This window comes from Telopea speciosissima, chromosome 5 (genome assembly GCF_018873765.1).
Source record: "Telopea speciosissima isolate NSW1024214 ecotype Mountain lineage chromosome 5, Tspe_v1, whole genome shotgun sequence".
NCBI lineage: Eukaryota > Viridiplantae > Streptophyta > Magnoliopsida > Proteales > Proteaceae > Telopea > Telopea speciosissima.
This window is the reverse complement of record NC_057920.1, coordinates 16,702,084-16,846,262: the sequence shown is the minus strand read 5'-3', so window position 1 is coordinate 16,846,262 and position 144,179 is coordinate 16,702,084. Positions and strand designations below refer to the sequence as shown.

The following is a 144,179-nucleotide window of genomic DNA, read 5'->3' as shown; positions in this document are numbered from 1 at the left end:
CCTTTTCACCTTTAAAATCCATCAATTTATCGTTGGTCACAGTCGGATGAACTTTTGAGAGGATAAAATTTATGCTTCCAGAGCTAAGAAGGACCTATATTCTCCTAATAAGATTTGAAGAGGTGGGCCACCAGCCAAAAGGGAATATTCGCTTTGCATTGGGCAAACCTTGGTGTAGGTGTTTGTTGGAGCCTGGAGGTGATGAGGATGTGATGAAGGTTGACAATCCCTCAGTCAAGTGCGGAAAAAGTAATAGCTTTGATAGAGAGAGAGAGAGAGAGGGATCTCAGAAAGTTTGGAATGAGTGGGGTTGTGGTTTTTGAGAGCTAGGCTTTTGGGAGAGTTGTATGAAGTCCCCTTAGCTTACTAATAGCATTTTGGAGGTACTTTCCCTTCACCCACGATGAAGAAAGAATTCTTCGCCAATTGATCTGGGTGTCTTGGAATGGGCATCGAGAACAGTGAAAAGGGCATTATCGATTTTGTATACTATGGGACAGAGTAATTATGACCCTAAAAAAATATACACTTTTACTTCACCTACGATACAGGAAAACTTTCTTTATGTTGTTTTTACAATTCCCTACATCATCTTGGGTATTCAAATTATTCTTGTATGGCGAGTGACCTCTCTCTGTCTCTCATATAAAGAACCTATGTGATGGGCATTCAAATGATTCATTCCGAACTGCACCGCACTGCACTTTTAGAGAATTGGAGAGAATTTTTTTCCCTATATAATGTATTGGGTCCCATTAAATCTAATGCTGGGGTGTCTGGCAATTCTTCTTGTCCAAGGAGTATTCATGCCTTGCAAGCATTGCTCCGGAGAGAGAATTATTAGGAGATTCCTATCTCTGAGGTGCTGAGATGTTTCTTGGAGTTTGACACGAGCAAGCAAGAAGCCTTTAGTGTTGAACTGACACTGATACCTATCGTTAATATCGGGCAAAAAGGTTTTGTTTTTTGGAATTTGCAGCTGATCCGGATCAATACTGTCCAACACATATCGCTATTGTATTGGTATCGATACCGATGGTGACAAATACAGGATCTTAAATTATCTATAAAAACTATAAAAAAAAAAGACTGAAAATAAGAACAACTCTTCCAACCACTATGGATACTGGACTCTTTCTTCATTGGAAATTTATTCATCAATCCTGAAAGAAAGCAGATAAGGGAAGCAAAGTCTATGAGCACCTCAAAAGAAATCTTATTCTTGTAATGTCACAAATTAATTTCCTATCATATTATACCAAATCAATTTGAATGTATCTACTACAAGTTAAAGGCTGATGCAAGACTATGTACTTGTTCCCAATCTCTGCAATTTTAGCAGAGGTAAAATTTCACTGACACAGAGGAGAACCTGTAACTTTGCTCCAAAGAACTCCATCTGCTAAAAATAAAGAATAAAGAGAAAATATGGTTCACACAAGCTCTCAAACATGACAGAGAATGTCTCTGCCATGAATTATATAGATCCAACATTTAAATATCAGCAAAAACTGTACACTGGGCAGTTCCTGAAAAATACCAACGCCATAAATTAGAATAGCTGACCTCCTTGACTTGAAGAGAGAGAGAGAGAGAGAGATTTTGCGAGGTTAGCCCTGTTTTTTTTTATCTCCACCGTGAAACATAGCAACAACAGAAATTAGAACAGCTGACCTCCTTTACTTGAAGAAAGAGATTTTGGGAGGTTAGCCCTTTTTATCTCCACCGTGAAAAATAGAACACCAGAAATTAGAACAGCTGACCTCCTTTACTTGAAGAAAGTGATTTTGGGAGGTTAGCCCCTTTTTGAAGATATCTCAGCTATGACTTTTCCAGGTGCTTGAATTCGTGACAGTCAGCTCCAACTTTTCTTAGAGCAAGAATTAGATCAGGGAGTATCTTAGCCAACACTAGCTTGAAACCAACGGAAGTTGAATTTGCGTCGCCCTTGTCACATATGGAAGCATCCTTTGACAGAGAACCAATTAAGTAGCCTTCTTTATAGGCATCACACGCTCTAAGGATGTAAGAACCACGCCTCCTGAAATGGTCTTTGATGAGCTCTTCAAAGTCCTAAAATCATCAGAAACATGGTTAAATTATAGAAACTTGATATCAAGAAACTGTTACATTTTGATGAAAAAGCATGGAGCCCTCTTGCCTTCAAAATGCCTGGTTTTAATTTTACCAGCGCCTTTATATTGCACTGGTAAAGCCTGTGGGTTATTATCCCCAGGGCCTGGAACCGAGTCCCGCCTTCATCTCCCCCTCACCCCCAAAAAATTAAAAATAAATAACATATTTTCATGGTTATTCCCTTTCCAACAAATAAAAGGAATAGCCATGAAAATAAATAACATAACTGAGGTAAAAGAGGTTCCTAGCTATCTGGACTTGTATCTTCCAGAACTGGACCTCCACATTAAAATGCAATAGTCTGCTATTCAAACAACCAAAAATAAAAAATAAAAAAATCCAATAACCCTTCCCAGCCTTCCCTCCCTCCCCCCCCCCCCTCCCCCATACAAACGCAAAGACATACTGCAATGTTGAAGACAGGTGTGCATTCAGTTTTCTTTGAAATGTCGAAGACATATATAATTATGTACTGCAATGTTTAAAGAAGGAAAATACCACAACAATACAAATCCCAACCACATGTTTATGGCACAGCTGCAAGAAAATGCAGACAACCAGAAGACATGTATGTACTTCATCTTGTCCTCCGCGCCCCCCCAAGTCCCTCTTGGTGAGGTGTATCAATAACTTATAGTGAAAGAGTGAAAAATCTTATCAATTAAATTGCCCAATCAATGAAATCCTATCAGGTAGGTTTTTACTAGAAGTAGAAGATTCAGCCAGTTTATAATTCAATTGATGGCTATAGAGACCATACCACATTGAGTGCACCATTGTACTATATTCCCTTCATACCACCAAGATTGTAAAGTCTGACAAATCCCACTTAGTAAGGAGAGTTTGTTATTGCATTAATTGCCTAAATATTTTTCATTAATGATCCAAACATTAAACCCAACCCAATTGGACAACTAGTTCTCCTTGCTCTCTGCCCCTTCTCCCTCAATTAATCATTAGGGGAAATATCATCCCCCTCCCCTCTAAGTTTCCATAATATCAACCCAATCCCCAAGTTTTGAAAAATGATAATGCCCTCCCCTACTTTTTAAAGATTCTATCAACCGTACCCTAACCGTTAAAAAACGTCATTAAGTGATGACGTGGCATGTACAAAATTTCTAAAATCCCAAAATACCCTTAATATAATTCTATTCCAATTTTGCCCTCCCCTACTTCCCCTTTTGCATCTTCTTCTCCCATTTCCTCTTCTTCCTGTGTTTCTTCTTCTTCTTCTTCTTCTAATTCCTCTTCCGCCAGCACCACCATCATCGCCACCACTGCAGCCTCCGATCCTCTTCCACCCCTAGAACCACCACCACCGCCGAAACCCCTCTTAGGAGATTTAGAATGCCACTAAAATCGTTGGAGGTCAGATCAAGGTGTTGAAGAAAAGAGATTTGAGAAATCGATTTTGGTATTTGTCCATTCTTTGTTTCCACTCAAATCAATGACTTCAATTTGGAGTTTTTGATTCAATAAATTGCAGATCTTGCTACAATAGATAAATTTAATTGATTTACTGCTATTTTACCAACTAAAAGAGGGAAACAATGGCTAAAACAGAAGATCAAACATAAACATGATTCGCCACTGATTTAAAAGGGGGAATTCTGTTTTGATATGAATTTTTGATCTGGTCTTTCAACAGGGTTATGGGTTGACCGAATCATGTGGAGTTGCAACATTAGAGAATCCAAATGTAGGAACTCGAATTTTGGTTCATCTGGGCAACTTGCTTCAGAAGTTGGTAGTGGTGGTGCTGGCGGTGATCTGGTCTTGATGATTGTTGCAGCCATTCGGTGTGATTCCGGCACTGGAAGACGGAGATCTAAAACTATTCGAATCTAGAGTGATAAGCCGATAACGGTGTACTTGACGAAGAAATAAAAGGACCAAGGTGAGGATTTGCTGAGATTGAAAGGGGGAAATTTGAAGGAAGAAGCCATGGTAGGGGTATGGATCGAAGTGGAATCGCAGCAATACACCCCTGCTATTACACCTATCATCTCTGAATACTTCTTAGCTCCTATGCGAGGCAGAACCCCTGACCAGAAGGCGATCGATGATGGAATTGAAAAGTTTTCGAAGGTATTGGATGTGTATGAGGCGAGGTTGTCGCAGAGCAAGTACTTGGCTGGGGATTTCTATAGTCTTGCAGAGCTGCATCATCTCTCTTGCACCCATTACTTCATGAAGTCTCCTTCGGCTTTTCTCATCAACAATCATTTCGCAGAGGGGTTCAGCGGTGCTGGCGGTGGAAGAGGATTGGAGGCGGCAGTGGTGGTGATGATGGTGGTGCTGGCAGGAGAGGAAGAAGAAGAAGAAGAAGAAACGCAGGAAGAAGAGGAAATGGGAGAAGAAGATGCAAAAGGGAAAGTAGGGGAGGGTAAAATTGGAATAGAATTATATTAAGGGTATTTTGGGGTTTTAGAAATTTTGTACATGCCCCATCATCACTTAATGGCATTTTTTAACAGTTAGGGTACAGTTGATAGAATCTTTAAAAAGTAGGGGAGGGCATTATCATTTTTCAAAACTTGGGGATTGGGTTGATATTATGGAAACTTAGAGGGGAGGGGGATGATATTTCCCCTAATCATTAAACACACTAAAGGCAGTATAGGCAAGAAAAAAAAAATTTAAGCATCTAATACTGCAACAAAAAAAATGAATTGGGGCATTGAAAAACTCCAAAACAGTCTTTGTGGGATGGAGGGTGTAACACACGATGAACCCAGATACAAAAGAAGTTATCTCCAACAATCAGATCGACTTGAGGTAAAACTAGAAAGCCAAAAAAGTGCAGCCAACCAAACTCGTAATTTTATAGTCGATAACAATGAAGCCCATATAACTATGATTACACAAAAAATTAAGACGATACTCCAATGGTATTTCAGTCATGTAAAGAAGGGATTTTCTTATTGACACCAAGTAAGGTCTTAAATAATTTATAACCATATTTTTTTGCCCTCTTAGTATAACACGTTTTTTTTTTTCAGAGAGCATAAAATCCTGTCATTTCACATGTGTACTCGAAACGTGTGGGAGACAATGATAGCTTTTCAGAATGAAATAACGGTAAGTTCAAATAATTTTGAAAATCCCTTTTTTAACCCTGACTTAAAAGAACTTTTGGGAATAAGAGAAGGGGCAATCAAAATAAGGTTACATATTCCATAGTTCGAAAACTCGCGAGATCTCGCCGAGTTTCTCGGTTTTTGGAAAAGCCGAGACGAGACTGCCTACGAGTCTCAAAAGTGCAATATCTCGGCGAGATCTCGGATCTCGGTTTCGACCCATTATTTTAACCCACCTACCACTTAAATACCTTACCTAATTGGACAAAACTCGACATATCTCGGCGAGATCTCGGATCTCAGGTTGACCCAAAGTTGAGGCTTCGAGTTGAAAAAAAAAAATGCACCAACTCGGCGAGATCTCGCCGAGATCTCGACTCGTCTCGGTTTTTCCAAGAGTCGAGTTGGTACCGAGACCCGAGTTTTAGTACCTTGACATATTCTAAATACACCTATAGTTGTGCAATTCAGACAGTCCCTAAGAAAGAGGAGATTATAACCACTATCTAAAGCCGAATGGAGGTAAGAAAGCATAAGCACATGACACAGACAGAGGATATGTTGCGACTATAGAGTTTTATTTCTCAGACATTTGTCCTGAACTCTCTTTTATAACCATTCAAACTGATGCTAATTGCGGAAAGTAAGGTGGGTGGTTTCAGTACCAACTTTGCCAGTTTTGAGAGAAGATATCTCCCTGGTGATATAAAAAAAGGGGTGGTCCCAGTGCACAAGGCTCCCGCCACTGTGGGGTCTGGTGATGGGTAGATATGTACACAGTCTTAACCCCGCTTCGCAGAGAGGCTGTTTCCCGATTCAAACCCACGACCACCAGGTCGCAATGGAGCAACCTTACCATTGTGCCGGGCCTGCCCTCTCCCTGGTGATACAAGGTACAACAAAAAAATGCAGGTATGGCATTGCAAATCATCACCTTTTGGGTTCCCAAGGGAGACCATCATGTCCCAACAACAATGGAACACTAGAAAGAATTAAGGGAACTAAAGCAAGAACATAACAAGAGTTTGGAATACGGCTATCACCTTGGGAGGCCTTCGCAAAAGTTGCATCATTGACTTGCAATTCAACAAGAATGTGTTCTCATTGTAGGATAATGAATTCTTTTCTCCTTCAGCTGTCCCAACTTGTTTATCATAACCAGCTTCATTGAAATATGGCTTAGAATTGAGCACTAAACCCTGGAGCGAAACCAGGACCTGAAGGATGCTTGAGGATGATGGGTCCCAGACTTCATTTCCTCGGCCAGCCCAGGTATTTAAAAGACTAAGGCAGACCTTTCCATCCTCATATAGATTTGGGTTTATCCTCCAGCCACCAGAATGATAGTGCACTGACTGCAAGATCAAAGAAAAAGAATATCAGACCTTTTTATAGCAAAAACCAAGGTTCTAGAGGCATTTATTATGACTTAGAAGTTATAGACAATTACTGTCATGTAATGGTCCTTATATTCTGCTATTTTATTTCTTAATGATTAAGTATTGCATGTATTGAACTAATATAAATATAATTTCACTATGCTAATAGTAAATGCCAAAAAAGAGATTATAACAACTATTATAATGGGGAAAACATTTAATAATGGCGGTTACTTATTATGTGATAGTTGTCAACGCGTCGCCTAGGCGTCTAGGCACCTTCAGAGTGTCAAGTCGATGCCACGTCATATTGGATTAGGTAAGGCGGTCTGCCTTGGCCACCTGGGCGTCTCCTAGGCATCTCCTTGTACGTCTTGGTCCGTCTAGGTGGGCACCTTATGTTGCTTTGTATTTTATTTTATATATAACATGGATTCTTTTCGTAACATTTTTATTTGGCGGTGTATAGGATTAGTGCTTGCAATATATGGAATCATTGAATCTTAAACCCAGCTATACTGTTGTATCTGGTTATACTGTTATTTTTTATCACTAATTCTCTGCTAGAATCAGTTTTGATCCTATGTGACATCAAATATCATTGAACTGAATTAGTGAAATACCTGCTTTTTTCAATTTATATTTAAACTGCTTGTTTTTACTGCTATTTTGTTGTGACCAATTGGTCAGTCTTACAATAGATGATGTTAATTTATATTTAACTGCTGGTTTCTTTAATTGGCAGTGAATTTACTTATGTCTATACTAGTTATATGGCATAGGGGAAAAAACACTAGGGAGCCTTCTCTCCTAAGCACCCCTCCACCTCCTTGGTTACCTTGGTGCCTTTACAACTATGATTATGTCTGTTATTTACACCATAAACTAAGAATGTTCTAGGCAGCATGGGAGGGTTATACCTCGAAGCTTGCCCGGAGGCAAAGGTTAACCTTGAAAGTCAATGCTTAAAATGCAATTGGCACAAAACATGCCTCTCATCAAGAAGTTGGCGGGTTCTAGCCGCTTCACACATAACAAATAATATTATCATTATGGCTCTAAATGGTTGGAATTAAGTGATGGGAAGGGAAATGAAATTAAAACAAAAAATAAAAGGGAAGGGATTACTGGACAGGTACAGCCATACAACATAGGTGGGGCAACACCTAGTTCTGCCACATGGCAGGTCAGATGCTGCTGAAAGTTTGTAGACAGGTACATCCCAAGTTCCCTTGCTCAAATATCAAGCATCAGTGCAAACAAAGTCAGCCACACAGAAAAACTGCAAAACAAAGCATAAAAATCCAGGACTCCGGACAAGGTCTAGGGATCACCAAGAGGGTGCATGGAGATACATGAGAGGGTATACGATTGAATTATAGTTTGAAATTTGATACATGGTCAATCCAGACCATTTTCTAGAATATCCAACAATTGGCATACATGGGAAGGTATGCCCATCCATTGATTCCATATGGGTGTTCCCACCCATAAACCTTTCACCAAAATAAAACTTTTGCAAGCATTACCAATGTTGATTCATAATCAACTCAAAAAAGGGCGTACCCAGTGCACGAGGCTCCCGCCATTGCGGGGTCTGGGGAGGGTCATAATGTACACAGCCTTAACCCTGCTTTCACAGAGAGGCTGTTTTCAGACTCGAAGTCTCGAACCTGTGACACTTGGTCACAATGGAGCAACCTTACCGTTGCACCAAGGCCCGCCCTCTGATTCATAATCAACTCAAAAACGTACTAAATCAAGAAATTAAATTTTACTTCACCTTTCAACCAAATTCCTTCAACTCCAATAGGAAAATAAAAATCCATTTTTAAAGTTGAGTTACCATATTGGGTAAGATTTCAAGTTAGTTACACAATCATGATTACAATTTACAAAGTTTACATTTTCTTCTGTAAATTAATTTCACTTCCCTTTACTTGTAATCAGACAGATCCTATATAGTTCAGAATTAAATTCTTTACTAATGAATTTTGTTTGATAGATGTTTAATCATGAAATTGTCTAAAATGACAAGTGTTAAAAGAAGGGGGTTGGGAAGGAACGTTTAAAATAACATTTCAATTAACTCAAATCAACTAAGTCTTATCCCAATGCCCAACTAAATGGGGTAAACTACATGAACCCTATCTCGACATTCAACCCTACTTAGTCACTTTGTTGTTAACCCAAGTTCATCCTTGTCTTTCTTCATGACTTCCCTCTGGTTCATTTTTGGTCTGCCTCCCATTCTTCCAGCCATCTAAACTGTACCTATCATTCCCCATTACTGGTGCCTACTCTTTTCCTTCCTTCTTTTTTTTTTTTTTTGATTATTTGTATGGGTATCAGATGTTTTCAATACATATATTTATATTGGAAAGCTGTTTCACGAGGCTTATGCACCACAACATGAAGCTTAACATTGTGTTCTTGCCAAATGGAACGCTGCTTAAGCCAAATTGGTCATTATCATTATAAAGCGGTCACAACTTCATTAGAAGAATGTTAAGGAAGAGCATGTTCCATATTCTAACAAAAATCTTTAAGCAGCATATAGATTCTCTTACCGGTGGAACCAGAGGATACTCCGGTGGAAGATGAAAATCAAAGATAAATAAGCCATCTTGGTAAGGTGTCCCATATGCTCCAACAATGGCAGCCCTTAAGAGATCCATTCGATCTTCGTAGACTCGCACATATATGCCATCTGCAAATAGAATATATGATCTAAAGTTATAGCACATAAGCTGAGTAAGCTCAAAAAATGTCCCAATGATACATTAGGCTTCCTTAAGTAACTAATACATCATATATACCTGGAAGGTTCTTCTGAAGGATGCCCCAATCTTGCTGAACCTTCTTGAGCCACTTCCTTTCATTGTTATTCTGCAAAATTAGAATGGTGAGTATGCTCAAGTTGGTTAATTCATAGGTGGGCCATGCGCAACACACACAGCAGGGGACAGTTTTGCTTATGCAAATGTACATGAATGACACAAGTATTACTGTTAGAAGCCCTGTAGAACTGAATGCTTGAGTGATCAATATGGATCACCAAGCCTTTTATTTATATTCAAAGAGTTACAATCAATCAACCTGAAATTAGGAAAGCTACCTTTACCGATTCTAATTAGGAATACCTAATAAGAATCAGCTAAGGGAAGGAAAAATAAAGAGGGCAAAAATACCACTATCAGGTAAGACATTATTTTAACACTCCCCCTCAAGTTGGAGCATAAATATCAAACATGCCCAACTTGACTAGAATAGGATAAAAAACGTTTCCACTTAATCCCTTAGTGAACACATCTGCTAACTGGTCAACAGACTTCACAAAAGGAACACAAATCAGCCCTTCTTCCAACTTCTCTTGATAAAGTGTCTACCAACCTCCACATGCTTGGTACGATCATGCTGAACTGGATTGTGAGCAATGCTAATGACACCCTTGTTGTCACAATACAACATCATGGGAAGACGGACATGACCACCAAGATCTTGCAATAAACCTTTGAGCCATAACAATTCACAAATACCCTGTGTCATAGCACGAAATTCTGCTTCAGCACTAGACCTTGCCACTACGTTCTGCTTTTTACTACGCCATGTGACAAGGTTTCCACCGACAAAAGAGTAATAGTCGGAGATGGATTTCCTATCAGAGGATCAAGCCCAATCAGCATCAGTATATGCTTCAACATGAAGATGGCCATGAGGAGATAAAAGAATTCCTTTTCCCGGGGTTGACTTCAAATACCGGAGAATTCGAAGAATGACATCCATGTGAGAAGAAAATGGATCATGCATGAACTAACTTACCATACTAACAGCAATGGCTATGTCTAATCGTGTTTGAGATAGATAAATAAGCTTTCCCACCAGTCTCTGATAACGACCTTTGTCAACAGAATCACCCTCATTTTCTTTGAGCCGTGTAGTAGCATCCATAGGTGTATCAGAAGGATGACACCCTAACATTCCAGTCTCTGTCAGCAAATCTAGGATATACTTTCTTTGAGAAAGAAAGATGCCCTTAGAGGAGCGAGCAACTTTTATCCCTAGATAGTACTTGAGGTTTCCAAGATCTTTTATTTCAAATTCCTTACCAAAGAAAGTCTTCAACTTGCTGATCTCATTATTATCATTCTCGGTAATCACAATGTCATCCACATAGACTATGAGAATGGTTATTTTTTCACCATTCCTTTTTATAAACAAAGTATGATCAGCATTACTCTGCCTATATCTAACAGAAACCATAGCCCTGTGAAACCGTCCAAACCATGCACGGGGTGATTGCTTCAGCCCGTATAAGGCACGCTTCAATTTACACATCTTGCCATTGGTCTTATCACATGAGAAACCTGGTGGAATATCCATATACACTTCCTCTTCAAGCTCTCCATGGAAGAAGGCATTCTTCACATCTAACTGCTGCAATTCCCATCCCAGATTTACTGCACAAGATAGTAGTACTCTGACAGTGTTCAGTTTTGCAACTGGTACAAAGGTCTCCTGGAAGTTGATCCCATAAGTTTGAGTAAATCCCTTTGCCACCAATCGTGCTTTGTATCGATCCACAGTACCATCTACCTTCTGTTTCACCACAAACACCCATTTACATCCAACTAGTTTCTTTCTTGGAGGAAGAACCACAAGCTCCCATATATCATTCTTTTGTAAGGCTTTCATTTCCTCCATCATTGTTGCCTTCCACTTTCCATCTGTAAAAGCTTCCTGCCAATTCTGGGGAATACGAACAGAAGAAAGAGAAGAGACAAATGTTCGAAAGGATGGAGAAAGAGAATCATAAGATATCACATGAGAAATAGGATGCTGAGTGCAAACCCGAATACCTTTGCGATGAGCAATAGGTGAATCAAGAGAAGAGATGTTACTTGGAGAATGATCTGGTTCCAGAGCCTGCAGCTGGATGGGTACTGGTGCTGCAGTGGATGGAAGTTGCTTGTTTTTGGAATATCCTCTCTGATAGGTTTGAAGATTATAGTCATTAATTCTCTTCTGAAATTTCCCAATAGTTCGTTGGACTGGAGTCAACTCCCCCTGAATAGGATGTTCATCAATAGGATTTTCAGCATCTAAGTTCTTCCCCTGTGGAAAATCCTCTGTGGCTACATTAGGAGGTAGGGGAGGAGCAGAAGGGGGAGGAGGGATGGGTCAATAGTCGGCTGGTTCCGAACAGGTTGGTTTTGAGCAGGAAGCTCGACCAACACATCTTCACTGAAATTCTCCCCCTGAAGAGGTGTAGATGGATAATAGGAGAGAGCTTCATGAAAGATAACATCCATACTTTCCAAGATACGACGGGTGGGTGGATGGTAACATTTATAACCCATTTGGGGAGGAGAATATCCCCAAAAAATACAACTAATGTCACGGGGTTCAAGTTTGCTAGGGGATCAGGTATCTCTTGCATAACAGACACAACCAAAAATTTTCAAGGGAACTATAAAAGGAGGAAGAACCCTCTAATAAAGTAGCAGGGGTCTGTGAGTCAAGGACTCGGGTAAGCAACCTATTAATAAGATAAGTTGCAGTAAGGACAGCATCTCCCCAGTATTGGGAAGGAACAGAACGGGCAAACATAAGAGCCCGAGCCACCTCTAGGAGGTTGCGGTTTTTCCTTTCAGCCACACCATTTTGGGTTGGGGTATCAACACAACTGGTCTGATGGAGTATCCCATGGGCAACAAGGTAATTTTGGAACCAACCATCTATATATTCTTTGCCATTGTCACTTCTCAATATTTTGAGAGTGGCATTTTATTGGGTCTGAAGCATCTTATGAAAATTTGGAAATAAGAAAAAACATCACTTTTTTGTTATGCACCATGTACTCCTAAAATGACATTCAATAAAAGAAACAAACCAACGATGGCCGGATAGGGAAGGTTTACGGCTGGGTCCCCATACATCAGAGTGAACAAGATTAAAAGGAGAAGAACTTCTTTTTTAGAAATAGAATAAGCAGAACGATGTTGTTTAGCCAAAACACAGGCCTCACAGAAAAATTCGTCCTTATTACATTGTTTAACTAATATTGAAAATAAAAGAGATAAAGTTCCTAAAAGGGGATGACCTAGTCATTTATGCCATTGTTGAAGTTCAAAAGAGACTAATGAGTTTTGATGAATAGAAGCAGGAAGTTGTGGTGAAATAGGACTCCCATCATCAAGCAGGTACAATCTACCATGCATCTTACCACATCCAATCGTCACCCCCATTGCCCGATCCTGAAAAACACAGTGGGAAGGGAAGCAAGTTACTTTGCAATTTAAGTCACGGGTAAGACTACTGATGGATAGAAGATTAGTGGTAAATTTGGGTATATGTAAAACAGAGGATAAAGTTAGAGATGGAGAACAACTGATAGATCCCTTCCCAGAGACAGAAGAGAGAGAACCATCAGCCACTCAAACTTTATCTTTACCAGAAGTATGAACGATGAAATAGGCTGGAGGATCCAGTCATGTGATCAGTGGCACCGGAGTCAATGATCCAAGGAGAAGAGACTACCGATGCACAGTGACCAGCAAATGAAATACCTGAGTGGGCAAAATTTGAACCTGGAGTGGTGGAAGAACTGGCAGAAGTCAATGTAGTAGAAGGAGCAAAAGCCTGTAACATACGACGGAAAGCCTGAAGTTCCTCCTTGGATAGTCCAGTGTCAGTAGTAGGAGTAGTAGTGACAGCCTCAGTATGATTGGCTTTGTTTTTCGATTTCCCGCGAGCAGCACGCTTAGCTTCAAAGTCGGCTGGTTTACCATGCACCTTCCAACATATGGCTTTAGTGTGCCTCAACTTACCACTATTTTCACATTTGATGGCTGCCTTTTCAGATTTAGAAGTTTCAGCAATAGGAGGATTCGAAGCAGTCCCAGTGTTTAGAGCTAACTGATCTGGAGGTGTAGTATGGAGCATAGCTACACGTCGCCGATGTTCAATATGAACTAATGCATAAGACTGTTCCAGAGTAGGGAAAGGATCTTTGCTGAGAATCTGAACTCTAATCGGATCGTATTCAACATTAAGGCCAGCCAAAAAATCATAAACCCTAAGTTTATCAACATGTTTCCTGTATGCAGCAATATCAGTAGCAGTAGTGAGCTGATAATCAGAGTAATGATTAAGTTCTTGCCGGCACTTGCGGAGTTCAGCATAGTATTAAGAGACAGTTAACTCATTCTGTTTAGTATCATGAATTTTTTTTCGTAATTCATATACCTGAGCATCATTCCCAACCTGGGAATGTGTATCCTTTGCAGCCTTCTATATCTGAGCAGCAGTGTCTAAGAGGAGGTAACCAGGAGCAATGGAAGAATGCATAGAGTGGATAAGATATGACATTACCATAGAGTCATGAGATAACCATCGAGCCAGGGCAAGTCCTCCTTCAACAGATTTGGGAAGGCTGCCAGTAAGGTGTCCTGTGTAGCCACGACCAGCAATGGTGAGGTAAGTGAACCTGCAATTTAGTGGGACAAGCAAAAGGAAGGTACTCTGGATGAGCAAATCCATCTGAGTCAGCTGTAGTAAGATCCGACATGATGTCAAGAATGTATGATACACGGGTTTTGAGATTCCCAAAAATTTAGCCATAAAAAAAGGCTCAAATTTGGATCGAAAGTCCCTCTGGTAGGAACAATAAGTCTTCAAAAGATCAGCAACTTCTGATGAGAAAAAAAAAACCCTAGCAGGGCAATTACCAGAATCGAGCAAAGAACTGGGTTTTGAATTTGCAGAAATTCCAGCCGTCAGACTAGGCTGAAACTGAGGTTGAGTTTCCCTCTTGTAGTAAAGAACAAGTCCTCAAAATATGAGTTTATTCTGATGTGCAGATAAGAAGCCCTAATTTTAACAAAAATTAGGCCAAAAAACAGGTTGGAGAGAGATCGTAGAGCTGAATCTGTCTTGACTTGATCCAATACTACAGTCTTCAAACAGGAAGAGGTGTGTACCAGGAATAGCAGGAACCAATCCCCAGGAAAAAACAGAAATCGATCTTTAGCTTTGTGGGAAGAACTCGATCTCCAATGATGGAGGAAACCTGCCGACAGTAGGCCACAACAGTAATCTTCAGTCTTCAATGAGGCGATTGTGAGGGCAGCATCTAAATCTTCATTAGATCACCTCATAGGTGCTATACTGAGTGACAGAGAGGAGCCGAGAGTGGTGGAGAAGGGAGAAACCAGAAAAAAACTTTGAGAACTTCTTAGATCAGATTTAGCTCTGATACCGTGATAGAAGCCCTATAGAACTGAATGCTTGAGTGATCAATATGGATCACCAAGCCTTTTATTTATATTCAAAGAGTTACAATCAATCAAACTGAAATTAGGAAAGCTACCTTTGCCGATTCTAATTAGGAATACCTAATAAGAATCGGCTAAGGGAAGGAAAAATAAAAAGAGGACAAAAATACCCCTATCGGGTAAGACATTATTTTGACAATTACTAAATAGAATACATATGCTAATTAATACAAAACAAGAACAAGAGAAACTTTGAAATAAATAATAAACAATAAACAATTTATATTATAGCAAAATGCTTCCTCCACTCATATGATCCAGCAGGACACATGAGGATTTGTCAGGCTGATCATTGGATAGATTTGTGATCCCCTTGATAGGTCAACTATCGAATACGATGGCCTATCTCCACCATTTAGCCCATCGTGTATGGGCCTTACCCATTTTGATTTTTCAACGGTGCCTATTTAGCTTCTTGTTGAGTTCACTTTCCAAAACTTTTCAAGGTTTTTTTAATACCTCCATGATGACACATTGGAATGTCAAATGGTCTCAGATTTTGGTCGTGGTTCAATGATGATGTAAACATGTCCACCAAATTTGGGCCCCAACCAAACTGCCCCATGGCAGTTTTTGAGGGCATGACACCAAACCTTTTAAGGCATCCTGTGATGAACCCCGTTCCCTATATTATTAGCAACTAAAAAGCAAAACAGAGAAGCAGAATTTCGGAAGATTAGAAATTACAGTGAGAAGACTTCATTTCCAGGAATGCAGATATACTCTTCAAGCACTTTAACCCACCTACATCACATCTAGAGAAATAGAAGCAAGGCGACATTTATGACAAGATATGTGCAACATGGTGTAAAAATACAGAGACGTATAATTCTAGACAAATCCATTACAGTAAGGCCTATCAAAACACGCATCTGTCCACTCATTTTTATTCATCATTTGAGTTACTAAATATATTGAATGCAACACATTTTCATTTTTACAAGTAAAGGACCTTTTTGAATATAGAGTAGATTTTTCAGTTCTAAGTTCTAACCACTCTGTCCATCCCACAGAGACTGTCCTCTTTGGACTCATTTTATGTCCCAAAATCTTTGTCCACTGTGCCATTTAATGCATTGTGTTTTTTTCTCAAACTTCCAAGTAATCATTAATTATGTATTTGAGTTGGCACCACCAATTTGAGTCGAGGTTAATTTTGGAAACTTCAATTAAGATTAGTGGGTATTAATGAGAGAACAACTTCACCTTAGGAAATGGAATTTGTCCAACGTTCAGTCATAATGGGATGGAAGGAGGGTATGTATAAAGATGTATTAACATATCAAAATCCATGATCAACCATAACCAATTCCAACTCAAGTGTCCATGCCAAATCTAGGATACTTATATTACCAAGGAAGAGTTGCAGGGAAATTAATGGTCCAAAAGGAAATATCAAACAAGATAAATAATGTACCTGTCCACTTGCACTAATAAAGTAATGGTCCAAAGGATCTTTAGCGGTATCAAAACGTTTGAAGCTGCAAGTTTCATCCTCATAACTCACTGTCATGTTGAATGAATCTAGTTCCTTAGACCTCAACCAGCATAAAGATTCTGCGGCAGCCAATACATCTGCACCCACTAAGGCATGTTCTGCATGTTCAGTAGTTTGAGGACCATAACTATCAACTGCATCAAATTCCTGAGAACTGGAGCCAGAAATTGTCACTATTCTCTCGGGAACATCAATAAAATTCTGTGATTCAGGTGCGCTCTCGTCCCCAAATTCTGAACATAGAGGATCTGTCTGCTTTCTTCCACTTGAGAAAAAGCCACTGGCAAGTCTGGTAACGAACCCAAGAGCAGCTAAGGACATAGATAATGGTCCATTTCGTCCGGAATTGTTCTCTTCTGAATGACTTGTCATGCTGTCTTCTACCTCAGGATTGTTGTCAATGGCACTTTGCAGTTCAGCATCCTGAGCATAATCTATTGAAAGTCACAATCCATTCACTTACCCAACATATAAAGCCAAGGGAGTAATTTATGAAGCCAGGAAATATGACATATCCATCTGGTAACCATAAGGACACTCTCCCTCTAGGTTGTATTTCTATCTATTTTATTATCAATAAAATTCTAAAGGAATGTGCAGGACCCTCAAGGGCTTTTCTGGGTTTTGGAAGGAGAAACAAGAAACTAAAAAAAAAAAAAAAAGTTTTTCTAATGCAAAGTGATGTATGACACATTCATGGGCTGAACCAACTATTTCATGGGCCCCACCTAACATCTAATGTGAAAATGGTCCCAATAGAATGATTCTAATCATCTAATCTATAACTCCCACAGTTCCCATAAGTTATACCCATCACTTATGGTTAAGGATATCCTACAGTTATCTCTTTCCAATGTAAGGCCCATGAATCGTGGACCTCACTCATGCATAAGAACCAGACAGGTATTAATTACAGACTTTTTCCCACCAAGACAAGCATAGCAATATTTCAAAAGGAAATAACCTCTTCAGCATTCTCAAGCACATCCATTTCTTCTTCATCAACTGTTTCCCAACTAGCTGCATCATCACTAACTTCACTCCCAGCTCCAATAGATTCCTCGTCATCATCCCGACCAACCACATAGATTGCTTGAGGCCCAACCTGAGACCAAAAATCAGTTATTAAAAACTGTTCAAAGTACTGCAAAGGTTCAATCGATAGCTCCACTGTTGGGACTACAGAAATTAAAAAAACAATTTGTTTTTATTAAGGGATAATTTTATTTACACTGCCTGTTGGGATAAGCTAATCTCAATACCCTCCCATGTATTGGCATGCATCCTTGTATTTTTCAGTCATACCCATGCACCCTCCCATAGTCCCTATATTTCAAAGCGCTACTTTGCCATTTGGCAGTATCCATTTAAGCTGAAACTTGACATGTAGGAAGGGGACAATGAAGACTACCCTACAACAAAATTTGGGCCTCATTTGGGAAGTTGAGATAAACTTATATCAACGGGCTGTTGAGGAAACCTTTGCCCTTTTGTTCACGTATAAAAGCTCTTATCGAAGAGAAACCAAGTGATTGTTCTCTCATGGGCTTTCAAGACCACATGGAATACTCATTGAAAAAAAGGAAAGCAATCAATATTTCTAAAGAAGTAGATAGGTACCGTAGAAACCATCCCATCAGCCCATGTAACCTCAATGTCACCATCTTTAAGACCAGTTATATTTCCTACCCAAGAGAGATCTGAGAATTCAGCATAAGCTTCATCATTGGACGTTGCATCTACTTTCTTACATCCAGGATGTTTATTCAAGTCCCGCTTAACTTCGTTTTGTGCCTGTTGTTTTAATTCTTCTACAGAGTTCATCATACCAACTGTTTGACCAGAAGTAGAAACTGGGGATAAACGAACAACAACATCCCCGTAACAATAATCATAGTCGGGATGTGCCTCAAGTTCATACACGCTGACCACTTCCTCCTTATCGAACTCCCGGGGGTCTTCTGGCCTAGTAAGTGTCTTTAACCACCTCACAATGGCTGTTTTCTCCTTTGCATTAACACTTTTCACAACACCAACACGCTTCACTTCACTAGTATCATCACTGTCTTCTGAGGCCTTCTCCACCACATATTGTTCAGTAACAAATTCGTGATCCCCAGGGGTATCAATTGGAATTAAAGTGGTTGAATCCAGTCCAAATTCTGCCTTTCCATCTTGCCACGCAACATCTACTCTTGTCTTGGCATTTACTATCACAAGGGCTCTTTCAAAATCTTCTTCTTTTCTTCGAGCCTTCTTGTCTCTTCTAACCACTACTCTACGTATCTTTTTGCGATGAATAGGCCAACTTTCAAGCACAGGTTCCTTTGATACGGGCAACATATCACCACAAGAGCTACCTTCTGGTGAGACATTGTTTCCCATTTTTCCAATATTTTCATCCAAATTAGGAGGTATATCAAGATCCATTGCTTCAGTGTCTTGGAATGATGAAAAATTCTTGCTTAATTTCTCTTCAATGCCCATTTCTGAACCACATCCACATCCTGGATCAGCTAAGACCAGTCCATCATTAGTAGAATCATCAGGTTTTACTCCTGTTGAACTTTGACCTTGTTGAGTAGAAGATGATTGAGAATGTAACAGAAAGAGACACCAATCACCAAGCTGCCAATTGGCATGTGCAAAACACGATAATAGTTTCAGATTCTTTGGATTCTGCTCCTCAGCAGGAGTAGTTGCAGACCCAGAACCAAATCCAGAGCCAGCCGAAGCTATCCAGTAGATAAACACAGATCCAACAGTAACTTTAGTAACAGTACCTTCCAAACGGCTAGCTCTCCAAAGGCCAGAAAGCCATCTAGCATTTTTGAAAACCGACGAAGAACTTGCCCTAACCCGCTGACCTGGGTAGTAAGGAAAATGCCCATCTTCAAGGATGTTCTTGAAAACTGGTTTGAGCCGCAGAGGATCAGCTTTCGTGACTTTACACATCGCCCCGTCATCAAATAACACAGTAACATTGTCTAAAACATCATCAACTCGGCCCAGCCAAGGACCAAGAACTACATAATCACCAACTGAGAATTCTCGTACACGTTTCAAGTCTCTGGAGGAAACATCTTTTATGATGGACCCATCAGCAGCTAATAAATCAACCGAGAGATTGACATCCACCACAACACCCACTTGTCCTGTTGGGTTTAAAGCAGCCGCAACAATATCCCCATGCAAGAATCCTCTATCTACAACAGTTACATCATTGAGATTGTGTGTTGTCTCAGAATGATCCATCCAAATCACCCTGACTTGATCAGCTGTAAGAGGGTCACTCTTTGAGGCACCACCACTGTTCCTATTGCCATTCCCATTGTCATTCCCATTAGAATCACCATCACCCAAATCATAACCACCACCATCATTCTCAACACCGTCATCATCATCCTCGTCATCAGTAATGTCGCTTTCTGAATCAGAGTCACCAGCAACTTCTGTCACAACCCCAATCCGACTCCCATCTTTGTTGCACCTCACAACATCTTGTCTGTAAATACACGGGACATCGGGCTGGTTGACCTCAACCTCTTTTGGTTTAATTGCTTCTCGACCTTCAGAATTTTCAGTTGGCCCTGAAGTAAAACCATTTGTTTCACGATCTGCTAAATTCAAGTTGTTCTCATCATTTACAATTGGATTAGGCTCCGAGACAGTGGAAGTATCATTCCAGTGCTCATTCTCCATCTGAGTATTCGGAATAAAAATTCTGAAAGGAAAACATTACAGAACAAACAATGTTAAGTCTTCTTCTTCCCCTCTAATAATATTCCTCTTTCAAAGAAAAAACAATGTTAAGTTCTGAAGTTATCTTAGTAACAGCCAACAACAAAATACACAATCACTTCAAATTCACTTTTGAGGAAAGTTTCAGCCGTGCACGTGTGACGGAAGAAAACACGCATGCATATATATATTGGAAACATCCGTGAGATTCATCGAAATTGGAGCAGCTTTTCGCAACTATTGCACCTGAATCAGGTCCAAACCTATCGCCCAAAATCGTAGAAAGATACAAAAAATATATAGATGACTTACACACGTCATGTTAAATTAGACCCTCCCCACGGATTCAATATGGAGTTCATAGTTACAAATTCCAGTGAAAAAAGGGAAGGGAGCTTAACAAAGGATTAACACCCAACCATTCCAGCAACAAATCCTCCCGTTTCAACCATTTATCCATCCATAAACAGCTATATCCAGCTAGGTTAAAAAAATTTTACATTCAGCGAAAGCCAAACATCCGAGACGTCCTACACACGTCCAATAGGACAAAGGAAAAATTGCCGGGATTTTCAAAAGCTAAAAAGAAAAGGAGACGCAGAGAAACCCTAAAGCAGCTGACGATCAGCGGACAAACCGATCCTCGGTGTAGGAAACGACATCGAACAAATCAGAACAATTTAACCAAGCTCGAATACTTATCAAGTAAATCCAAAAGATCGAATGTTTTACGAGAAAAAAAAATTGAAAACCACCATTAATAACCAACAAAGAAAGAATTTGAGCTTTAAGAAGAAGAACCTTTGTTGCAGGCGTACACGAATCTCGACACAAAAATAAACAGAATTTCTCCAGAAACTGGGAAATCGCGTAAATCTATTGAAGGTGAATGAAAGATCTCTTTGGACGAACAGCTCGGTTCTCCTCTCCTCTCCAATCCTACTTGTTCTGGAACGTACAAACAAAGCAGCTGGAACGAAGCAGTGCAGGAGAGAAATATTTTTGTATTTGTAAATGCCGTCGCAACTCGCAAATCGCAACGTTAATTTTTTTTATTTTGACTTAAATGCCCCCTTCTTAAAACAAGATTGCCTAAATCAGAAGTCAAGCCATTGCAATTAGATGGTAACGGACTAACGGGGCGGGCTCAACTGTTTTAAGTCGGTAAATCCGACCCGTTCAATTTTGTACTCCCCTAACGTACGGATCTAATCGATCTTGGGAGTTTCGAAAGTGTGGACCTACATTTGGTGATCAAGCGGTAAGGAAAAGCTGCTCTTAGAACAATCAACCATCCCACGCCCGTTGAGTTCGAATCTCTATTTTTCAGTTTTTTTTTTTTTTTTTTTTTTTTTTGGGGGGGTGGTAAGAAAATACACATGTTTTACAGGTAGGTACAATTTTCCATAGAGCTCAAACTCAACCAAACCGCATAAACCAAATTGAACTAAACCGGATAAAATCTAAATCAGACCGAATAAGTCAAAACGAATAAATTTTGGTTAGATTTAAGTATTAGATTCAGAACCAATTCGGTTCTTGGTTCGGTTCCACATGAACTGAATTTGGATAGTAGTATGTTATTTTATTATAACACTAATATATTATAGTATATTAATACATTATAATACTAATATATTATAGTATATATTACTACAGTTAGAATTAGATTTTATAATACTATTATATTTATACTATACTATAATATTATATTGTGTTTTACCAAAAAAAAAATATTATAGTATGTATATTATAATATATAGACTAAGTAGAGGAATCAGAAGCAAACTATGTAAGAATCTAATTTTGGAACCGAATGAGAACTGAAACTGAACCGAAACTGAACAAATTCGGTTTTAGTATCGAATTATTGAACCAATTTGATTCCGGATCTCAACAACATTCTCTGAAATTGAACCAAAACCAAACCGAATCAATTGACAACCTTATTTTAGTATTGGTGGAGACAGATATCAATTCCTACCCGATCCCGTATCTGTGGTAAGCATGAATAAGGGTAGAAATTTCAAATTTTCAAAAGAAATAGGGCTAAATCTGTCTGATACGAACCGATATAGACCGATCCAAATTGGTATCGAATCGATATCAGCGAGATTGAGACCCATACTGATACCGATTGCTAAAACCATGGTCCATAGTCTCCAATCAAATGAATTGGATGGACTTGAATCATCCTTGTTGCATGTCGTCCAAACTTATTTTAATGGAATATAAGAATGTGAATATTGGATGATTCTTTCACAAAGAATATGAATGTAGGATCACCATTCACAAAAAATAAATAAATACATATGGAATTTTTTATTGACATCCTTTTAGGTGTGAAATAATTTGTAACTTTATTTTTTACCTTTCTAACATTTTATTTTTTTTTTACATTGAGGACAAAATTTGTCATTTCACACGTGTGTTTGAAAAGTGTGCAAGACAATAAAAGCTCTTAAGAATTATATGATGATAAATCATATTTTATATTATTTTATAAACTCAATTTTACCCTCAACTTAAAGAATTTTTTGAGAGTAAAACAAGGGGGCAATCAAAAAAAAGTTACATCCTCCAAGCGTAATTAATTAAAATGGGAATAGCAAAAAAATTGTTAAATGTTTATAATTGAAAAAACTAGACCAAAAAAAGGCACTATACACGTATAAATTGTGGGATAAACTCATGTCTGATTAATTCAATATTAATATTTGATATCTAGACATTATGTTTATATAATATAAACTTATTTTTTAGAAATAAAATTTCAAGCTTTTTAAAAAGTGTTGTTTTTCACTTAAAAATGTTTTTTTTTTTTTTTTTCTGTATTATTGAGATCAATTCGAAAAAACAGCAAAAGATTGGATGGTAAAAAAAAGACTTGTTTTAACTAAGTATGGTTCCAAGTACAACTATCAATATACAAGTTGTAATTTTATTTTGATTGACTTTTGTCTTATTCCCAAAAGCTATCTAAGTCCACGGTTAAAAAGAGAATCTCAAAATATTTTAAAAATGAGTTAGCATTTTGTTAGTTCAAGATTTGTCATTGTCTTAAATTTATTTTCAGTACTCATGTGAAATGACATGGTTTTATCCTCATTAAAAAAAATAAGTGTATTATACTTAAAGGGTTAAAAAGTAAAAGGTACTTTTCAACCAACTTTAATTACAACAATACGAGTATTTATAGAGAACTATTTTAAAATAAATGGTATATAAGTAAAAACAAGTGTAAAATAGGATGTAAAATAGTGAGTTAAAAATTGATTTATGAAAAGAGAGGGAGTGATGAAACTGCAATGGAGTCTAGACGGCCCAAACTTCTAAATCACCAAAAGGGAAGAATAAATAGTGTCTAGACCGCCCTTGGTACTCCAATTCGGCTATTCCTTGTCCATGGGATGGAAGGAAGAGAGAGGTGATAGTTGTGGATTCTAAGAAACATCTTCTTAGTCTCTCTTATGATTTATGAGGTGATGCTCGCTTACCTTACACTCCACTAGGCTCTTAGTATATTTATTTGAGAAAAATTTTATGGTCGGGCAAAGCAAAGATGAGACATCGTGCTCTGGAGCAATAGACCACAAAAATAATATCTCTCCCTATAGGACGAAGTTTCCCAAATACCCTCTCCCTATAAGACAAAATTTCTGAAATACCTGCAAAATTATGAGTGTATCGCTCATATGTCCCTGGATTACCACGGTCTATCACACTTGAGAATCCCTTCCTTCTATTTTTATAAAGACAATTTGAAACTTGTGACAACCAACTAAGTCATTGTCTTTTATTATTATTATTACATTACTATTTTTCTTGTTTTGAAAGGAGGGGAAGTTCATTAAGAAAGGAATTTTAAGATGGAGGAATCATACATATACCTACAAGCATCCTACGATGGCAGTATTAAGAAAATGAAAAAATATAAAAAATTTAGAAAATAATATTAAACACAAGATTATTTTTCATTTTACTTTCAAGTAGTTAATTTTTTCCTTTAAGTACGACAAGATTCTAACAAGTATGCTTTATTTTTTAGAACTCTTATATATCTTTTTTGTTTGTGTAGTTGTAAAATTTTACCAAAAGATAAAGTTAAAAAATAAATAAAATAAAAACTTTGTTGATGATTACAGACAATAATTGTGTATTTAACTCAATACCAACTGAATTTTTTTTATGGAAAAAGTAAGCTAACATTAAATAATAGATGATAAGTTTGTTACAAATCCTGCAATGGTAATCCCATGAGATAGTGAGATTGCTTTAGCCATGTACGAGAGTATCGAATAAGTCAATGATCCTATTATAATGAATATTACAAAAAGTAAATAAGTGAGATAGAGAGTTCCTTGTTTGAAAATATGAAAGAAATTCCAAAATAAATGGGGATCAAAGGTTCCTTTGTGGTATCCTGTAACTTCATTTTTTTTAACCAAAATTTCTCAAAGATATCACTTCACTTTTCAATTATTATCTCAAATACCATTTTTATTGTGTTATTGCACTTTTATTGTATTACTAGAGTGATTTTTTTTTTTGTTGTCAGATAAGTTTTGTAATTGGCTAAACATTTGGTAATTGATAGCTAATGTCTTTGTTGACTCTAAATGTAGTCATTGCATTGGAAGGAATTAATACTAACCTTATTAATGGAAAGAGAATTAAATGCTACGAAAACCAATAGTCTCAAAAGCACTCATCTTATTTCCAACCGAAAATAAAAGAAAGGTTTACCTATGTTCTGACCATATATAAGAAAGGAATTGTTTTCTTCTTATTTTTCCTATGTTGTGACTATATATAAGAAAGGAATTTTTTCACTTTTCTTTCCTATGTTTTGATCATATATAATAAATGTATTTTTTTTCTTCTTATTCTTATGCTTTGTTTTTTTGGTAGAACTTATTCCTATGCTTTGACCATATATAAGATGTGAAAAGGCATTCTAAAGCATTTGCGTATATGTTAGGATTTTTTGGTCCAGAATGTGCGGTTGAGATCTTCGGAGGGTCATTTCGGCTTCGAAATGATCTCGGATTGTCGAAAAATGGCGAACATCTCTGTCGACGGCTGGGAGTTGTGTTGGGCTAGTCGAGATCTTCGAAACGGTATATTATGGGATATACGTTATGTTTGGTCCGACCATGTCCGGTTTGGCAATTTCTGGGTCCAGGGGTATTCTTATACTTCTTCGGGTTGGGGCTTCTCTATATAATGTTCTTATCTATGAGAGAACTGTAAGAGAAGTTTTGTAACATTTCCAGAGAATAGTGAAATTCGTTCTATTGCTCGGTCTTGGATGTAGCTTCCATCTTGAAGGTGAACCACGTAAATTTCTGGTGTTGTGTGTTGTTTGTTTTTCTCTGTTTTTGTTTTTCTTCTGCAAATCGTCACTCTGTGCGTTGTTTTCTTAACAAAGATTTCTTCAATATGGTTTTCCTATTCCCTTCAAGGTAGACGCACAATAAGATAAGGATAAAAGTTCCATGTGGGGGAGTGTACTGCCTATTGTTGCTGAGATCCTCCTTGGGGTTTGGTTCAAACCTGCGCACATGCTAGTCGAGATCTTCGAAACGGTATATTATGGGATATACGTTATGTTTGGTCCGACCATGTTCGGTTTGGCAATTTCTGGGTCCAAGGGTATTCTTGTACTTCTTCGGGTTGGGGCTTCTCTATATAATGTTCTTATCTATGAGAGAACTGTAAGAGAAGTTTTGTAACATTTCCAGAGAATAGTGAAATTCGTTCTATTGCTCGGTCTTGGATGTAGCTTCCATCTTGAAGGTGAACCACGTAAATTTCTGGTGTTGTGTGTTGTTTGTTTTTCTCTGTTTTTGTTTTTCTTCTGCAAATCGTCACTCTGGGCGTTGTTTTCTTAACAAAGATTTCTTCAATATGGTTTTCCTATTCCCTTCAAGGTAGACGCACAATAAGATAAGGACAAAAGTTCCATGTGGGGGAGTGTACTGCTTATTGTTGCTGAGATCCTCCTTGGGGTTTGGTTCAAACCTGCGCACATGCAAGAGAACCAAAAGACAGAGCAGATAAGTGGTCCAAAGTTGACTTGTGGGGGGGGGGGGGAGGGAACTCTCTGATGCCTAAGTCATATCTCAGAGGGACAACAGTTATCGGAGCCGGAACAGGAGCCGGAAAGCTAGTAGCAGAGCTTAGAGATGAATCTGATAGACCAGTAGAATGGAAATTGAGTTACCTGGTGCTGAGTGTGGTTTTCTTATTTATATGACGCCCCTGGAAATGTCCTCCTTGTCTTATGGATCACGTATTCCTTAGCTAGGCGAGAGATCTGAGCAGGAATGATTAATAGAATTTGTCAATAGCTGAGTTGGTGTTGTGGGCGGTTATCCCTTTTGCGGGACACGTGTAAAGTTCATTGTGCATGGTTTTGGCGTGAAACACCTGAGGTTGAAGGTTCAGCTTGGGTTGCTGGCCTGGGCCTCATAGGTCATGCTTAGTTCTGGCCCATCACATGTGTCACTTGATTATTGGAAGCCAGATTCTATTTGTATCACTGCCCACGCCCAGATACAGAGAGGGGAAATGATCGAACAACCCCCATGAAAGGCGAAAAACCCACCCACATGATGTCAGCACACGTGCTTTCATTAGTCCTCGCATGTGCATAGAGGTCGTGCTTCCCCACAGAGAACGTCGATCATAAGATAAACATTAGTTTTGAATAGGATTTGCAGTCTTAGATAAAGGCCTAAAGGGCTGTGTATTTAGGAAACCTAGTTTCCATTTAATTAATTTCCACAAAAATCAATAACAGTTTTTTTTTTTTTTAAAGAAAAATAAATAAAAGCTAATTCTTCATGCGTGCATGTCAACACATGGTGGAGCTCATTTCATTGTATTTCTAAGCATGAAGCATGCAAATTACAATAATAATGTGTTTCTATTTGTTATAGCTTTTAATTCTCTCAAGTTAACCAAAAAAATAAAGTAAAAATGATAAAAAAATAGAAAAATAGTAAAGTGAGAGCCAAATTTTCGTTTCTTATGTTGCTAATCATAGAAAGTCAATGTTCCATTTAAATTACATTGTAAGGACATCCACAAATCCATAGTATATTTTCCCCCTTAACCACCGATGTGATACTATTACCCAACAATGTAGTAGAAATAGAAAATGACACCTTATTTCCATTTCCATTTTTATTTTATTAAAACTAACTACTTCTATTAAAAAAAATTAATTAACTACATTGTGATGAAAAAAAAAATGGACACCTAACACTACTAATAACAATAGTAAATATTGTTATCAAGATTGGTCATTCGAGGATCAACAACATGTAATGGCGCTTCTTGATTTTCACTTTTGTTGTTAGCTCTCTTAAAAGAAATTAATGTCTATTAAACTGGAATTATACAGTGAAAGTTTAAAAGGATTAAAATCCTTTACAGTGCGGGTATCTTGCGGTGCAATGCAATGTGGATCTGAGAGCTCAACACGTGGAAGATTCGGCATCCAATGGCGGCACCATTGGATGTCACATTTTCTACGTGTCGAGCTCCCAAGCCTGCACTGCAGTGCACTGTAAGATTAAGGACTACAGAGGATTTTTTTTTTTCCAATTTAAAATGGCCCCTGCAGAAGGATCACATGTACAAATCTTACAAGGGACTAGTAATAAGGGTATAGAAAATGATATATATTTTTGTTATATTTGGCAAGTCACTAAAGGAAGGGTGGCAAGGATGTCAACATTTCAAGTGAATTAGGGTTGGGTATAAAATACTTGGGCCACTATTGCATGTTTCATACTAAATTGTAATTTGGTGATTACTAACATGTGTGTTGTGTTAAAGAAACAGTTAAGGGTTTGTTTGTATTTCAATTTTTAAATCTTTGTTGAATAGTTCAAACAATTATCCAGCTGTTCTAGCTAATCTACAATAGACTGAGGTTATCCACTTGTAACAGATAGATTTTTAAATTCAAATAAATACAGAATTCCATCTTCGCTATTCTTAACATGGTATCAGTCGTCCAGTTCTGATCCACGGGATTCAAATGTCCAGCAGTCCATCATCCTCTTCTATCTCTGCTTCAACCCTTTCAACGATGACTTCTTCAGCCGCTGCACCTTCATTTCATCATCATCTTACTTTGAAACTCAACTCTGACAATTTCCTCTTATGAAAAACACAGCTCTTTCCTTTGTTACGAAGCCAGGAACTCGTTGGCTATGTTGACGGCACCCTACAATGTCCCACTGAAACAACCATTCTAGCAGGCTCCACTACTCCACTCCCCAACCCAGCTTATTCTGAATGGGTTTGCAAAGATCAGCTCGTAACGAGTTGGCTAATCTCCAACCTCTCTCCAGAAATCCTTCCATACATTGTTGGTCTCTCCACCGCTTCTGAAGTCTGGGAAGCTCTTCAAACTTCATTTGGAACTTTGTCTCACACTAGTGTCTTACAATTGCATATACAGTTGCAAAACACATCAAAAGGAGAAAAATATGTGGCTACCAATCTGCGCGAAGTCAAAATCATCTCAGACCAACTCGCAGCAGCCAATAAGCCTCTTGGAAATGCAGAACTCAATGCCATAGTATTCCGCAACCTTGGAGAAGATTTCAGAGATATTGTATCTGCCCTGTCTACACAGACAGAACCTCTCAATTTTCATGAACTTTATCGTCTCCTTCTTAATCATGAACTCCGTCTGAAGAGTGTTCAAGTGCCGATTGAGGCCCATCTCACAAACCTACCACCAAAATTCACTGCCACACCTCCAACTCCATCCACATTTCCAAATAATCCACTGCCTCAACCAACACCTACATCCAACAACTTCAATCGTTGGTGCAATCAAGGCACTCGTTGAAGGGAACAATGTCAAATTTGCACAAAAAATGGTCATACGGCAAATCACTGCCTTTTCCATTATGCAAATTCCTCCAATAATGTTGCTGCTACTCCATTACCAACTGTAAACATGGCTGGACTATTGCCTACACCACCAAATCCAATGGCCGATTGGTTTCCAGACACTGCTGCTACACACCACGTGACACTAGATCTATCAAACTTGCAAAACTCTAATATCTACAAAGGTAATTATGCTCTACGTGTAGATAATGGTGTTGGATTGAATATTAGCAACATTGGATCTTCAAAACTATTATCCCCCTCCAATAATCTATTTCAATTTTCCAATATATTACATGTCCCAAAAATCACCAAAAATTTGTTATCTGTTCATCACTTCACCAAAGATAATCACTGCTTCTTTAAATTTCATCCATTTCATTTTATTGTGAAGGATCAGGTGACTAAGCTGCCTCTACTCTAAGGGCATCTTAAGGATGATTTGTATCAACTGAAGGGCCTTCAACCATCATCTACTCCATCCGCTAATAATGTCCAACTAAGCGACAAGGCTACTGCAGACGCATGGCATGCTCGGTTAGGTCATCCTTAATCTCAGACAGTCCGCAATTTGCTACATACTCATTCATTGCCATGTTCATCATCCTCCTTGAATAAATGCCCTTCATGTTTTCTTGGAAAGTCTCACAAGACATTTTTACAAGTATTGGCACAATTAGTGATAACCCACTTGATTTAATATTTAATGATATATGGGGGCCAACACCTACCACTTCAACTATTGGCAATACCTATTTCTTAATATTTATTGATGATTTTTCAAAGTTTACATGGCTCTACCCACTTACAAATCGTTCTATGCTTTTTTCTATTTTTGAGCAATTCAAAACCATGGTAGAAAAACAATTTTATCATTCTATAACAGCTTTTCAGTCCGATTGGGGTGGGGATTATAGAAAATTGAATCAATATCTTAAAAAATGTGGGATTATTCACAGGGTTGCTTGTCCTCATATTCATGAGCAAAACGGTGCAGTCGAACGAAAAATCAGACATATTGTTGATACGGGTTTGTCATTATTAGCTTATGCATCAATGCCTTTAAACTACTGGACTTATGCATTCAAAATCACAATGTTCTTAATAAATAGGCTCCCAACAGTGGTTCTCCATAACCTAGCACCTTTCCAAAGATTATATAACACCAAACCAGATTATACATTCCTCAAAGTTTTTGGCTGCACTGTCTTTCCTCTCCTACGTCCATATAACTCACACAAGTTTGCACTTAGGTCTACAACTTGTGTTTCCTTGGGATACAGTCCTCTACATCTTGGGTATCGTTGCCTAAATATTTCCACAAGTTGCATTTTTATCGTCCGCCATGCCAATCTCATTGAGGACTGTCTTTCCTTTGCTAACGCATTACCACCATCTCCTACATGTGTCTCACCATCAATGCCATGGCTGACTGTGACATCATCTGATACAACATCATCATCAAGGGCTTTTGGATCCATTGGCACTCTCACAGGTACAACACAAGCACAGGCCCCACCACCATTAAACACTACCACTCAACCCAATCCCATTTCCCATTCCAATGCTAATATTCTCCCAACCCCATTAACTAACATTGATGTGTCAAATCTTGTAGTTAGTGATGCAGATACCCATGCTCAAGGAAATACTTCACCACCATCACCTGTTTTACCCATTGGTGCTATTCCATCTCCTCATCCTCCACCATCTACAACTTTCACTCAATATGAGGCACCAATACGCACTCACCCCATGCAGCTCCGAAACAATCCAAGACCTTCAACAAGGTACCCATTACCTTCAGCTCATTTGATTGAGTCACTCTCGGAGAAGGAACCTACTTCATTTAAAGAAGCAAATAAATATGGGCATTGGAGGGATGCAATGTTACTAGAGTTCAATGCACTTTTGACAAATGGAACATGGAGCTTAGTTCCTCCAACCCAGTCCGCAAATGTGGTGGGTAGTAAATGGGTATTTCGAATTAAAAGGAAAGCTAATGGCTCAATAGAGCAATACAAAGCCCGCCTAGTAGCAAAAGGGTACAATCAACAAGAAGGAATTGATTACACTGAAACATTCAGTCCTGTTGTGAAACCCATAACTATGGATACAGTGATATCCTTGGCTACTACAAACAACTGGAAATTGAGGCAACTTGATGTAAGCAATGCCTTCCTACATGGCACATTGACCGAAGATGTTTATATGAGCCAGCCTCAAGGATTCACAGATCCAGAAAAGCCACATTATATCTGCAAGCTACAAAAGTCCTTGTATGGTTTAAAACAAGCTCCAAGAGCTTGGTTTCAATGCCTAAGCAATTACCTGGTCTCATTGGGTTTTGAAGGCTCTAAAACTGATACAAGCTTGTTTATTCTACGACAGGGGATACACAAGATTTATATTCTGGTTTATGTAGATGACATAGTCATCACCGGTTCTGACCCTATACTCCTCCATAAAACAATTGATGCATTACACAAGGAGTTTGCAATTCGAGATTTGGGCGAACTCCATTATTTTCTGGGTATAGAGGTCCTACGGCATCCTCAAGGGCTATTACTTTCTCAGTAAAAATATATTGTTGATCTACTGAAGAAAACAAATATGGATGGGGTTAAACCAGTTCACACTCCAATGGCACTATCAACTAAGCTCTCTAAATCTCTTGGCACTCCTCTATATGATCCAACGCTTTATCGAAGTACAGCGGGAGCTCTATAGTATGTTACATTGACACGGCCTGAGTTATCTTACTCGGTTAACAAGGTATGATAATTTTTAAAGTTGCCAATTGATGAGCATTGGCAGGCTGTCAAAAGAATTCTGAGATACCTCAAAGAGACCATAGACCATGGCCTGCTAATTTCAAATACAAAGCCCCAAAGCTTAGTGGCCTATAGTGATGCAGATTGGGCAGGTTGTTTGGATGACAGGAAGTCAACATGTGGGTTTGCAATATTCCTTGGTGATAATCTAATTTCATGGTCCGCCAGAAAGCAATCCATAATTGCACGCTCCTCCACTGAATCAAAATATTGACCTATAGCTAATGCTACTGCCGAAATCGTATGGCTCATCTCTCTCTTACATGAGCTTGGTGTGAATCTCACCCCTCCACCTATATTATGGTGTGACAATTTAGGAGTGACCTATCTTACTCAAAATCCGTTGTTCCATGCCCGCACCAAACATATCGAAGTTGACTTCCACTTCGTTCGACAATTGGTCGCACAGGGAAAATTGGTAGTGAAGTTTATCACCACTCGCGAACAGATTGTGGACATCTTCACCAAACCGTTATCCAAACAACGTTTTGACTACATCAGAAGCAAGTTGAAGATTAGTCGAAGTCCATCTTCCACTTGAGGGGGGCTGTTAAGGAAACGGTTAAGGGTTTGTTTGTATTTCAAATTTTAAATCTTTGTTGATAGTTCAAACAATTATCCAACTGTTGTAGCTAATCTACAACCGACTGAGGTTATCCACTTGTAACAGATAGATTTTTAAATTCAAATAAACACAGAATTCCATCTTCTTCTTAACATGTTGAATGATGAAAAAAATTTGGGATTTGGATCCTCTGCGGTCTAGGGTTGAGCGGCCATCATGTTGCGTTCAACTCACAGGCCGTCACGTGGATTTGATGCAAATCCAATGGGGTAGACGTGCTTAATTCAAAATTCAAAATTACCATTCAAAATTCAAAATTGTCAGGTCGCTATCTACCAACCATTGGATTGGCATCAAATCGACGTGGCGATTTTTGAATTGAACACAACACGATGGCCGCTCAACCCCAAGCCACAAAGGATCTAAATCCAAAACTTGTTCTCTAATACGTAAATTGTTGGGTCAAATTGATGAATAAGCATCAAGACATCAAGCATCCACAAATCAAGCAAGCCAAATGAATCACTAAGCTAAGACCTTCGTCGGCCTTTCTCCAGGAGCAATCAAATGAAAGACTCAACATGTTGGAGATCAACTATAAGAGCTCGAGCTAGTGACAAATGGAACTCCCATACCAGGTACTCTTCACCAAGTTTAAATCGAATCAAGACTTAAAGAGTAGTCTTAAGTTTTAGATTTAAGATCTATTTTTACATTTTTACACATAGAGTCTAAGGGAAAGCTAAAGTGGTTCGTATAAGACTTTAGACATTGAGTGGTATATCTGTCTAATTGGGACAAAAGGTTGTAGCTTTCTCATAATTGAGATTTGATCAAACTTACCAAATCATGTAGAATGAATAGACCTAATAGTTGGAAAAGTCAAAATTGATCTTGGACATATTAGAGTAGGAATGTCAAGTAACTCGTTTGAAGAAATTAGAAAAAAACTGAAAAAAATCAAGGCATTTAGACCTTAAGGAAGATCCTAGAGCCAATTGCCAAATAGCCGCGATTGACCATAGGTAGGGGTGCCAAAACCTAATCCAAAACCAACGAAACCGATATGAGCTTATTGAATCATGTTTCAGAGTGGGATTTTGTGATACTAAAATCAAATTGGATGATAAAAATAGTTGTTTTTATTGTCTGAGAATGCAAAATCGACCTAGAATGCATACCTAACACTGTCTCATACAACATGCATTTTTTCTGTGAGAACTATTAGCTTTTTCGCCATTTCATAGTTTAATTAGCATCAATTTATACATGTATGTATTCAACATTTTTCGTCTTGTGTGATACCTCTACATGCTCAATAAAAGATTTGAAATTTAATGAGACGTCAATAACAATATGAATTTTTTTTGGGGTTGAAATATAACAATTTGGAATTGATAGAACAAGAGGAAAAAATTTAGAGAGTGTTAACTTCTTTTTTTTTTATATAATTATCAAAAAATATTTTGATTTGTTGATAATGCTTCTGTTATTTTATTTTTTTTGGAGGACAAGTGAATGAATCTCGACAAGAATTTAACATATGAATGGATGATAAGCAAGGTTCTAAAACTTGGGTTTCGACCAGCCAGAAAACGAGTTTGTCTCAGTTTCGACCATATCTCAGTCGAAACTTGGGATTTTCTCCAGGCTAACTCGAACCTTGGTTTCGGGGCCCAGAAGTTGTTTTTTTGCTCTGATTCTTGTTGTGTTGCCTATTTTTGACATTTTAAACTCAACCTATGCATTAGTTTCACATAAAGAACACAAAAATATTATTTGTGGTTTTGATCCAAGTTTGATACTGTATATTGTTCTTGGACATGGTATCAAATAAGGTTTGACCAGAACATAACTCCTTCAATATAAATGGCATTTAAGCAATTTTGGATTTGTTAAAAAGCTTTGTTTTGATAGCTTTCCAATAAGTCCAAAATTACTTAAATCTGATTTATATTGAAGGAGTTATGTACCAGTCAAATTTAATTTGGTGTGCTCGAATGCTGTCAAAATCGCTCTGAAAGAAAATATTTTTTTGGACATCAAAACAAATGAATATTTTATCGCACTTTTGGTTTTTAGCAATGTTTTACCATATTAAGATTTATGAAAATTTTAGATTTGAGAAAAACCCCAGCATTAGAAAGCTGAAAATTGCACCTACCGTCGAAAATCCAATTTTTGTTCTTGAATTGGGGGGGTTGATTTTTTTTCTTTTTGAAATTTGACTTTTTAACTATTTTTATTAGATTCAAATAAGAGGTATTTGCTTATTTATGAATAATATCTTAAGTAAATGAAATACAAATACAAAAACATTTACTTAAATGATATTAGGCATAACTAAGTGTCTGTCCTAGTTTCTGACAGTTTCTGTCATAAATACTTGTTTGTCCTAGTTTCGAGCAAAGTTTGCCCTAGTTTCGATAGACATATGTGTCGAAACCATCGAAATATGGTCGAAACCATCAAAATATGGTCGAAACCATCGAAACCTGGTTGAATCCAGTGATTTTATAAAATCCCCCTTCAACTCGTCTCGAAAACCTGGGAAACCGAGTTAACTCGGTGGTTTTGACAGGTTTCGATCGAGTTTTTGTTCCATGATGATAAGTCAAGGATGCTAAAGTTTCCAAGTGTTTGATGAGCTAACATTATTAGATTGGCTTCCAAGATTATTGCAACCGTTCCGCACTCCATATTTTATTTATGGGATAGATAGAGATGGCTACCTGGTTGCATGCGGCTCTTATGCCCAAACACAGGGCTGTGCAAAATGACCGCCGCATCGGTAAGAATTTCCACCTTTCTATGGAGTTAGTGATATAGTCACATGGGGGTAATGATTAAAAAAAAATTATTCTAAGTTTGAAATTTTCACTTCATTTCCCTGTGATTCCCTTTGCATCCAAACGAGGCCTATGAGATATTGATGGGACTGAGAAAAAAAAATGAATTTAAAATATGCAAGCCATTGAGGCTTACGCCAAACCTAATAAGAGAAAACCAAACAAAAGAAAATGAAAAAAGGAACACTAACCGGTGCTGTGCCTAGGTGTGTATCTGTGCCCAAACACAGCCTAGCGTGAAAAGACTGGTGCTGCACCTGGTCCTTTCCACTTTTTCAGGGGGCAATACTGGATTTTCACGTCAGGATGTGTTTGAGCACAGGTACACGCCTAGGGACAACACCGGTTAACATTCTTTCTCCCAAAAAGATATATATCAGAAGGCTATGGCTCCCGAACCATGGGATATAGGTTCAAACCTAACGGGCCTCCATGGTAGTTACATAAATGCTGGCAGTTTGGGCCATGGTAGGGAAATGACCTTCGGCATTTTGGGCTACTATCATAGGTTTTGGACCAGGCAATTAGTCCATTTGAGTCGTTCGCAAGGCGCAAAGATCCTTTTCCCCCTATTTTTTAAGGGTACAGTCAATTTCAAGAAGTCGAGATTGAAGAATGATTAGTTAATTCATCAAGCGACCTAACTAAAGGAAGGGAAATATACCTATTTCAATGATTTGAACTTTAAATTTGCTACACGCTAAGAACTTCTACTGAAGTAATTAATAATACTTTTGGATGCTTCCTTCAAGAACCAGAGATTCACAATACCTAACTTGGGTAAGAGTTTAGGCTTTTGTTGAAAGATTTAGGAGGTGGGACTTGGGAGGAAATGGACAAATAAATAAAATAAATAAGGCTAAGCAAAATATTATTGTCACAAGCTTCTGTGACTTTTCCAAACATCACAAGACACCTATTCTACGACTTAGTCAAATGATGTGTGCATTCCAACAATTGGATAGAGAGAACATGGTTCAGCTTAGTCATGTGTCATTAAATATTCGTCGTGTCTTGGCATGTATACTGTGTATGTATGTCAGTACTCTAGTCATTACTATGTACTCTCCTAATTTTGAGCAGGTGCAGATAATTTTGATAGGAAAATCCATGAAAATGATCAGCTTCGGTCCGATTTGTCTTGTGACTTCCGAAAACGTCACATACCCTTGTGAAACCAATAACTCCAAATAAATAAATCCATAAAGAAACAAGCGTGATCTCTATTTCGCGTAGACACACTCATATTTGGATTTTAACAAAGGCTTAATATTTTCCATGACGCCCACTTAAAACCGAAATTGCACACCCCACCTGAAAAACTGTAGCACCCCTACGGAATGTCCTAAATACCCCTCTACGCATGAAACTACGGGGGCTTCGCAGTGTGATTGTCAAACTCTAGAGTCTAGAACCAATGTTGGGAATAGCCCCTCTCATGGGCCAGGAGCCCATGGGCAGGCGGCCCAGAACTATCATTATAAGATTAAAGATGGATAGTTTGGTTCTTTTACTCTGGGAGCTTTATGATACTGCTGCAAATGAACCATATATATGCCACCCTCCCAGAGGTTGTGTTTCAGTCGAGTGAAGTGGAAGCTTGGGCTTGGGTTTGGGCCTAAAAGTCCAACAAAAAATCAGTAGCCTCACTCTCTTAACCTCCTCTTTAAGTAAGAAAAGTTAAAGAGTCCCTCAAGGTCATTAGCTATTTAGTTGTTAATTATTAGTTGTATATATATTCGGATCAGATTTTTGTTTTTCGGGTATCTCTAAATGGATACAGATACCCCTAATGAATACAGATTCAAATCGAATTTGGATTTTCGAATATCCATTTAGCCTCGACTTAATAATGTAATGGTCCACTTTTAACGGTTTGGATTCGACTAGACAGAACACACATAAAACTACTAATGTGACTCTACACAGCTTCAACTCAATAATGTAACAAAGAAATAAGAAACACGCACCCCTAAGCCATTTTCTGGCTTCTCCTCTAACATATAGTTTCAAATTGAGCTATAAAAGCCGTTATGAAGCTAGAATTGACACTTGATCACCTAATTAACCTTTCTACAGTCCAATCTAACCTCTTGTCCACCAGTGAGACTGCTCATCTTGATCATGGACTTCACAAAAGCCTCATTGAATGCCTCTTTGGAGCTAGCAAATTTGGAAACAAGCCCTTTCGTCTTTGAGCTACTCAAAAGGGATTGATCCGAAGAGAACAAGCTCTTTCCCTGTAGTACTAGCTTGAAATATGTGTTATCGAATGTAATTGGACTAGTATCCATCGACGAACCCGCATTCTTTGCCGTGTTCCCCAGAGGACAAATGCTTCTCAGGCTACGTGCAAACCCTGGTGCCATTGAAGGGTCTATATCATGTGTGGTGTCGAAGTTATAGATTCTGTTTTTGAAGGATGAACAATGAGCGAATCCCAGTGTATGACCTCCTGCATGCATATTCTAGGTTGTGAGTTATATCCAAGTCCGAACAAGTGATATCAGAGATGAACAGAATTTTGCTGCTACCCGGGTCGCAGGAACATTCCTGCTATCCTATCCGGGTTCACAACCAAAAAAATAGAATCTAAAAGGGTATTTTGGAAAATACAAAAACGTAGGAGGGTATTTGAGAACCCAAAGGCTACGTTTGGTTGCAAGGGCAATTAAAGGAAAGGGAGGTGAAAAATTTTAAGCCTAAAAAAGAAATTTTTGTAATCAATATCCCATGTAATTGGATAAACTACTTAAATTTTTATTTATTTATTTATTTGGTAAAATAAACTACTTAAATTTCTTACCACATTTAGTAATGATACATTTTACATGTAATTTTTATTTTACTTTTTAAACCAAAGGAAAATGATGCAAAGTAAAGTGAAATTTAATAACTAGATATGAAATGATGTAGACTTAGTGATATAGTCACTTGGGTCTTGGGGTAATGATTACAAAAGTCTCCCTTTTAATTTTAAAAATTTCGTTTCTCTTCATGGTTTTAGTGCATGGTATTGGTAACCTACAAAACCAATATGATACCGATACAGTATCGGCCTGGATCGGCTGTATCAAATAAAATTACCCCTAAATCTCCTTAAAAAATGAGTTTTCTAACCATTTTGCTCCTTGTCTGTACCATGCTGCCGATATGGAATCGACACGATATCAATATCAGTGACTAGCAAAACCGGTATGTATCGCCCAATACGGGCGATATGATACCGATACCTAGAACCATGTTTCCCTTCCCTTTAATTCCCCTTGCAACCAAACGAAACCAAAAGAAAAGTCAATTATTCCATTTTGTTGGCTGCAACCCGGATAGCAGCAAAAAGCTTTCTATCAGAGACAAGATAGGGCATGGCAAATCCGGTGTTCCTCTGAGAATGGAGAAACATTCCTCAGAGATGATCTCAATTCCAACGTATGCACTCACATGGAGGGGAAGATTGTTGGAGTTTCACGCGAAAGCAATATTTATCCCACATAACCAAGTCCCAACAAAAAACACCTTTCGGAGAAGCGGATTAATATTGTTCTTAATACATTACCTGAGAGAGCAACCAAGTCATCCATGGATAAACCTCTCTGAGAGAAACTTTGCTGTAATTGAGATATGTTAAAGGTAGGAGCTGGTAATTGTCTGGTTTCAATTGCCTTAGAAACTCTGCCATCTTTTCTTCCCTTTGGTACATCCCAAGTAGGACCTCCAGACTTAAGAAAGAAACACAAACAAATCCACTTTAACAGTTGTTGTAACAAAAAAAATAAAAAGGAAAATTACATGATTAGCTACTTTTGGTTTTTATTTATAAAACGGTCCATTCTATGTTTGAGTTAACAAAAATAGACAAAAACAAGTTAAGGTTTACAAAACTAAACAAAATAGTGTCTCTCCCTCCTACACTAACTTTTATAGATATTTTTACCCTTGTCATTGCCTTCTCGCCCAGGCATCCTCCATTCCTGCAACCCTACCTTTGTCCCAGCCACCGCCATTCTCTGCTACCCCAAGTAACAGAGAGGAAAAAAAAGAAGAGATTTTTTCAGAGGGAAACTGCCGAGGAAGGAAGGAGAGTCACTGTTTTGCCTAGTTTTGTAAAACTAAACTTATTTTTGTTTATTTTTGTTAACTCAAACATAGGGTGGACAGTTTTGTAAATGAAAACCCAAAAGTAGCTAATCATGTAATTTTCCCAAAAAAAATTCCATCAAACACTTAGCAAAGATTTTAAAGCTTACTATGACAACAGCATCTCTTGCAGCAAGAGCTAAAATGTCAGCACAAGAAACAATACCAGGACACATAGCTTCTACTGCTTTCTTTGCATCATCAATCACATAAAATGCATGAAGTGAAATGTCAGGAGGTCCATTTTTCTCTGGAGTGTTCTTTCCTACTGAATTTAACAGCACAGAACCATCACATCCCTTCAAATTTATAACAAGAAAATTAATTAAATTAATGATCACCTAATCATCAAAGAATTAAGATGAAAAAAGAAGAAACAAAATAATTGTGATTACTTACCCTAATGAAACAATCATGGAAATGCATTCGGAGAAGTGCCGCCGGCACTGTCTTGTCGTTTGCCGTCGACTTCTTTACGACATCGGTTATCGCCGATTCAAACCCCGGACATGTTTGTTCATAGTAGTTTAAGCTCAATCCATCACCTAAGGATGAACAAAGTGAGAGGAGGAGGAAGAGGGTGGTAAGCATTTGAACCATGGCTTCCATTTTAGGAGTATAGTTATCTCTTTCTCTTTCTATCAATACTGTGTGGAGGAAGATAAAAGTGAGCAAATGGGTATTTATAGAAGAAAAGAGAGACAAATTTGGTGAATGGTAGCCTTGGAAATGGAGATATTAGTTTATAGTTTGATATAGATGGAGGAGATGGTCTCACAGTGGGGCTAGCTAGTACGTGCATTTGGTGAGCAAAAAGAAGTCATATAATGGAGTAGTGTTTTTGAAGCATCTCTATTAGAGGACAAACATGTATGTCACCTTTGTTTTTGGATGGAATCTAAGTAAAATGGAATTTATTTTGATACAATAATTACCAGTGAACCCACTCTCATTCTATTTCAAGTCAGATACATGAAATTAATATTAAAACATACATTGAACCCAATTAATAACCTATTCCTGTACCCGTTTCGATTTTTTTTTAGGTCTGTGATAGAAGCGGACCGGGGGGTACGGTTCGACCCAATCCAATGGATCGACTCGAATTGGAGGACTATATATATTTGTTTTACCATCTTGTTGTGTAAGCGAGTGAAAAGGCGTGAGATCTGGAGGTTTTCAAGTTAGGGTTTTCTAGGGAGAGTTCTTGTTGGAACTTTTGGTGTTCTTAATTGATAGGCCTGTAAACAGATCGGATTTGGCTCGGATAAGGATCAAATGTGATTGAATCCAGATTTTCCCTTGCCGAATATGGATACCTCTAAACGGATTCGGATGGATTCAGATGCAGATCGAATTCGGATTTTTTGTCATCCAATTTGCATCTCTACCTTGTGTAACCTGGACTTTCATCCCCCTAGCCGATACAATTCACTCTCAATCCATATCTCTTAGATCATGATTCTTTTTTCCTCATATTATAGAACCTGTTGAATCTTCAAAAACCCTCAAGATCATTATTTATTTAATTTTTTATTATTAAGTATTCAGATTTTTTTTTCAAATGGATTTTTTATGGAGTATTCGGTTTTTTTTTTTTTTTCTCCGGATATCTCTAAACTAATACGGATGTCCTTAAATAGATACGGATGTGGATCGAATTTGGATTTTTTATTATCCATCTACAACCCTAGTTCTTGAGAGATCTCCGCTCTACTTTTCTTATATTATATAGTGAATCATTTTCAGTTTTACCCAACGTAACACATCATATTGATGTGTGAACTACGATAAATCTTTGTGTCATCTTCGCTTTGTTTTGTGTCTTTCATGTTTCTTGGTGTTTGATTTAACATATTACTAATAAAAATATGTATTGCAAGTTGCAAAATGAGCTGTTTTTGGTCTTGTGTTGTATTGTCTTGATTAGTGTAAAAGACCATAATGGTGTCCTGGTGGGTATTATAGATTCATGAAACAAACCAATCTTTGAGGAATTATAAGGGTAAAATAAGGAAGATTTTTCAGTCGGGCCGGCCCAAAGACCGGGGCAGACCTTGTGGTGCTTGTTCAAGGTAGGAAAAGTCAGCCACATCATAGCCATATACATGCTTTCATTGACTTGACAATCCAACTCCAAAGGGAAACATAAATGAAGCATTAATCAGATGATCAAAGGCCATATTAGAATATTTTTGGGTGACAACCATGACAAGAGTGAAAAAGAGAGGTAGTCAATAATTCAATGATGTTTTGTTAAGTGGGAGATCTTAACTTTAAAGTTTAATGTCATCTTAATAATAATAGCTTCATTAATTACCTGAATTAAACTGTTCCCCTTTAAAGATAGTAAAACATGTCCTTTTTTCAAGAATATTTTTTGTTTTTTGGGGTGGGGCCAGTTGGAGTTGGATAGTATATAAGGACAGATATGTATGTCACATCCGATAGAATGAAACCATGACCCATCAGATGTGTTTGGTAGTTAGAATTGAACAATCAAAGACGTTCTACCTTGACTAAATTGTTGAAGCGTAATCTTTAAGTTTCCTATTTTTTTTTTGAGTTTCGGGGAGTGGGGGTTAATGGTCTAGTTTAGTAAGTTAACCAAAAAATTAAAGAACAGATTGGACCCAAAGTGGGACATTTTTAGAGTTTGGCCAACAACTCTATGTCGTGACTCTTCTTGGGGATGCAATGATGCATGGTTCTCTGTATTTCCCGAATAAATTAAGAACCTCAAGCCTCGTAGTAGTTAGTAGGAGTCACCCAACCTAATGATAACGGCTTTTAACTCGTTTTAAATTTAAATAGAAGATAGGGAGAGAGACAAGGCTAGTTGGTCGCGTGGTCTTTGCGTCAACATGGGACCAATGGGACCGCATGTTCAAGTGTCCAATATGGGGGTATTTTGTCATCATATGTCTGGGTGTAGCGTGTGTGACCAAACAAATTTCTTTTCCTCTAAAAGTTACTTATGTTATTTTTATGGGAGAGGGTTCTTCGCTAGGTAGTGTGGTTCTTTTGCCAATGCCGAAGAGTCAATCACAATGCACACGTGAGAGCAAAAACAAGGGTGGGATTTTTCGCATTCATGGGCGGGGTAATTATTTCACTTCCATTAGTGTCTAGCCATAGGCACCACTAAGTCCGGCTCAGGTTTTCATACGAGGACGGTCCTTGGGACCTGAACATTACACATATGGAATCCATTGCCCCCTCTGGTTTCCATGTGGGTGGTGCCCATGTCCCAAGGACCGTCGTCCTCATACAAGGACCTGAGCCACACTCGTCGTCACTTTCCTATATTTATTGATTCTTTAGTTACTTTAATTAAAGTAAACCCTCTTCACATATTAAACAATGAGACCCGGCCACAATGACATTTCTCTCTCCTATTCTGACTATGTGAGTCTCATGTGGATGATACCATTTTTTAATCCCTAATTGATCGATGGTAGGTGACAAATTCATTCTTACACTGCCTTTGTAGGAAACCCTCTCCAGTGAGTAAAGCAATAGATTGATGTTTGATGTCTCACTTCCTCACCATTTAATTTAATCCTTGTTCAATGTTCAGGCGAGGGTCCATCTTCCATTGTGACATGCATGATTCACATTCCACAATATAGATAAAGCTGTGAAGTATGGTGGGAGGAAGGAAGCTTAATTGTGTGATTATTTAGGCTGGTGAGATGTCTTTGTAGTTTGTATACTAAAAAGATCGTTCCTTGCCTTCGAAATGTATATGACTATAATTATAGCACTAGAGAAGAACATGGAATTGTCCCTAATGAGCAGGCAACGAACGCCCCTGTTAGGTTAATGAGCTAATCAAGAATCCTATCTCTAAAGGTGCTTTTGTTATTCAATCCTATGGCCGAGATTCGATATTTGGGATTAGGTAGCTCTTTCTAGGCGGCTCCACCCTGCTCCAGGACCCTTTCCCAGAGTTAGGTAGCTCTTTCCTAACAACTCACACTCTGGCACCAGGTCGCCCCTCCCAAGTAATCAACCGCAAAGGACGGGTCAATGAAAACACCAATTGATATGATTAGAAGAACTCACCCTCATAGACCGGTCTACAAGGGGAGGGAACCCAATATTATATATGCCTACATCCAATCCCTTATGGGACTGATGTGGGACTATTATACATATTCGAATTTGAGAGTTTATCGAATATCCAGATATTATCCGATCTGATAAACTATCTGATTAATAAACGAATTTGATCTATATCGATTACGGATTTTTGATTTCGATTACCGATTTCCGATTCTGATTACCAAAATATCCTTATAAAAGTATTTATAATACGGGTAATATAGTAATATATCAAATGTTTTTACAAAAATATTAAACTAATCACATTTTACAATCGAATAGTAAATTATCTGAATATTATCCGATCCAAAATGGCACTATCTGAATTCGAATCCAATTATCTTTTGGACGGATTCAGTTATTATTTGGAAACCTCTAAACGGATTTGAACACGGAACGGACACGGATTTTCGACTATCAATTTACATCCTTATATGTGTGTAAATCAAATCCACTTAAAAATGTTTAAATTAAATTAATTTATATTATGATTTTATGCGTGATGTGTTGTTCTAAGATTACATCTTGTGTTCTCAATCAAAGACTGAATTGATCTGTTCATAGGATTGTCATACTGTATATTTTCATAATGTGATATCAAAATATAAATACGAGCATTCAAATTGTATGTTTGTTGAAAATAATTTAATTGAGAATCTTGTATGAATTATCGTTAGTTGTTTATACAACAAGACTCTGTGATAGTTACTTTGGTCAAAACCCTAATTAAATGGTCTTCATAGTTTAAAACAATACATGAAAGGGTTAGTAAAAATGATGTGAATTATGAAAACGTCACCACTCTCATGCAAGACATGACATGTCATTATCATGAAAAGGAAACATGCGAGATTTGAATCATAACCAATATTGATGATAACTCGTATACCAAAATAGAGATTACATAACAAAAACAATATAAAAACCATAGAAATTGTCTTCGACAAGTTGCATGGTCCCCCCTTCTCAAGGTGTTGTCAAGTCTAATGTGGATGGATGGAGTAAGTCTCGGTAATCCAAGTCTCGCTAGAGTTGGAGTTGGAGGCATTTGCAGAGACTACCAAGTCCACTTTATTTGCTGCTTCGCTGTTGAATTGAAAACAACCATGCAGTAGTAGCATAAGCGCTTGCTATGTGACGTGCATTGATCACTGCCCAAGCTCATGGCTTCAAGAATGTGTGCACAATGAAAGTGATACCCTGATGATCATTAACATTTTGAATTTCATATCAAAATCCATCCCTGGGTAGAAACCAGAGATAATATCCAATACATCATCCATAGCAACTAAACCTTCCGAATGTCTAAAATCGAAAGGTAGTAAACAAGGGGACGACGAGTGTCACATCGTATGGCGTTTGGGTTCTTTTCTAGTCAGGCCATGATCTACATCATTTAGTTTCCCTCCATTTATTTTTCTACCTACCCTCGTCGTTTCAACTTCCCTCTTTATTTCTCCTTCTTAGCGGATTAGAGGGTGTATCTACTTCAGTTACAACCAAGTGCTTGTGGGGTTTCGGTCGCTTTTCCTTTTTATTGACGTTTCTTCTTCAGTGTATTTACCTCCTTGCTGTATGTGCTTCTGTTTTGACCCCCTTGGGCTTGATCGGTCTCCCTATTCTTCTTGGGACACCCATCTTGCCGTCTCCTGTTTTCAGCTTTTTGGCATCCTTTCATAGGGTTCGCACTGCTTATGGCTTGATCTCCCTCTTGGATCTTGCTCTTCTTATGGTTCTTCTGTCTTTTCTTTCTAATATTGCTTTGGCCTTTTAGCTCTGGCTTGATCTCTACTTGGGGTTCTTACTCGTTATTTGAATTTTTTTATATCTAGTTGCTCCTTCCTTGTTTTCACAGGTCTTTTGCGCGTTGATCGGCATCGATGTCTTCTCAAGGCCCTCGGTTTAGATTAGCTGGTCTGGGGCATAGACGTAATGTTCTAGGATCCTATTGCTCATGCTAGAATTTTAGCACGTCTGGTGTTATACCTGCACCCCGGATCATAATTAATTATTATTTCTCCCTCATGACGTGTAGATACCGCTGTCATGTATGCTGGTGACTTGTTCTTGATGATGGTCAAACCCAGCTACAAAATTATTGACCATGATACGGGTTTGCCTGTGGAGGAAACTATTCGGGGTCATGGGTGACGCACCATGGCAATGGAGAAGTAAATTCTAGCCATTGATTTATTTATTTACTCTTTTCTTTGGTGTCCTTGAAGTGCGGGTCGAGATTGGACCGCCCGGGCTATTTTAGTTGAGTAGGGAATATTTTACTTGTGGGTCCCACTTACCTCAGGAAACGTATGAGGGACTTGTGTTTCATTATTATGTGGACCACACCTTTTAATAGACCACATTTGATAATCTTAATTCTTATTTAGAACTATGGGTTGACCCATTTAACTTAAAATAACCCTTTTGGTTTAAATAACCTATTTGGCTTAATGACCCATCCAACTTTGGTGACCCATTTAACTTTGGTGGGCCATTTAATTTAAGTGATCCATTTAAGTTTATTTGACCCAAGAATGGGTTTTATTATATTTCTTGTCCAACCAAATGGACCCATCCTTATTAGGTTCTTTTCTATTTAAAACCAGTGGGTCGACCCATTTAGCACTCATGACCCATTTGACTTAAAAGATCCAAGTCACTTACTATAAATAGGACAAAAGGGAGCAGAAGCATTCATTCTCATTACTTCTCCTCCAACCAAAAACGTGGGAAGAAGGGAAAGAAGAGAAAGAAAGAAGAAAGGAGAGGAAAAGAAGGAAAGGAGGAAGAAGAAAGGAGAGGAAAAGAAGGAAAGGAGGAAGAAGGAAGGAGAAAAGGAGGAAGAAAGGTGGAGAAGCTTAGTTGGAGGCTTGAGACCTCACCTCTTCGAGCCCTCAACGTGGAGCTCCTCTACCTTGGGGTAGGTAAGCTATTAAAACCCACTTCACTTCTTCTATTTTTGGGTTTTGGGTTTGGGAAATGGGAGAGGCTCGATCTAGGATTATCTTGGGACCCAAAGATCGATTGGAACTCTTGGCTTTGGTTATTGTATTTCACTCCATGGCTAGCCCTAAAGCTCACAATCCCATTCCATTTGAAAGACCTAGGGTTTCTACCCTATTATCCCTTAGATTAGGTTCTTCTTGGATTCACCTCTTGAATCCCTTGGGTTGTATGGACCTAATGAGGCCTTAGAACCCTAATAGACCTAAAGGGGAAGCTTCTTTGATGTTCTCCTACCTTTAAACCCCTTGAAAATGGAACCCTTGGTGAGAAACCCCTTGAATCTCAGACCTACAAGTATGAGGTTTTACATGTGGTTTTAATATGTACGAGAAACCACCTTTACAACCACCTCCCTGAGAAGGCCCCTGGAAAGCTAGGATTTATGTGCGGTTTCATTTCCTGAGATAAATCACTTGTGCAACCGTACTTGGCAGAGACCTTCCTGAGCCCCTGGTTAGCTAGGATTTACATGTGGATTCAGGAATTGGGCATGAGACCACCCATGAAACCACCCTGTCTCTGAAATCTTATACTTAGAAGAATTAAGAGAGACCTTTTGGGGATCCGTCCCTTTACTTAATTAACCCTATACTCATTCTTTATTTAGGTTTAAAGTTCCCATCTTGTGACGTGTTACTTAATCTCGGCGACAACTTGTAATGTCGGGGCATAACATATATAGTGAGTGGGTTTGGTTTGTTTGGGCTTGCTATTATTATTAATTTCATATGTACCATGCTATTAGTATATTTTCTTAAGCATGATTGTGCATTTTGCATACTTTATTAAATGGTTGATATGATGATGTTGTGGTTGCTTTCCATTCTTTATTGGGTTACGGTGTCGATGAATGCCGGTGCCGGAATCCTAGAATACATATATAATACGTTTGATTGAATGTCATATTGAATTGTATGCGTTGTGTCATGCTGGTACCCCGGGGGCTAAACCAGATGAAAAGTTGATGCGCCCGTATTACCTCTCGGGACGATAGGACTTGCATATAGTATATCTACGGCTAGGACTTTGCACCCTTATGCTACGACCCTTACCAACAGGGTTTTAGGTGTTGGGTAACTAGAACTCCAGATTCTGTGGAGGTGGGAGAGGCCAATCATGGTAGTAATGGTTATCGGGGTTTGCCACTGAGATGTTTTGGTGGCATCGTCCGGCGTAGGCCCCCTGATAACAATTGAGGTTCATTGTGACGATAAGTTAAGTGACCCACGGTGTTTTTCGAGTTGTCACAGTAGTATATATCTCTGCCTTAGTTGTGTGATAGGTGGAAAAATGGAATTAACATGTGCATGCATCATTGAACTATGTGAATTGTGTGTTTGTGCATCCCCATCCCCTCACTGGCTCAGTGGAGCTAACCCCCTCGTGTACACACTTTTTAGATCATGGTGCAGGTATGGAGGAGTCGGAAGTTGTGTTTGAGGAACATGGCAATGGGTGTCCTTGTGACGATTGCCCCTACGGCGTGAGGATACTTGGGACTTGTTCCCCTTTTATTATTTTAGGGCTTAAAGCCCATGTATAAATATTTACTGTTATACCCTTGTTGATAGTTATTAGATGGTCATGAGAAAAATATTAATTACAGTATTTATCATTTAGCCTTTGAATATCTTGTAACTATTTGATTTTATACGCTTTCGCAAAACTACTGATCTTTGGAATGTAAAATTCCCTTGTCGCACTCTGATATTATATTATATTGCTTTAATATTGGTTATGACTGTGCATTGGGACACTGTGTCAGTGATCTTGGCAGCTTAATGGGATGGCACGTGTCATCCTAGTCACCCCTTATAATGTATAATATTCATTGTCTGGGATGGGGGTGTGACATCTGGGGTCCTGCTACATGATCATCTCCAACCTGCGGGTCGTATTCCTAGTGTTGGTCTGCAACAATCGAATGGCCTTTTTCTAGGACTTGTTGGAAGAAATCTTTGCAACTTCTATAACTGTGATAACTCGGTATTGTTTGGGTTCACTGTGGGATGCCCAAAACCATCCAAAGACTTTATATCGGATCATTTTTTGATGCTATGGAGGCCTCTTGGTTTGCTGGCCTTTACGTGGATTGATGATGGGTTATTTATTGTGGAGATAAACTCTATGGCGGCTCGAGATCGTCTCATCTCTCTTTGCCCCTGCTGGTGCGGCATGGCTCTTGTTCATCTCGTTCCACATGCCTTGGTTGACCCTCTGTTTGCATCTAAAAGAGAAGCTATTCCCTTATGGGTTCAAGTAAGCCCAGTTCCAGTGGAGGCGTTTTCTTTCAACACCATTAAACAAGCAGTATCATGTGTTGGTAAAATCCAAGATATTTACCTTAAGTTTGATTTAGGCCTGCCTCCTAACATTGTTAGAGTCAAAATACTATTCAAATGGCGCCGACCAATCTGTGTGAATTCAAAAATCCGTAACAACCAAGGTGACCTACTTCCTATTGTTTTACGATATGAGGCATTCAAGGTTTGTGGTAAATGTGGAAGACTTTGTCATGATATCTCCACCTGCCCTTTGCTGACCGGGTCGTCCAGTTCTTCAGTATCGACTCCTTCTGTGAATTTGTTCGAGCATGCTCTTACCACCCCACTTCGACTGAACTTCATCGGGTTTCCTAATGAACACTCTGTTGAGTTGATTGGTCCTTCTAGTTTTGGGAGCACGACTGGTGTGCTTGTTGCTGGCTATTTTCTCATCTCCCAAGAACCGCGGATTACAGAAATTATTGAGGAATTGAATGTTGGCAATAATCAACTACATGAAGGAGATAATGATATGGACTGGGAAATCCCTGTAGTGGAAACGGATGCTGACTCTGATGTGGGCCTAAATGCTGGCTGCTTTCACAATCAATTGGAGGGACCTACTACTGTACCTATTACTGCAATGGTGGATTCTGTACATGGTGTTAGGGAAAATGTTGATCCTACACTCTATCCCCTCCAAGTCATCCCTATGGTGATGTTTTGATGATAACAAATAAGACTTGGACTAATGCTTGTGGTCTAAGTGTTTTAGAGTCAAAGCATAGCATCAAGTGAGGGGGAGCATATACAAGTGTTCAAAGACTATTCTCAAAGAAGATTGAAGCTTGGAAGTAAAAGTTTTACATTTGAAAGCTTAAAGTCTTGAAGAATTGAAGACTTTCTAAGAATTACAAACATGTATTTTTGTTATCTCTTGAGTCACATTCGATGTAATGCACACACACAAGCATACATCCATGTAGAATGCCCTTAAGAGGTAGTTTGACCCCTAAGACATATGCCCTTATCCCAATCCGGCATACCGGATTAATGGGTGTCTCAGAGAAACACCTCCAGTAACCCCTTTACCCATGCTGGATAAGGTTCCAGCATACCGGATCCTCTCTTGGCTGTATTTTGCCCTGATCCAGCATATCGGATCCCAATCCAGCATACCGGATCAATGCTTGACTAATTAAATATGACCGTTATTCTCTTGTTTATTAAGGAAAGTAGGTAATCCGGCATACCGGATTTCCATCCAGTATACTGGATTACTTATAGAATGTGGGATTCTTTTCTTAATTGGATTCCTAATTGGTTCTAAGCCTCTAACCTATAAATACCCTCTTGATTAGTGTTCTATACACTACAACAATCATCAATCAAGAGCTCTAAGCAATCAAGCACTCCCTTGTGAGATTATTCTTTCAAGATCAAAGAAGATCAAAGAAAATTCAATCTCATTCTTGCTCCCTCATTGCATACTTGCATCCAAGCTACATTGACTAAGAGGTAGCACTCATTCTACTAAGTTTTAAGGTAATCCTAAACTACTTAGTGCTTTACTTAAAAATTGTTGTTGAGTCCTCTTGCTCATTTCTCAAGAGTAGTCATTTGAGTCCTCTTGCTCATATTTTCAAGAGTAGTTGTACGAGTTCTCTTGCCCACTCAAGATTCATTATAGTAAATTCTCTCTAAGGTGAGAGGAGTGGACGTAGGCACATATTGGTCGAACCACTATAAATTGTTTGTGTCTTTTTACATTGCTTGTCTTTACTCTTCTCTATCTTTATTGTTTGATTTTATTTCCGCATAGTTATTTTAATTTTTGAACCTACACCTATTCACCCCCCCTCTAGGTGAATTCACACATGGTGCCACTGGCACGACTATTTTGGATGAGTTCATTGCTGCTTTGCTAGTTGACCCTCACAACGGTCTTAGTTCGTCTGATGCACTAGAGGTGAATCTCTCTGGGACCAACACCCAAACTATTTGCCCCCCTTTGCTGCTCGATATTGACCCCCATTATGGGATTGCTCCACCAGCCCTACTCTCTGCCGATGGATCTCACTCGGGCCCGAATGTGCAACAGAACCTGATCTATATGGAGGACCTTACAGGGGGCTCAACTGCCAAGAAACGCAAGGTTTCCTCATCCCCCATTCCCCCGCCTTTGGCTCTTGAATTCTCCTCATTCAGGTTATCCTTTGAACAAGCTTTTGCAATGTCCCATGACCCTCACCTGTTTTTATCCATGGTCAAAAATTGGATTGATGACCTTCGTCTACTATCTGCTCGGAGCCCCTCTAGATCTTTTGCTTCTGCTGGCCGCAACCCCAACATGGCACCTGATACTGTGGTGGAACCCCCCCCCATATAATCTGGTATTCCCCTTATCTCACTTTTGTTCTTTTTTCAATTATCATTCTATTTTTTTCATTCTTATGCTTAGTTTTGCGGTTAGTACTTGGGAGTTAAACAAGCGTGCTCTCCGAATATCTTTCACCCCTCGCCGTATATTTTGATTTTGTATGTGCTTTACTTTCATCCTTATTTTTGCTGTTACCATGCTTTTCCTTTCCTGGAATACTCGTGGTTTTAATAACCGTTTTACCCAAAATTGCCTAGCTTTCCATGTAAATACACATAGACCTAAGTTCATTGTTCCTATGTGAAACTAAATGTGTAGATCATGATAAAATCAGGCTTAAAAAACCTATGTCCTCTTACAAATCTATTTGCTGCATTAATAGCTCTGGTGTGCATGGAAAAAAGGGTGGTATATGGTTGTTTGCTCTTCCCTCCGTGATCATATCAAAATAGATTGCAGCTGAACATTTTATTAGTACGCTTATAATAGACAAAAACAAGGTGAAATTTTGGATCATGTCCTTATATGCCCCCCATGTGGCGGATCGAATGGTGTTTTGGCAGAATCTACTGACTTTTCTGCAAACCTTGAAGGAACCTTTTTGTCTGCTAGGAGATTTCAATGAGATTTTGGATGAATCTGAAAAAATCGGAGGTACTCCTTTTCGCTCCAATTCTACTTCCAAGATGTTAAAGGAAATAATTGACTCGTGTGCTCTTGAAGACGTGAAATTTCAAGGATCCCAGTTCTCTTGGTCGAACAATAAAAAAACCCCCAACCTTATCAAAGAAGGCCTGGATCGGACTCTCGCCTCCCCATCTTGGTTAACCTTGTTTCATTATGCATCCATCACCAAACTTTCCCCCTTAGGTTCTGACCATAACCCCATTCTTCTTTCTACCACTAGCTCCAGAACTAGCTACAAGAAATTGTTCCACTTCCAAGAAGCTTGGACCCATCATCTTGAATTCCAACACTTCTATTCCACTACTTGGAATACCCATGCTTCGGACCCTCTATCCATAAAACTTACTACACTTTCCAATTCTTTAAAAATCTGGAACAAGAACACTTTTGGACATGTGAACAATCTCAAATCCCAATTTTTTAAAAATTTCTTCAGTGTCTCTGAAACTAGTAACTAGGACATGGTTGTTTTAAATAAAATTCAGAATAATATGACTTGGATCTTTGATGCTGAGGAGGTTTTCTGGCTCCAAAAATCCAGGCACATTTACATTAGGGAGGGAGACAGGAACACCAAATTTTATCACTCTGTTGTAAAATCTAATCTAAGGAAACGACGCATTGATTTCATCTGGGACCTGGATGGAAAGGAGGTAGAGGATCCGAAAGCTATAGCTCATGCGTTTGCCTCCCACCTTAAGGAGGTTTTCACAACTTCAAATCTCTTAGATGCTGATTTCATTGAGTGCTTATTTCCCCAAGTCCTTTCTTTGAAAGACTCGGATTTTCTTGTCCCCCCCCCCCCCCCTCTTTGGAAGAAGTTAAAAAAGTTGTCTTTTCTTTAGGTCCTCTTAAAGCCCTTGGGATTGATGGCTTCTAAGCTTGCTTCTTCCAAAAATTTTGGGATCTTGTCTACCCGAACCTGTTTGAGATGGCAGTGAACTTTCTTAAATTTGGTTCTCTTTCTAAAGGGATTAACCATACTGTTGCGTCAAGAAATCGCTCAGTGGTCCTTCGAGTGCCTTAACCTACAAAAGACCCTGGAGTGACAAAGGAGAACCAGTGTGGTTCCGACCTAGGACTCTCCGATGCCTAAGTTAGATCTCTCTGAGCAAACAAATAAATAGTAGTATTCAAGATGAGTTAAGATGTCCCCTGACGGGACTATGTACCTTGCCTTTTATAGTAGTGTATGGTGGTGTGGAGAGTCCCAGTTGATGTAGAGTATTTACCATAGGTGATAGAGTCCCTGAGTAGCAGGGCTCCTCCTTGATAGGTTGTCTTCCCATGAGACGTAGTGTCCTTGATAGACTAGGTAGTTGTCTTCCTGGGAGATGTAGTGTCCTTGATAGACTAGGTAGTTTCCTTCCTTAGAGACGTGGTGTCTTTGGAAGTTGCCTTCCTGTGGGATGTAGTGTCTGGGTGGCCTTAGTAATCTTGATAGATAGACTCATCTACGTGGTAGATGAAGTTCATGGTGTATGAGTCCATTCACTCCATGTGACTCGATAGGCGATGGCCTAGAGTCCTTGGCGATGTTGTCTTATTGATGGCTATCCGAGGGAGCTTGTGCTTGGAGATGACGTGTGTGGGCATGACGTGTGCCGGGGATGTCATGCCCGAGTCCGGGTCCACGCCCACTATCCGTGCCCAGGGTGCCCATATTGGGTTGGGTTAAATCCTTACTTGGTTCTTTATTTTTGGGTTCTCGTCATGAATCGGTCCTCTTTATTGGGTTTGGACACGTGGCATTCCCTGATTGGTCAGGGTGAATTTAGGTTTATCACTTGCCCCCCACTCTCTTGGAACAATGTGCTCAAGACAGTACTCCTTGTCTTCTTGTATCAATTGAGGGGTGTGTTGTGAATAATCATCTTGTAGAGGGTGTACTTGCAATTTGCTTAGTGAGGGAGAGGTTATGGGTTCAAATCCTTCCTTTCTCATCTTTTTGTCTCTTTCTTCTTTTTTCTTTCTTTTTGTAGATATATACACTTTTGCCTTCATTTTACTTTTCACTTTTCACCTTCTCTCCCTCTCTTTCTAACTTTTTCTCCCCTTGGGCTTTTTCTTCTTCCACTTCTTACTTAAGTCTTGGCTTTTGTGTATCTTGATTGTGCCCCCCAAATGTTTGATCTTTTACCATAATGAGGTTTACCTTTCCTGTCTCAAGCTTTCTTGATTCTTCTTAGACACTTAGCCTTATTTTTGTGCTTGCCTGGTGTAGTGCCCATAGTCTTGCTCATTGCACTACGTGTTACTTGCTTGTGCCTGCCATTTTCTTGGGTGCGTGCTACTTGTGGGTGGCTAAGCCGCTTCCGTGCCTGGGATTCGAGCCTTGGAGGGTGACGATCCAGGTGATTGATCAGCGCCCCGTGGTCGGCTTCCATCGATCCGCGCCTGGGGTTGGCACCCTTTGATCCATGCCCAGAGGTTGGCATCCATCGATCCGTGCCCAGGGGTTGGCTTCCTCGATCCGCGCCTGGGGTTGGCTTCCTCGATCCACGCCTGGGGTTGGCTTCCTAGATCCGCATCTGGGGTTGGCTTCCTTCGATCCATGCCCAGGGGTTGGTGTCCATCGATCCACCCCCACGGGTTGGAGTCCTTCGATCCGCGCCCAGGGGTTGGTGGCGTCCATCGATCCGCGCCCAGAGGTTGACCGTCCATCGATCCGTGCCTAGGGGTTGACTGTCCATCGATCCACTCCCAGGGGTTGACCGTCCATCGATCTGCGCCCAGGATTTGACCATCCATTGACCCGCACCTGGTGATTCGTGCCCAACCACCTCGATCCGTGCCTGCTCGTGGCCTTGGTGCGTGTCGCTCTTCTTTTCTCTTTTTTTTTTTTTTGATTAGTTTTGCATTGGTGGTTGCATGTTATCTCCTTTCTCCTCTTCGCGGTTGCTTGGTCTTGGGAGGTCTTCATTCTAAGTAAGTAACCCATTGTCTTCCTTATCTGTTCATGTCTTCCTCTGACGACTTTGATCCGGCTTCGGTTGGAGTTCGATCTGTTGAGGCGTCTTCTTCGGGGTCGTCTTCCCCCGTGGATACTTCTGTTTCCTTGCCTTCCCCCATTGCTAGTGATGGGGAAGAGGCTTCTGGAGATTCTGCTCCTAGTAGAGGTCGTTAGGCCTCCCGAGCTTCCACTTCTGTTGGCGACCCTAGGAGCAAGTTGGCCCATATTGCTAGCATCTTGACTTCTTCAGACTTGGCGTCCCTCCACCAGGAGTTCCATATACCCCCTGAGGTCTTGCTTCGTGTCCATGGACCGGATGACCGTGCTTACCTCCACTGAGGAGATGAGGTCTGCTTGTACCACATTTTCTTTGTTCATGGTCTTCGTTTCCCTGTCTCCCGCTTTGTGGAGCTTGTGTTGGAGCATTGGTGCCTTACCCCCGGGTAGGTGTTGCCTAACTCGTGGAGGGTCATACTGGGCTTCTATGTGTTCTTCGCCCGAATGGGGTGTGCTGCCACTGTTCCCTTGTTCTCTTATTTCTACGTGTTGAAGAAGGGGGAAGGTGGGTGTTACCACTTTGCCCGTCGTCTCCCTAGGGGATCTCTTACCACGCTTAATCCTCTGGTGGGGATCACCAGTTCGGTGAAGTACTGGAGGGATCGTTTCTTCTTTGCCACGGTCCCCCACTGTGCCTTGCGGTCTACCTGGGAGGTTATTGATATCAAGAGGGTGAACTGCCCTCTTGAGTTGAGCGACTTTGAGCGTAACTCCCTCCAGAGATGTCAGGGATGCGACCCGTTCGACGTCCATTAGTTGGATTCTGAGGCTTTCTTGTGTCTTTGGAAGTGGAGTCCTGGTAAGATACTTGACTTCTTTGATATTTGCTTATGTACTTTCCTTTTATGTATTCCTGTTTTGACCTGCCTTGTGTCCCTGATTGGATGTTGTTGTGCAGTGGACATCAGGCCAGATCTTAGCATCTGCCGCTCCAACCTCCAGAAGAGGAGCGCTTAGGCTGCTGCTTCTGGGGGTGGTTCTTTTGGTGTAGTACCCCCAGCTTCTTCTTCTCCTTCTGCGGTCACGGGACCAAGAGGAAGGGGGTCTATTACTTATAGGTCCAGCACCGTGCTACTGAGGCTGTGCTTCGACTGGAGGGTCATGCTTTTCACAAGCATCAGATAAAGCGTACATTGTAGAACGTGGAGAGGGAGGTCCAAGGGCTTAGGGCTGCCCACGAGGAGGCTGTAGCACGTGAGCGGAGGGTGTCAGAGGAGCTCCAGGTAGCTACCATTGCAGCGGCTCAGGGTTCTTCTAGAGTCCAGACCTTGGAGGAGGAGCTCCGCGCTTTGAGGCAGAGGCATGAAGTGGAGTTGTCTGAGGCTGGGAAGCGGGCAATAGTGGCATACCAGCAATCTCCTGAGATTACTGCGTACTTTCATCAGTACAACCAGGAGATATACGATGGAGGCATCAGGGACTTGGCGGTTCGCATCCTAGAGAGGACCCCTGATTATGATTTCTCAGGGTTCCCAGAGGTTACCACATTGCTTCCTGAGACTGCTGCAGTGGCTCATGTTCCTCTCGAGGATGGCTCTGCGGCGACAGAGGAGGGTGCTATCGCACCAGAGGAGAGTGCTGCTCTTCTTGCTGATGCTGATTTGATGTCTCCTTCTGGATTAGAGGCTGCTCCTCCATTGGATGCCCCATGATTTCATAGATGTTCTTTCTGGATGTTGACTTATTATTGGATGATAACTTTTTGGATGAGAACTTTTGGATTGGGATGCTTATTTTTTTATCTTTTGTATGTACTTGACTTTTTCTTCTAGTGATGGTTGATATGACATGCATTTGATCCTTGTTGCTTTGATGGTTCTTATATCTGTGCAACCCCATGTAGTTGGCGGTCCATAGGGATGTCTTATCTCGGTGGTCCATGGACCTTGGTGGCATAATGCCTTGGTGGCATAGCACCTGGGTGGCATAACGCGTTAGGCATAAAGCCTCGATGGCATAATGCCTTAGGCATAAAGCCTCAGTGGCATAACGCCTTAGGCATAAAGCCTCGGTGGCATAACGCCTTGGTGTAGTGGTAGTGATTCAATTGAGTGGTAGAAGCAGACAAGTATTCCCGAAACACCTCTTTATTTTGAATGCAATTTTTTAAATTGTCTTTGAAACAGTGATGCCATCTACTGCTACTACTTGACTGCTATTGCCGATGGTGCTGTCGCATCTACTGGTAATACTTCTTCAGGTGTTTTGAGTTCCAGGTGCTGTCTACCTTCTTGCCCCCCGGAGTTTTCAAGCAGTATGTTCCTGGACATATCTGCTTGGAAACTATATAGGGTCCTTCCCAATTTGCTAATAGTTTCCCTTCTTTTCTTGGCTGTGATGCACTTGCCCTTCTTAGGACTAGGTCTCCCTGATGGAATAACCATTCACGTACCCTGGCATTGTAGTACTTGGCTGTTCGCTATTGGTAGGCCACGTTCCTCAGCAGTGCCTTCTCTCTTACCTCATCCAGGAAGTCTAGGTTGGTTCGAAGTCCATCTATGTAAGTTCATTCATTAAAGTATAGTACTCTGTGGGACATGGCGAGGACCTCTACTGGTGCCAATGCTTCTGTTCCATATGCCAGCCGAAATAGGCTTTCTCCTGTGGGTGTCCTTACTGTGGTGTGGTATGCCCATAGAACACTCAATAATTCTTCGACCCACTTCCCTTTAGCTCCTTTCAGTCTTTTCTTTATTCCGTCCAACAGGGTTCTGTTGGTGACCTCCACCTGACCATTGGCCTGTGGGTAGGCTATAAAACAGGTCGATAGTCAATGTTGTAGTTTTGACAGAAGGTGCTAAACTTGGGGTTGTTGAATTGCTTCCCATTGTCGGAGACTATGATCTTTAGCACGCCGAACCTGTAGATGATGTCGTCACGTACGAACTTCTCCATTTAATTCTCTGTGATCTTGGCCAATGGTTTGGCCTCTACCCATTTGGTGAAGTAGTCGATGGCAACCACCAAGTATTTGCGGTTGCCTAATGCTGCTGTGAAGTCCCCTAAGATGTCGACCCCCCACATGGCAAAGGGAATGGGGTTGAGGATTGATGTCAGCTTGGTGGCGGGTAGATGGGGTACTGGGGCGAACAACTGACATTGCTCGCAAGCCTTGACGTACTGTATGGCTTCCTCTTGCATTCTTGGCTAGTAGAGCCCCTGGCAGAGGATTTTGTAGGCTAGATGTCTTCCTCCCATGTGGCTTCCACAGATCCCCTCATGTACCTCTGCTAGGACATATTGGGCTCCCCTGGGTCCTAGGCACCGAAGTAGCGGTACCGTGACCCTCCCTCTTGTATAGCACCCCATCCAGGATGGAGTACTTTATAGCTCTCATCCTTATCTTCCTTGCCTCGATCTTGTCTTCTGGTAAGACATCGCTCTGTAGGTAGTCGAGTATAGGGTCCATCCAGCTAGGCCCTTCCTCGATCTCATTGACCAGCTTCTCCTGGTATGCTGGTTCATGCAATATTTCCACATACACTGCACTGGCTAGGTTCTTAAGTTCATCGTTGGCTAGCCTAGACAGTGCATCTGCAGTAGCATTCTCGATCCTGGGTACTCGAACCACCTCGAACTTCATGAACTGCCCGATCAATTCCTGAGCATGCGCTAGGTATGATGCCATGCGCTCATCCTTCGCCTCATACTCTCCGTTCACTTGGTTCACTACAAGCTAGGAGTCACTCCGGATGGATAGATGTGTGACTTGGATTGCTTTGGTCACCCGGAGTCTAGCCAACAGTGCTTCGTACTCTGCTTTATTGTTAGATGTTAGGAAGGCAAACTGAAGAGCATATTGTATTCGGAATCCTTTGGGGCTGGTAAGTATGAAACCAGCTCCACTTCCTGTGGCATTACTCGAACCATCCACGAACATCTCCCATGATCCTCGATCCTGCTCCTCTGGTTTCTGTGCTTCTATCTCGTTCTCAGGCAGGGTACACTCAGCTACAAAGTCTGCCAGAGTTTGGCCTTTGATGGTCGTCCTGGGTTGGAACTTGATGTCGTGTTCACTCAACTCGATCGCCCAGGCGATCAATCGTCCAGAGATGTCCGGCTTGTGCAATACCTTCTTTAGTGGTAGGTTAGTGAGGACCGTGATGGTATGGGCCTGAAAGTATGGTCTGAGTTTCCTTGCTACGATTACTAGTGTGTATGCTACCTTCTCTATTCTCGTGTACCTGGTCTCTGCATCAATTAAGACATGACTCACATAGTAGATGGGCCTCTGTATTTTGCCCTCTTCTTTTAGCAGCACTGCACTCACTACGACGGGGGTCGCTACCAAGTAGATCTGCAATTCTTCATTAGGCTCTGGGTGCCCAAGCAATGGTGGGTTCTGGAGATATACCTTTAATTCTTCAAACGCTTTCTGGCACTCCTCTGTCCATACAAAGTCTTTAGGACTTCGGAGGTTCTTCAACGTCTTGAAGAATGGCAGGCACTTGTCTCCGAATCATGACACGACCTTGATAGGGCGGTGATCCTTCCATTCAACCTCTGTACCTCTCTGACTATCCTCGGGGGTATCATCTCTTGGATGGCCTTGATCTTGGAGGGGTTGGCCTCTATTCCTCGTACTGAGACCATGAACCCTAGGAATTTTTCAGACGTTACTTCAAATGCACACTTCGCAAGGTTGAGTTTCATCTGGTTCCTTCTCAGTACGGTGAATACTTCTTCCAGGTCGGCCAGGTATTAATGAGTTTGGATGCTTTTCACGAGCATGTCATCAACGTACAGTTTCATGTTGTGCCCAATCTGTTCCTCGGACATCTTGTTGACCATCCTCTAGTAGGTGGCCCCTGCATTCTTTAGTCCGAACGGTATGACACGGTAGCAGTAATTCTCCTTGTCTGTTCGGAAGGCGGTGTAAGACTCGTCATCCTCATGCATAAGGATCTGGTTGTAGCCGGAGTAGGCGTCCATGAAACTCAACATCTCATGTCCTACAGTTGCATCGATCAACAGATCGATCCTGGGTAGTGGGTACTCATCCTTGGGACATGCCTTATTCAAGTCAGTGTAGTCGACGCACATCCTCCACTTCCTGTTAGACTTGGGTACCATGACCATGTTTGCGAGCCAGGTAGGGAACTTTTCTTCTCTAATGAACCCTGCTCAGCTCAACTTCTCGACCTCTTCTTTAATGGCTGCCTGTCGGTCGAGGGTAAAATTCCTTCTCTTTTAGCTGGACTGGCTTCCTGGTTGGGTCTCCATGTAGTCGGTGCTCTGCTATGGATCTGGGTATGCCTGGCATGTCTGCAGTCGACCATGTGAAGACATCCATGTTTGTCTGGAGGAGATGCCCCAGTTCTTCTTTCTGCTCATTGCTCAATAATGAGCCAACCTGCACGACCTTGGAAGGGTCGCCTTTGCTGAGTGGCCAGGGGATGAGGTCCTCCATCGGTCTTCCTCTCTTCTCTGTCAGTTCATCTCTCTGGTCATTGACCAGGTTCTCTATGCATAGTGCCATCCCTCGTGTGTTGCCATTGTTTTTCTTCACGAAGGTGGCGTAGCACTCTCTGGCCTTCTTCTGATCACCTCAAACTTCCCCTACTCCGTTGCCAGTGGGGAACTTCATCTTCAGGTGGAGTGGAGACACCACACCCCTAACGGCTATCAGGGAAGGTCGTCCTAGGAGGCCATTGAATGACACCACGGACCTGACGACCATAAAGTTCACCATGATGGTTACCTGTCGAGGGTGCTCTCCAAAGGTGACGGGCAGCTCTATGATACCTCTGATGGAAGCTGTGATGCCAGAGAATCCATGGAGGTAAGTGGGCTCTGGCTTGAGTTGATCATCTCCGAATCTGAACTTGCGGTAGGCTTCCAATGAGAGTACATCCACGGACGCCCCTGTATCTATCAGCACCCTGTGCACGGGTCGATTGGCTATCTCCACCTGTACTACCAGGGCGTCCTCATATGGAAAGCTCACACCTTCCAAGTCATCATCCGAGAAGGAGATCACTGTCTCGGTCTTTGCTATCTTACTTGGCTTCTCTGCTACTCCCATAAACCTGGCATGGGCTTTAGCCTTCCTGGTTGATTCTTGCCCCGGTCCTCCAAGTATGGTGAGGATGGGGGCTCCCTTGGTGCCGTTGGGTTCTGCTACATCTCTTTTTTCATCAGTGTGGTCTCTCTCCCTATCTTGGTCCACTCTTCTTTCTTCCTTCCTTGGTTTTCTTTCTCGGTCACGTCCTCGATCTCCTTGACCCGAACGGCCATCACGTCTCCCCTTCACGTACTTGTTCAGACTCCCTGCTCTCACAAGGTTTTCTATCCCTCTCTTGAGTTGATAGCATTCCTCTGTGTCATGCCCATAGTCCTTATGGAAGAGGAAGTACTTGTGTGGGTTACGCTTCTCAGGTCCTACCAGCATGGGTCATGGCCATTTGATTAGGTCACGGTCCTGTATCTGCATGAAGATCTGTGACCTAGTGGTGTTGAGGGGTGTGAACTCTAGGCTGCTTGCCCTCTCACCTCTCTCTGATCGACGATCACTTCTTCCGGAAGGGTTATCGCCTTTCTCCTGTTGTTGCTCAGTCCTTGATCTTTTATTCTCCTTGCGGTCATCTAGTGCTGACCTCTTGTTGTCTTGGGTCTTGCCTTCAATGGTCTTCGTCCGTGATAGCAATATTTTGGCCATGTTGGCGAACTCATTACATCGCTCTAGGAGATCTTTCATGGTCTTGGTCTCATGACGTGCCAAGTCCTTGATTAGTTCCATGTCTCTAATGCCCCCTACTAGGGCTGCATGCTGGGTCTGATCATCTAGGTCGTGGACTTCTAGGGATTCCTTGATGAACCTACTGGCATACTCCCTGAGGGACTCCCCAGGGTTTTGGATCACGTTCAGCAAATTGACCGTGGTCTTCTTGTGTTTGACGCTGCTCTGGAAGTGGGTCACAAACTATTCATATAGCTCTACAAATGATCCGATCGATCGTGGTCGTAGTCTAGAAAACCATGAGGTCGTCGCATCCTTGAGGGATGCAGGGAATGCTCGATAGGACACCACGTCCGATCCACCATATAGTGTCATCATGCCATTGAAATAGTGGATATGGTCATTAGGGTCAGTGGTGCCACTGTAGAGTTCAAAGGTAGGCAACCTGAACCTGGATGGCAGTGAGGCTGACATGATCTCTGCTGAGAAGGGGTGTTGCCCAGGGATTGAGTGTGTCTCACCCTTGGTTTGCTTCTTCAACCCATCCAGTTTCTCGTCCAACTCTCGGAGTCTCTTGTCTAACTCTTCATCCCGTGATTGTTCCTCATGCCTTATTAGTCGTTCACTGCGAGCTCATCCTCTCACCTTGACTGTTGGTAGGACGGTGAAGGGTCACGCCGTGATGAATCTTGCCTCGAACGCAAGGGGCTTTCTTCACAGTAAGTCCGTCTTCGCTCTGGTACATGACTTCCTTCTAGTCGACCATCAAACACCGACCTCTGAATGGACCCTTCAAGGTTAGGTACCACGGATCGGTGTGATGGTGTTCTCACCCTGTCCGGCCGTGTTGGGAGGTCCACCATTCTCCTTGGATGTTGGGAGAGTTCTCCCTGTTGCCTAGTGTGCCACTCGGACCTATCACCCCTAGGAGGTGATCTCCTAGGGCTTTGCTCCCGCCTCTACTCCTACCTACGATGGTGGGTCACCGCCTTCTGCCTGAGGAATTCGCAGAAGAGTTGTTGGTCATCGAGGATCTGACGTTGCAGCTCGTTGATCTGACCCACAGTGGCTGGTGCATTAGGATAAGGTACTAGCTCCACGGGGGCTTCAATGGCTACTTCCGGGTTGAGGTTGACTCCCCCAACCTACTAGTTCTCTGGGACCTCCCTCTCCTGAGAGACACGATCTGTGGCTCTGTGACGTGAACTCTCTGGAGGAGGTGATCCATTCCCCTCCCTCGGGACATTATTGGTGGAGGAAGCGGTCTTCCTGCATGCCATGGTTGATCAAATATGGAAACAAGCTAGTAGAGGTGATGGCTAGTGTCGTTCCCACAGACGACGCCAAGCTGTTGCGTTAAGAAATTGCTCAGCAGTCCTTCGAGTGTCGTAACCTGCAAAAGACCCTGGGGTGACAAAGGAGAACCAGTGTGGTTTCGACCTAGGACTCTCCGATGCCTAAGTTAGATCTCTCTAAGTAAATAGATGAATAGTAGTATTCAAAATGAGTTAAGATGTCCCCCGACGAGACTGTGTACCTTGCCTTTTATAGTAGTGTATGGCGGTGTGGAGAGTCCCAGTTGATGTAGAGTATTTATCGTAGGTGATAGAGTCCCTGAGTAGCAGGGCCCCTCCTTGATAGGTTGTCTTCCCGTGAGATGTAGTGTCCTTGATAGACTAGGTAGTTGTCTTCCCGAGAGATGTAGTGTTCTTGATAGACTAGGTAGTTGCCTTCCTTAGAGGCGTGGTGTCTTTGGAAGTCGCCTTCCTATGGGACGTAGTGTCCGGGTGGCCTTAGTAATCTTGATAGATAGACTCATCTACGTGGTAGATGAAGTTCATGGTGTATGAGTCCGTTTACTCCATGTGACTCGATAGGCGGTGGCCTAGAGTCCTTGGCGATGTTGTCTTGTTGATGGCGATCTGAGGGAGCTTGTGCTTGGAGATGACGTGTGTGGGCATGACGTGTGCCGGGGATGTCATGTCGGAGTCTGGGTCCGCGCCCACAATCCGCACCCTGGGTGCCCATGCCGGGTTGGGTCAAATCCTTACTTGGTTCTTCATTTTTTGGGTTCTCGTCCTGAACCGGTCCTCCTTATTGGGTTTGGACACGTGGCGTTCCTTGATTGGTCAGGGTGAATTTAGGTTTATCACATACCCTTATATGTCTTATCCCTAAGAAAGAGAATGCTTCTTTGGTTGGAGATTTTCGCCCTATTAGTCTTTGTAATGTTTCGTATAAAATTCTCTCTAAATTGGTTGCTAACAAATTGAAAGGTTTTTGTCCTCTTTTATTTCTCCCTTCCAGGCTGCTTTTATCCCTGGCAGGTAAATTACTGACAACATAATTATTGCTCAGGAGATCTTCCACTTCTTGAATCACACTAGAGGTAAAACTGGGTTTGTGGCCATCAAGATCGATATGTCGAAAGCCTACGATAAAATTGAATGGACTCTTCTTTCATCTCTATTTAAGCTTTTGGGTTTTGGTGAAAAGTGGGATAAGCTAATTCATTCCCTGATCTCCTCTACCTCCTTTTCAATAAATTTGGATGGAAGCCTTTTTGATTGGTTTACTGCCTCGAGAGGAATCCGACAAGGATGTCCCCTCAACCCTTATTTATTTATTGTTGCTATGGAAGTCCTATCGAGACTAATGACAACATATCGGGAACTAAACTTGTTCAAAGGGATTAAAATATCCAGATCAGCTCCTTAAATTTCTCATTTGTCGTTTGCTGATGACATCTTTGTGTTCTGTCGTGCTAACAAGGAGGAACTTTTAACTATAAAAGCTATTTTGGATCTGTTTTCGGATCTCTCTGGCTAGGATATTAATCTCTCTAAGAGAATATTCCTCCTTCTGAAAGGGCACTTTTAAGTACCTGTATTGGTATAAAAGAAATGCCTAAGAATTCAATCTATTTGGGAACTAAGCTCGTTCATGGAAGGTCGAAAATCAAGGATTTAAATGGGATTATTTTGAGAATGCAACAAAAACTCTTAACTTGGAAATCTAATTCTCTGTCTTATGTAGGACGAACTGTTTTAATTCAGTCGGCGCTTGCTTCAATCCCAGCTTACTTGATGAACTGTTTTTTATTTCCTCTCAAAATCTGCCGACAAATTGATTCCATCTGTCTTAATTTTTGGTTAGGACATTCTGGAAATTAAAAAAGAAGGCCTTCTCTTATCTCTTGGGACAAAATGTGCACCCCGAAACACACTAGAGGGCTGGGGTTTTGTAAGGCTGAATACCATCACAAGGCCTTGCTTATGAAGCTTGGTTGGAGACTAATCACTGAAACCTCGTCCCTTTGGGCCCGGGTGCTTAAGCCTAAGTACTTCCCAAATTTATCTTTTTTTTTATCCCAAAACTCGTCTTAAAAGAGGTTCATGGTCTTGGAATAGCATTGCTCACATCATTCCCTCTCTAGAAAAAATGGTAGTTAGAAAGGTTGGTAATGGAAAATCTACTTTTTTCTGGACTGACAGATGGATTCCTTCTATCCTAGGTAACCTCACTACCCTCTCTCTTAACCTTTTAACGACTACTTACAGAGCACGGTTAATTGATTGTTTTAGATTATCTTCTGGATGGAACCATGCTTTACTTAGCAAATACTTGCCTCCTCATATCTCTTCTTCTATTCAATAGCTTACTCTGTCAAATGATGATGATAGATGGTGGTGCTCTAAGGCCAAAAATGGCTGCTTGAGTACCAAACTAGCAGCTTTTGAATTTTTTTTCCAATTCTAGAAACACTAATTTCTTTACCACCTCTTGGTGGAAGTTCTTTTGGAATCTCAAAATTCATCCAAAATTTAAGATCTTCTTCTGGTGTGTTCTAAATGTAGGACTTCCTATCAAAGCTTCTCTTTCAAGATGGACTCAGATCGACTCTTCCTGTGCCCTTTGTGGAAGCTATGCCGAATCTTACTGGCATCTATTGTTATCTTGTGACTGGGTTAAGCATATCTGGGTGGCAGGGCCACTGCGACTGAGGACCGAACATCTGGTATTTTCTAATTTGTTTGATTTATGTCTATCCTTGGTTTTAAACCGTCCTCTTGATAACAATCTCTCAATTGGTTTTTTAGTGTTTTTATTATTACCTATTATTTTATATGGGTTACCAGGAACAATGTTGTGTTTAGGGGTGAAAAACCTAATCCTTTGTGGGTCTTGAATCAAATAATACATTGGTTAAATGATTCACATTTATCCCCCCCCCCCCAAAGTTTTCATCCTATGATGTATTTGTTGCTACAGAGGATATTCTATCCATTCCCCCGTGTATTACCTTACCAATATCAGATTTTCCTGTTTTGATCTATGCAGGATACTATATTCCTGGATTAACTGTGGCAGGATGGTCATACTTCTTTTTGATAAAGGGACGGCTTAATTTTTTGGCTGCAAAATTTGTTACCACATCTCTTGCTATGGAACCTGATTTAGTTAGCATCCGCACATGATTGGATCATGTGGCTTCTTTGGGGTTGAAGATAAAAGAAATATGGTGCTCAAATCCAATGATCACTGAAGTTCTTCCATCTCCAACCACTTCTACATGGCCCTGGGAACTTATTAAAGACTTAGTTTATATCTCTAACAATTATCTTGATATATGTTTTGACAACAATGGAAACCGATTTTGTATAGCCCTTGCTGTTAACCTAGCTAGATATGCCCAAACTAAAAAATCTGTATATCACTTGGTTTCTTAGTAATAATATTCTCTTTTATCATAAAAAAATAAATAAAAAAAAGAACCATAGAAATTCATTCACATATGGAATTATTAGAATACCCCTATATGCAAACTAGTCTAAGAACGTGAAAAACAAAGGAAAAACCAATAACACAAAAAGGAAAGGGATTCAAGGATTTCTACACATTATAAAAAAATGACATTGACCTATGACCAAATACCATCAAAATCTTAGAAAACCAAATCAAACACCAAAAATGAAAAACCAAAACGAAAGTACACAAGACAGAACATGAAAATTAGATAAGAATAGTAAAGGTTACCCGAAAAATCATAGATGAAAGCTAAAAGAACCTATGATCTTAATATAAAAAAATCCCTTCATGGTCTACACAGACATGCTCTAATTCATGGCATATCATTGCTGCCTCGGTGTGGACAGAAATGATGTATTTTCAGCATTTGGAGGATATCTCACTACTCAATGAATGAAATTGAAAAAAGTAAAAAGACTTACCTAGCTTCAAAACTAGTGAAGAATATAGGGACGTTGGAGCAAGCTAGACTTAGGTTTGGAAGAGCATAAATATGCACAACAACAAAGGACTTGCAAAACAAAGGAGACTATCTTTCTCTCTCTTAAGGACTCTTTGGACTGATTTGGGATGGTTAGGGATTTCAATTTCAGATTGATTTCATGGAATCGCCAACGAATGGATTTTATTTTGTCAAAAAATTGAATTTGTTTTCGTTGCATCCATTTGAAATATTTCAAGAATAAGAAATTCATTTGGTAGTTCAGTTTCTAAGAATATATTCTCTATATTTCATTAGGAGAGGGTGGTGGCCGGTGGTGATGGTGGAGGCAGGGCTGGGAACGGGGTGGTGATGGTGGTGGAGGTGGGCTAGGAAGGGTGGTGGTAGTAGTGGTGGCGGAATAGAGTAATTTTTCTTTCATTTCTTTTTTAACATGTCAAATGATACATTTACCCATGTTATTAACACATGCTCATTAAAGTAGAACGCATAAATAGACTTAAAATTGATTTCAGTTTCAATATTGTAATAGATTCTCAACTATTTCACTATTTCAGATGAAATTGATTTCAATTTCTCAAAAATATGGTGAAAAAAATCATATCAAACACCATAATTTCAATTTATGACCGTATAAAAGTGAAATAGAAATCATACCAAAACAACTCTTAGTAAGAAGTGAGAGTGTTTCCAAAATGCCTCTAAAATGTCTAAGGGGCTCTTGTTTATAGCTTGAGATGTTACCTACGTTCAAGGCAATGTTCCTTATCCCAACTCTTAGAGATCTCCTTGATCCTAAGGCAATAGGGTATATAATAGCTAAAAAAGAGAGACTCCATTGAGCAACCAAGATTGATGGAGATGAATTGTACAGGAGCTAAGAAGTATTGATGATTTTTCCAAATCTATATGAATCTTGCTGGTTAAATCTAAAGAGTTTGAAAAAAACAAAAGGTTTGGTTTTTTGGCAAGTTAAATGGGGTTGAAATTTTGTGGATAGATGTATTTTGATCCTTTGCTTACGTGTCAAGTTTCATTTCAAGAAGAATGGATCAAGTGGAAAAATAAAATAACGAAAAAATTTGAACTTATTAAAAAAATGAATTGATGGCTGAAGATGAATGGTGAATATGCTAAAGCATGGGAAGGTGTATGATTTTGGGACTAAAACTTTACACATGCCAATGATTGAATTCACCACATCACCCTTCCATGTGGCATACAGAGGGATACTTAGGCTGTGTTTGGAATGCATTCTTGGAATACATTCTATGTCGACTTTGCATTCTTAGCTCGGGCGATATAAACAACTTCATTCTTTCGTTTCTCTGCTTCACTCCCCTAGAACTAAAATAGCTCTTTAAAGACATGTTGCTAAGTTAAAACCTGATTTAATCTTCTTACTCAAACCAAATTACAACATCTTGATGATAAGGCTATTATTGGTGAAGCCTGATCTCAGTCCAGAAAGTGCTGTGGTGATTCTTCGGTGGGTCGTTTCGTCTTCGAAACGCGCTAGAATGACCAAAAAGTGCATACACTAGCACCGTGTATTGATTCAGGTCCAAACCAAACTGGGTGAGTCTCTAGAGGTAGTTTTGTGTTTTTGTGGATTAGGGTTTTCCTATATAATGTTTTTATCTCTTTGAGAGATGAGAGAGTGAGGGTTTGTATTTTGCTTCACAGAAATAGTGGAATCGTTCTATTGCTTGGCCATGGATGTAGCCTTCCTTCTTGGAGTTTGAACCATGTAAATTTTGTCTTGTATGTTTATTCTTCTCTCTCTTGATTTTTCTTCTGCAAAATCGCCATTTTAGGCGTTGTTTTTCTAACAAAGGCATGGCCAAGATTTTTAAGGAAATATGTTACACTAGGTTTTATTCATAGCTATAGGTCCAAAAGGCCTCTGTGGTGGGCTCTGGTGTTTCGGATACTCTCCCCTCTCCCCTTTTAATGTTGTTTGTTCTCAAAGATTTATTGCTTTTATTTTTGAAGACCAGCTTAGATTAATTGGTCTCTATGCCCGACCATCTATTACTAATAGAGTTTTCTTTTGAAAGGATCTCTATTCTTTTTTGGAGGATCTTTTTTGTTACTTTCGTGTTATTATGAGACTTTACTCAGACACTTTATCATTAGGAGAAGCTAGTTCTTTGTAACCAAATCTCTTTTTCGGTCTTTCGGAGATTCTCTTATATGAATCTCATTTTACATGGTCAAACAAACAAAGACCTCCTAACCTTATTAGAGAAAGCTTTGATAGAGGCTTTGTTCACCCCTTTTGGCACACATAAATGTTTCACTTATCTCTCTCCCATATTTTGGGCTTAGGAATAATGTAGACTGTGACTCTTTTTTCAAAAAATCTTTCATTTCCAAGTCGCATAGTGTTGTCATCCAACTTTTTCAAATTTTGTTCATTCTAAGTGGAGGGGGATTGTTGATTTCAATATTATTTCCAAACTTAATGTATTATGCAGTGTTTTAAGAAGTAGAATAAAGAAGTTTTTGTAATATCTTTCAAATAAAAGAATCTCTTTTTTACCATATCTATCATTTGGAATCAATGGACCCAACCCCTTAGAATTTATGTAAACTCTCAAAGTGTTCTAATACTTTGCATTGTTTACTTGATGTAGAGGATATTTTTTTTTTTTTTGGGTTTAAAAATGTAGACATTTGTATGTCTTTAAGAGTGATCGCAATAATAGGATTCAACTCTATTACTAAAGTCAATCGTCATGTCTGATTGACTGAGTGTGTCAAAGAAAATAAAGGAAGCTCTGGTATGATTCCTCAATTATTATTGTCAGTCTTTTCACAAAATTTTAGCTCTAATTTCTGTACATTTAACCCTTAGATCCTTATTTTGTTGAAAGTTTGTTTTCTTCTATTATGTTCCCGGTTAAGAAGGATATATTTTGGCCACTTTACCTTCAGTGGAGGAAGTCAGAGAGGTAGTTTTCAGTATTGGGGCTTTTAAGGCTCCTGACTTTGATGGAATTCCTATATTCTTTTTGTCTTTCAAAGCTATTGGGATTTTGTTCAAAGGGATGTTGTTAGCTATGTTCCATACTTCGTGTGGGCATCTTAAAATATTGGAGGTGGCATTGATAATTTCTCTTTAAACAAATGCGAATGTGTTTATACATGTATAAAACATGGAAGACAAAACTGTGTTTTTTTTTCATAAGTTTGAGAGGTATACGATAAAATAAGGGTGTCAAAGCCTAGCCCGAACCGTTAGATCGATTGAAATCGACAAAAAAACATAGACCGAATTAGACTGATCCTTATTGGATTAGGGTATGACGGGACCGCCTAAAAACAAGACCACACCGAGCCGAATGAAACCGATAAAAGATCATTGAGCATAAGATTATGAACAGATGAATTGATTATCCATTGATTTCAATATTAGTGAGCAAATTTCTGGTTCAAAGGGGAATTGTTACAAATCAATGCGTATGAGATTATGAATAGAGAAATTCATTTATAATAATGTTTCCATAGATCTCCTTGTTCACTATATAAAATTAGTTGGACAGTTAAATGAATGATTTGATAGTCGGATTCATTTTATGATTTCAATATTAATTATCTTCTCAATAACTAGTTTTTATATTCAACCAAAAAAACATAACTAGTTTTTTATCGATTTCATTTATTTCATTTATTAGTTATCTTCCCACTTACATTAATGATAAATAATGATAGAATTGGTAATACTGATTTTGCTATAAACTCTATTTATCCATTGATTTCAATATTAGTTATCTTTTTCTTACAATTTATTCCTCTTTGTTTGGATTACAATATGAATACATCAAATCCATTTACATATTTACGGTTGTTTACTTGTTGGACTTGGCTCTTGTCCAATACCCTACCCGGGTTGTATGTGCAGTGCTGGACACAGTGAGGCGTGAAAAGATCGTCTCACCCCTACCCAAGCGCCTTGTCCGAGCAGGGGTGAGGCGGTCTTTTCACGCCTCACCAAGTTCGATGTTGCACATGTAGCTCAGGTAGGGTGCTGGACAGAATCCTTTTGATTATTTGTTTGGGTTGAAGAAGGTGAATTAAAATGTTTTTATCAAATCTTTCCTCCCTACAAGTTAAAAATGTAAGATTTCATTGTGGTTCAAACCCGAAAACATATCAATCTAAACTTGTATCAATCCGATATTGAAAAACTAAAATTGTAACGAATCAAAATTAACATCGAACGAAAACATAAGTTTCTTAACGGCTTGAATTTGGTCTCACTCATTTTGAGATCGAAATCGATTAATCCCAACGAGGTCTCACTAGTTAGTAAGTTCGAGATTGAACGAAATACTTTTCAAAATCGGCTTCATAAAATGCATACGGTATATCGGCCGACGGAAATACATAGCGGAATAATACTTTAAAAACGACATATATTCATTATATAACATGCATTCACCACCTAATAAACAAAATAATATCATGATTTTATTAACTAAAATAAACACAATAATATAATATGCTATATAACATCTCTAAGATTATCATTTAACATACCAAAATATCAATAATCTACAAGAAATGAATGTAGATTCCGAAAATGACATGAGCAAGTTGAAAGACCAGGAGAAACAAGAGGAGAGTACAAGACTTAAGTGCCGCTTTGTTGAACGGAGATGGCGAGGATGATTGGAGATGGAGGCGGCTACTTTTGCTACGGTTGGATGTTCAACGCAAATCGAAAGGGACGAAAGGGAAAGTGAAATCGTTTCCTAAATTCTAATCTTTTGGATAATTTTTTTTTATAAAAACGTATAATACGTGTATTATTCGAGTATAATACGTGCTTGCTTAAAAACGCGTTTTTTATAAAAATACGGGAAAATACGGGGCGGGAGTATTATACGTTTAAAAATACAGGAACGCATATAATACGCGTATGATACGCGACTTTACTAACTAAGGACAGCACTAGATAAAACGTGTTTAAAACATTAAAAAACAGAAACTCGTTTTTTGCTATGAATGCAGAACCATCCTCATTCCAACCGATCAACATAATGCGCGAGTATCCATCGAAGGGATTGGGCTGATCCACAACTTGCGGTCTAGATCTTTCGTTCATGCAGCTAGTTAAGGGCAGAAGATGACTTGAATATCAGGAACTATGTACAGCACAATGCAGGAATTTTTATCCGTTTCTGTAACTGCAGCGCTGTGTGCACAATGGGACCCACAATGCAGCCTATCATCAATTTTCCTTCTCTGGGAAGCATTGCTGCAGTTTGTCCTTGTGTAGTTGCCTCAGGGTCTGAAGTAGCAAATCTCAAATTCCGCAGCGGGAGACGTCGTGACGTAGATCGGAGAAGATGATCGCTTGCGTTGCCGTTGTAGGCCATCAGGTTTGCATCTCTACCGACCCTCTCTTTCTCTCTTCCGACCGTTACCCGGAATCTGAAATCTCTGCAAATTCTCCGAAGAGCAGAACAACCCACTGTATCTACAGAGCTTCACCGAGGCGGATGACGCTCTTAAGCTTCATCACATCGTGCATTGCTCCTTGGACGTCATCGATGAGAGAGGTTTTACTTTGGTCTTCTCTTTACTTTTCGATCTCCAGCTGATCTTGTTTCTCCTTTCTTCTATGTAAAAGTATTCTTGTATTGACCTCCACCCCATGTCTCAGTTGCGTTCTGAATTCTTGAACGTTTAATCGATTTTGGTTCGATCAATTTGTAAAATTCTGATATCTACTCATGATATTTAGGGTTTAATGTTCAGAATTTGCGTCGTAGTCTTCTATTATCTTCTGGCGCCTAGGTTTTTCGTTTCATTTGTTTTCTTTTCAATATCTGCTCCAGTTGTTAGGGTTAATAGTTGGTGTCCTATAAGACGAGAATGTAGAAGTGGCATTTTGAGGTGCAGGCACCGTAATATAGACCTGTCACAAGTGATAATTAGTCCACAAGAGGATTTGCAAAGACGCAAACTTCAGGGTCCCGCAACAGTAAATACTTCGATCGGTTCTCAGCATGCAGGAAATTTCAGAATGATAATAATAATACTAAAAAAGAAATCGAAGAAGAGAAGAAGAAGATAGGGTAGTCTCTCTCAAACTCGGATCTCTCACCACGGCCTCTCACTGTATTTTAGTCTCTCACCATAATCTCTGACAAAGAAAAGCACAAAGTTATGGTTTTTTGTTCTCTTCTCAATCTCATTAATCAAATGTGTGTACAAGGTTGTAGCCCCTTACAAACTTATATAGAAGACTCAAAAACAAACTCAAACAGTAAAAAGAAAAGGCCTAACCTAATCCTTAACTAATAAAGTAACAAAAACTGATGACTAAGAAACTAAAATAATGAAAGAAACTGACTCAAAACAGGACTCTTAACTAAATTAATGAAGTAAATCCCGATTCTCTACTCTTTATTTTCTACCCTTATTTTAGGCCCATTAAAATGTTCTATTACAAAGAAAACCCTTGGGATCAAAGGCCCACCAACAGCTACATAACCCAATCAAAGGCTTATTTCCAATAAAATAAGCCCTTTAGGTGACTTATCTTCATCACACCGCCTCTTATTTCTGCTTGGACGTTTTTTATTATAGTTGTTAAGACAATCACATTCGACTCTGTATTCCTGTTCGTGGTCACTTACTGGTAGCTACTGCTTAGGTCATCGAATGATTTAAAGCGAGTAATTCAATGTTCTTAAGAGCAGCCGCGATGTTAGTCCAGGCTTGTTCTCTATCTACCTTATAAAGGGGCACGCTTACTTGTGAAAATTACAATCAGTCTCATCTTCAAGGAGGTAGAAACTTACCTATAATTACCTCATTACTTTAAAAAATTTTCTATTAAAGAAAATGTTGAGAGAGAATGATAGCTATTTGCTAGAAAAATTCAAATTGTTCTCTATCGTGATCAAAGTTGTCAAGGCGTTGCCTAGATGACTTTTTGGAAGGGCGTCTTGGCGCCTTGTTGGTGTCGCTTAGTTTTTTGATCCCTTGGGTTGCCTAGACACCGTGACAACTATGATCGTGATGTAGAACCACTATCCAGCTGGCGAAGGGATAATTACATTAATTAGATCTTAAGAACAATTAAGAAAAGTTCTCCACCATTTTAAGTTGTTTTGCTCCTATTGTGGTCGAAGGCCTTTCAAAATCATAGGAGTTCTGATGCTTTCTAAATGTAGATGTGAATCCTAAACCAAGCATGTAGATGTCTCTCATTTCTTCTTTCTCCTATTATTCTTTTCTTATTATTTTGATGCAGATTTTCTGCTGGGAATTTCTGATAAACGTTTAAACCACTATCTAATTTTAGATTTTCCAATAGGCAAGACAAGATTCTAAAAGCACACCCCTTAATCCCAAAATAGGTAACGGACCCTAACATCTTATTGCGGACCATTAGTTTTTACTATTAAAGTTGAATCTTACCACTAAATCTTCCTAAACTTCAATTCTCCAGCATTCATTCACCCAGAAGCCCATCTTTCGTCAAATGTATAGCTATATCTCTAATCTTTATGAGAAAAACCCTACTTTCATCTGTTTTTGTCAGTCCAGCATCTAAAAGGCCAGTTTGTCAAACCGACCAGCAAAAAAACCGTCCAGGTTTTATGTCACTTGCAAACCGTGATATGGAACCTGGTTGTGTTGCATCATCTTTTCTCTATTCACCCCTTCTTTCTTCTCTTTCATGTTATAATAGGTCAAAGAGAAATAGTGATCTGTTATATTTTGTTTAATTTGATGCTTTTATGGTCATATACAGGCGGCTATGTCCCCCCCCCTGTACTTGCTTCTATTTTCCACTTTCATTAATAAAAGTTTAGAGGCTTCCCCGGGTCCCAGATAATATTCGGGTTTAAAAAAAAAAAAGGTCATATGCAGGCATCCTAAATGATTTTTTGAGCAGAGGCTATTGTATATACATATATGCATACATTGATGCATATACTTTGTTTAGGTTGCTGACATTTACTTTCTTTTCCCCCAATGAATAAAGAGAGAGAGAAAGTGTGACCCTGTTATAATTCTTTTGATTGATACATTTGTGGTGGTATGTATGCAACTTAAATGATTTGTGAACAGAGGCTATTGTCACTAATAAGATTATTATTTGTTCTATATTTCAGTGAATAATCCCAAAAAATCCGGGACTACATTGAATGAGGCATTCCTTGGCCTTCTTTATCCAACTGAGAATTACAAAATGTAAGTTTCTCAGTGTGGTTTCTTTTCACCATTTTAGTCTGGCCAGTTTAGATATAGATGCCTATTATTTCTATTGTAAGCATTTTTCTAGTTCTCAGTATGGTAAGGAACTTCTTAGATGCTCTCATCTTATTGCAGCATATTTGCTGCAGATATGGGTATTTGACCAACACAAAGGTGAAATTTATTTTGGTCACAACTGATCTAGATGTCAAAGATGCCGATGTTAGAAATGTAAGTGCACTTCTGATGCTTCAATTTCATTAAAATAGAAAATTATACCTTTACATTATGTTATGGTTTTGGTTTTGCTATTTTATAGTTCAAATCTTTTGAGCTTGAAATAGCTATAGGCTACAGCTTTCTCTTCATAGATTGCATCCTGCACTGCATGGAGGTGCTGCCAGTAAAGTATTACCCATTCATTCTTTGACATGAGAGAAATGAAGAACACCTAAGGAAGAATGACCTGCATTGAGCTTAATACAATTATTTCTTCCCCTCGGGGGGGGGGGGGTGGTGCGGGGCCCAGTGGAGGTGGAGGTGGGGTTGATTGGCTATTATTTCGTGATGACAAAATATTAAGGATAGATTACGATGTTGGAGTATTTTGTCGTTTTCCATGAGCTTCTGATTGCAATGTTATATTTCAAACAGTTTGATTATTTTCTTTTTTCATCTTGGTTTTGGTAGGGACAGTTCTAAAAAATTCATTTCAGTGGTTTCATTCATTCTAAATGGTCTTTAGTAAGTTGCTTAGACAACCCCATATAGAATACCTTTTCTCGGTGTATTATAATTCATTGAAAGCTTTCTCCTTGCGTATGCATTGAATGGATGGCACATGGCCTAAGTAGGCAAAAGAAATTCCTATAGTGGACAACTAGGATTAGATTTGAGTTGTTGCCAGACACACTTCTGACAGTCTTCCCTCTTTTTTACCTAAACAATCACCAATTCTTTTAAATTTGTCCCAACATTGAATTTAATTCTTTCCTTTTTCCAGTCCATATATTAGTAACATGGTAATTTGTCAAAATAAATGTCACTGTTCAAATGCCTGTATACGCTTGATACCTCATGTTGAGTATTTGTGGTTGGTGTTAGGAGTGATGAGAAATGTAGTATGTTGATGAATTTATGTTCTTCTGAGTGTGATCATGTTATGTGCTTGATGGGGCTTGATCTAGTGTATGTGCGTTAGATTGGGCTAGCCTAGTATGGGATAGGTTAAGGCTTGATTTAACGCATGCCATCAGCTCTAGAGCTTTTCTAGTAAGGGATAGATTTAAAGGGCTAGATTGGGCCAGCCTAGTAAGCTTTTCTCCTTGCATATGCATTTAATGGATGGCACATGGCCTGAGTAGGCAAAAGAAATTCCTAGAGTGGACAACTAGGATTAGCTTTGAGTTGTTGCCAGACCATAGTTAGCAAAAACGGGAACGGCAAAAAAAAAAAGTTTGACGGTATGGGTATTAAACGGTAAAAAATTGCAAACGGACAGACGGTCAAATAAAACGCGAAAAAAAAAAAAAAAAAAAAAAAAAAGAGGGTAAAAAAGGGAAAACGGACGGTACAGGTTTTAAACGTTTATATTTAAAAAAAAAAAGGAACTATAAAAAGGCACTATTCTCATATAAATTGAGGAATTTTTATTTGAAGTACATGTTTTCAATTTCGGTATCCATGCATTGACCTTGAGTTGAAGGTAATATCATGAAAAATGTATCCCTTCGAGTCATCTTTACGTTGGTGAAAGTATCAGGCCGATCAGAGTTCGGGAGAGAGAAATATGGCCACTGAAGTCCAAGATCTTAAAATGCCAAAAAAATGGGAACGCCACGTTTTTGCTAACAGTGTGCCAGACACACTTCTGCCTGTCTTCCCTTTTTTTCACCTAAACAATCACCAATTCTTCTAAATTTGTCCCAACATTGAATTTAATTCTTTTCTTTTTCTAGTCCATATATTAGTAAAAGGGTAATTTGGCAAAATATATGTCAGTGTTCAAATGCCTTTTTACATTTGATACTTCATGTTGAGTATTTGTGGGTAGTATTAGGAGTGAGGAGAAATGCAGTGTGTTGATGAATTTATGTTCTTTTGAGTATGATCATGTTATGTGCCTGATGGGGCTTGAGCAAGTGCATGGGTGCAAGATTGGGCCAGTCTTGTATGGGATAGGTTAATGGGTTTGATTTAACGTGTTCCATCAATTCTGGACCTTTTGGGGTATCGGTCAAGTATCTAACATTTGGTAGCAGAGCCGGACACCACGTTACGGATTCGAGTCACGGAAAGGATTACATAGGAGAGGGCTACCTACTGCCAGGTAGAAACCCTGGGGCGGAGGAAAGCCCCTTAGAAAGCGCATAGGGAGAGAAAAAGATGAGAGAGAGAGAGATAATAGGGGAAGATAAGAGAGAGAGATAATAGGGAAAGAAAGAAAATAGTGGTTTTGGGGCTTTATGGACAAAGTCGCCGGACGTCTTAGCGAAATTGGGAGGCCGCTAATCCTCTTCTCAAGATAAATGTAAGAGCTAATTTAGGATTTAAGTGATACTCCTATTCATTCCATTTAATCTCCTTAAGTAAAGAATTACAACTAACTCACACTAGTCCTAATATCACTCTAACTTCCCATAACTATTTTATCACGTATTACATAAAACACTATTTTAAATTAAAACATTACTACTTCAAACTATTTCCTCTTAAACCGATACTATCCCTATTACGTACATAACAATTCATCCCTTTGGAATTGTCCTTGTCCTCAAGGACAATGAAATTAAGGAAAATAAGGGTCCACCCATATCCCAGATCTTGGTGGAGTCTTCTTCGTCTTTAAACCTCATTTTGAACCTCATCCCTATGGAATAATTGTTCTTGATAGACTCTTTGTATTGATCACATGGAACAAGAAATTCTGCAGGGCTTGTTCTAGGTTCAATATTCCGTCTCAGCACCTTAAATCCACCATGAGTGTTAGTATCTGAGGTCGTTCAGGTCTTACAAAACGAGTGTACATGAAGATGTGGAGGAGTGGGTAATGACTCATTCTCTACAGAGGTCTTTTGTGTAGCCTCTAACTTATCATTGTTGTCAATGAAGCAGAGAACATCAAATCTTAGGGTGAACGACTGTTGTGATTCGTTTTGTCGGATCCTCTTGATGTTCCCAGATCATACATCATGGATAGAGAGTGTAGCCATGGACTTCTTCCCTTCTTGTTCGGGTTGGGCCGAACGAATCTTCTCGAACAAATCGTTAATCCTCTCCATGATTTGTTGCTGTCTAATGATGATCTGTTGCTGCCTAGTGATGTGAAATCCCATATTATTTTCTAGCTTCTCTGCTCGTCGATCCAAGTCTAGCTCTAATGCCGTTTGTCACGTGCAAAGATAATCTAAAAATAAAATTAAAAAAAGAGAGAAATAATAGGGAGAGAAAGGGGGAGAGAGAGAGATAGAGAGAGAATATGGAAGGGTTTGCCCCAAGGAAATAAGGGTCCACCCGGATCCCTGATTTGAAGTTAGGAGTAGTTCGAAGTTATTGTAGAAAGTGATTAAATGGGTCACTAAGTGGTTATTATTGTACGGCTATTTATTAATGAATTTGGAAGAAGAAAGGATCCACTTGGATCCTAGTTTTGATGTTAGGAGTAGTTGAAGTTATTATAGAAAGTGATTAAGTGGGTCGTTAAGTGGTTATTATTGTACGATTATTTATTGATGAATTTGGAAGAAAGGAGACTATTGAATCATAAAATATCTCTCAAGAGATGAGGTAGGCTTCGTCATCTAAGCTAAGATATCCGACTTCATCCATAAATCCAAACCCCTGTCCATATTCTCTCTCTCTCTCTCTCTCTCTCTCTCTATATATATATATATATATATATATTTCTCTCTTTTTCTTATTTTATTTTTAGATTATCTTTACACGTAACAAATGGCATCACAGCTAGGCTTGGATCGACGAGTGGAGAAGCTAGAAAATAATATGGGTTTTCACATCACTAGGCAGCAACAGATCATCATTAGATAGCAAAAAATCATGGAGAGGATTGACGAGAAGATTAGTTTTCGTTCAGCCCAACCCGAGCGAGAAGGGAAGAAGTCCATGGCTACATTCTCCTTCTATGATGTATGATCTGGGAACATCAAAAGGATCTGACAAAACGAATCACAACAGTCGTTCACCCCAAGATTTGATGTTCTCTGCTTCATTGAAGACAATGATAAGTTAGAGGCTACACAAGAGACCTCTGTAGAGAAGGAGTTGCTGCCCACTCCTCCATATCTCCATGTACACTCGTTTTGTAAGACCTGGACGACCTTAGATACTAACACTCATGGCGGATTTAAGGTGCTGAGACGGAATGTTGAACCTAGAACAAACCCTGTAGAATTTCTTATTCCATGTGATCAATATAAAGAGTCTGTCAAGAACAATTATTCCATAGGGATGAGGTTCAAAATGAGGTTTAAAGGCAAAGAAGACTCTACCAAGATCTAGGATCCGGGTGGACCCTTATTTTCCTTAATTTCATTGTCCTTGAGGACAAGGGCAATTCCAAGGGGATGGATTGTTATGTACGTAATAGGGATAGTATCGGTTTAGGACGGAGTACTTTGAAGTAGTTTATATTTTAATTTAAATAGTGTTTTATGTAATACGTGATATAATAATTATGGGTAGTTAGAGTGATATTAAGAGTAGTGTGAGTTTGTTGTAATTCTTATTAAGGAGATTAAATGCAATGAATAGGAATATCATTGAAATCCTAAATTGTCTCTTAAGTTTATCTTGAGTAGAGGATTGGCGGCCTCCCAATTATGCTAGGACGTTCGACGGCTTCATCTGTAAAGCCCAAAACCCCTATTTTCTTTCTTTCCCAATTTATATATATATATATATTATCTTATCTTCCCCTATTATCTCTTCCTTTTATCTCTCTCTCATCTCTTTCTCTCCCTATTATTTCTCTTTCTTTTTATTTTATTTTTAGATTATCTTTACACGTATCAAATGGTATCAGAGTCAAGCACAGTGGAGGAAATCGACCGTCCCAGGTCTATATAGGAATAACCCTCCTCTGTTTAATGGCTTAAAACAAGGGTGGATGGAAGGGATTTGTTCAGCAGAGATTGACTGTCTGGGGTCTATATGAGATTTTCATCAAGTTCTTCAAGCATTTTTGGACCGACGAGTTCATGAGCGTAACATCCAATTCATATCTATTGGAAATCAGCGGAAGCAACTTGGGAATCACCCCAACAAGATTTGGGATCTGGACGGAATTATTTTCAATTTTTAGTTGTAATATAGTTGATGCAATCTGCTAATCCAGATTAAAGATCTCAGATGCAAGTAGGCCCAATAATCAATCTGTAATCAAATCTGAGATAAAGGAAGCAACTGTGTTGTCAAGGGAAGAAATCAGATTGATGGAAGGGGAGGGAAGAGAGATGAGATCGATATTCTTGGGAGAAAGAAGAAAGAAGAAGAGAACAAAAGAGAAGAGAATAAATCAGATTTGGAACACCAATCCCGCATGCACTGCTCAACTCTAATTGACGGGGAATGTATTACATATATATAGACCTTCTAATATTCCTAATTTGACTCATAAAAGTACTCCTAATCACTCTAATACACTCAATAAAGTAAATAAATTCAAAACAGAATTCTATCTAGCTATTAAGTATCCTAATAAAACTCAAACACTCAATTTAATTACTAATCCCGTGTACTAACACTATCCCCACTTTATAGGCTTATAAATTAGTCCCCCCTTACATCAATAAACCAAAAAATAAGAAGCCTAAGGTCTATGGAACCCAACCATGGGCCAAAATAAAGTTCTATGAGGTCCAATTGACCCAATTGACTCAATTGGACAATCTTAACTGCATTAATAGTGGTCTTGAGGACCAGACCAAATTTTACGGGGATGGGATTATTAGTTTAGCCTAGGAGTCATTAAGTGAATTATGTAAATCAGTTGGGCTTTGGGATTATGTAAATTGGTTGTGGGTAGTTACTTGGAGGGAGGGTTTATTGGTAGTGGAGGTAGGAGTAGTTAATTAGTAGAGGCGGAGTTATTATAGAAAGTGATTAAGTGGGTAATTAAGTGGTTGTTATTGTACGACTATTTATTCATGAATTTGGAAGAAGAAAGGAGATTTTTGAATTCCTAAAATTTCTCTTAACTGAGATGAGGTAAGCTTCCTCATCCAAGCCAAGACGTCCGACTTCGTCCGTAAAGCCAAAGCCCTATCCTATTTTCTTCTCCCTCTCTCTCCTTATTATTTCTTTCTTTTTCCATTATTTTTTAAATAATAGTGGTCTTGAGGACACGGCCACTAGGCTACAAATAAAAATTAAAATCATTCCATCAGCTCTGGAGCTTTTGGTTATAATACTCGGCCCTCACTCTAGGCAGCTCTCGCTCTGGTAGTAGATAGCCCTTTCCAATCGCCTCCACTCCGCCCCAGGGTTTCTGCCTGGCAGTAGGTAGCCCTTTCCTGACGGCTTTCTATCTACTCCAGGTAGCCCTCTCTTAGGTAGCCTTTTCCGTGACTTGAATCCGTAATGTGGTGTCTGGCTCTGATACCAAATGTTAGGTTCTTGACCGATATACCAAAAGCTCCAAAGCTGATGGAATACGTTAAATCAAGCCCTTTAACCTATCCCATACTAGGCTGGCCCAATCTAGTGCCCATAAACTAGATTGAGCCCTATCAGGCACATAACAGATCAGCAGCCATGACTCCAATCAGTTTGGATTTCTTTCCTGTTTGGAGGGATTCCGATACGGGAAGGTCATGCTCATCCCACTCTGATGATAGCAGGTGATTCGCAGGGTGCTATCTGATGTATGATTAAACGAGCCTGTGTTCCTTGAAAACTATTTTACCATACTGGTGAAATATTTTTTATGGCCTCCTAGTTTTTCATCTTGTTCTCATTGGTCCAATCTCCTGTCAATGGAGAGATTTTAAGAACCGGTATGTGCAGGGTCACTAGGTTCCTCCCCTCTATTGCCCTTTTTTTTTATAAATTTCTTGGCTTCCTATCCTTGTTCTCCTTTCTTTCCTTATTAACAATATTTGTTTTCATAGCTATAAAAGATCCATCCAATCATTACTGATCACTTCGTAGATTTCATCAGAAAACAATGGGAAATAACGATATTATGCTTGGCTCTTTCAAGAAGCACCTTTTTTTAGTATGTAGGTACCATCCTGCTTATCATTTTGTAGTTTATTCTCAATCTAATTCTTTCTTCCATAATGTATTCACTGATTAGGCCATTATAATGTGATATGCTGCCTTATAAGATGTCTGGTTGATGCAGATAAAACACTGACTGGGCTTATTTTAGTAATTATTTCTACTAAAATAAGCCTTGGGTTGGGCCTTTAGTCCAATGTGGTCTCTTTGTAATAGGTCACTTTAATGGTCTAAAGTATGGGTAAGAGGTAGGAATACGGGATTTACTTTATTAGGTAAGTTTGAGATATTTTATTTTATTAAACAATTGTTATTTCCTTGGTTGTTAAAGATACAATGGACTTGCCTGAATAGAACTGATGTAGATCACAAGTCCATATGTACCTACAGGAACTAGCCCCAAAACCAGCCCAGCAAGGTTGTGGGATTTGACTGTTGTGAGAGGCAGCCTGGTCTGATGATGTGGCAAGTTTTTGTTGGTTCGGTGGAGCATCACCTAAGGCAGCCCCAGCCTACAGAGAAGCATAAAGAAGATAAGAGACCAAGACAGAAATTTAAAAAAAAAAGAGAAACTGTTCACATGAACAGTACCCGAGTTATTGTTCACGTGAAGAGTGATTTGGGGGCACATATGGAAAGCTTTGTTCCTATTTTTGTTTAGTTGTGTTAGTTTACCTTGTTTCTATTTTCCAGTTTTGTTGTAATAGGAGATTAGATAGTTTCTAAAATAGAAATTCAGTTTTAGAAGTTTAGTTTAGTTTCTAATATCAGATTTAGAATGTAGGCTTAAGTTTCTATTTTTTAATTAGACTTAGTTTCCATTTTGAACCTTGCAACTTAGAGTTTCTATTTTAGTTTCATTACTTGTAACCCAAGTCTCAGCCTTATAAGGGACCTTCTAAGTTTAATTTCTATTTTGGAGCTCAATCCTTAGGGCTGTTTTGGTATGATTTCTATTTCAATTTCATAGGGTGATTTCGATTTTTGAAATTGTTTGGTTTGATTTTTACACCTTATTTCAGTGAAAGAGAAATCAAGGGAAAGAGAAATTTTGAAATAGGTGAGATGCTTTTTCAATTTCAAAATTGAAATTTTATTCACTCTATTTCGTCGCTGGTCTTTAATAAGCATGTGGTAAACAATGGCTCCTTTGATGGGTAAATAAGTAATTTCATTGACTTTTTATTCAAGTCTCCTTTCTACTTCCACTCCTCCTTTCTTCTGCGAATATGAGTTCAGATCACCTCTGTCATTGAATACGAGTTCCATGCGACCTCACCCGCCGCTGCAACCCCCACTCCATACCCGCCACTGGTAAACCATGACCCAAAGGAACTACCCGTCACTGTGAACCACTGAAGGGATTATGTGGGTTGCCGAGTTTCCTTCTGGCGGAGTTTTGCTCCCTGTGGATTCAATCACCTCGGTCCTGTGGTTGATACTGGGTCCCTGGCGGACGTATGCCAGTTTTTCCCTCTCAGTCCCAGCAGTCTTATCTGCAAAAACAAACCTGGTCAGTTGCAATCTGATCTCTTTAAACACGCTAGATTCCATTACAGTTGTCGTATCAAGTCTTGACTTCAAAAGCCCAGCAGATCCTTCAAATCCATTTGTAATGTTGTGGTAAGAATCGTCTCTTTCTTCTCACTTCTGTATATATTCTACCAAAGAAAATATGCACAACACTTACTTTAGCTCAGCCATGTTGCTTAGGAGCAAAGGGTCTCTTTCCTTTTTCCTTCAATGATTACCGCTGCTTCTTGAATGAAAGAATTGAGAAATCTTCATTTCTTCCTTGCACCTGCTGTGCTTTATCAATCCATGGAGTGCCCATATGCCCTAGATTTTTATATGGGTTGAGGCAGTCTTCCCTGATTGTTTTGCTCAGTGTCATCTTCTAGTGATATTGAGAGGGATATCCATGTTCAGGTTAAATATGCAGAGTTTGTTGGGAAATCTTCAAGTGGTTATTGAAAGAAGGAATCGAGAAGTAGCAGAGAGGATGTTCTTGGAGTGGATGTCAGAAAACAGTTTAAGAGTTATGAAGAAGATGTAGGCAGATACAGGGAAATCCCCTGAATTTATGGGTTGAGGCAGTCTTCATTTCAGAGTTCCATTCAGAAGTCCGATGACCAACAGAGCCATATTCATTAGAGAGAATCTATTCTTAGAAATTGAACTACCAAATGGATTTTTAATTCTTGAAATATTTCAGATTGGTGCAACCAAAATAATTTCAATTTCTTGAACAAAAATCTATTTGTTGACTATTTCACGAAATCAATTCAAAATTGAAATAGAAATCAAACCAAATCAGCCCTTAGTCTTTTATATATTGTAACCTGCCCATAGAGGCACCCCACGATTTTTTGAATGAATGAAGCTTGCTTTTGTGCAATGTTATTGTCCTATTGTGTTGATGAAGGGCTGAGAGGCTTGGCTAGTGAGAGCCAAATCTCCTTATCCCCCTTTATCGTCTTCTCATATCTTCTTCCCTTCCTCAATCGATCTCCCCTGCTGTGACTACCTTGTGACTGCTACAAGCTGCTGTTATGAACCTCTTGGAGACCAGAATCAAACCACCAATTAAGCCTAGACTGCTGTTGCTGCTGCTGAGAAACTCCAACCTGCTACTGTGCTACAGTCTTGAAGACCTAATCAACCACTAATCGTCTCTGTGAATTGCTGCTACTGCCTCCCATCTACAGAGGGTTGCAGTCCTGTGATTCTAGTTTCTGCCCAGATTTTCCAGTAAACTTCAAGTGCTAATATCTCTACAACCAAGGCTCATACTCCGCAGAGGTTTGGAGAGCAGAATCACACAATTAAGGGCTACACTCGATCCCAAGTTTGGTGTTCTAAATTCCACTGGTTTGGGAGATCTGTCCTAACCTTCTATTTTGGGATTCCCTTCATATCTCCCTTGTTAGCCATCAGAACTGGCTGAGATTTGGAACACAAGACCTACCCAGTCCCTTGGTCCATTCGATCCTAGTTTGTCACCAAACTGCTGGCTGGATTACCTAGCATTGTTACCTTCTATTTTGGTGTTCACCTTCTAATTCTGATTTGCTTCCATTATTGATGATCTGCTGCAACTATCAACGATCCTTTTGCAGTGGTTCTTTGAGAAACTAAATCTAACTAAAAGGAAGCAAAGGACTGAAGTAGAAACTTACGACAATAGAGACTTCTAAATAAAAGCTAAGCCTACTTTCTAAATCTGAAATTAGAAACTAGTACTAACTTGCTAAAACTGAATTGAGAAACTATCTAATCTCCTATTACAACCAAACTGGGAAATAGAAACAAGGAAAACTAACATAGCTAAGCAAAAATAGGAACAAAGCTGATATGTGCCTCCAAATCACTGTTCACGTGAACAGTGACTCGGGTACTGTTCATGTGAACAGTAACTTCCTTTTTTATTTTGTTTTTAAATTTCTGTTTTGGTCTCTTATCTTCTTCATGCTTCTCTCTGGGCTGGGGCTGCCTTAGGAGATGCTCCATTGAACCAACAAAAACTTGCACATCAGAAAGACTAGGCTGCCTCTCACAGCAGTCAAATCCTACAACCTTGCTGGGCTGGTTTTGGGGCTTGTTCCTACGGGTACATATCGACTTGTTATCTACATCAAGAACTCTTATTCCTACTTTGGATAGAGTTTTAAATATGTGAGACACCTATTCTAATTAGTTAATATAGAGTTTTAGTTATTAGGGACATCTATTCATATTATGGATAGAGTTTCCTATTTCTTTCTTCCGTATTTTAAGTATATTTTTCCTTTCCTAATGTAACTTCACTTTAAGTTTCTATTTAAAGTATGTAAGACCATAGAGCCCGCCATGGTTTTTTATATTGAATAACGCGTGGCTTTATTCCTTGTACGTATTGAAACCTATCCACAATGCAGAAAAAACAACATAACAAAAGAAAGAAAATCAAACAACCACAATGCAAGGATATATGTGGTTCAGCAAGGTGCTTACGTCCACAGTGAGATGAGAGCAGCTACACTAGAAATAGAGAATAGGATTACAAGCTCTCTACTTCTCGCCTCTGTTTACAAAGAATTACCTCTTAACACTACTGAACCCCATCACTATCAATTTAAAGGGAAAACATACAATTTCCGAAATTACCCTCATGTAAACCCTAAAAGTCCCACAACCCAAACCACAGAATACAAGACGTCAATCCTCAATAATACTTATGTTCTGTGTGATTCAGAATAGCTTCTGTAAGATGCAATGCAACTTTTGGTGAATTGCTAAGGTAGAGCTGATGGGATTTCAGTCTAGTTCCTGATGAGTTACTTGGTTCATATGCATCTATCTTTCTTCCATTCTTCCTTATTTTATGCACCATCAAATCTGGTTAGTATTTCTTGGTTTCTATTCTGTTCTTGTGCATACCCTACTTGCTGGTATTTCAATTTCTCCATGGTTTACTTTTTTTCAAATCAAACTTCAGATTTGACTATCGTATCATGTTTTAAACATACCCACGGGCCACGGTTTTAAATTTGGATTTTGGTATTGATTTCTTAGAGTCCTACTTCAAGTGGGATTCTTCATTCTACTAGTTTTGAAGATCAGATTCTATTTGCTATTTTAAATTTATAGTCACTTATTAAATCTAAATCTGATCATTATTCTGTTTTTTTGTTGACTATCAAATTGGACCTCTAGGTTTCTGATTTTACTCTCTAATGTAAGACTAAATTAGGGTTCATTTAGCCCCAAGCATACCCACAAATCCAAAATAGGAACAAAGGCAGAATTAGAAGGTTTAGGAAATTAAGCCAAACCAGCCATGGGAATGTTACCCAACTTGGATCGAGTGTAGTAGTAAGTGAGAGGAGCCTATGCTCCAAATTTCATCCAATTCTGATGGTTGGATGCTGAGATATGAAAAGGATTCCAAAATAGAAGGTTATGGAATATCTAACAAACCAGCACTGTATTTGACTCATAATGAAGATCGAGTGTAGACCTTGATGGTGAGAAGCTTTGCTGCAAGTTTGGTTCAGTTCTGATGGTCAGAATTGGAGATGGAAGTTGAGAATGAAAATAGAAGTTTAGTGGTGTAGGGCAATTTAGCCAGCAGAATAGACCAAGATTGGGATCGGCTGGGGTGCTTGATGGTGTGATTCTGTGCTCCAAATCTACACAAGTTCTGATGGAGGGATGTGAAGTTATGGATTCAGGAGTTGCAGCAACAATTCACCTTGTAGGAGCAGCAACAGGCTTCAATCGATGGCAGCAACAGTCTTGGAATGTTTGGGGTTGATTGCAGCTTTTGAATAAGTCTTCACAGCACTGGGATTGCTCAACAGAGAACAGCAGCAGTACAGGGATCGATTGTAAGGAAAAGAAGAATAGAGAAGATAGAAAATAGGGGATAAGGAGATTCGGCTCTCTGAGCCCTAGGGGTTTTTGCTCTCACCAGCCAGGCTTCTCAGCTCTTCATCCACACAAGGGATAACAGAATCTTCATGCTTCAAAGCAAATTTCATTCAGCTATTCAAATCGTGGGGAGGCTTCTACAGCCTTTACATTATATAGAGGGCTGTGCTTGCATCTCAAGTTAAAAGAAAATAGAAACTACTGAACTGAAAATTAGAAATTAAGAAAATAATAAATAGGATTGACTCAAAAATAAACTAGATATAATCTTCAAGGTCTTCTAGGAGTCTTCTAAATATTCCAGTCGATGCTTGCCCCTTGTGGACCCCACTTTTAGTGATCAAATATTGCTGCCGATTCTCTATAGTGGTGGTCCCCACCTCTCAATATGTCTCTATCGATTGTAGCAAGTATCTTTTAAATAATTAGGCCCAAAGAGACAATTATAGCCCTCACTTAAAGACTTGAATTACTAACAACTAAAAGACTATTCTATCACCACGGTTCTTCTAGTAATATTCTCACCAAGCCAACTTAAGGGGCTGTGACACGTGAACAGTGTTTTGGCCTCTTCTTTATGTTTTGATCTACATCACTCTTTTGCTCAGACCCTATACATAGAGTATTAGTATATAACTTCAATCAGATTTTGAGGAGTTATTCTAGACCATTAAAGTGACATTCGACCAGAATTTCATTCCCATCTGAGTTGTTGATTGTTATTTAATGAATTTCTTCTAAATCTGGTCTTTTCCCCTTCAATGCGATTCTGGTTTTCAACTGAGTCTCTGAACCTATTCCCTTAGGCTTCAAGAAACCCATCACTGATAAAGGAATAGTTTGAAGCTAGAAAATTCCGCTTTAAGAAACCTATTTGGTAGATCCAAGTATACTGTGAACTGCATACAGCTGAGTATTCATTGCTGTTTGATAGCAAGTGATACAAGTCAATTGGTTAATTAATCGTGCATACTCTTGATGTTTTTTTGCTACCTCAGTAAATTTATCATATGGTATTCAGCATATTATTGACAAGATGAGTAGATCCTCAGAATCTTCCACTTCCATCAAAGTAGTTTTATTCTTCTTGTATGCCCTCAAAGATGCATCAATACACATGTATTCTGTTCACTAGGTTGGCTAACTGTGCTGGCTAACTGTAGAGGGTGTTTTAGCATTTAGCCATTTGTAAGTCAATGCTCATACGCATTATAGTATTGATTGGTCCTTTTCTGCACATGGGTTCTTTCACAAAGTATTGCTATTTAGTGTCTTCTGCTCATAATGAAGATTAGATAATACACTAAGATCAGTTGCTTGTTCAATGTATGTTACTGATTCTGTATCATGGCCCCTTAGCTTACTTCGCTTTTGTTTCTTCTCTGGTGAAAACTACTCATGTAGTTTTTTAGGAAGTTCCACTTGGCATACGTGGATGCAGTTTCAAATCCATTTCATGTTCCAGGGAAGAAAATAACCTCTAGAACATTTGCTGAAAGAGTCAGTAACATTGTGAATACTTTCTGGTTGAATACGGCTGTCTAAAGAACTCTCCTGCCTGTGTAAGATTGGTCCTTATCTTTTCTTTTTCTGTTTTGTTGGGGCAAACAAAGATCTGACATTATTGAAAACTAGTGATTCTTCTTTTTTCCATTTGTTAAATTCTCTCTTTCTCAATGAGTATAGAGTCAAAGGTAAAATGAGGCATAATTAATTTCATGTTAAATAACACATTCTAAAAGAGATTGTATTACACTCCTTTTTCCCTCAGTATGGATCATGGTTTGAGGAATGGGTATCGGATCGGCTGATTCGTATCGGAATCAATGGAGACTGATACTGATTTCTGGCCGATCCGTATCGGTGGATCAGTATGGACAAGGGTAAAAATGTAAAAAAAAAATTCAAAATTTCAAAGGAAACAGGGATAAATCTGTCCGATTGGTATCAGATACCCGATACTGATTACTAAAACATGGTATGGATTCAAAACAAGTACTTACTGAGTTGTGTTAGCCCTTCTTGCATTTCACCACATGTGGACAAGAACCATGAGGACAGGTACCCATTGTATCAAACGAGATAATCAGTTGTTAATTTTTGTTTTGGGGCAATCTTTTGATTTTTTCTTAGAATTGAAATTTTTAATCAGTTGTAAATTTTGTTTTGGGGCAACCTTTCTGTGTTTGGTATGCATTCTTGGAATGCATTCTGGGTCAATTTCGTATTTTTAGACGATAAAAATAACTATTTTTATGTTCTGAGAATGCAAATTCGACCCAGAATGCATACCAAACACAGCCTTCTTCTTAAGAATTGAAATTTTTGTATTTTTATTTTACAGTATGCAGAGGTACAACAGTCCAGTGATCAATGGCCTGTAAGTAAAAAAATGGCCTATAAGTCGGCATTGTTCTCTATTTCAGCAGAAATTGCTCTCTGGTGAAATTACTTAAAATGGCTGAAACAACCAAAAATCCTAAAATTTCTATCATTAAATTCTAAAGCTTTTCAGCCTAGCTGAGGAGATTCATCAAGGTGCAGTCTTTGAAGGATTCTCAACGTATGAAAATATGTGGAAATCACCAATTTTGGATGCTTTTTAATTATACTCGAGTAAATCTGTTTGCAACTTGTAAACTCTTTGTTCTTTTATTTTTTTTTTTACCTCTTCCTCCCCATTCACATGTTTATTTTGTGACTAACAAACACCGTCCTCATTCTCCTCTGACCACTTCATACCCTTTTCCGGCGAGCCAAACGTGCATCACTCATAAGAACACCAGACCAAGGTTCCCAAATAGCATTCTCTCAACCTGTCACAAGGCACAGCTCACACAAGACAACCAGAAGGGGCGGTGGAAATGGCATAGGCAGTGGCATCTCTTCCCCTGCCACTGCGGTTAGCCCTGTTGTGAGAAAGGAAGGGTGATGTCTTCAAACGTGGGCTGATGATGAACCTCCTCCTCCTCCCAAGCTACATCAAGAGTCTCTGTCTTCAAACGTGTCAAATTTGATCTGTATGGGCACAAAGGTTTATGGTTACACAATTCTATCAACATCACCTGAGCACGAAAATGCATATTGTATATTATGCATGGTGTTCCATAGTCCCTTACAGCATTGCTCACACATTTTCATCTGTTGCTTCAGTAAAATAAAGAGCACGCCTCTGCCAAATAAACCCGTGAGCCTTTTGTTGAACCTAGAATTGTATTCCATTAGAGAAGGTATGAGGAATTGCCAATTTGATAAGGCGATGTCAGGGAAGAGAGTCGTCTCTCCATAAACAGTAGTCACCTTGAAGGAGAGACACTGGCCGTTGAGATGGGCATTGTAGACTGAAAATTAGCCCCCAAATTCCTCCATAACGCCATCCATCCGGTTTTGGAACCTTTGATATGATCCAAGCAGCATTGATTGATTGACTCACCTCGATGGTTGATCAGCAATAATATCGCTATCTACCCAAGAGTAGTGTCGGAAAAATAAAAAAAAATCCTCTGTAGTGCCTTAATCTTGTGGTGCCTTGCAGTTCGGGTCTGAGAGCTGAACACGTGGAAGATGTGACATCTAACGGTGCCAAACTAGAAAAGAAAAACAAAAAACTAGGTCAATTGAGCTCACACTGTTGGGTGAAGCATCTTCCATGTGTCAAGCTCTTAGGCCCGAACTGCAAGGCACCGCAAGATGAAGGAAGTGTCTTCAGTCATTTGAATATTGGGAGGAGCTGATCGAGCGACTCACCTTGACGGTTGATCAACAATGACAAAAATAAATTAGGGAGTCACCTCTCGGCCCTCGGGGTTTTTTGGACAAGCATCTCCCAGAAATACATTCCTTCTATAAATAGGGGATGGTTTTTATTTTTTGTTAAAGCACCAATTTATTTAGAAAAGTGCGATACACTCCTGAGATCTGGCTGAAAATGCTCAGATAAACATGGATCATAAATATGCCATGATGTCCTTCTCACGACGGACAAAGCCCACCTTCCAAGAGTATCTGTTACAACATTAGTCGCTAGAGGAGATCTTTGAATGCTTTCTTGCTCCTAGATTCTATCCAAACTCTCCCTTGTGTTTCTTCTCTTTGCTATTTTGCCAATATTTAGATATTCCTTCCTTTTAACTTGTTAGAGTTCCAACAAGACCGAATAGTTAAATGCAACAACTATAGATAAGCATATTTTGCCTTTTTTATATTAGAGGTTGAATTACAAGAACTCAATTCACACTATAAATGCACTCTGAAACGTGAAGCCGTGGGATTTCCTCTGTTTCCGGCCGTTAAACCCAAAACCTAATAGTCACCAGAAGTTTGTATGCACTCCGATTCAAGATGTAGCATCTCCACCCCTGTGGTGTGAACCTTCTCTGCCCTAGTGGCGTGATTGCTTCTCCTTCCTCTCTTTCCTCTCCTTTCCTTTCTCTTCTCGCTCACCTGATCTCAAACCTCACCTCTTTCCTCTTCCTTCCTTTTCCTCTCACTCACCTGACCTCAGACCTCGCCTCTCTCCTTTTCTTTCCTGTCTCCCCTTACTCACCAGATCTAGCCGGATCTCAGATCTCACCCCTTTCCCCATTTTTTCTCCCTTTCTCCTCTCACTTGCCTTTTCCTAGATCTCGCCCCTTTCCTTTTCTCTCCTTTCTCGTCTCACTCCCATGATCTCAGATCATGCTTTCCTTTTCTAGTTTTCTCCAGCATCCGATGTTTTCAGTTTGCTTGCAGTGGGTGTTGTCGATGGGTGGTGCCGAGATCCTCCTGCGATCCGATTCCGTTTTGGAAGTGTTCGAGGACTCATTTTCAACCTCCACACCTTTTGCACCACCAAGCTCCTCACCTCATCTTCGACTTGGTTTCGTGGGCTGGCCATGGCACCCAAGCCTCGCAGGATGTCATCATCGGGATCCTCACTACCGACGTTTGGCTTGAGTCAAAGAGCTTTGGCGAGTTGGGCATGCCCCATGTCCCTTCCAGATGGCAAGGGCAGTGTGAGCCTAGCGTTGATTCTAAACCTCCTTTATGCAACAAGGATCTCATTGGCTCTTGTAGTTGTTCTAAGGGCTACCACTTGGCCTCCGGTGGGAGTTTCACGCAGGAACCCAACAAAGTTCTGTCACCTCGGGACCACGATGGTTACGGCACACTCTCAACGAGTTTAGTGACTAGGTCTCCCTTCTCCATCTCTAGTCCTCTCGGCTTTGGTAGTGGTACTGCTCGGTGGTTGGTCATGCTGATCGCTTTGTACAACATCGACTCCTGGAGATGGTAGGCGTATGCGCTCATGCTGGTCCTGTTCAAGGACTCCGCCACCTGCACCTGGAAATCCACCACCATCGCCATCGACAGTATGCTTTTGGAAAACACTGGGGTGTGTCCACCAGGTCAGCAACTAAGAGTATGGGGACTAGACAGGCTGTCAGTCTTCTGTGGATATCACATGGTCTTGTGTGCCATGGACATCTCTTCTTTTCGATGTGTTCACATGGATATAGGTCATGTATCTAGTTATTTTGTAAGCTGTGTCCACAACCTTCTCTCTAGGGAATATGTTGGGCATACCCATTCCCTAGCCTGGAAGACCCTGTCAATTGCATGTAAGATAGATTGGTCATATTCCACTCCTTGGTTTAGGATACTTCGTATCCAAACCTTGTGTATCTCATGCTTCCTATCTGAATGAAGTTTTATTTAGCAAAAAAAATTCACAGTACTATAAGCACGACTATAATCTTAAGAAGAGCGATTGGTGGCACGCCTAGCCATGGTACGAGGTCTCGTTGAGTTCTCTCATGATCTTTGTAAATATCATCAAAACTAGTCACGAAACAAGAAAAGAACATAGTCTTGAGTCTCGACTGAGATTTCAGTATCTCACCAAAATTTCAGTTCGAGATTTCGTATCGGGTCAAAATGTTACAATCCACCTTATATAAATACCAAAACTCGACTTGACTCGATTGAAATTTTAACCAACTCTCGATGGACTCTACTATTTCGTCAGTTTTTTGAAACACCCCCCCTTCTAGGAAATTTTTTTTTTTTCCTATTTGCTCCAAATCTTAACCAAACAAGCTTAGAAAAGAGGATTTATTGCTCAGCAACAACATTTGGAAGAGATTAGCTCCAACTATGATAATGCTTATTTAAGTTGTTTTACTTGAAAAATATGTGTTCTAATACTAAAGATTGTGTAGAATAGACCATATCAATCTATATATACACCATACACTACCAATCTAAGATCCTAAGTCAAACTACAATTTTAGGTGTGATTTTTATAAAACTAAGGATTCTACTATGTTTATAGGGCCTAAAATAGGTTATCCTGCAAGTTTCATGACTTAATTAGGTCATATAGCCCTCAAAACCAAGGGCCAACATTTGACCCCCAAAAAAAAAAAAACATGATAACAGCTGAGATCTCGGGTTTCGACTGAGACAACACGATTTATGATTTGGCCGAAACCATGCCCGAGACCAAGGCCTTGAACCATGGCCTCAGCCCATCTTCAATCTCGTTACATAAAGTGTTGTGATCGTAGTAAATGGTGTTTGTGATTGAGTGATTCTCCTACCATTCTTATTCACAACAAATGATTTGGCGAAATCTAAAAGATGAGTCCTATATCTCTCAGTGCATGAGGTTCCCACTACTGCAAAGTTTACAAGTGGGCAAATGTACGCAGCCTTACCCCATTTCTTAGAGAAGCTATTTCTATGTTTAGAACCTACAATCTGATGGTTGCAATAAATGAATCCTATATCTTTGTCCTTTTTTTAATTTTTTAATTTTTATTTTTATGAAAGTGTAATCACACAAACCACACACCGAGTCCTATACCTTCGTAGCCTATGCCTGCATGAAACACCAAATGAGTACCCCCAACCCCCAAAAAAAAGGATCATTTTAGAGAGGGTCAGAGAGATTATTTCATGGGAGGAGAGGGAAAGAGAGGGAAGCACTAGCTGAGGCTACGCTTCCGGACAGGAATAATTTTTCTCTTCAATCCCTCCCCCCAATTTTTGTCCCTGTCTACCTCGGATTTCTCTTGATCCCTCCATGAATTGAAGATTTAAGTTTTTAACTATTCAATATTTGTCTATAATTTTGTATTGACTTTGTGATTCACTCGATCGAATCACCAAGCCACTCAAATCAATTGACCATTGAGTTAGTCGATTTTTTTAAGTTCTTTAATTATTATGGTAATATCCCAATTTATACATAATATGTAATTTTATAGAATATGACTCCAAAATATTCTTGGTAATTAAGTAGTTTTTGTATATGTATCAATTATTTTTTTGAAATAAAGGGACACAATTAGAACTTCTAAAGTTTAGGATGTGGGATTTTTTGACCTCTTGTGTATATTTGATTTTGCAAAAAAGTATTAAACATAGAATCCCTTGTGAAATTGGGGAATTGGACCCAGCTCCACCATGAATTTGCTCTTCAGTTGGAATATCAACCTTCTAAAAAACTTGGGTCTAAGATTTTTTTTTAGGGTTTTTCTTTCCTGTCATTATGCTTAGTGAAGTATAATACCTCACTATTTGCCACGTGGTAGTACATGGGTTATTCCATGTGATAAAGGACTAGATAAGCATCTCATTGGTACAATTTCAGCTTAAAATGAATAGAGAAAGTAACTAAAAGGGAAAAAGATCTCTACTTGGTGGTGTTTACTACGTCCTCTCACAGGGCACCGTGAGTCAGCCTTTGCCCCCTGAGTAGATACCTAGGTATGCTCACTCATTGGCCCAGATGCTTGTGTAACGACCATGCGACCAGGTAGAGATCTCTTGCCCTAACTGAAATTACAAAAGATATCATTTTGTATTTTATATTCATCTCCATTTGATGGTATTTTGGTAATTTTACTAAAACTTTGAATCAAAGTTGAGCAACTTTCCTTGTTTATTGTATACTAAAATTTGGCCATTGAGATGTATGTAAGATCCTCTATCACATAGACGAATCCAAGTACTGCCATGTGGTAAATAGTGAAGCATTATACTTCACTAGGCATAGTGACACCAAGAAGAATTAATCTTCAATCATGTCATGACATAGCAATAGCAAGATTTCTCTACACCCCCATGTAGTAGTGCTAGCTGGTCCCAAATCCCTATTATCTGCATGTGCTTTCAAGTTAGTTTTGCTATTCTTTTTAGCTCACAGTTCTGCAACTCTCAGTGCTCAGATTCCCAAATCTTGACTTCCTCACAGAATACTATATATGATTAATTTCACCTGTCCTGAGTCTCATGACTTGAAGTCCCCAAATTATATATCTTAACCCATTTCCTCATCAGATCCAAACTTTTTTTTTTTATTTTTTTTGGTGCACATCAGATCCAAACTTGATTCTTTCATTTTTTTTTTTTTTAAACTTTCCAAACCCTCATGGAAGTAAAATAAGAAAAATTGAAAGTTTCTGATCAATTCAAGACTCCTTTTATTGATTCATGATAATACATAAGAGATTATGAAAAAAGATGCTCCCTACTATTACATTGAGATAATGGTAATATAAAGTAAAAAGGGGCAAAAACAAGAAGACAGTATTAATGGAGAATCTACAATTATGTTGGTTCTTCAATTCTTACTAGAATTAATAAAATTTCATAACCAACCTAGCTAACTAGCTAGCTTATATAACTGAGTTGATGGGTTCAACACCAGATTTGATCACCTCTCCCATTTAGTACCAATTGTATGGATGGATGGATAGGCGGGCTGCTTCGGTAAAAAAACAAGCACGCCTCAGCCAACATTGAACCCTAATAAGCCTCTCTCTTGGATATATATAATTAGGGCTTAGAATTGTACTTTGCTAGAGAAAGTCTGACCAAATTCCCAATTTGAAGGAGCTATATCTGTGAAGAGAAGTGTTACTCCATCATCAGTAGTGACCTTGAAGGATAAAGTTTGGCCATTGAGATATGAATTGGATTGCCAATTAGCTCCCCAGTTCCGCGACAGCGTCATCCATCTGGTATTCGAACCTTTGATCCAAGCAGCCTGAACTTCTCCACTCCCTCCCACATTGTGTATCAACACCAATTCAAAGTAGTTTCTCCCATTGATAGTAAACCTTACTCCACCATGTTTCTTGCATGGAACCCTAAACCAACAACAACAACAACAACAACATTTACTCTAATGAAACAAAAGGTAAATATGGAGAAGTTAGTTAAGACCAAGAAAGTAACAAACCTTTGGTAAATAACAGGAATAATCCCTCCTTTGTAGATCCCAATCTTCTCCCAAGCAGCTTGAGCCATATCGAAATGCTTCAAAGGAGGATTACACCAGCCACCATTGTCACTGGACTCATCGTAATTCGGCGGACAATAATTAGTAGCAGTGACGGTCACCGATCGTCCCTTTAAGCACCATTGACTGTCTGTCTTGTAATCGCAAATAATCCGGAAGCATTGTCCACAAGAGGCACCATCATTGAATAAGGCAGAACTTAAAGCTGCGGTTCTAGTCCCATAACCAGTTGAGTACAAGTTACCATAACCACAAGCACCGCCTGTTATATCAATCAATCAATCAATCAATCAATCAATCAATATAAATATCCACTGAGATTCAGTCCCATATCACAAAGAGAAAACCATAATAAACATAACAAAAGAAAAAAACAATGCATACCCATTGTTCCTGAAGCGTCACTACCACCATAGAAAGTGGCATGACCTTTGGTCCATGCAGAAGCCGTAAAGGCCATGACTTGATTGGATTGATAGAAGAACCCTAAAAAAACCACCATCAAGGTAAGAATGATGCTCATCATCTCCATTAATGGTCTCTCTAGCTAAGAGACTAGCTAGGGTGAGGTGGTTTGGGGATTCTGCTATCTTACATTTAAGGGCTACCTTATATAAATAGGGAAGTCTCCTTCTAATACAACCACCACTCACATGTGATCACCGCAACTAAAGAATACACTTGAGAATTTTTTAATATTTTTGATTAATTTAATGTGTTCTTCTATCATTTTTTCTGCAACTCTGAGGATTTTCAGGACCTGATCATTCAATTATTCCCACGTTCTCTTCTCTTCCCTTCCCACCTCAACCACATGCAATGCCCATAGAGAAGAGATATAGGTGTGGAATGGGTCAAAAAACTACGCTGTGATAGTCCCTTATTTATTTTAGTTTAGTTTTCTTACCTAGTTTATTTCTATTTAAAGGAAAATTACAAACTGCTTCAATGGATTGAAGATAGATACATTGGTTAAATCATCTGATACACCTCACATGCCTTCAGAATATATTATGGTTACAATAATATTCCTTTTTCAATAATATATGGTTATCAGACTTGGATGATGGGCCAGACAGTCATCCACCCACCATCTGGTTCAATCTCAACCTGTCTATAGAGGAAGAACCATCTTTATATTGTTCAAACCAGATGGGTTTACACAATCTAATACTTATTCCCTTTGGTATTAGAAATACTAAATCTATAATTCAGCTCAAATAAGACTTAAATCTGTACCAACGTGGAGACTTGCTCACAGTAGACCAGAATGTGAACAATAGAGAGGACAAGAGCGGACTCGAGGGAGGATTCTTTGATGCTTAAGTCAGAACTCAGAGCAACAACAGGGATTCTGAAAGAGCAATAACTTATGGAAATTTGAATGTAAAATTGAACATCATGTACCTTGCGGTTTTTCCTCCTTACTTATAGTATAGACGATGAAGTAATCTAATTCTTAGTAGGATATTCCAAGAATGAAGGTGAATCCCTATAAGAGTCATGAATGATAGGAGATATGCACAGAAAGTCCTGTTAGGAAAGGTTTTCATGTAGACGATTTCCTTGCCTTATGGGGAGTCTAATCCCAATAGAAATGTTCCGGTCATGGGAAGTCAAATCTCAGTGAATCACGGTGGCTTTGGCTTGATCCACGATCCGGTTCAATCTCCTCTGCCATGTGTCATTCACCCATTGGTGGGTAGTTTTTATAAGTATCAAAATCCTTACTAAATATCGTCAGATACACGACCTTGTTTTGTTGTTCAATTCTTAGTCCTAAGTTATGTATGTCTTTTGTCTCTACTTTTGCCAAACCAAAATAATTTTAGATCTACTTTTGTTTTCTAAGTTCCTTCAATCAAAACCATTTAATATATTTATTTATTTTGGTGAATATATAATATATTAAAGAACAGAAAAGAAATACAACCAAAAGCCACAAAGTCTAGCCAGAAGAGATTAAAAAGAGTCATTAATAAAGAAGGATACAACAAAACCCTAGGGTGGGGAACAAAATAATCAATCAAAGAAGATGATACAATAAAAACAGGGGATGAAACAAGGAACAAAGATGATACAACAAAATTAGGGGAGAAAAATAAGAGGAAGATCCCAGTAATAGACAAGATGTCTATTTATATCCAGGCACACTATACAATTACGGAGAATTTTGTTTCTAATTTCGAAAGTGAGGGTGTCCCAAATTTGTTTAATAGAACACCAATTTTGAACCTGTGACCAGTGGTAATTAAGGTTGCTCCATTATGACAAAATGGTCACAGGAAACAGCCTTTTCGTGAAGCAAAAGAAAGATTGCATACATTATGACCGTCCTCAAACCCTGAAATGACGGAAGCCTCGTACCCTTGTTACACCTTGTTTAATTACTTGGTGTTCTTAAATAATTAATAAATAGAATCATACCAAATCAATTAGTGATCAAACCGGTTGGTTCATGAGAACCAGTTTGTTGATCAATCCACCCGGCCACCGGAAGCCTTGATAGATTTGAATCTGAAACTCGAATGGACCCACCAAACATGGACTAAAAATTACAGCAAGGCTAACAAAATTCAGGTCTATAATTTCGGATGGAATTTTGTCAGATTATTATGAAAAAGACTATATATATCTCCACCGCCATCAGGGATTAGGGTTGAAGAAGCTGGAGATCGAATCCTGACCGTTGGATTTTATATACCACAATATGGAAGGAATATGTGTTGACAATTTACGACCGGGGCCCACTAAGGAGTTGGTAGTTGGTTTCACAGTTTGAAACTTTGACATTTGAATGGTCTGGATTCGTTGGCAAGTGGGCCCGCAACCCTCCTAAAAATGGGTATATTCTCTCCCCACCTCCTTCTTCAGATGAAAGTTTCAAACTTTTTAAGATTATGGGGAAAAGCTTTAAAAAATCTCTTAAATTAATATGGTCCCATGTGATTCTAAAGTATTTAGAAGCAATCATGAGATAGCCTGTCAATAGATTCTTGACTTCTCTTATGAATGAATGAGTGAGAGTATATGTGAAAACAACTTTATAAGGTCGAGATCTCCAATGATTGAAGATGAGAGTTTTATAAGATATCTTGTCGGTGGGACCATAGATTTAAAGAACGGTATTGGATTCGATGTATCCGCCGATCCGTATCGGTATTTGACCATTATGGGTTTAATTGATCGGATCGAATTAGATATCGGTTATCATCAATATGGATTTAAAGAAGGGTAAAGTACACGTACCCCCTATAATGCACCCAATATTCTTCGTACCCCTTAAGGTTTTGAAAAATCCACGTACCATCCCTACTTTATCCCCCTAATTCTAAATAAGTCTAAACCGTTAAGTTTAGCCGTTAAGTGCTAAAAACTTGATCATTTTACCCTTTCTTCTATGTTTATAAATTTGAAAAGACCTAATTGCCCTAATCTATTTATTTATAATATGAAAAGACCTTTTTGCCCTAACCTAATTTGATAAGACCCTTTTATTCCTATTATTTGTTCTTAAGAATTTAATACAATCTAATTACCAAAATATCCTTACTAGAACATAATTACCAAAATACTCTCATCTTCCCCAAAATCCACGGAAAGTGCACAATCCACCAACCAAAAGCAAAAAACACAGAAGAAATTACAAAAGAGAAACTAAACGCAACAGACTCACGTCGGATTCCTGCAACCGATTTTCCAGAAAACAGCGTACGACCACTAATTCTCGCCGCAGAGACACTTAAGAGCTTCTTTTAACAAGAACCCCAGCGAAGAATCTCGAAAAGTGAACTGCACACAGTACAATTAAGAACAACAACTAAAGAACTTCAGTGCCTTTCGCGATTGAACTCCCTCAACCCTAGTTGGATCTCAACGGCGCCCCCTTTCATCTTCTCCGATCGCTGTTTTCCATACACCATTAAAATCTTTTCAAGCTTCAGAGCGCATCTCTATCTCTCATATCAAAGATCTTGTAAACTCCTTCTACCCTTTAAAACCCATTCAATTTTCATAGAACTCGTTCCGAAGCTGTGAAGATCAAGAGTAGGTTGAATTCAAGGACAAATAAAGAACCCCAAATCGTAAATTGAATTTGAACAAGGAGGAAAAGGAACTGATTGGGCTTATGATCATGGCGTTGGGAGGGTTGGAGATGTTGGAGATGGGGTTGAAGGTAACCAACGCGGGCCTTGCATTGAAGGATGGATTGAAGAGTCTGGAGCTGGAGATGCTGGGCATTGTGGGTGCTATCGTCCATTTTCTTCAGTATCTCGTTGTCTTCGTCCATCATCATTAACAAAAAACAGAGGAGCAGCAGCAGCGACCAAGTTTTTCTTCTCGTTCTTCTCGTTCTTTGTGGGTTTTTAATATACTAGTTCTGAAATTTTGGTGTTTTCAGTTTGATTGTGATTGCAAATGGAACTGATAGGGTTTTTCTGTTTGATTGTGATTGCAAATGGAACTGATCTAGATTTTGACGAATTTTCATAATTTGTGAATCTTCTTTCGGATTTTTCTTCTCCTGATTAAATATGCTGCTCTTCATTTGTATAGTTTTTTTCATGACCTACTATTTGAAGTTCTACCAACAATCTTTCTTTGTTCCAGAAATCTTCTACTTATCAGATATTGAACCACAGAATCCCAGATTTTCAGGTCGGTTCTCAAATTGAAATCCTCAGAATCATGAATTGAGATACAAAGAGAACAACCGGTGAACTCAGGGCAATTAGGTTTGGTAAGATAGAGATTCCAGTCATTCCAATCCGAGAACAAAAACCCGTCTGTGTTGGATTTTGAGAGAAGTTTCAGAAATAGAAGATGGATTTTGGGGAAGATGAGGGTATTTTGGTAATTATGCCCTAGTAAGGGCATTTTGGTAATTAGATTGGGTTAGGTTCTTAAGAACAAATAGTTGAGGGTAAAAAGGTCTTATCAAATTAGGTTAGGGCAAAAAGGTCTTTTTATATTATGAACAAATAGGTTAGGACAATTAGGACTTTTCAAATTTATAAACATAGAAGAAAGGGTAAAAATAAAATGGTCAAGTTTTTAGCACTTAACGGTTAAATTTAACGGTTTTGACTTATCTGAAATTAGGGGGATAAAATAGGGGTGGTACGTGGAATTTGCAGGGGTGGTAGGTGGATTTTTCTAAACCTTAGGGGGGTACGAGAAATATTGGGTGCATTATAGGGGGTACGTGTACTTTACCCTTTAAAGAATGGCATTGGATCCGATGTATCGGCCGATCCGCATCGATATTTGATCATTATGGGTTTTTTTGATTGGGTCAAGTTGGATATCAGTTATTGATATGGATCTGGATCAGTCATTCCATTTGATAGACATGAATCATCTGATACATGCATGAAGAGGAGAAGGAGATGGAAAATTATCTCCTCCAATTCCCAGTCTGGCCCAGTTCTCAGTGCCTCTAATAAGGGGGTGGTGGATCCTACCTGGGCAGAGTGTTCGATCAAGGGTAGGGTGGTTATTGCACCCTCATTGTTAAGGGCACTGGGGAACTGGGCCGAGGAGGGAACTGAAAGGGTTAAAGATCCAGAAGGAGATACAAGGTAACAATAGTAGTAGACTATGAAACTGACTCCCCTGTGGAGAGATGCAAAGGAGAAAGAGGGAGATACAGGATGGGGTGAGTGCATGGTTTTAGTCCACGGTATCGGAACGGGTATCGATGACCCGCAAAATTGATACGGTACCGATACAGTATCGGCCTGGATCGGCCATATCAAACACAAATGCCCCTGAATTTTCTTTAAAAATGAGTTTTTTGACCATTTTACCCCTTATCCGTACTATGCTACCGATACGGTATCGGCACGATATGAGTATCGCCAACTAGTAAAACCGATATGTATTGCTGATACGATACCGAGACTTAGAACCATGGGTGAGTGGAAAGCAAGGTATTTTTTTATTTTTTATTTTTTATTATTTTTGGCCAAAACTGTGGCTGCCGATACAAAACCTGATGCCAAAAAGTTGCTTTACCCATCGAATCAGACCAATACGGGCTGATTCCACCGCTACTGCGATTTAAAACCTTGGGTTGGGAATCCATGGTTATTACAAATTGAACCTCATAGAACTACTTGTATTACCAAAAAATAAATAACTACTTGTTGGAAGTATATATATATATATATATATATATATATATATGTTCTAATTCATGTTAATTTGCATGATATAGCGGGTTTTCGTTGTCCTTAAGTTTTAACTTAAAATTTTTTCAAGACTAGGGATGGGATAGATTAGGCACTCCGTTTATATGGTCATCATATTATTTGTTATTTCTAAGAATAGAGATTGCAGGACATAAGTGTGAATATGCATATTGTGTGTACATTGAATCGAATCATACAAGAATTTCGCATGTATTTGGAATGAAATTTTTTTTAGTGTACATGTAATCCTTTGACCTGAAGGGTCCTTATTGATGCGACCACGTATTGTGAATTTTGGTGCACCAACGGTTGATGTCACATTCACTAAATATTGGTGTATTAGATTCGTAGAGTTTGACTATAGTTGAAAGAGATGCCGAAAATGGAATCTACTGCCTTATGAGAAAATATCAAAGAGATACATTGTCTATAGTTGATTAGACATAAAATCGGATCTAATAGCATTTTCATAGATTATCTATAAATGTTTTTTAATTTAATATTATTTAAGTAAAAGATTTCATGCACGATCGAGCACAGACCATAGGATGGGGATAGTAGGGGGTCAAAAGGACCAAAACCCCCTATTTACGCATCTGACCCGCCCCCTAATATGATCGTGCATGAAAATCGCCTCATTATTTATTAATATTTATTTTACTAAACATTTTTTTTGAAATGTTTTATTGGTCCAATCATAATTACAAAATCTATGGGCCAGTATTTTCAATAGACTAGCTCTAACAATAATTAAATACACGATCTATAGTCTGTTATGTGACGTTGGAAAGTGGAGGGAATAGTTCATAAATAACTACTTTTGGATGTATTTGTTACAATTATCTAACGGTGATTAAATACACGTTCTATAGTTTATTATGTTACGTTGGAAAGTGGAGGGAATAGTTCATACAAAACTACTTTTGGATGTATTTGTTACAATTGTTTTTTTTAATGAAAAGAAACATATATATAAAACTTAAAAGGGTAAGTACAACAGCGGAGGAGCCTTGGACCAGGCAGTTTGCTTACAAAGATGAAAAGTAATGTTTTCAAAGTTGTCAGTTTTTTCAGTTAAAACAAAAAAGTTATGTATAATGTTTCAGGGTATTGGTTGAGAGTCTTTATAAATAAAAAGCTGAAAGAGGTCTTCCTGCATAACCAGACATGTCTTACGGGGATCTTCTCCTTGTTAGCTCTTTCTCATACTTGTAGAAGACCAAAAAGTTCTGCCTCCATGGGATCCTTTACGCTTATGCTACCTGCATCTGTTAGAAAACTATGTCCATCTATCAAAATGTTAAGGTGCCACTGGGCTAATTTAGGAGCGGGTTCAGAAACTCCTGCGACAATTAAACTAGACAGGTTCATTATAGTGTTAGAAACGAAGCTAGGAGATATAGTAGGAGATCCATAATATGGTGAGTCCATCATAAATGAATTTATTGTAAGTGGTGAGATATGAAGATCTTTTGCCCATTTTAAGACATTTTAAATAACCAGTAAGGGGTCAGCTGTAGTACAACGCATAATAACATTGTTCCTTACAAAACATATATAATAAGTTATAATGAAAATATAGAAGAACCAAGAAATAGATTGTTTATCAAGATTGGGGGATGCAGGTAAAGATACACATAGATTGATGAAGGGTGAGCTAGAGAGATGCTCAACTCTTAGTCCAAGAGGATCAGAAGCCCAGATACGCTTAGTCCAATCACATGATAAGAATATATGCTAAATCGATTAATCACAAGAGCCACATAAAACACATGAAGGGTCGACTGGAAGCCATTTCGAAATAGGGGAGTCCTGCATGTGAGACACGCCAAAAGAAAATTTTAAATCGAGGATGTAAATTGAGTTTCCAAAAAAATTTCTACCATTTTGATAACAAAGGATTTGGAAGACCAAGATTAGAAATGTACTTGTTACAATTATCTAACATTGTATGTTTCTATAATTATTCCATTGAGAATTAAATATTTTCAAAAACATTACATACTACATAGAATCCCATTGGGATCTATCTCTTCCCATGTTTTTTTTTCCAGGCAAAGAATATTGTTTGATTGAATCACTATTTTGTGTGATTTCAATTTCAATGCGATTGAAATCATACCTAATGGAATACGATCTTATTGACGGTGCATGTGCCCCCACACAAGCCACCTCGACCTACTCAAGCCAGCGTTGTGGCCAGTCCCTTCCTCCTGGTACTAGTACGCAGGCTGATCTTATGGACATTGATACCTTATCTAGCTCTGTTGGTGGATTAAGTATTGGCGATAGGTGTCACACCCGCAAATCAACCCCTGAGAGGATTCGGCTAGTGACCCAAATACCCGAAGTATTCAAAGACCTCTAGGATCCCGATGCAATATATACACGTCATATGCACAACACCATATCAAGATAAAAATGATTTCATTGATCAGAGTACGCGAAAAGTACAATTCACAAGTTTATATATATATTATTTACATTCAGATCCCCTTTTTCCTAAACAGCGTAAATTTACATAGTTTCATCCATCGGGTCAGAAACAAGCTATACTAAAATATTTACAGTGGAAATACATCTGCCATAAAGAGTAGAGTTTTAACAAAATAAAATAAATGAAAAGACTACGTCATCAGTCCTTGTTCTCCAAGTAATCCCCTCCGCCACCATCATATCTACCTGCAAGATCATCTAAAAAAAAATTTTCACAGGGGTGAGCTCCACCGAGCCCAGCAAGTAAATGATAGAACACACACCAGCATTCGCACATACAAAGCAAAAATCCTAATGCATGGATTCAATTTTACCTAATTTTCCACCTAACAAACAATGCCTAAGTCTCTAAGTCGTACTAAACCAACAACTCGAGAAAATAGACTTGGGTCCGTCATCTCAACCCAAGCCGAAACCTCAATTGTTGCATGGAGCCCACACCAGTAGTAATCCCCAGATCCTCCCGTTGGTGGATTCTGATAATCATAGTCTGGACCCCACCCTGATGTTTCACACACTCCTCAGCGACAGAGAGCTATGATCACCCAGCACCTGAACCCCTGTTGGTAAGGGTTGTAGTACCAAGGAATGACGTCCCTAGTCATATGCAGACTAAATGGCATAGTACGAGGTCTACAGTGCTCCCGCATCCCATACTACGGCACACCATACCTTTCGTTTCCAAGCCGTCTACAATATCTATTCTAACACACAAAGTTTACAGTCCTTTACATTCTACATCGCATCGTAATTCCACAATTTCATAATCATAAGATATAAATGAAATAATTAATCAAACAGGTTTTAACAAGAATAAATTCATACATATGCATGATTCCTGATTATCAATCTAAAATAATAAACATTCCAAAATAAAATCAAGGCCTATCCCCACTCACCTTGCTATAGTTGATTTTGCGCTACCGGATTAATTCATGAGTCGATTGCCGGTAGGTTCAATGACCCAAGAGTTAGGTCCTAATATATATAAACCAAACGTATATGTTAGGCGATATTCTAATGTTACTGAAGTTCTAAGATAGGTTAGGGTTAATTTAGAATAGGTTTGGAGTTAAGAAAACACCTGACAGCAACACTAGTCTGTGTCTCTGGTTGACCAGTGATTTCCACTAGAGACAAACAGTAAACGAAAATTGACCCAAAAGTTAGGTTTTAATATTTATCGATCAAACATACATGTTAGATGATATTCTAATGTTACTGAAATCCCAAGATAGGTTAAGGTTAATTTAGAATAGGTTTGGAGTTAAGAAAATACCTGACAGCAACACTGATCTGTGTTTCTGGTTGACCAGTGACTTCCACCAAAGACAAACAGTAGACGAATTTAAAAGAAAAACAGGGTTTTAGAAGGGGGTTTTGGCTTGGGTTTGTCCAATTGAAAACAGGGATGGTGACTAGGTCATAGATTATTCAAATTGAACCCAAGTATAGGTTTGAGAAATAGGTAATTTGTTAAATTGAGTTGGGATTGGGTGTATGCAATGGATTTTGGTTTCCAATTACAAACACAGTCATACATGATAAAAAATTTGTTTTCAATTGATAAAAGCTGATTCATAAGCCATGAATTGGTTAAGTATTAATTTAGAAACAGAATTAGATGAAGCTATTGAGTTTGGATTTTTAATATACACAAAGAGATTGATTTTAATTGCTGAAATTGGGTATGAAAGACAAGAATCGATCATCATTTATGTTCAAAACAGAGTTGGGTTAGGTTAATGGCCATGGATTGAACATGAATAAAGGGTAATTGATTTCCAGACATAACTATATGGAATTTGACTTCACAGAGACATGGTAGATGATCAAGTCATGATTCTATTCTAGAAATTATAGAAATCCTAAGTCTGAAATAGATTTGGAAAGGAAATTAACTAAGACTTAGAGGTTGTCTTACCATCATAGAAGATTTGAGAATTTCAGAATGAAATCGACAGGGTTTGCTATGGGATTTATGATCAAGGAATAGAGAGATGAGATGAGCTACTACCTCAAACGAATTTGGGAAACCCAAGTTCTTCCTCCTCTTCTTCTTTCTCTTTTCTGTTATTTTCTTCTCTGCTTCCAACGCATTCAACAGTAGAGATAGGAATAGTGAAATGAGTTTTAGGTTTAGTTTTGATTCATATAGACAGTGGGTTAGTCGGTTAGTTTAGTCTTATCCCAATTAATTAAAAACAATTAATTTGCCAAATTAGTGAACGAGGGTTAGTTAAGCGGATCTCACATACCAACGTTGTTGGAAAAATATTCCAACAAGCTAAATGGGACGCGGCAGCAAGATCCCCAACTCGAGGCACAGGGTCCCGCACTCCCGAGACAAGAATCTATAGTAACAGTAGCTCTGGTTGATATAAGTGGTCGACCAGAGTGGTCTACCAAAGTGTTTTATATGTTGTCCAAGTGTCGGAACACCTCGAGCTTTGGCGGTTTCGCGTATTAACACATTTTCAACGATGTTTTCATGCCCCAAATACCCAAAACATGGCCAGGGTCGCTTTCCATGATTTATACATTATATTGTAAATTTTGAAATTGTATGGGGGAGGTACGCGTTATTTTGCCCGGTAGACGACGGGTTACCACCAAGATTCCTTCTTCATCTTCTACTCGTTCGAACATCAAAGCAATACTCCAAAATGTATACAAGGCTGCCACTTCGGATCCTGGACCTACCATCGGATTTGGGTTAGGGTTCGGGTCGAAAAAGCCAAGTTGTAACAATAGGGACAGCAGATCAAGTGGGCATTTTCGTGCCCCATCTTTTTAGATAGAGAGCAGTCCATCTCCAGCACAATCAGAGTACAGTTCATCTCAGTCACATCCATATGGTCAAGGGCAGTTGACTTGGGGGGGGGAGCATATATCTTCTCTATCCATTCTCAGTTTTGAGTACGACTCCCACTCACAGGGACGTAGTGGATCATCTTTTGTGGATGACATCTTTTCCTACCCAATCTACCAGCCGTAACCGTATATGCTCCCAAAACCGTCATATCACAGTGGATTAGTGGGTAGTACTTCTTCACAGTTTGGTGATCCATATCTTAAGATAAGTTACCTTTAGCATGTTGATGATGAAATTTACATGGCCAATGTGGATGATCACACTCGTTTCTTCTCCAAGACTATGACATTGCATTCATTTGTCCTACAATCGAAAAACAATGCTCGTCGATTCCATCGGACTATGAGTAGGATCGATCCTGGACGACGGAGTAATTATTAGAGAAAATTACTTGGACACCCCCTGTACTATGGCCTAATTACTTAGTCTCCCCAACGTTTGAGACAATTACTTGAAAACCCTCTGCAGTTTACCATTTCTTTCAAGTAAGTCCTGTTCGTTAGTTTAGTGATGATGTCATCGGTTAAATTTTTTGTAATGCCTAAACTACCCTTAAAGAGTAGTGAAGTGACCCTTTTACCCTCTTCCTCCTTCCTACAACTTAATTTCAGATTCAAACCCTAATCGATTTCAAAAAAAATTCTCTTTTCTTAAACAAATTTCAAATCAAAATAACCCAAGTTAATCGATTTTTCCCAATTCCATTTCTTTGATTTGCAGAAAAATCAATGAAGAACAGAATCAACAAATTGAAACAATAGGGTGGGTTCTCTTAAAAGAAAGAGAAATTCAAAGTGCAGAAAGAAGAAGAGGAAGACGAATATCAGAAGTTTGTATTTGAATCGGCCATGAAAGAGATTTATTAGGGTTGATAAGTTGTATCTATCACCAAGGAAAGTATATTTATAGAGTAATTGGGTCAGAGATTGGTGAGTTTTATGATTGTGATTATGTTGAGTTGTTAGTATAGATTTATGAGTGTATGATGTTGATGATGACCTTCGTACTCTATATATTTTTTTAATAGGTACTGAAGGAAGAGAATAAATTGTTGTTTTGTATCAATTTCAATTGTTATCCAAGCTTCTCTGCTTCCCAGTTATTTATTTAGTTCTTTGCCTTCTAAAAGTAATCCATGAAGATCAGAGTATGAAAAACTTTTCATTTCTTTTCAGTTCTGTTTTTCTTCTGGGCTCTTAGTACAGAGCACGAAAGAGAACAGTAGCTTAGTTTCAGAGTAAACAACAAGACTCCTGCAATGGCGGTAACCCGTCACCATTCATGTAAAGGGGCAAAAAGTTAAAAAACCTAACTCTCTCCGCTTAAAAGCCATTAATTAGATGCTTTGCTTGCTATAAGAAGAAGAAGAAGAAGGAGGAGGAGGAGAAGAGGTGTTGCAGGAAGAAGAAGAAGAAGAAGAAGAAGAAGAAGAAGGGGGGGTAAATCTATCAATTTCATTGTTTTCTATTGAATATGTGAGGGTAAAATGGACTTTTCCATTCAACCAATAACATCAAACTAACACCGTCAGGTTTCAGGGGTGTTAAGTAATTGTTTGTAACGTTGGTGATCGTAAGCAAAATGGCCATAGTACAGGGGGTGTCCAAGTAATTTTCTCTAATTATTATTAGAATATTTGTAAACATTTGAGTCATTTGATGACTATTTGACTTGTATTGGACTATTGGGAATTTGGGATATTGTCATATTGATATCATCTTGTTAAGTTGCTATTGACTTGTTGTACTTAATATTATGAATTAAGTTATGAATCATTCACTTTATGTTTCCTACTTCCAAGTGAATTTACTTGTTTAAATTACTTATTAATTATTAATTATATATTCTCTAGTACTTAAAGTCTTAAACAATGTGTATGTGTAATTAACTAAGTTATACAGTAGGATTCAAACGTATATTGTCAATCAATGGTGTAAATCCAAAACACCACTTTGGGTGACTATTTTTGCAATTTGAACATTTACATGAGTTTATATAACCTAAAATAGGATTTCCATGAAGTTTCAGGCTTTAATTTGACCTAAAATCCACCGAAATGACCTACAGAAAAAATGCAATAATTCAATCGAAATTTTGAATATTTTGGATATTTCGGTCAACCCGAAATACCGAAACAAAACGAGTTTTCGAACATTGATTAGGGTTGAAACGCTCAAGAACTTCAAGTGGCCCAATCTAATGATCTCTTAGCTTGTTGTAGCTTCCAATGGGTTGGAGCTCTAATATTAAATGATGTAGCCCAACCTAGGTTACTTGAACAAAAGGATCAAGAGAGTGATATATTAATTACACCCAACTATTCAATCAATTCAGGTATAAAAGATAATTTTGTACGGGTTTAAAAAAAAAAAACATAACATTATAAATATAACTTAAAATGACTTGTTTCCACAGCTAAATAATCACCGAGCTGTCCTCATAGTGCCGTCACCCGCAGTGGACCAAGGGGTCAACGAGAGAACCTGTGGTCCCGGCCTAGGGCTCTCCGATGCCAAAGTTAGATCTCCTTGCGAAATAGATGAATAGTGATTATTCAATATGAGTTTAGATGTCCCCGATGGGGTTGTGTACCTTGCCTTTATAGTAGCATATGAAAGTGTGAGAGTCCTAGTTTGATGGCGATTGTGCCGTTGAGTGGATAGAGGCCCCGGTAACTAGGACTCTTATCCCCGATGGCCATCTCCCGTGGGAGGGAGTGTCCTCGGTGGCACTGTGATCCTTGTAGGATAGATACCCGCGTATGGTGATAACGCCCTGGTGCTTGAATCCGTCCGGGATGACGTGACTTCTAAGCGGTGGTCTAGAGTCCTGGTGGTGACATGAGTCTCGTAGCGATACGATCGGTCATAGGTGGAGTGGCCCCCACCTCACGCTTGTGCCCACGATGTCGTGTCGGTGAGGCCGCGCCGGATGTGTAGCCGCGCCTAGGTGAGGACGCGCCCGAGTGGTGGCCGCGCCTCGTGAGGCCGCGGTGAGGTGAGCGCCGGGTCGAGAGGCCGCTCCCGGATGTGGCCGCGTCTGGGTGGTGGTCGCGCCCGGGTGAGGCCGGCAAAAAGAGTCTTGTTTCCAGTGCTGCTTCAAGGTTTTGGTTTTTGCATCAATGCGTTGAGTCTAGCATCTTTGGAGAAGAATTGAATTGAAAGCCAAGAGGCTGTTTTATATTGGAAACTAATTCGCACTACTTCTAAATAATCACAATCTCATACTTCTAGTAACTTTTTTTTGTTGGAGGTATTCTCAAAATCTTAGGTAAGGGTACTCAGAAATTGAATTGAAGTAGATGGCTATGCAAAGATAGAATTATGGAAAATTTTCTAAATTTACTAGAATGAAAGAAAGAAGTAGGGGGATAACGTGGGTAGTGGACTACCTCTCTTCTATGATGTAATACAACCCCAAACGTGGCCTGCAACTCTTCTAGGATGCAAGTGAAGTAGAAAACTCCCTACTCTTCAAGAAAGGTGTGAAACTTCTTCAAGGGGGTGACCTCTTCAAGGTTTAAGGTAGTGCACAAAGAAAACTTCAAGTTGGAATTTCATTCAAATTCATTGTCCATTATGGGGATTTTGGCTATGCTTTATAGCCTTACAAAGTGATGCAAAATGTCTCAAATGCCCTTCATGATCAAGGGCTGAGGTTATCTTACAAAGAAAAAAAATACTAAAATATCCTTCTACCTAGGAAACCACAAAAAGAGTCTTTTAGGTCCTTGAATCTTGCTTCTCTGTCTTGGGTACTGCTTCAAGGTTTTGGTTTTTGCATCAATGCGTTGAGTCTAGCATCTAGGAGAAGAATTGAATTGAAAGCCAAGAGGCTGTTTTATATTGGAAACTAATTCGCACTACTTCCAATTGCACCTTAAAGGACGTCTATGGTCTTTAGGACAGCGTCAAGTGACGTGAGATAGAGCATTATTTACAGCATAGACACTTATTGATTGGAACTTAAGAAAGCTACTAGTTGGAATAAATTTTTTGGACTCCTTTCAATTTCAAATAAGTTTAAGTTCTCTCAATTGTCTTATTTTTACAAAACACCTTATGTATTGTAGACATTGTGAGAAGTAATATTTGAGCCTACTATCAAATTTTAGATTTGAATCATGAAAGCCGTAACCTAATCTACGAATTGATAGACTATCAAGAAAGGGAGCTACCCATATCTCACCTAGAAATGATTTCACGTTTAACAATTAATAGGGAAAAAGAAGACTGTCTAGTCGCGTAGCCCTTATGCCCAGACACGACTGCCAGAAATTACTGCCTCATCCCCTTTGAAATAAAAAATTCCATCTATGTGTATGCCCTTGTCCATCATCTCATCATTGGCTCCCACGCTAGTGTAGGGTTTGTGTGACCAGGTAGTGATCTCTTGCCCCAGTTAATATTAGAGATTTAGAGCTACTAATTCAGCCACTCAACCGAATCCAGTTCTAAAACAATAGCAACTGTTCCCCTTGACTCTGTTACGTGCAAGATAATCTGAAAATAACATAAAATAAAAGAGAAATAGTAAGGATAGAAAGAGAGGAAGAGAGAGATAAATTTGGGATAGAGTTTTGTTTTACAAACAAAGCAATGGCGTCCTGACGCAATTGGGAGGTCGCCAATCCTCTCTCAAGATAAACTCTTAAGAATTAATTAATATTTTTCTCTTCCCTTTCTACTTCTTCATACATCAATAAATACACGGTTAATATTAACTACCCACTTCCCCACTCCTACAATTTCTCTCAACTCCTAAAATATCTCTCTAAACTTATCCCACTTTTAATAACTACATTTAATAAATAACCACTATCCCGTAGATACATATAATTAATAATAACTAACTCTAATCACAAAGAACTACACCTAAATAAAAATCGACACATAACATTCCATCTCCCTAAATTTTGGTCTTGTCCTCAAGACCACTAAATTATAAATAAAAATTAAAAGCAATTCCACCCGGATCCCAAATCTTGTTTGGGTAATTCCCAAGTTGCTTCCGTCAATTGCCAATATTACGCCCATGAACTTGTCGGTCCAACAATACCAACATTTGAAAAACCTGATGAAAAACTCGTATGGACCCGAGACGGTCAATCTCTGTTGAACAAATCGCTTCCATCCAGCCGTTGAATAGAGGAGGATACACCTGTATAGACCCGGGACAATCGATTTCCTCCGCCATACCTGGCTCTGATGCCATTTGTTACGTGCAAGATAATCTAAAAATAAAATAAAATAAAAGAAAAATAGTAGGGATAGAAAGAGAGGAAGAGAGAGATAAATTTGGGATAGAGTTTTGCTTTACAGATGAAGCAATGGTGTCCTGGCGCAATTGGGAGGTCGCCAATCCTCTCTCAAGATAAACTCTTAAGAATTAATTAATATTTTTCTCCTCCCTTTCTACTTTTTCATACATCAATAAATACACGGTTAATATTAACTACCCACTTCCCCACTCCTACAATTTCTCTCAACTCTTAAAATATTTCTCTAAACTTATCCCACTTTTAATAACTACATTTAATAAATAACCACCATCCCGTAGATACATATAATTAATAATAAATTAATAATAACTAACTCTAATCACAAAGAACTACACCTAAATAAAAATCGACACATATGGTCTCACAATGGTAGGGGGAAGAGGTTGTAGAAATGAAAACTTATATCGATGTAAAAAACAAATGGAAATTGCAAATAAACAATTACATAATGCAAGGATTAATGTGATTCAATAAGATTATCTATGTCTACCGTGAGATGAGATATGCTTTACTATCAATGAAGGATAGGATTACAACCGCTCATCCTCACGCTTTTCTCAGATATTAGAGAATAAACAATCATTACAATTTTGTAACGAAACGAAACCTACATAAACACGCATTATCAAAATGCAAGACATTGTACCCTCAACAGATGCGACCAAGGATTGAAATATCTGAAACCATCCCAAGGGGTCACCTCAGATGGCAAAAGACCAACTCTTCAAATAAGAGGTCATGTGTTCAAACCACCTTGGGGCCTATCCCCATCCCCTAATTCCCCCCCCCTATTATACAAGCTCTTAATCCAAAAAAAAAAAATCTAAAATCGATACCAATTCGGATCGGTTGGTATCAACATTAATCAGTCAATTTTACCCTTATTTTTTTATTAAAAATTAAGTTTTTTTTTGACGATTTTATTGATACCTGATCCAAGATCAGCCAGATATCAATATTGGCCTCAATCGATATCGATCCCGCGATCCGATACCGATACCTCAATCCTTGGATGGGACTTGGATGTGACGGTGGAGCAAGTGGTCTGTCCTTATAGGTGAGTTCATGAGAAACGACACAATGCGTGAGGTGAAGCTCTCAAAAATAACATTTAAGAAAAGGAATACAAAACAAAACAAAACAAAGCACCCTATCATGCACGTGATGGTGGCATAAAAGAATGTATTTGTATCCATTTTTTTAATCACAAGGATTGCAGAGGGTTGAGGGAATCTCTTGGTATTAGTTAATTCCCTGTGACAAATTATTTATTTTAATTTCTCTTTTCCAATTGATCAAATATGTAGTTACCTTTTAATAAGGAGCCTAAGCCCAGATTAAATGGCTCCCATCTGGAAGCAACCTATGGGGGAGTTGGAACAAATAATATATACATATTTATATAAATTTCCATTTCTATTTATATACCAGCATGAAAACCCATGAACTGACGAACGTGAAGAGAAAGGAAAGTCAAAACTAAAAAACTTAAAAAGCATTTGAAGGAATAGCCATGTGCCCCTCCCACTAAGTTTTTGAGATCTCTGTTTTTAAGTCTTGATGTAAAGATCAAAAGGACTTCTTTTCTAAATTTTTTAATCTGATACAAGGTCAAGATGATTTGATTTGATTTGATTTGATTCCAATCATCAAAATTCAGTTTAATCTTTGCGTTTAGAATACTTCCCTTGTTTTGTGCTCAACCCTTTTCTACTGTTTAGTGTGAAGTCTTCTAAGTGAAAGAAGTTGCAATAATAATATCTAAAGTTGGTCTCATTAGGACGGAGTTTTGCGAGCTTTCCTTCACCCACGATGAAGAGAGAATCTTTTAATTTGTAGGTTTTGATGATTGGTTGAGACCATATTTGAAGAATAAACGTGAAAGGGTCATAATGTAGAATTCATAACTCATATATAATTTCATACCTATGCAATTTTCTTTCTCAAAATAAGCATCTTGCAACTATTGGTAGAACTTTAACAAGTCAAGTAAAAGTTTCAGGTCAGTTTTTCTTTTCTTTTTATTTATTTTTTGTCCCCTTTATTTTGGGGTGGGGAGGTGGGGGAGATTAGATTAAGGTCCATTATAATGGCTAGGACATGCCTTACATCTCAGACCTATATGTACCCTAATATGATCTAACAAGAAAGAATAACGATTAAGGTTACACAATCTGTTTAAAGACATAGGACCAGAGAAACCCGCCATTCTTTCTAAATGCTTTCTTTAGCCTTTGAAGCACATTAGTCTCTTTTCTTTTCATTAATGTAGTGTACATAGTCGTTCAGAATAACGTATAATAAGAAAGTTGTTATCTTTCTTACCCTAGCCGCCTACCTGGCAGAGTACTGGGCCTGAGATCTTCAATTTTGTCATAAGATGCCCCTGGCAGGGTAGCTACTTTTGGGCTCCAACACCAATCATGATCTGACCAGGCCTGTAGTTGAATATTGGCTTGTGAACTATTCCTTGTCGCCGCCTCTATAAGCTGGAGAATTAATTTTAAAATTAGTTGACTTGGATAAGCTTTGTATAGCCATTGTGTGGCTGCCCCCCTTAGTCTCGATAAAAAGCCTTTGCAGGTTATGGTCGTACATTGTTACCCTAAAGAGTGAAATTGAAATTGGTAAAATTCCATATGGAAAAGATATGGATGAATATAGGTTATACACTCCCAAAAGAAAAGGAATAGGCATAGGTTTCGATATCTGAATCAATTTCTGGTTTTGTATCTCTTAAACCTGTTAAACCTGTTCTATGATTTTGAGTAGGAACATTGTACTCTAAAGAGACATTTGTCAATCCCTTAAAAGGTCTATATAATGTACCATGTTTACAACCTTTCAGTTGCCAAAGCATGTTCCATTGTAATTTAAGGAGACATGTTTCATTTTGAATGCATTGAGAGAGAGCGGATCAATAAGAACAGGGCTGCAAATTTTCCCACCACTGTTTCTTTGTACAATTTTGGCAAATGCATGTGTTAGAAAATGAGTTCTGTATTCATAATAAGCCAGTCCCTTCTTTTTTTAGGTTAAAAGAACCCCAAGTAACTAGAGAATATTTTTCAAGGATTTTAAGGGTATACAGATCAGGTCAAAAAGACAGGGAGATAGTAGTACCTGCAAATGTAAGAAGCAGAAACACTTTAAACCTTAAACAGAAAAAAAAAAAATCTGATACATGGGCGGAGAAAATAATATATCATTCCACTGACCCCAGAAAAACTCGGAAAGTTATAACAGTAGCCATACCAAACCTGAGACTAAGAATATGGAAATAAGTCCAAGAAAATGGGTACTCCCTCCTTCACCATGACTTTTTGGCAGGGTCAAACAAATACAGGAAATGCCACCCAGCAATTGGGAACCCAAAGTATAATCAAAACTCATCATCATCCTCCTCTGCAATATGCTTAGCAAGCTCTTGCTCCTGTTGTTGCCTTTCTCGCCTTTTCTCAGCACTCTCCTTCTCCTTCTTGTGGGAATTGGGTGGGAACCGCAAAGCCCGCACTGCCTCATTGTGCATATTGAGACAGAATGCAATCCTTGAGTTGAATGCAAACTGAGGTTCATTTGTTGAGTATACATCCCCAGTCTCCTTCGAGACCATCCACCCATTTGCATGATCCACTGTAGCATCAATTGCACCATCTCGGATTGCCTTAGCTACAATACTCTCGGCATCAGCAATAGGGTTCGTCGAGTCCAACCTCAATTTTTTGGCCACATCTGCCAGTGAGATGCGAGAGTAAGAGATGCTGATGTTGCGCAGCCCAGTCCTGATGACATTGTGTCGCAGCCTCACAATCAGATTGTGTGTCCGGTCTGAACTGAACGTCCCTGTAAACTTCTCAGCAACAGTCCTAAACAATTCCAAATCCCCAATCCGAACAGCCTGATAAATCCAACCCATCACACATTGTCAACCTCTGGAGAATCACAGTTGCAAACTAGTGCATCAAATACAGACTAACCACATTAAGCTGTTTTCAAGCTCAACAAGACAACTGAAAGTTACTAATAGTATTTTCTTCCCCCCCCCCCCCCCAACCCCCTTAAATGAATAACCAAACTCTATAACAATAGGAAGCCCAGCCTCCAAAAAAATACAGCACCCTCTAGGGCCATCACATGCTGGTTTGACGGCTTGCTTAATCATCTGGGTTAATAAATGCAATTTCAGGTAGAAGAGAATATTAACTGTCATACGCATTTGAAGAAGAATTAATAACTCATCTTACCAAATAAGTCATACTTGTTAGCCCCATCAAGGAAACCCTGAGCTAAAAGGCGCATGATGGAATAGACAAGTAGACCTATCATATTCTACCAAGTCCACTTGCCAAAAAAAGGGAAGCACTAAGGGATGTGTTTGTTATAATATTCAAGGGAAAATATTTTTGAGTTCAATGAACAGGCCTTACATTTGTAAGCTCGAAGTATGGCCTCAAAGCCTTCTTCATGCCTTTCTGCATAAACACAGTCCTCTCAGGAATCTCCCCCAGTAGCAACCGAACTATGATAGCCCACTTGTTGCATTGAACTCGGAAGCCACGTGCTGCAACTGGGGCTTTTCGAGCAGCTTGCAAGAGACTCTCCTTTGCATCAGTGTACTCCAACTGGATAGTCCTAATCTTTCCCAGATAGAAGAGATACCGACAGAACTGCATTGAGAAAACAAAATGTTAGTAACATTAAGAAATCATAGATTTCTGTGTAAATGGGCAAAACTACTGCCACTTGAGGCAACAAAGAAAAACAATCTATTGGTGAAGGGATCAATTTAATGTTGCCATCAGCAATACTGATATAGTTACATCTGGAAAAGGTTCAAGCCATAAGTAGCCATATTTCATTACTATCGTCAAGGATTAAGGAATCGCATCAGTCTTGACCAGTCCTGAAGTAACCCGGCCAATTGGCCGATATTTGCTCCTTGAGGGAGAACCAGGGAGATTAGTGGTCTCATGCAGTATCAGCAGGATCCATTCCAGCCAATCCCAAGTTATTCATGGCTGATACGCCTGATATGATCCCAATCCCTAAATCCATGTCAATCATCTATCAGACGTGCTTCTGGGATATAAGTTTCACAGTAAACAGAAAACAACACAAATACGTGCAACATTTCCAATTGTCCAATAGTATTTACACACAGAAGACCAGCTAGACAGGGCTTATTTAAATGGGCATTCTTTCCGCTTTTAGTACAGGATAGAAGTTTCTCAGTAAACGGAAAACAACACAAATACGTGCAACATTTCCAATTGTCCAACAGGATTTACACATAGAAGACCAGCAAAGGGGGCTTATTTAAATGGGTATTCTTTCCACTGTAAGTAGAGTCTACAGAAAAGATTACCCAAAGAAAAAACATCTCCAATTTATCATTAAAAAAAGGGTAAATTTCACGGACACCCCCTGTAAGTATGTGAAATATCAGACATACCAAACTTTGGAAAAATATCAGAGACTACCCTTACTTTATGATTGTATTTCAACTTAGTCCACTCCGTTAGGTTTGGGCAGTTAAGTCACTGTTAATTCTTTTTTAATGGCGAAATTACCCTTATCACAGGGGGAACTTCCCATAATACCCTTAAGGGTAAAACCCCAAATACAAACACCATTCTCTCTCTTCATCGTTTTCGCTGGGCTGAAGGAAGAAGAAGCAAGAACAGGGAACTTCTCCACCTGCAATCGATGCCATTTTTCGCTGGGCTGAAGGAGGAAGAAGCAAGATTAGCTATTTGGACCACAGGCATAAGATTTTGTATTAGTACTATGAAGTGCTTCTTCACATGTCTGATTCCCAATCGCCCAATCGAAAACCACCGGAATCTTCGATCTGTTAAAACTTGAAGCCAAAAGAACTGATGAATCAAAGGTAAATCGAGTTGGATCACCGAAGGTAATGAGGCTGGCTTGGCTTGGCTTGGCTATAGTAGAAGATAGATCTGGTTATGATGTTTGGAAGTCCATTAATGGCAGATTTGATTTGGTGGCAAAGTTTCAGTTCCTTAAAACCTCTATGCTTCTGGTAAATTATGGCCCTACGGCTACTTTATTGGTGTATCGATTGATCTGAACAGTTTCTACTGCCATTGATTTACTATCCTTTAGTTACCTGCTGTGTCGAGGTGCTTGTTGCTTACATCAAACTAAGCTTGATTTAATGGCTGATTGGTTGGTTTACATGTTAAAATAAGCATTTATTCTGGTTGCAGACAAGTTGCAGATTGGCTCATAACTCTGTTGGATTGCTGTGGTATTACAGAAGCTTTTACTTTATCTCTATCATTCTATTCTGGTGGCACAGTTGCTAATCAGCTTCTGCTACTCGATGTTGTTTTGGATTTTTGGGAGATTTTAAACTTCGTCAGATGGAGATTTGAGGTTCTTCAATGGAATAATTGGCACCGATGGTCGGTCAGGTCTTGGCTTTTCCGATGGATTTGTTCTTTGTGGCAGGCTAGCAGATGAATTAAAGTGTTTTTTTATTTAAACCACATGGGTACCTAATGAGTTTAAAGTCGGTTCTAGATTGTAACAGGTTTTTTTTTCCGCCTTTTATAAAACAAGACTTTCACTTTCTTTGATTTCAATTTTCTTTTTCAGTTCCAACCCCCCCAAAAAAGAGTTCAGATCTTTCCCGCACGGCTGAACCCCATTTTGGAGGAAGGTTTAAGCCATGGCGGGTCGAAACCTCAACAGATTGATGAGTTTTGGAGTATCAGATGTGGCTTTAGAACTGGTTATGGAATACATCAATGATCCTCGTGATCGCGATGCTGTGTCTCTGGTTTGCCATAAATGGTTTGAGATCGATGCGTTGACACGGAAGCATATTATTATTGCTCATTGTTACACAGCAAGTCCAGAGCGTCTCAGACGAAGGTTTCAGCGTCTCGAGTCACTCAAACTGAAGGGAAAACCAAGGGGTGCAATGTTTAATCTTATAACTGAAGGGAAAACCAAGGGAAGAAGATGAAATGACAGTTTTTTTATTTAAATAACTAAGGGGTAAAATGGATATTTCACTTTTGGGTACTAACTGTGCTTAACATTAGGGGGAAGGTTGATATTTTGACCATGTTTGGTAAGTCCGTGACATATTGAATACTTAGAGGGGGTGTCCATGAAATTTACCCTTAAAAAAAAAACATCTCTAATTATCTACCTCATTTACAACATATACAACGCCCTAAATGTGTATCCCAAAAAAATTTCAGACATGATTTTCTTAGTAGAGGGGTGTGGAAAACAAGTGAATATGCTTACCTGCTGGTTAGAATGGGCTTCAAATCGGGGTGCCTTGGACCTCAGTTTTTCAGCTTGATCATACAAATTGTAATGCAGGTAGTTGCGAAGCAGCAGGTTGAGTAGCGTTTCCTGTGAAGTACATAATAAAATATTAAGTACGGACATATATTACTCTCGACACAAAATGAAAGTTTATTTAATTGGGAAGTTGGTTTTTTTAGGTATCAATTTGTCAGGTGCGACAAAAAGGTACAATAACGATAAAACATCCATTGGTAAAACACAAATATAGAGAAGTATATCATTTTGTAGTTCTCTATTAAAAATACTTAAAACTAATTTCTACCAAATGTAGCAATATTTTTGCTGATTCAAAGTAAATTTTGGAGTTATACCAGGTAGACATACATTTATGAATTACGGACCTGACAATGAAAATTGATAAATTGGCATAAAATAATTTAAAGCCATGGTGGAAACTTACCTGACCAAGCTCATCATGGCGTAATGTGGCAATCCGGTGCAAGGCAAGGAGGTTCCTAGACATGCGAGGAAATACAAATCAGAGAAAAAGGAAGCATATTCAACAAAAAAATGGTAGTGATGGGTTTCTAGAAGGCTCACTAGGTTTTAGAAACTCAGATTAAACCAGAATCACTGTGAATAAATAATGACCAGAATTCAAGAATATTTAATAACAGTAGATCAAGAACTCAGACGGATGTAATATACTGATATGAGGTTGATAATATAGCAAGGAACAACTCTTCAAAAGATGGACTTGATCCAATGGTTTGATCTCAAGAACCAGCATTGTTACAGAATTGGCAACTCAAGATCCTAAAAACTAGGAACTCAAATAACTCATAAGATACAGTGCAGAAACTGATCAGAAACAGGAATGATAACAGCAATGGTTTAATGAACATATCTGAGTAATATGCACAGCAGACTTGATGTAAATAAGTCACTTAGGGCTTATTTTAGTGGAAATAAGATTTGGGTTGGGTTATATATGTGTTGGGCTTTTGATCCCATGCGTATTTTGTAATTGGCCAATTTAATGGGCCTAAAATATGGGTAGAAAACAGGAAAACGGGATTTACTTCCAAAATTTAGTTAGAGTCCTATTTTGAATTTGTTTTCTTTATTATTTCACTTTCTTAGCCAATTTAGGTTACCTTATTAAGGATAGGGTTAGGCCTTTCCTTTTTAGTGTCAAGTCTATTATTGAGTCTTCTATATAAGTTTGTAGGGGAGGCCAGCATTCAAAACGAATTTGATTAATGAAATGTTGGCTTTAGCCTTTGTTAAAAATCCTGAGATAGGTTGGCTGAGCTGCCCAGGGTGAGCTGAGATAGCCATCCCCTTCCTCAACCCCCTCCATCGATCTCCAATCAAGCTCCATTCAAGTTTCAATTCTGCCATAGCCGATTTCTTGAAGAAACATATTCAGTTGCTGGAATTTCTCTGCAAGGTCCAAGATATTTTCAAACAAGAAGTCTGAAATAGAAATTCTGCAACCATTCTTCTTCCCTTCTAGAAGGTCACATGCAAGGTGATTTTCGTGAGAATTCTGCCCAGCCAAATCTAACCGTGACCCTGCTGAAATTTTGATCAAATCTTCCTCAAACCCTAAGAGTGACTCAATCCAAATTTCATTACCATCCATCCAGCCGATTGTCTGAAATTACCCTTTTACCCCTCAATCCTATTTCTACTAGGATTCCTCAATAATTTCAGATTTAGTCATTTGACTTAACTATAACTTTCAGCAACTTAACCCTAACATCTAACCCTAGATCCCATCAAACCCTAACTCTAATTTCAGAATTTCATCTATTTTAACCTAGCCGATTCCTCCAACTCTTAGCAGATCCTGTATTTGGTTCTAGTTGGTCTCCTAGCCAATCTAGAACTACATTAAGACTAACCTTTAATCACAGCATAAATCAGTAGTTAAAAGAATAAGCTATTGATCATAACTCATAAGAGTTCCAACCAATTGAGACTCTAATGATCTGAAATCAGATTCCAATTCTGAAACCACAAGACTCTTCAGATTGACCTGCAATTACCAAATCTGAAGACAGGCTTGTGATCTCAGTTCTATAACTTCAGAAAATATCAATTTCAGGTTTAGGAAGTTACGCTGGAAAACTGTAGAACAGTGAATTAAATAATGACCTGAGTTGCAGAGTTATCAATGGAAAAACAAGTTTAGGAAGAGAAGATATGAACGGATCTCCCACCTGGCCTTGCTGGAATCCCACCAGCAGTATTGGAATCTCACCAATAGGGTAGTTGAGTCACACAACCAGAATCTGAATCACACAGATCATGAACAGTAAAAGCCATCTCTTTATTCATCAAAATCACATGGAGCCCTATGGCTCTTATATAGAAACTGGAAGTATACTTACAATAGGAAAGAAAAGTATTGCAGAATTACAGCAAAAAGAGAAGATGGGCCTGTGTTTTGGGTTTGGTTCACTTTCTTGGGTCAAGTGAGCCTTAATTTTGAAGACCCAATGGGTTACATGGGCTTTCTATTTTTGGGTTTATTATTGTAATGGCCAATTCTATAAGCCCAAATAATAGGGATTTAAGTCTTAAACAAAATTAAGTAGTTAGTTTCAATTTTGGTTACTTAGTAGTATCTTTAGTTTCTAAATTTACTTTCCTCGATGTACAAGGCACCACTACTGCACTACTACATGTGTAGGCCAATTTTATTAGTAGTGAGAGGTGAGATGCCTTAGGGTTAGTGAGAGAGTGACCAAGATCATAGGTGAGAGGTCATGGTCATATCACCCCTCCCTATGCTTCTTTTCTCCTCTTCTATCCTTTCACTGTTACTTTCTATTTTATTTCAACTGCAACCAGCCATTACTGGAGATTTCGTGCGTATCATACTCTATCATATTGCTACTGCTGATGTATGAGAAGGTTGTTCCCTTGATCCATTGACATTAACTGTGACTGAAGGCTTATCAATAATGCAGACCCGGGTTGGAATAACCCCTTACTGGGCTGCTTGTAGGCAAGGTTCTAAGACTCAGGTCTCGGTGGCATCTCGGCCAAGCCAGAAACCGAGTCGAATCGAGATCTCGGTGAGTTCTCGGCGAGTTGGTGCAATTTATTTATTTTTTACTCGGACCCCCAACTCGGTGGGTTTCATATATTTTGGGTCTGAAACTTGGTATTCAGCCTATTTCAGGCCATTTAAACACAATGGCATGCCCAGATTTGCCAAAAAACAAGTCCAAATATGAGTTTTACTTTGGACCATAGGTTGGTAGGCGATGAGTCGTACTAAAACAACCTACTCTACATATAATTTAATAAAACATAGCAAATTAGCACTTGAATCTCACTTCAAACAATGCAATCCACCCAAGATTTGAAAGAAAGAGGAAGAAAATTGAGGGAGAGAGCTGTTTTCCCCTTTGTTTAGAGAGCTTTGGACAGAACTAGCAAGATTTCCGAGTTCTGTCTCTAAGCCTCCTTTAATAAAAGGGGCACATGGGTCAAATGGGCATTAAAATGGGTAAAAAAAGTGGGTTCTAACCCGATACCGAGATCTCACTGAGATATTGAATTTTTAACACTAAAAAAAATTGGAAAATAAATTCAAAAAGTGAATCATTTGGCTGTACCGAGATCTCGCCGAGAAAGTGTAGTTTTATAATGCGTATGGCATCGCGTCTCTAGATTTTCGAGAACCGAGAAACTCGCCGAGTCGAGACGAGTTTCAGAACTATGCTTGTAGGCCCACTCAAACAAAGGAGCACTCAATCCAAGAGAAAATGGCAAAACAGTAATTAAATCAATGTTTCCAAAAGGAGGGTGGCAGTTCTGTAATTAGATGGAAGTTTAAACATAAGAGAGAAAAGAACAAAAGGGAAAGGTAACGTACAATATGGGGAGGGGCAGACTTGGAACTAAAAGAAAATAGGTACAAACAGAAATAAGAATGGAAGGAAGGGGTGTTTAGGGAAAGTGGGTAAATAAAATAAAAACACAAGGAATCGTGAAAGGGGGTTGTCTTCTACCTCAAGCCAAGAAGTGACGGAGAAACCAGAATTGCTTCCAAAGAAGAGAACTCCTTCAATCTCTGTCGGCTGGATCTGAGACTTTAGGCGAAGGGAAGAGATTCGATCCTCTGCTGATTACAAACCTAACGGTACCAAGCATCAATACCCTAGTGAGATTTGAAGCTCTGAAATCACATCTAGCGATATCACAGTTACAGGGTTCTTCAAGGGGTCGAGTCTCATAGCAGAGGAAGACTTACAGAACAAGCACTTGGGGTTTGAGTCACCCTAAGGTGGGGAATCTTAACCCTAAATCGTGAGGAACAAAGATTGGTGAGGGAGGAGATCGAACCAGAATATCTGGGTTACTACTACCGTCCAGAACAGAGTATGAAAAGAGGAAACAGAGAAGAAGCAGAAAAATTAAGAGAAGAAGAAGAATTCAGAAGTGGGAGGAGATGCACACACAGCTCACTGCAGCCATTAAACTAAACCAAATAAAATTTCATTATCCAAACTGAATATGACGCTGGTTACAAGAAATATTTAAAGAGAAATTAAAATCCTAATCCTTGTTGAAATCAAAATTAGAATCGACTCTATCTAAATCTAAAACAAAATTTCAACTCTAATTGGACTGTAAAACTAAAACAACTTTGATTCAAACTCTACTTGTATCTACTGCTGAAATAAAGGAAATAAAATAATAATAAAAAAACTAATTCCTAATTTATCCAACATCTAATTGCATCAATCAATTTCCTGCGACACCATCAAACCTGGTTTTCTGGACAGCCAGTTTCACGGAGGTTTTCTTCTAATCTAGCCATTAGATTGAGTTAAGTTTTGGGTATGTTCTTCCCTTAGCCATAGACTATCTTTGGTTAAAGTTTCTTCATCATCCCATTGTTGGATCTTCCTAAGGTACTAGCTACTATTTCTGAATCTTACTTGCTATTTCTGAATTTAAGTGTTATAACCTACTGTTTTGATAGTACCTGTGATCCTATTGTGGGTTTAGATTACTAGTGTCCTAGTCCTACATTAAAAAGTGTACTCAAATTAGGAAAGGAAAAAATAGGAAACTCTATCTATGATAGGAATAGATGTCCTTAGGACAAACTCTATCTTAACTAGTTAGAATAGGTAACCCAAATGATAAAAACTCTATACGAAGTAGGAATAGGAGTTCTATTCCTACAGGACTCTATCCTATCCTTGACAACCAAATAAAAAAGTAGGAATAGGAGTTCTATTCCTACAAGACTCTATCCCATCCTTAACAACCAAATAAATAACAATTACTAATGAAATAAAACAACACAAACTATCCTGATAAAATAAATCCTGTATTCGTACCTCCTACCCATAATTTAGACCCATTAAAGTGGCCTATAACAATTTGGACCAATGGCCCAACACATATATAACCCAACCCAAACTTATTTCTAATAAAATACGCTCATTTAAATGATTTATCTGCATCAGGTAGCAATAGGCATCTCAAGAGTAGAGCACTGATCTATTTTTTACTCACCCCCGAATTTCAGCAAGATCACCAGTAAGTTCATAGCTGTATGAGTAATAGAAGTACAGCCGGGATGCAAGAACATCAACAGTTCTCCTATTCAGGTTCTTTACACGGGCAATGCTTGCAGAGGCACAAGCTTTGGCCTGAAAGACGAGTCAATGCCACAGTAGAACATAAGATGACAGAACAATTTCAAATTAAAATGACAGAGATAGAAGTCATTGATGTAAAGTTCATCTCACCTCGTCATATCTTTTCTGATCAATCAGAAATATCAGCACAAGCAAATAACAAAAAATTTCAAGCTCAGGCAGTGAGTGTTTCGCAGGAGTTTGAACCGCAGATGTTGCAGTATCAACTTCCATATCAAGCTCATCCTCCTATAGCCAAATAAGAAGTCATATAAAAACACAAAATTGGTCAAGACTTAATAGAATATATGCTTACCATGGTCCGAAGCAGCAGTAGGATTATTAGATTTAACTTAAACAATAAGGAAAAAATGAAATTGATCAAGAAATCACAAGGACCTATAACCACAGCTCAATGATTAACAAATATAGTTTCAAAAAATCCAATACCCGGAGATAGGTATAATAACAGAAAAAACTCAACTCGGATCAATTTTTTTTAAAAAAAAAAAACAATTGTAGATGAAAATACAGACCTATGGGAAAGCTTCACACCAACTGCTTATCCAAAAAACAAAAAGCTTTAGAGCAATTGGAAGAAGCATAATGCAGATAAAACACAATTGCTTATTTTAATGGAAATAAGCTTTGGGTTCGGTTATGTATATGTTGTGTCTTTGATCCAATGTGTTTTCATTCTAATGGGCTACTTTAATTGCCTATAATAAGGGCAGATGCCAGATCTACAAAAGCAGTTAAGTGGCTTTATTTCCTAATTTTAATTGTTATTAAGTGTTTTAGTTACTGGATTAGGATTCTATAAGTCCAGTCCTGCTTTGAGTCAGTTTATTTTACCTTATTAGTGAAGGATTTGTTAGCCCTTTTCTTTTCAGTGTCCGAGTCTGTTTTTAGAGTCTTTTATATAAGTTTGTAAGGAGGTCCAGCTTTGTAAACGAATCTGATCATGAGATTTTGGCTTGAGCCTTTTCTTTATTCTTGTGAGATTCAGATTTGCTGTAAGATGCAGTGTTATGCTGGTGGGATTCCAGTTGAGGCTAGGTGGGATGCTTAGTCATAGCTTCTTCTTCTTCATTCTTCCTTCTCCATCAATACTCAAGTAAGATAAATTCACAACTCCTAATCTAATGATCGGACTTAACTTGATATTTTGATACGAGTTTGATAGCCTAAGAACTGTTGTTGACCAGAATCTTACCTCTATCAGTTCATTATTTGCTGAGACATCTGAGTTCCTAGTTTTTAGGATCTTAAGTTACTAATTCTGCAACTGTGCTGGTTCTTGATTGGATCGAGCCCATCTTTTGAAGAGTTGTTCCTTGTTATTTTATTAACTTCATATCAAAATTCCACAATCATCTGAGTTACTGATCTATTGCTATTAAGTGTCCTTGAATTCTGGCTATTTGTCACATCACTGTGATCCTGGTTATTTGAGTTTCTAAAACCTAACCCTTTAGGCTTCTGGAAACCCATCAAAGCAGCAAAGAACTAGTGGTGCAAGTCAGGTGGACTGCGTCAGGCTTTTGAAAACCCAGGCTCAGCCCAAGGTTCCTCATCCCCGGCACTAGCCGGGCCCAGCCCAAGGTCGGGCTGGAAAATATCGACCTAGCACAGCATGTCCAGGATAACCCAGCCTAGGCCTGGCTTGAATGGCCCCCAACTTTGGGCCGGGCCCAATCCAAATGGTGATGGAGACAGCTTTAGGGAGGTGTAAGAAGGTGGTTCAAACTCAAATCCATTGGAACCATCGGAACACATGCAACATCTTACGTGTGTTTACAGCCTTGTGCACAAATATAACCATAAAAGCATATTATTATAGTACACTTGTGTAACTAGAGCTCAGGTCAGGCCGGACTCATCCCTAGCAACCCACAGGGTAAAATCCCAGCTAAATCCCGAGGAACAAAAAAAATTGGGTTATAAGGCCCAAGTTGCACCCCTACAAACAAAAAAAGATACAGAACCCTCACCATGGCTTTTGCAAAGTTAAACCCTTCAATTCTCTATTCAAATTACAAATCTCTTCATTATGATTCATATTTCTAATTCCAAGTGTAACCTTTACCCCTTTTTTTGTGGCAAATAACAAAAACTTTTATTGAAAAATTGCTAATGTAGAACAACACAAAGAAGCAAGGCCAAAGCCTACAAACCAGAATAAAAAATACAGAGAAAGAACAAAGATAAAAACACAGCCTCATAAAGGTATACTACCCCCAAAACATAATATTGGATGAACACCCCACTGGCTAAAATCCCAGCTAAATCCCGAGGAACAAAAAAATTGGGTTATAAGGCCCAAGTTGCACCCCTACAAACAAAAAAAGATACAGAACCCTCACCATGGCTTTTGCAAAGCTAAACCCTTCAATTCTCTATTCAAATTACAAATCTCTTCATTATGATTCATATTTCTAATTCCAAGTGTAACCTTTACCCCTTTTTTTGTGGCAAGTAACAAAAACTTTTATTGAAAAATTGCTAATGTAGAACAACAAACAGAAGCAAGGCCAAAGCCTACAAACCAGAATAAAAAATACAGAGAAAGAACAAAGATTTAAAACACAGCCTCATAAAGGTATACTACCCCCAAAACATAATATTGGACGAACACCCCACTGTTTAGCCAAATCATTGGCCATCTCATTGCTCTCTGTGGGCTTCCAATGAAAAGAGATATTTGCTTCGGAACCAAAATGAAGTATTTTCCTAATGCATAAATGTACAAGGTCTTTTTCTCTTCTCTTGTGTATGAAATTCCAAGTGAAACTTTTACCTATTCCTAGTTCTAATAAAGGAAAGAATGAATAAAGAAGGCTAAAAAGTTGGCCAGATTGTTAAATACAACTACTAGACTTTTTCGAGTTAGAATACAAAAAAAAATGGACCAGTTAATTATTCCCATTAAATTTACTAAATTACTTAAGACAGCTAAACACCTCGATCTCCACCACCAGATAGAATCCAAGGATTGGACTAATCCTTATACAAGCTTGTAAAGTGGAACATAAGGTTCAAAACCTCTCTTGATAGGCTTATTCTTAAAGTTTTGAGAGACTGTCAAGACTGCCTGATTGGACTTCGATTTAAGAGGTTTGGGCTTGGTTGTGGTTAGAATAGAGCCCATCCATAGTTATATGATTACAATGGGGTTTATCTATGGGTATTTATTTTGTAAAATGGGGCAATATAAGCCCAAAAACGAGGGTAATGTGTCAAGCGCGGGATAAGGATCCAGTTTAAGTTTTAGAGCAATGTTTGTATTAGTTTTAATTCTAGTGTTTTGCAAGCAAGTGTTTAGATTTAGTCTCTAATAGGGAGTTTTGAGTCATGAACTGATTAGGAATGTAGGTGGTAAACTATATCCATTAATATGTGTCTTAAACCTCAATGTATCCCTTTGTAATTTTGATTTAAGGCAAGTTTAAGTAAGGGTGTCAATTCGGTACGGAACCAAAGCCAAACATCCCATACCGTACTATACCGAGTACGGTACCATTTTCCCATACTGATACTGTACCATACAGTACCAGTTTGGTATAAATAGCATACTCTACCCTGTTTCAAATCAGGGTTGGGAGAAAATTTTTAGAACTCAGCTGAACCTCCACGGATCAGTCTGCTATTTTGGGAAGAGGTTTGCTACTCTGTGGCGATCCAGAATGCAGAATCTGAGGCTGAAAGATTGTTTGAGCTGAGAGTTCTAAATCAAACTTCAAACCTGGTTCCTTGACTACCACCCAGCTTGGTTTCAGAAATTTATCATAAAAATATTTCTTGGGTTTTGGGTTACTGTGGTCTGGAATCAACAGGGTTAAATATTGCGAGCTTGACCCTAAATTCACGAGTGATTGGGTGTTCTGGGTGAGTGACTGGAACAATTGCAAAGGAAATCTACCTTATGTATGTTCCGTTGCAGTTGACAGGTGGAAGAAAGTTCAGACTTTGTGAAATTGCACTTAAGGACAGAATCTATATTTATTAAAAGATCCCTGTTGTTTAGATTTCTTTCTTTAGTACTGTTCTGAGTTATAATTACAGAAAGGTCCCTCTCTCAAAATAAAATTATGGTCACCCCAGGTTTCCGTTTTAGCTTATCCTTAAGGGTCCAGAACTTCAATATAACTGATATTATTTTACTTAACAAGTAGCTTCTATTTGACCATCAATACTCAACTCAGCCTTATCCCAACTAAATGGGGTCACCTACATGGATCCTTTTTCTACAATCAGCTCTATTCAAAGCCATATCCTAATAATGTAGTACAAAACATGAAGAAAAAGAGGCCAAAACACTGTTCAAGTGAACAGTGAACAGCCCCTTATTTTGCCTTGGTGGAATATTATTAGAAGATTCTGTGGGGCCCAAAATCAGATTGCATGGTGCTTTATGCGTGGGGATTTAGGAGTAGTTTAATTTCTATTTTAGCATAGATCTAGTTTCTATTTTGTTAGTTATTTGTTTCTAAATTAGAGTTTCTATTTAGTTGCTTAGCTGAGTGGGAGTTTCTATTCTAATTACTTTCGATTTTGGTCCCATTACTTGTAAAGCAAGTCTCAGCCATACAAGAGACTGCTATTTTATTTCTTTCTATTTTTGACTCATCCCCTTGAATCTATTTATATATTGTAATCTGCCCATAGAAGCACCCCCACGAATTAATGAAGTTGCCTAGATTGCTTTGTGCAAGTTTTGGTTATCCCATCGTGAGGATGAAGGGCAGAGGGCCTGGCTGAGAGAGCCGAAACCTTAGGACTGCTGAGAGCCTGGCTGGTGAGAGTCAAATCTCCTTATCCCTTACCTTCTATTTTCCTATCCTCTTCTTCTCACTGTCTTCTACACCCAAACGAACCATATTCCTGCCGTGTTTTGTGACTGCAACTGCATGCAATCAACTGCTGCTGAAGACCAGAAGTGATTCCCAATCAAGCTCTTGACTGATTGTTGCTGATCATCACCAGAGAAGGATTGAGGTGCACCCCTGCAGATCAGTTTTCTGTCATGTTCCTCCTGCAACATCGAGCCACCTTTTCTTTGAAGCCTGGAGTTTGTTTCGGCAGGGCTTTTGAGGATTGAACCAGACCAACAAGAAGCCCACTCAACCCCAGTTTGAGCCCCTGTGACTGACTGGATTGTCCTGCAGCCTTAACCTTCTATTTTCATTCCCCCTTTATAACTCCACCTGTCCATCGGGATTACATCAAACTTGCTGCAGAGTTTCCCCTCAACAAGGCCTCCACTCGATCCTTTGTTTGAAGACCCAGTTTCCACTGGTTTGCAAGATCTGCTACAACCTTCAAAATTTGACTCTATCTCATATCTCAGTTGTTAGCCGTCAGAAGACGCTAAGATTTGGAGCACAGATCCTCCACAACTCCACTCGATCCTAATCTGAGTGGTTCTTAGAGAGTACAACCTGATCACCAATCGACTCTGTTTGGTTTCCCCAACTACTGACCAGATTGGTTTCTCCATTAGCCTTCTATTTTGAAGGCTGGTTTCTAATTTCAAGTCTTCTTCATAACTCAACATTCCGTACCAAAAAATAATAATAATAACTCAACATTCAGCCATCAGAATTGGCTGTAATTTGGAGCAAAGGACCTGATCAAGATCACCTCCACTCAACCTAAGTTTGGTAGCCATCTGTTGGCTGGTTTGATCTCTACCTCCTAAGTTACTAATTCTGATTTTGTTTCTAATTTGATGTTCTGCTGCAACCTATCATCGATCCTACAGTAGAGTGGTTCTTAGCTGAACCCCATCTACATTACCTAAGCTATGCATATCTTAACTCACCACTTTTTCTATAGTCATTTTAGGCCTACCCCCAGCACTTTTAGTTCCTTCAATCTGAATCACTCACCCCTATGCACTAGAGCATTCAAAGACCTTTGTTGCACATGTCTATGCCACCTCAAACGACTTTCTCGCAACTTATCAATTATCATGTATCAGAGCTACTCCTAAATCATCAGCTCTAATTTGTCCATTCCTTATTTTATCTTTTCTAGTTTTACCACTCCTCCATCTCAACATTCTCATTACAGCTACACTAAGTTTGCTTATATGTTATTTTTTTCACTACCCAACTTCCAGCTCCATACATCATTGCTAGTCATATAATTGTCTTATAAAATAGAGTTTTCAAGGAATATGTTGATCCACAATACTCCAGATGCACCTCTCCACTTCATCCACCCTATTCTAATCTTTGAGCAACATTGTCCTCTATTTCTCCTTCTTTATTATGATTGAACCTAGATACCTAAAATTTTCACTTTGCAGTATTTCCCTATCATCAATTTTCACCACCCCACTTTTAGTCTTACTGTTACTAAGTTACACACCATATAACCTGTTAGGTATAGTTAAAACCTTTTGATTCAAAGTTTTGTGTCCATATTCCAACTTTACATTTATTCTAGTTTTTGTTTCATCCACCAAAACAATATCATCAGCAAAAAGCATACACCAAGCCATCTGATCTTGAGTCAGAGAGCTGATCTTTGACGTAATCCAATTGTAATTGGGAATTCACTATCCCCCCCCCCCCAAAAAAAAAAAATATTCTTACAGTCATCACTACACCATCATACATATCTTTAACAATATCAATATGTCCACATATTTACTCAAAGCACTTTTCTTCTCTAATACTTGCCAAATTAACTCTCTAGGGACTCTATCATAAGCTTTTTTAAGTCGGTAAAGACCATATGGAGATCCTTCTTACATATCAATACTTCACATTAGTCTCCTAAACAAATAAATAGCTTACGTGGTTGATTGTCCTCGCATAAAACCAAATTGGTTATCCAAAATATTAATTTCTTGTCTCAAGCAGGTTTTAATTACTTTATCCCATAATTTCATAGTATGGCTCATAAGTTTTATTCCTTTATAATTACAACGCTTCTCCCTCACTCATCTAGCATTCTTCTTGTGCTCATAATCTTATTAAACAACTTAGTTAGCCAAGTTATTATACTATCTAAGCTCTTCCACACCTCAACTGAAATACCATCTGGACCTAGTTTTACCTAGTTTGATCTTCTTTAAAGCTTCCTTCGCTTCAGCAGTGTATATAAGAGCCTAGGGAGGATTGATCTTCGAACATAAACCCCAAGAAATCAAAAGGTTCAACTAACCCTCTGTATCTCGCCCAATATCTATACTCCTATGGCTTTGGGTTGTATGGCAAAGGTCTGTACTACTATTTTTACAAGGCTTCTACACTGAAGACTTTCACTTCTGACCTTTAATCCAATTGAGCCCGAGATTGTTTTGATCGCTTGTTTGGAAGAGGATGTTGTTAAGGGACCAAATCATGACAGCTCAGTCAACACAAATCAAGCTATGCTATTATGAGACGGGTAACCCGGGGTTCACCGTGAACGTTGCGGTATTCCTTCGGGTGTCACCAACCAAAGAAGTGACTGGGAAATGAGAAGATGAACGGTGGTCGATGTATTCTCACTTATTCGAATCCCCAGGCACGCCAAATTTCGAGGACAAAATTTCTTATAAGATTGGGGGAATGTTATACCCGCACCAAAAAATACACCCTAATTTTCTGGGCTATTTTGAAATTTCATTGGTAGGTGTTGCAACGCTGCCAACTGTCGACACTTGTGACCTTGGGCCGTGGCGTTAAGAGGAAGGTCTGAACAAAAGGAAGGGAATCACGCTTGATAAGAAATGAGACCACCCAAGGGTAAGCTTTTAACCCGAAATATTAAGTGTACTCACCCTCCCTTTGAAGTTTGAAGTCCCTGAAGTACGGGCCAAAGCCCGGGGCTTGTTGAAGTTAAAATGGGCCTTTCGGCAAGGGTGGATTCTCATATGGATCCTTAACTGTGAGAATCCAGCCAAGGAACATCCAAATTTTCTGTGTATATCTACGATTTGTGGTTTCTTAATGATTATTACAACCTTCTAAAACACTATTACTTGTATTGTTTTCATTTAGTTACAGAAATAATTTTTCCATCTCTCTTTAACCTCCTCATCACTTAAAAATACATTTCATCTTCATTTTTAATGCATCTAATATGGTTAAAATCTCTAGTCTTGCTTACCTTCATTTTAGCTAGCCTGAAGATACCTTTTTTCCCTCATTTGTGCCTAAATTGTTATAGATATCCTCATAATTCATAGTCTTTGCTTTCCCTACTATTGGTGGGGGTAGGTAGGTAGGAAGAACTCTAACACCCTCCCAGATAGGATCCTAAGTCAAAAACCCCACTCATATAGAACCCGAAAAGTTTCTGAAAACTCAAACCTCTCAAAATAACACCAAACTCTAGGAAACAATAGTTACCTGATGTTAGGAATCTGACGTAGATTGAAGAATAGTATATCCTCTTGAAATCAGAGACCAAATACAATCCAGCAGCCTTGGTAATCGACAGAACCTAAAACAGTATTCAGTTGCAGTAAAACAGAGTATAAACAGGAAGAAGAAGAGACCTATCTCATATGGAAAGAACCCTATCGCAGGCCAGGGTATCTCACCCAATCTGACTCTGACAGATTCTCAAGGTTAAACAGCATTCAAAACTTTAATTAATCAAATCATATCTGGCTGAGCAGCCTTACATTGTTTATATAGACTGAAAAATAAACTCCTAATCAAATTATGAAAACTGAAATATACTCCTACTATGAATAGGAGTGCTTACAACTTAGCTGAAAATAAAAACAACTATTAAATAACTTCTCATACTTCTACTAGGAATGAAAGTAAAGCTAATAAGATACTACTAAGCCCAATCCCGTATGCCTACCTTGAACCCACATTTTAGGCCAACTAAAGTGGTCCATTACAATGAAAACACATAAAATCAAAGGCCCAACATGTACATAACCAACCCAAAGCTTATTTCCAATAAAATAAGCCCTTTAGGTAAACTTATCTGCATCAACTATCTTCTTAACTTCATTATTAGCAAATTACATCTTTTTAAATCCTCCTCATCCTTGCTCCTTTGCCAAGTTTTAAACCAGATTTTTTTAGCCTTAATGGCTGTTTGAGCTTCATAATCTCACCACCAAGTTTCCCGAGATGTATGTTGCCTTGCTTTAGATTCGCCTAGAACTTAACTACATTCTTAAGATAAATAGCCATCTCGTTCCATATCATATTAGTGTCTTTATCGAAGTCCAGCTTCCCTATGTTACTAATTTCAGTAAATGTCTTCAAGTTTTCCACTTTTAAGATCCACCATCCAATCCTAGGACAAATAATCTCACATTTCCTACAATTCAGCGTTTTAAAACACATCTATGACCATTAATCCATGTTGCATGGTTAAGCTCTCTCCTGGTATAACCTTACAATCCTTCCATAATAACCTATCAGCCTTTCTAGTTAGAAAGAAGTCTATTTGGCTACTATTTGCCCACTTTTGAAGATTATTAAATATTGTCATTTCAAACCACATGTTTATTATTGATAAATCATAAGTCACAACAAATTCTAAAACTAAAGTCCCCTCATTCCTATCTCCAAATCCATATCCTCCATGAATTCTGTCATAGGGTCAACAGCAAAAGATAGTGACAGTTATGTAAATATCTCTAAGTTAATAATGGGAGTGGCGATTATGGAAAGGGGCTGATAAGGTGACATAAAACAGTGTCACCATCGGTCTTCTTCAACCTCACGACATGGGAGAATAAAAACAAGTGGAATAGGACTGCTTCGGTTGTAGAGAATCCTCTCCTATGAACCCCAGCCCTCTTGAATGCAACTAAGGGCACCTAAAACAGTAAGTGAAGAGAGGACATTTACCCTTTGAAATCAGATCTGGCGGTAGCTTTAAGCCAATCTGAGTTGCAGGCATCGATTCTAAAAGCAGGGATGGATTTATGAGGTGAAACTCTAGGTTTGGTCGCCTTAGGGAGGCTTCATTCGACCCAAATCTTAGGGTGAGAGGGAGAGGGAGGAGAGAGATAAAAACCAATGAGAGGGGAACTGCTCTATCCTTAGAACAGGGTATGCAACAGGATAAGAAACTCAGGTCTAAGAGGAAAAGAAAGAAGAAGAAAATAGAAGGAAGAGAAGAACTGAAGTTAGAATAGAGGATTGTACCAGGAGGGCAGGAGGGAACCCACAGCCAACATGCTGCCTAAGCCACGCAGGCACACAAAACCAAAACTCAATATTTCATTTCACTCTCTAATAATCTCTATCCATTACATGCATATAAATAAGAAAAGAAAAAGACATTCTAAAATAGAAAATGTAGTAAACTAGGTAACTACCTCAAACCAAGAAACCAATCTACTACGTTATCCTACTTTCCAAGTTTCCATAAAATAAAGATAACAAGATATTCTCAAAAAAGAAAATAAATCCCTGAATATCCTACTGGACCCAAAACTAAATTTGATGTAAACAGGCTGTCTAAAACCAGCCGAAGGTGTAGGGATTCTTCCCTACACCAGCATGAGTAGCCATCGTGTAGGTGTAGGGGAATCCCTACACCAGCAGTCAAAATCGTGGGCTGAATTAGTATTTTTTAATTTGTTATTTTTTAAAGTCAGTCTTTATTTGAATTGTAATTCTAATTAGGATTCCTAGTGCAAGTTTGAATCCTAGTTAGAAGTCCTAGTTAGTATTCCTATTTCAGTTATGAGTCTTAATTAAGTTTCAAGTCATAGTTAGAGTTTGAGTTCTGTCCAGCCATAAGGCTATATATTTGTAAGAGCTCTTGAGAGCCTCCCACGATTGATGAATAAGAAAATTGCTTTTATGCATCCACTGTCCTGAGATAGGTTGTAAAGGTAAGGCTGAGATAGCCTTCACTGTCTCTCTCTTGTCGATTTCATTCAAGTTTGTTCAAATTCTGCTACAGCCGATTATTGCAGCATTCAAGCACAGTTGCTAGAAGTTGTTACAAGCTCCAGGATCCTTCATTCAGTAAGTAGGTCAACATCCCCAAACCCCAAGCCCTTCTTCTCCTAATCCTCTAACCTAACCCTAACCATTCCCGATAATCAAGCTACATTCCCCACACCCTAATTCCTGCCTAGGTCAATTTAGCCATCAGAATCCAACCAAACTTGGATCAAGCAACCATTACCACCTAGGAGAACTCGACCTGAACCCCTGCCCATAATCCTAACTCTAAACCCTAGATCTCTTCTCTTTTCATTTTCCCAAAACCCAGAAACCCAAACCCTAATTCATTAACCATCTTAGTTTACACACTTAACTCCATTAAAATTAAAATTTATCAAGACCTTCACTGGAAGACATCCCTACATTAACTTACCCTAAACCCAACATCAAAACCTAAACTTCATTAAACCGTAACCCTAATTTCAGTATTTCACCCCATTCTGCCCTAGCCGATTACATTAACCCTAGCAGATCCTGGTTCTGGTTCTAGTTGGTTTTACACCCATCTGGAATTACATTAAAATTTGGATCCGGTTCATCCTGGTCCAGGCTTCCAAGTTCCTAATGGATTTGGCCGGTCCACAAAAGCCACAGCATCAAATAATCTTTTCTACTTGACTAAGTCCTTGAACTAATCTATCCATGAGTTCCCAAAATTGTTTTAGTATTTTCATTTAATCTGATTTGGGGTGTGTAAGCACTAATTATATTGATTACCTCTTTTCTTGACACAAGTTTGATGAGTATTATCCTATCACCAATTCTTTTCAAGGTTTTATTAGGACAACGTCTGTACTCTGTACCAGCTGAGACTGCTCACAATGTCTTGTTTTCTAAGTTTAAACTGCTTTGATCTCCACTCGCCCTAAGTGAAAACTTGTCAACTTACACAAACTGGACCCAATGGGTCCCACTTCACTTCTACTGGGTCATCTGACCAGAAGCTTACTAGCTTAGAGCATCTGATTAATTATATTACAGGATTAAAGAAGATATACCCTCAACCTCAGCTTCTACCAGAATCAAACAATCTGATTAATTTATAAGGACCATAGCAGAAAATATGAATGCATCAAACAAAACCACAAGCTGCTTAGAAGCAATCATAGACCATAGTGAGGCTTGAGACTATATACGAATAATGACTGAGCCTATAAATGCTACTACAATCAGGAAATAGGATATTGTATACATTATTAATTCTTTGAACAAATCAAGAGAAGACATACACAAAGATAATGCCATAACCTGTGTGTGTTCCTCAATTCCCTCAGTAAACTTATTTGATCATAAGCCCAACACAAATAGGGAATTTACTCATGCAGAAAGTATGGATAGTTTGACAAAACCCATAGTGTCAAGCTTCCAAATAAACATCTTTCTTTAATCCATAACCTTCAATCATACTCTAGTTATAAAGAGTGATTATGATTTAATTAGCATAGTTCACCTCTGTGCTAAGAACAAGTAAAACATCATTGAACCATAAAGTAAAAAATGACAGATTTAACAACAAGATTCTGTGACTTTAAACAATAGTGTACTGTGAAGTTAGCTCGTCATTATCTCTCCAATTACCAAAAGAATTCCTGATGAGGTCCAACATATCATGGAAGGCATTAATCTAGTCCTATTTGTACCTTCATTTTTGTGCTTATGTTCTTAACACAATGTTCTCATCAGTCTGCTAGTCTAAGGTTAAATTGAATAATGCAAACATGGGAGTGAGAAACTGACCACAACCTTATTGTTGACCAGGATGTCAGTTACATGCACTGGCACTTCTTACGGTACCAACGTATACAAAAGGGATTGCACCACACAATTACTGTAGATAAATAGAGATCAGTGACACACTTTTTGACCTCGAAAGGAACATTCTCACCACATTTGAGTTCAAGTGATGTAGTCCCGACAGATAATAAGTAAAAGAACGAGTACAACCATTTCACCAGAACCAAACATAATAGGGGGTTCACGGGTTACCTTGGGAAGATAGGAGAGTAAACGGGCGTGGGCATCTGAGCCTGGCACAAGAGCAAAATTGAGGAATGCAGATAGCACAGGCGCCTTAAGCTTCCGTCTCAATGCGATTGTGAGGCGAACGGCCCGCAAGACCCGGCGGACTTCCCTGGCATAAGCGCCTGTCTCGATTAGAGACGCTATCTCCTTCAAATCTGAAAATCCTCAAAAAAAAAAAAAATGACTCAGACACGGAAATGGAAATTTGGAATAATCCCTGCCCACCCACCAACAAAAATTGATAGAGAAACTAGGGTTTTATATCTTTTCTTACGCTGCAAAGCTGATGGAACAGAAGATAAAGCAGAATTCGAAGGAGCCTGAAGCTCTTTCATCTCCACATCTTTCGTCATCCTGTAGAAACTACAGTAAAATAACAAAATATACAAAGGAGTCAGGAGGGAAAATATACGAGTTTAGGAACTACAGAGAGAGACAGAATCACGAAGAATCCACCTATATTATCTGGAGAATAACTCGACGTAGGGATCTGCACGATCAGCGGTTGATAAACTAGGGTTCCAAGTTCCAACCTTCCACTGAAGACTTTAGACTACAGTATTCACTTTTCTTTCTCTGCAAGTAGAGTACCAAAATGTAAAAAGGATCGTAGTGGAATAGACCCAAGGTCTATAAATAAGCCCATAGACCCCGATCAAGAACCGCTGGTCCAATAATTGGATATGTAGGGAGAAAACCCCTGCCCCCAACCTGCTCAAACACCACCACCACAGAGCGTCAATCGGTATGGTATCGAGAATCCAGTATGGTACAGAAGATAGAAAGTAGATACCAAAACCATATCGTACCGATTCAATACAGTTTGTATTCAATATTAAAGTCGGTTTTTATTTGGTATCAAAAAAGTTTTTTATTCGGTACAGATACAAGCATTGTCAAAACCAAAAAATCATGAAAAATATGGGTAGAAAATCTCCCCAAAGATTAAAAATGATTAAATTCATATTCAATAAGAGTGATGTACCGAAGATATAAGTTCCCAAGAGATGATAGACTAGTTTGGGGTGCCGCAAACAATGGTTTGTTTAGCGTGAAATCAACATATCGTATGTTGTCTAATATGACTCAAGCATCTGATGCACACTAGGCTTCCTTTTCGTGCCCGTATAAATGGGATTTGGTTCTGGACAAGGTATGGAATCGCATTTGGAGAATTGATGCATTACCTAAAATTAAGTCTTTTTGGTGGAGAGTCTGTGTGGATGGTCTCCCAACAGGCGAAGGTTTCCACTCTAGAAGAATCCCAATTGACCCAAGCTGTCGAAGATGTGGTGACATAAAGGAGAAGTTAGATTACATTCTGCTTAATTGCCACTTTGCAAGGGCCATCGGGTTTGGGAGTTGTATGTCTTATGTCTCGCCAATAGATCAAGACCCTTCTATTTTACATTAGCTACAGAGCTAGGAGGATTTGTTCCGAAGGGATAAGAAGTTAGCAAGAGAATCTTTATCTAGAGCAGCCTTTGTTTGTAGGTATATTTGGCGAGCGCGTAATGACCATGTCTTCGGCACAAAGGTTTGGAGCCCTCAAGAAGTCATTTTGGTGGCAGAAAGTGCATTTCAGGAATTTCAAAAAGCGTCAGGGAAAGGGTTGCAGCACTCAGTGGGAACAACTACAATTCCACCTCAGTCTTCACTTGATTCTCATTGGTTTCCTCCTCCAACGGGTTTTGTAAAGGTATATTGTGATGCAGCTTTGAAGCAGGGTAGCTCAGAAGGAGGCATTGGTTTGGTGTTCCCGACAGACGTGGGAACAACCTTACATGCGTTATCTGCTCCTCTTCACTTCACTACTACCCTCCAGGGTGAAGCTCTTGCTATTAAAATGGCTATCTCTAAAGCAATCAACTTGGGAATCTTTAATCCTATCGTGGAGTATGATTGTAAAGGGGCAGTACATTACCTCGAAGGAATTCTCAGGCGGCCTCCTTTAGAAGAAGTTGTTGTCTTGGATGATGCTAAACGTCTATGTAACTCTTTTAATTCTGTTTTGTCCTCTTTTATTCTACGGAATCTGAATGTTGTTGCAGATACCTTGGCCAGGACTCAGGAGGGCTCTGTCTATCATATATATGATAGATTGGCCCATTTCCATTTCTTGGCTCCAAGATTTGTTTGGAGTTCAAGGCCCCTCACATGATTATTAGTAAAGCTTCGTGTTACAAAATAAAAAAAGAAAAAAAGATGTAAGTTAAAAAATTTCAGTAGAATGTGGTTTGGTACGATTTTATATAGTCGGTTTTGGTATTCGGTTTCAGTTCCAAATTGATAACCTTACCTCTGCTATTGCCAACCACGACATGCATCTTCAACCCATCCCAGCTTTGCCACCAGGGCTCACAGTATCCGCTACAACTCGCAACAAGCCTGCAAATCAACGACCCAGCCTCCCCTGAGAATCTTCCCAATCCCCCCAAGCAACAAACCTTCCTTGTGCTTTTGCAACTCTACAAGTTCTTCCCTCCATCTTCCCGAGTAAATCCATTGTACCCATGCTTGCCCCACTACCCCCACCTCATCTCTACTCCACCAGCCCAACCCAGCAACCCATCCCCCCTGATACTCACCTCCCTTGCGACCTGCACACCCAAAACCACCCACTCGCAACTTGCAAACCCAAACCTCCACCACAAACACCCCTACCTGTGGTAGTAGTGGTGTGTCTATAGTGTTAACAATTGTCTCCTCCTCTACATCCTCATCCACGTCTCCACCATCCTAATAAGAAGGATCTGTCTGAGTCTCATTAGAATCATAGTCTACCTCCTCATCAAATGCTAGAAATGGATCCTCCTTTATCGAACACCTACCTCGATGAGATGTTTGTGACTAGGATCGTGTATTCCTACACTCTGATGATTGCGTCGACTATTGATGGGCACATGTATCTGTACTTCTATTCAGCCTGCTCGTCAACCGCTCTAAGGAAGGTCTCCTCCTCCACATCCGTTGGTAGTCCCTGTACGGCCTCCCACACCACCATTACAACTATTTGGCTGACCTCCATGTATGGTGCTAATCCCTGTATGACCTCCTTGACCACCACTACTACCACCAGGTTGGCTTTCACATACGATAGTAATCCTTGTACGGCCTCCTACATCGACATGGCATGCAAGATATATATATGGTGTGGAGATGCGACATATTTTTGATGAGGTGCGTCAATGATATTTTGACGAGCAGAGGCAAGGAAATATTCCTTACATTGCACAATTTGGGTCTAAGACTCAGCCACCAGACCATACATAGATGCATGGATTTGGATTTTTCCAGTATTCACCATTGTTTCCTTACTCGATTGAGTCGATCGAACCAGGGAGTCACCAATAACATGGCAATAGTAGTTAGACGGTTGAGAGTAGCATAGGATCCTACTTCCAATAGTTCTGGGAGGGTTACTCCAGTAGAGCTCCACTAACCTCCTTCATATCAATGATGACGACATCGATAGTAACCAATATGATGTACCATGGCATTCGGTGCACGGGTGATATTAATGAGGTATGTATAATTTCATATCTCTATACATTATATGCCTTTTTCAATTTGGTGAAAATCATAAACTCCTATTATATTTATTGTACATTTAGCATTACATTAACTTGGACTTATTGACGATGAAATGGCCAGGGTAATTTTAAATATCATTATTTATGTACTTTTGGAATGTATTGATGATACGTTATACTCTTTAATATTGATAGCATCATTTTTTTGAATTTTTTTTTCGTAACTTTTTAAAATGCGTTTTATATTCAATATTCAATTACATAATGTGTGTGAGCCAGTGACATTGTGTTTAACTTTATGCCCAAGTTTATATTTATTTTTTCTCTCTCTTTATATATATATATATTCCTTTCATTTTTAGAAGATTTTCTACAATGTTTACATTTTTTTTTAGTAAATGTGCTTGTATTATGTTCACTTGTAAAAATAAAATTATATTTGATTTTCAGTGTAATTATAGATAACATATTTTATATTTTTTAATATTATTTTGATTAATATCATATTTTTGTTTTTATCTATTTTTTAAAAATAGTTTACACATTTATAGTACATTTTTATGAATTTTAGTTCAATATTTCACTTAAAATTTTTAAATTTGTTTTCCATCCATTTTGGTTTTTTCAATTTTTTTTTGCCTTTTTGGATTTTTTAATATTTCTTGGACTACTTTTTGTTACGAAAACAACGCCCAGAATGACGATTTGCAGAAAGAAAAACGAAAATAGAGAGAGAGCACACAACGCACAACACAAAGATTTACGTGGTTCACCTCCAAAATGGAAGCTACGTCAACGGCTGAGCAGTAGAATAGGTTTCACTATTTCTCTGAAATGTTACAAAACCCTCATCAT

General features: G+C 39.0%; 6 protein-coding genes and 2 long non-coding RNA genes across 12 annotated transcripts; 2 read left to right on the top strand and 6 right to left on the bottom strand.

The window, feature by feature from the left end:
• Window positions 1-1,227: 1,227 nt before the first annotated feature.
• Window positions 1,228-21,223, bottom strand: LOC122661690 (probable ubiquitin-conjugating enzyme E2 23). 4 transcript variants are annotated; one of them, XM_043857171.1, is made up of 9 exons: window positions 20,975-21,221; window positions 18,053-20,156; window positions 17,397-17,537; window positions 16,352-16,855; window positions 9,418-9,487; window positions 9,169-9,308; window positions 6,263-6,574; window positions 1,675-2,073; window positions 1,228-1,566 (listed from the first exon to the last, which is right to left on the bottom strand). In XM_043857171.1, exons 2-8 carry the CDS (start codon window positions 20,132-20,134, stop codon window positions 1,822-1,824), a joined length of 3,501 nt encoding a protein of 1,166 aa, XP_043713106.1. In that variant the 5' UTR covers window positions 20,135-20,156; window positions 20,975-21,221; the 3' UTR covers window positions 1,228-1,566; window positions 1,675-1,821. The 4 variants fall into 4 exon arrangements, with proteins under 4 accessions (XP_043713106.1, XP_043713107.1, XP_043713108.1 ...); XM_043857172.1 differs by having other exon boundaries at window positions 1,228-1,529; XM_043857173.1 differs by having other exon boundaries at window positions 1,228-1,399.
• A 16,079-nt stretch (window positions 21,224-37,302) lies between these two features.
• Window positions 37,303-40,129, bottom strand: LOC122661071 (peroxidase 64). Its single transcript, XM_043856381.1, has 5 exons — window positions 39,877-40,129; window positions 39,588-39,776; window positions 38,897-39,059; window positions 37,396-37,795; window positions 37,303-37,362 (listed from the first exon to the last, which is right to left on the bottom strand). Exons 1-4 carry the CDS (start codon window positions 40,084-40,086, stop codon window positions 37,401-37,403), a joined length of 957 nt encoding a protein of 318 aa, XP_043712316.1. The 5' UTR covers window positions 40,087-40,129; the 3' UTR covers window positions 37,303-37,362; window positions 37,396-37,400.
• A 32,031-nt stretch (window positions 40,130-72,160) lies between these two features.
• On the top strand, window positions 72,161-89,359 carry LOC122661112 (trafficking protein particle complex subunit 2-like protein). The gene is made up of 5 exons (XM_043856429.1): window positions 72,161-72,251; window positions 72,335-72,431; window positions 75,003-75,081; window positions 75,234-75,315; window positions 89,140-89,359. The coding sequence occupies exons 1-5, from the start codon at window positions 72,219-72,221 to the stop codon at window positions 89,278-89,280; spliced, it is 432 nt and encodes a 143-aa protein (XP_043712364.1). The 5' UTR covers window positions 72,161-72,218; the 3' UTR covers window positions 89,281-89,359.
• A 7,078-nt stretch (window positions 89,360-96,437) lies between these two features.
• LOC122661113 (expansin-A11-like) lies at window positions 96,438-97,577 on the bottom strand. The gene is made up of 3 exons (XM_043856430.1): window positions 97,409-97,577; window positions 96,965-97,286; window positions 96,438-96,872 (listed from the first exon to the last, which is right to left on the bottom strand). Exons 1-3 carry the CDS (start codon window positions 97,554-97,556, stop codon window positions 96,566-96,568), a joined length of 777 nt encoding a protein of 258 aa, XP_043712365.1. The 5' UTR covers window positions 97,557-97,577; the 3' UTR covers window positions 96,438-96,565.
• Window positions 97,578-117,104: 19,527 nt separating this feature from the next.
• On the bottom strand, window positions 117,105-140,367 carry LOC122662139 (probable 26S proteasome non-ATPase regulatory subunit 3). 2 transcript variants are annotated; one of them, XM_043857705.1, is made up of 9 exons: window positions 140,248-140,367; window positions 140,066-140,145; window positions 139,756-139,946; window positions 126,947-127,084; window positions 126,711-126,847; window positions 121,621-121,675; window positions 121,155-121,265; window positions 118,298-118,537; window positions 117,105-117,768 (listed from the first exon to the last, which is right to left on the bottom strand). In XM_043857705.1, exons 2-9 carry the CDS (start codon window positions 140,142-140,144, stop codon window positions 117,253-117,255), a joined length of 1,467 nt encoding a protein of 488 aa, XP_043713640.1. In that variant the 5' UTR covers window position 140,145; window positions 140,248-140,367; the 3' UTR covers window positions 117,105-117,252. The 2 variants fall into 2 exon arrangements, with proteins under 2 accessions (XP_043713640.1, XP_043713641.1); XM_043857706.1 differs by lacking the exon at window positions 140,248-140,367 and having other exon boundaries at window positions 140,066-140,164.
• LOC122662140 lies at window positions 129,096-137,192 on the bottom strand. The gene is made up of 3 exons (XR_006332979.1): window positions 137,041-137,192; window positions 133,273-133,284; window positions 129,096-129,108 (listed from the first exon to the last, which is right to left on the bottom strand). It is a non-coding gene; the product is annotated as an uncharacterized LOC122662140 (long non-coding RNA).
• On the bottom strand, window positions 134,757-136,369 carry LOC122662142. Its single transcript, XR_006332981.1, has 2 exons — window positions 135,789-136,369; window positions 134,757-135,035 (listed from the first exon to the last, which is right to left on the bottom strand). It is a non-coding gene; the product is annotated as an uncharacterized LOC122662142 (long non-coding RNA).
• Window positions 140,368-140,922: 555 nt separating the features above from the next.
• LOC122662829 lies at window positions 140,923-141,952 on the top strand. The gene is made up of 3 exons (XM_043858539.1): window positions 140,923-140,944; window positions 141,030-141,144; window positions 141,286-141,952. The coding sequence occupies exons 1-3, from the start codon at window positions 140,923-140,925 to the stop codon at window positions 141,950-141,952; spliced, it is 804 nt and encodes a 267-aa protein (XP_043714474.1).
• The last annotated feature ends 2,227 nt before the right edge of the window (window positions 141,953-144,179 follow it).

Bases quoted from the DNA above. Each gene is read 5' to 3' on its own strand.
- LOC122661690 (XM_043857171.1), bottom strand. From the start codon at position 20,134: ATGGAGAATGAGCACTGGAATGATACTTCCACTGTCTCGGAGCCTAAT. The intron at 17,538-18,052 runs GTACCTATCTAC...TTTTGGTCTCAG, and splicing joins CTGATGGGATGGTTTCTACG to GTTGGGCCTCAAGCAATCTA. The intron at 2,074-6,262 runs GTGATAGCCGTA...TGATGATTTTAG, and splicing joins TTTTGCGAAGGCCTCCCAAG to GACTTTGAAGAGCTCATCAA.
- LOC122661071 (XM_043856381.1), bottom strand. From the start codon at position 40,086: ATGGAAGCCATGGTTCAAATGCTTACCACCCTCTTCCTCCTCCTCTCA. The intron at 39,777-39,876 runs GTAAGTAATCAC...ATAAATTTGAAG, and splicing joins TCCATGATTGTTTCATTAGG to GGATGTGATGGTTCTGTGCT. The intron at 37,796-38,896 runs GTAATGTATTAA...ATATGCATGCAG, and splicing joins TGACTTGGTTGCTCTCTCAG to GAGGTCATACACTGGGATTC.
- LOC122661112 (XM_043856429.1), top strand. From the start codon at position 72,219: ATGATCGCTTGCGTTGCCGTTGTAGGCCATCAG. The intron at 72,252-72,334 runs GTTTGCATCTCT...TCCGAAGAGCAG, and splicing joins TTGCCGTTGTAGGCCATCAG to AACAACCCACTGTATCTACA. The intron at 75,316-89,139 runs GTAAGTGCACTT...CTACTCATGTAG, and splicing joins AAGATGCCGATGTTAGAAAT to TTTTTTAGGAAGTTCCACTT.
- LOC122661113 (XM_043856430.1), bottom strand. From the start codon at position 97,556: ATGGAGATGATGAGCATCATTCTTACCTTGATGGTGGTTTTTTTAGGG. The intron at 97,287-97,408 runs GTATGCATTGTT...TTGATATAACAG, and splicing joins TGACGCTTCAGGAACAATGG to GCGGTGCTTGTGGTTATGGT. The intron at 96,873-96,964 runs GTTTGTTACTTT...TTGTTGGTTTAG, and splicing joins ATTCCTGTTATTTACCAAAG to GGTTCCATGCAAGAAACATG.
- LOC122662139 (XM_043857705.1), bottom strand. From the start codon at position 140,144: ATGACGAAAGATGTGGAGATGAAAGAGCTTCAGGCTCCTTCGAATTCT. The intron at 139,947-140,065 runs GTAAGAAAAGAT...GAGGATTTTCAG, and splicing joins TGTTCCATCAGCTTTGCAGC to ATTTGAAGGAGATAGCGTCT. The intron at 121,266-121,620 runs GTAAGTTTCCAC...TGTACTTCACAG, and splicing joins GCCATGATGAGCTTGGTCAG to GAAACGCTACTCAACCTGCT.
- LOC122662829 (XM_043858539.1), top strand. From the start codon at position 140,923: ATGGGATTTGGTTCTGGACAAG. The intron at 140,945-141,029 runs GTATGGAATCGC...GTCTCCCAACAG, and splicing joins GGGATTTGGTTCTGGACAAG to GCGAAGGTTTCCACTCTAGA. The intron at 141,145-141,285 runs GTTTGGGAGTTG...CTTTGTTTGTAG, and splicing joins CACTTTGCAAGGGCCATCGG to GTATATTTGGCGAGCGCGTA.